The sequence below is a fragment of the Amblyraja radiata genome, chromosome 47 (assembly GCF_010909765.2).
Source record: "Amblyraja radiata isolate CabotCenter1 chromosome 47, sAmbRad1.1.pri, whole genome shotgun sequence".
NCBI classification, from domain to species: Eukaryota; Metazoa; Chordata; class Chondrichthyes; order Rajiformes; family Rajidae; genus Amblyraja; species Amblyraja radiata.
Window position 1 is genome coordinate 3,401,073 of NC_046002.1, and position 104,128 is coordinate 3,505,200.

At 49.1% G+C, this 104,128-nt stretch overlaps 3 protein-coding genes and 1 long non-coding RNA gene across 4 annotated transcripts; 2 read left to right on the top strand and 2 right to left on the bottom strand.

The window, feature by feature from the left end:
• Positions 1-17,906: 17,906 nt before the first annotated feature.
• Positions 17,907-39,006, bottom strand: rfx5 (regulatory factor X5). Its single transcript, XM_033015845.1, has 10 exons — positions 38,941-39,006; positions 35,745-35,874; positions 31,851-31,884; positions 28,787-28,869; positions 25,497-25,634; positions 24,603-24,719; positions 23,688-23,769; positions 21,194-21,395; positions 19,765-19,856; positions 17,907-18,934 (listed from the first exon to the last, which is right to left on the bottom strand). The coding sequence occupies exons 2-10, from the start codon at positions 35,861-35,863 to the stop codon at positions 18,053-18,055; spliced, it is 1,749 nt and encodes a 582-aa protein (XP_032871736.1). The 5' UTR covers positions 35,864-35,874; positions 38,941-39,006; the 3' UTR covers positions 17,907-18,052.
• Positions 39,007-47,233: 8,227 nt separating this feature from the next.
• LOC116968874 lies at positions 47,234-72,769 on the top strand. The gene is made up of 3 exons (XR_004410548.1): positions 47,234-47,399; positions 47,908-47,909; positions 72,731-72,769. It is a non-coding gene; the product is annotated as an uncharacterized LOC116968874 (long non-coding RNA).
• Positions 47,290-76,267, bottom strand: selenbp1 (selenium binding protein 1). The gene is made up of 13 exons (XM_033015848.1): positions 76,061-76,267; positions 73,358-73,414; positions 71,210-71,322; positions 69,718-69,903; positions 63,091-63,211; positions 60,731-60,913; positions 59,158-59,339; positions 57,721-57,799; positions 55,722-55,843; positions 53,611-53,703; positions 50,542-50,660; positions 47,842-48,048; positions 47,290-47,627 (listed from the first exon to the last, which is right to left on the bottom strand). Exons 1-12 carry the CDS (start codon positions 76,062-76,064, stop codon positions 47,886-47,888), a joined length of 1,422 nt encoding a protein of 473 aa, XP_032871739.1. The 5' UTR covers positions 76,065-76,267; the 3' UTR covers positions 47,290-47,627; positions 47,842-47,885.
• A 14,936-nt stretch (positions 76,268-91,203) lies between these two features.
• Positions 91,204-103,635, top strand: psmb4 (proteasome 20S subunit beta 4). Its single transcript, XM_033015857.1, has 8 exons — positions 91,204-91,320; positions 93,396-93,602; positions 95,409-95,492; positions 96,009-96,071; positions 96,691-96,772; positions 96,867-96,983; positions 99,049-99,137; positions 102,882-103,635. Exons 1-8 carry the CDS (start codon positions 91,238-91,240, stop codon positions 102,892-102,894), a joined length of 738 nt encoding a protein of 245 aa, XP_032871748.1. The 5' UTR covers positions 91,204-91,237; the 3' UTR covers positions 102,895-103,635.
• The last annotated feature ends 493 nt before the right edge of the window (positions 103,636-104,128 follow it).

Here is a 104,128-nt window from a genome sequence, read left to right on the forward strand (position 1 = left end):
CTCTCCATCTCCCTCTCCTCACCCCTCTCCCTCTCCCTGCCTGCAGTCATACACAATAATAATAACTTCTTCCACCTGGAGGAGACCAGGAGGCAAAGAGTTACCAAACTTCTGAATTCACTGGTCGGGGGGTGGAACCCTCTCCAAGACAAGTTCAAGTTCAAGTGAGTTTATTGTCATGTGCCCCTGTATAGGACAATGAAATTCTTGCTTTGCTTCAGCACGACAGAACATAGTAGGCATTGACTACAAAACAGATCAATGTGTCCATATACCATAATATAAATATATACACACATGAATAAATAAAATGCAAATAACAGATAATTGGTTATTAATAAGCAAAGTTTTGTCCGAGTCAGGTTTAATAGCTTGATGGCTGTGGGGAAGTAGCTATTCCTGAACCTGGTTCTTGGTTTCTTGGTCCTCCAAAATATTCCAAATTGAATTTAAACTGGAGGTGGTGGAGGGAGGACTTAAGCCAGAAAGGGTTATTGGGAAGAAAGAGCTACTTTAAATTTAGTTGCATCTGGTTGGGAAACTATAGTTGGGTGGAGATTATTCCATGCTTTAATTGTGCAAGGGAAGAACGAATTGCTGTACACATCTGTCTTTGTAGCTGGGATCACAAATTGGATCGAATGTCCTCGTCTGCTCCTAATTGGTTTGGGTTTGGTGTAGGCCTTGTAATCTATGTCGAGCTGACCATTTAACATTTTGTAAAAACAGGTCAAACGGTGAGCTTCGCGTGTGTCTGTCTTGGAGAGGGTTCCTTCCACCCCAGAGAATTCAGAAGTTTGGTGACACTCACTTCTCTCTCATAGGTGTTAGTAACAAATCGAGCTGCCTGTCTTTGGACACGTTCGATGGAAGAAATGTTTTTATTTGTGTAAATATGTATAAATGTGTAAATCGAGACCGGGAGGCAAAGAGTTACCAAACTTCTTAATTCACTGGTCTAGGGTGGAACCCTCTCCAAGACAAGTTCAAGTGAGTTTATTGTCATGTGTCCCTGTATAGGACAATTAAATTCTTGCTTTGCTTCAGCACACAGAACATAGTAGGCATTTACTACAAAACAGATAAGTGTGTCCATATACCATGATATAAATATATACACACATGAATAAATAAAATGATAAAATGCAAATAACAGATAATTGGTTATTAATAATCAGAGTTTTGTCCGAGCCAGGTTTAATAGCCTGATGGCTGTGGGGAAGTAGCTATTCCTGAACCTGGATGTTGCAGTCTTCAGGCTCCTGTACCTTCTACCTGAAGGTAGCAGGGAGATGAGTGTGTGGCCAGGATGGTGTGGGTCTTTGATGATACTGCCAGCCTTTTTGAGGCAGCGACTGCGATAAATCCCCTCGATGGAAGGAAGGTCAGAGCCGATGATGGACTGGGCAGTGTTTACTACTTTTTGTAGTCTTTTCCGCTCCAGGGCGCTCAAGTTGCCGAACCAAGCCACGATGCAACCGGTCAGCATGCTCTCTACTGTGCACCTGTAGAAGTTAGAGAGAGTCCTCCTTGACAGACCGACTCTCCGTAATCTTCTCAGGAAGTAGAGGTGTGAAGCTCACCGTTTGACCTGTTTTTACAAAATGTCAAATGGTCAGCTCGACATAGATTACAAGACCTACACCAAACCCAAACCAATTAGGAGCAGACGAGGGCATTCGATCCAATTTGTGATCCCAGCTACAAAGACAGATGTGTACAGCAATTCGTTCTTCCCCCGCACAATTAAAGCATGGAATAATCTTCACCCTACCATAGTAATGCCCCTGTCCCACTAATGCCCCTGTCCCACTTAGGAAACCTGAACGGAAACCTCTGGAGACTTTGCGCCCCACCCAAGGTTTCCGTGCAGTTCCCGGAGGTTTTTGTCAGTCTCCCTACCTGCTTCCACTACCTGCAACCTCCGGCAACCACCTGCAACCTCCGGGAACCGCACGGAAACCTTGGGTGGGGCATTACCCAACCAGATGCAACTAAATTTAAGGTAGCTCTTTCTTCCCAATAACCATTTGTGGCTTAAGTCTTCCCTCCACCACCTCCAGTTTAAATTCCATTTGGAAAAATTTTGGAGGACCAAGAAACCAAGAAGAACCGAGAAGTTCTTTCTCGTCATCTGTCCTTATTCCCCCCCCCCCCCCCCCCCCCCCCCCCCCCCACCCAAAAAACAGCAAATGAAATTCTCACTTCAGCAGCAGCAGCAGCACAATAGACAATAGGTGCAGGAGTAGGCCATTCGGCCCTTCGAGCCAGCACCGCCATTCAATGTGATCACGGCTGATCATCCCCAATCAGTACCCCGTTCCTGCCTTCTCCCCATATCCCCCTCACTCTGCTATTTTTAAAGCCCTGTCTAGCTCTCTCTTGAAAGCATCCAGGGAACCGGCCTCCACCGCCCTCTGAGGCAGAGAATTCCACAGACTCACCACTCTCTGTGAGAAAAAGTGTTTCCTCATCTCCATTCTAAATGGCCGGCCTCTTATTCTTAAATTGTGGCCCCTGGTTCTGGACGCCCCCAACATCGGGAACATGTTTCCTGCCTCTAGCGTGTCCAAACCCTTAACAATCTTATATGTTTTGATAAGATTCCCTATCATCCTTCTAAACTCCAGAGTGCACAAGCCCAGCCGCTCCATTCTCTCAGCATATGACAGTCCCGCCATCCCGGGAATTAACCTTGTAAACCTACGCTGCACTCCCTCAATAGCAAGAATGTCCTTCCTCAAATTAGGGGCCCAAAACTGCACACAATACTCCAGGAGTGATCTCACTAGGGCCCTGTACAACTGCAGAAGGACCTCTTTGCTCCTATACACCTCAAAATGTATCATAGCTGCCTGTCCCGTTGTTACTCCAGCATCTTATGTGTTTTATTGTCTTATGTCCACCAAAATTGAACAATGAAATTACCACTTTAGCAGCAGAACAACAGACATGTCCACATATAAACATATTTTAAAAACCATTCCATTGGCACAAGAACTGTGCAGATTCGTTATGTCAAAGAGGATTCTCTTGAACTTCTGCAGGTGCACAGTAGAGAGCATGCTGACCGGTTGCATTGTGGCTTGGTTCGGCAACCTGAGCACCCAGGAGCGGAAAAGGCTGCAAAAATGTGTAAACACTGCCCAGTCCATCACCAGCTCTGACCTCCCCACCATCGAAGGGATCTATCGCAGTCAATACAATACAATACAGTTTTATTCGTCACATCTATCTTCTATATACTATTAAAACTGTGTGGCTGCTGGCTGGCTGCCGGCTTTCTGCCTGACTTGTGGTTGCCAGCCTGTGGGTGCCAGCCTTTGATTCGATGCTACGCCAACGTCAGACCCACAAACGCCCTGAATTTTTCCATTTCGGTAGAGATTTCACTTTTCATTCCAAGTATCCACTCCTCATTACATTTTGTCAAGTTTATGTACACATTTTTAATAAAATCCTTCTTTCCCTTTCCCACTCCCCACTCGCTCATTTTGTCGCCTCCTGCTGGCCAGCGACCATAACGGCTGCTGGCGCCCGCATCTCGCCTCAAAGACGCTATTTTAAAAAACAGCCGCACTGCCGAGTCCTGAACCGCTTGAGTTGGAGGACCACGTCTCCGGTGGGGGCTACGGGTAGGGAACGGCTGCGTTGGGGGAGCAGACCCTGCACTTGGTCTAGTTGCACATAAAGTGCAAGTGAAATGAATTTGCCAGCAGCAGTACAATGATAAAGAACACAAAAAACACACAAAAAATTTAGCACAAACATCCACCACAGCATCCATCACTGTGGTGGAAGGCACAACATTTGGCCAGTCCTCCTTCATTTTCCCCCGTGGTCGGGACCTCAACCCTCGGCAGCCGCCGCTGCGGGCGTCCAGATGGTAAAAGGGCAAGGTAAATAGTCGCTGCCTCAAAAAGGCTGCCAGCATCATCAGAGACCCACACCATCCTGGCCACACACTCATCTCACCGTTGCCATCGGGAAGAAGATACAGGAGTGGGGATCTTCTAAAAACTTACAAAATTCTAAAGGGGTTGGACAGGCTAGATGCAGGAAGATTGTTCCCGATGTTGGGGAAGTCCAGAACTAGGGGTCACACAGTTTAAGGGTAAGAGGGAAGTCTTTTAGGACCGAGATGAGAAAATCATTTTTCACACACAGAGAGTGGTGAATCTGTGGGATTCTCTGCCACAGAAGGTAGTTGAGGCCACAGTTCATTGGCTATATTTAAGAGGGAGTTAGATGTGGCCCTTGTGGCTAAAGGGATCAGGGGGTATGGAGAGAAGGCAGGTATGGGATACTGAGTTGGATGATCAGCCATGATCATATTGAATGGCGGTGCAGGCTCGAAGGGCCGAATGGCCTCTACTCCTGCACCTATTTTCTATGTTTCTATATCTATGAGTCTGAAAACTGTAACGGCCAGGTTCAGGAATAGCTGCTTCCCCACTGCCATCACAAACAACAACAAATAAGCTCTGAACTACAATAGACTATTATTATTGTTGTTATTATTACTATTATTACTAGGCGTGATATTTGACTCAGCACTGAAATTTGACAAACAAGTCAATGCCGTGGTAAAAGCTAGCTTCTTTCAGCTTCGGATGATAGCTGAAATAAAACAATTCCTCCAGTTTGATGACCTCGAAAAGATCATCCACACATTCATCTCCACCCGCCTAGATTACTGCAACTCCCTTTAGACTGGCATCAGCCAATCCTCCCTGTCCCGCCTGCAACTGGTCCAAAACGCCGCAGTGTGCGAGACTCCTGACGGGCACCCGAAAAAGGGACCACATCATCACCCCCGATCCTGGCAAAACTCTCTCCACTGGCTCCCTGTGCGGTTCCGTATAAACTTCAAGATCCTCCTCCATGTCTACAAAGCCCTCAATGGGCTTGCCCTGCCCCCACCTACATTAAAAGTCTTCTCACCCACCACTCCACCTCCAGGCCCCTCAGATCGGCCGACTTGGGGGGCTGCTGAATATCCCGCGGTCTAGGCATAAGCTCAGGGGCGATCGACCGCGCCTTTGCGGTTGCAGCTCCTAGACCGTGGAACAGCATCCCCCTTCCCATCAGAACTGCCCCCTCCATCGACTCCTTTAAGTCAAGACTAAAGACTTATCTATACTCCCAAGCCTTTCCTGACGTCCTCTGAGTGAGGGCTACATGTATATATATATGTATGTAGTCTGTTTTGTTGTGCTATTCTTATAACAAATGTAAAGCAATTTGGCCAACGAGAGTTGTTTTTTAAATGTGCTATAGAAATAAATGTGACTTGACTCGACACTGTTCTGTTTTTTTTCCCTTCTGAGTTTTTGTTATATTATTTATTATAATTACATATTCTGTTGTGCTGCAGCAAGTAAGAATTTCATTGTTCTATCTGGGGCACACGACAATAACCATATAACAATTACAGCACGGAAACAGGCCATCTCGACCCTTCTAGTCCGTGCCGAACACGTATTCTCCCCTAGTCCCATCTACCTGCGCTCAGACCATAACCCTCCATTCCTTTCCCGTCCATATAACTATCCAATTTATTTTTAAATTATAAAAACGAACCTGCCTCCACCACCTTCCCTGGAAGCTCATTCCACACAGCTACCACTCTCTGAGTAAAGAAGTTCCCCCTCATGTTACCCCTAAACTTCTGTCCCTTAATTCTCAAGTCATGTCCCCTTGTTTGAATCTTCCCTACTCTCAGTGGGAAAAGCTTATCCACGTCAACTCTGTCTATCCCTCTCATCATTTTAAAGACCTCTATCAAGACCCCCTTAACCTTCTGCGCTCCAAAGAATAAAGCCCTAACTTGTTCAACCTTTCTCTGTAACTTAGTTGCTGAAACCCAGGCAACATTCTAGTAAATCTCCTCTGTACTCTCTCTATTTTGTTGACATCTTTCCTATAATTAGGCGACCAAAATTGTACACCATACTCCAGAATTGGCCTCACCAATGCCTTGTACAATTTTAACATTACATCCCAACTTCTATACTCAATGCTCTGATTTATAAAGGCCAGCACACCAAAAGCTTTCTTTACCACCCTATCTACATGAGATTCCACTTTCAGGGAACTGTGCACAGTTATTCCCAGATCCCTCTGTTCACCTGCATTCTTCAATTCCCTACCATTTACCATGTACGTCCTATTTTGATTTGTCCTGCCAAGATGTAGCACCTCACACTTATCAGCATTAAACTCCATCTGCCATCTTTCAGTCCACTCTTCCAACTGGCATAAATCTCTCTGTAGACTTTGAAAATCTACTTCATTATCCACAACCCCACCTATCTTAGTATCATCTGCATACTTACTAATCCAATTTACCACACCATCATCCAGATCATTGATGTACATGACAAACAACAGTGGACCCAACACAGATCCCTGTGGCACCCCACCAGTCACTGGCCTCCAACCTGACAAACAACCATCCACCAATACTCTCTGGCATCTCCCATTCAGCCACTGTTGAATCCATCTTGCTACTCCACCATTAACACCCAACCATTGAACCTTCTTAACCAACCTTCCATGAGGAACCTTGTCAAAGGCCTTACTGAAGTCCATATAAACAACATCCACTGCTTTACCCTCATCAATTTCCCGAGTAACCTCTTCAAAAAATTCAAGAAGATTAGTCAAACATGACCTTCCAGGCACAAATCCATGTTGACTGTTCCTAATCAGACCCTGTTTATCCAGATGCTTATATATATTATCTCTAAGTATCCTTTCCATTAATTTGCCCACCACTGACGTCAAACTAACAGGTCTATAATTGCTAGGTTTACTCTTAGACCCCTTTTTAAACAATGGAACAACATGCGCAGTACGCCAATCCTCCGGCACTATTCCCGTTTCTAATGACATTTGAAATATTTCTGTCATAGCCCCTGCTATTTCTACACTAACTTCCCTCAATGTCCTAGGGAATATCCTGTCCGGACCTGGAGACTTATCCACGTTTATATTTCTCAAAAGTGTCAGTACTTCCTCTTCTTTGAATCTCATAGTTTCCATAGCTACTCTACTTGTTTCCCTTACCTCACATAATTCAATATCCTTCTCCTTGGTGAATACCGAAGAAAATAAATTGTTCAATATCTCCCCCATCTCTTTTGGCTCTGCAGATAGTTGTCCACTCTGACTCTCTAATGGACCATTTTATCCCTCGTTATCCTTTTGCTATTAATATAGCTGTAGAAACCCTTTGGGTTTACTTTCACCTTACTTGCCAAAGCAACCTCATATCTTCTTTTAGCTTTTCTAATTTCTTTCTTAAGATTCTTTTTACATTCTTTATACTCCTCAAGCACCTCATTTACTCCATGCTGCCTATAATTATTGTAGATCTCCCTCTTTTTCCGAACCAAGTGTCCAATTTCCCTTGAAAACCATGGCTCTTTCCGATTTTTACTATTTCCTTTCAACCGAACAGGGACATAAAGATTCTGTACTCTTAAAATTTCACCTTTAAATGTACTCCATTTCTCTTCCACATCTTTCCCATAAAACAAAATGTCCCAATTTACTCCTTTTAAATCCTTTCGCATCTCCTCAAAGTTAGCCTTTCTCCAATCAAAAATCTCAACCCTAGGTCCAGTTCTGACCCTCTCCATAATTATATTGAAACTAATGGTATTGTGATCACTGGATAATAAAACACTCTTGACTCTTGAAATGCAAAAACATTTCACAAAGGGGTTGGACAGGCAGGGTCCTTTTCCACAATGGCAGGCAGTGACTAATGGGGTACCGCAAGGCTCAGTGCTGGGACCCCAGCTATTTACGATATATATTAATGATTTGGACGAGGGAATTGAATGCAACATCTCCAAGTTTGCGGATGACACGAAGCTGGGGGGCAGTGTTAGCTGTGTGGAGGATGCTAGGAGGCTGCAAGGTGACTTGGATAGGCTGGGTGAGTGGGCAAATGCATGGCAGATGCAGTATAACGTGGATAAATGTGAGGTTACCCACTTTGGTGGCAAAAACAGGAAAGTAGACTATTATCTGAATGGTGGCCGATTAGGAAAGGGGGAGATGCAACGAGACCTGGGTGTCATGGTGCACCAGTCATTAAAAGTAGGCATGCAGGTGCAGCAGGCAGTGAAGAAGGCGAATGGTATGTTAGCATTCTTAGCAAAAGGATTTGAGTATAGGAGCAGGGAGGTTCTACTGCAGTTGTACAGGGTCTTGGTGAGACCACACCTGGAGTATTGCGTACAGTTTTGGTCTCCTAATCTGAGGAAAGACATTCTTGCCGTAGAGGGAGTACAGAGAAGGTTCACCAGACTGATTCCTGGGATGTCAGGACTTTCATATGAAGAAAGACTGGATAGACTCGGCTTGTACTCGCTAGAATTTAGAAGATTGAGGGGGATCTTATAGAAACTTACAAAATTCTTAAGGGGTTGGACAGGCTAGATGCAGGAAGATTGTTCCCGATGTTGGGGAAGTCCAGGACAAGGGGCCACACAGTTTAAGGATAAGGGGGAAATCCTTTAGGACCGAGATGAGGAAAACATTTTTCACACAGAGAGTGGTGAATCTGTGGAATTCTCTGCCACAGAAGGTAGTTGAGGCCAGTTCATTGGCTATATTTAAGAGGGAGTTAGATGTGGCCCTTGTGGCTAAAGGGATCAGGGGGTATGGAGAGAAGGCAGGTACAGGATACTGAGTTGGATGATCAGCCATGATCATATTGAATGGCGGTGCAGGCTCGAAGGGCCCGAATGGCCTCTACTCCTGCACCTATTGTCTATGTTTCTATGTTTTTATATCACTGAACAGTAAAATAAATGTCTGAAAAGAGCTCCATCATGTGGCTGCGTTTGTAACTGCAATGGAGGAAGCAACTGAATATCAGGAGGGGGACAAAAATGCTGGAGAAACTCAGCGGGTGAGGCAGCATCTATGGAGCGAAGGAAATAGGCGACGTTTCGGGCCGAAACCCTTCTTCAGCCTGGGGGCGGTGGGAGGAAGAAAGGAAGAGGTGGAGCCAGAGGGTTGAGGGAGAGCTGGGAAGGGGTGGAGAAAGTAGGGACTACCTGAAATTAGAGAAGTCAATGTTCATGCCGCTGGGGTGCAGACTGCCCAAGCGGAATATGAGGTGCTGCTCCTCCAATTTACGGTGGGATTCGCTCTGGCCATGGAGGAGGCCCAGGACAGAAAGGTCGTATTGGGAATGGGAGAGGGAGTTGAAGTGCTGGGCCACCGGGAGATCAGGTTGGTTACTGCGGACCGAGCGGAGAAGGTGTTGGGCGAAGCGATCGCCGAGCCCACGCTCGGTCTCACCGATGTAGAGCAGCTGACACCTGGAGCAGCGGATGCGATAGATGAGGTTGGAGGAGTTGCAGGTGAACCTCTGCCTCACCAAGAAAGACTGTTTGGGTCCTTGAATGGAGTCAAGGGGGACAAGTGTAGCATTTCCTGCGGTTGCAAGGAAAGGTGCCCGGAGAGGAGGTGGTTCAGGAGGTCCTGTGCTGGGCAAACCAGCTTCAACTGGGACCAAAACGATCATCACTCCGTTCCCCGTTACAGATGCTGCCTGACCCGCTGGATTCCTTCAGCATTTAGCTTTCTATTTTTACCCACTGTTAAAAAAAACACAAAAGTACTTGTGCTAAAACACCAGGTTAAGTGTTCAACCAAGACCGATGCCAAAGTATCTCAGCTGCTGCATCAGCTGTTCCAGGTGTAGACTCCTGTACATCGGCGAGACCAAGCACGGGCTCGGCGATCGTTTCGCTGGACACCTCCGCTCAGTCCGCCTGAACCTGCCTGATGTCCCGGTTGCCAAACACTTCAACTCCCCCTCCCATTCCCACACTGACCTTTCAGTCCTGGGCCTCCTCCACTGTCAGAGGGAGGCCCAGCGCAAATTGGAGGAGCAGCACCTCATATTTCGCTTGGGGTTGAAGTATGAATATTCATTTCTCTAACTTTAAGTAACCCTTGCATCCACTCTCTCTCTCTTTTTTCTGAGTTTTTCTTATATTATTTATTATAATTACATAGAAACATAGAAAATAGGTGCAGGAGTAGAGGTCATTCGGCCCTTCGATCCTGCACCGCCATTCAATATGATCACGGCTGATCATCCAATTCAGTATCCCATCCCTGCCTTCTCTCCACCCCCCACCCTACATCAGTCTGAAGAAGGGTTTCAGCCCGAAACGTTGCCCATTTCATAGAAACATAGAAAATAGGTGCACGAGTAGGCCATTCGGCCCTTCATGGCTGATCATCCAACTCAGTATCCCATCCCTGCCTTCTCTCCATACCCCCTGATCCCTTTAGCCACAAGGGCCACATCTAATTCCCTCTTAAATATAGCCAATGAACTGTGGCCTCAACTACCTTCTGTGGCAGAGAATTCCACAGATTCACCACTCTCTGTGTGAGAAACGATTTTCTCATCTCGGTCCTAAAAGACTTCCCTCTTATCCTTAAACTGTGACCCCTTGTTCTGGACTTCCCCAACATCGGGAATAATCTTCCTGCATCTAGCCTGTTAAGAATTTTGTAAGTTTCTATAAGATCCCCCCTCAATCTTCTAAATTCTAGCGTGTACAAGCCGAGTCTATCCAGTCTTTCTTCATATGAAAGTCCTGCCATCCCAGGAATTAGTCTGGTGAACCTTCTCTGTACTCCCTCTATGGCAAGAATGTCTTTCCTCAGATTAGGAGACCAAAACTGTACGCAATACTCCAGGTGTGGTCTCACCAAGACCCTGCACAACTGCAGTAGAACCTTCCTGCTCTTATACTCAAATCCTTTTGCTATGAATGCTAACATACCATTCGAGCCTGCACCGCCATTCAATATGATCATGGCTGATCATCCAACTCAGTATCCTGTACCTGCCTTCTCTCCACACCCCCTGATGCCTTTAGCCACAAGGGCCACATCCAACTCCCTCTTTTTACATCTTACATACAGAATTACATGTTCTGTTGTGCTGCAGCGTGTAAGAATTTAATTGTTCCATCTGGGCCACATGACAATAAAACACTCTTGACTTGACTCTTAACTCCGCCACCCTAGTCGTTGTGCTAGTTTCATTCTCGTCCTGTTAAGTTTCACTGTTTGTGTAACTGGTTCTCACCGACCCCACAGACAACAAAGGACCATCGTACAATTCACTTTCTCAATTCAGCACCGTGCAGAATCGAAACGTCACCCATCCTGTTTCGCCAGAGGTGCTGCCTGACCTGATGAGACACTCCAGCATTTTGTGTCTATCTTTGGTATAAACCAAAGTGTCAGCAGTTCCTTGTTTCGACAGGTTTGCAGGTTAATTGACTTCTAAGGAGCTGATCGTGGACTTTAATAATGGATGGGATTTATATAGCGCCTTTCTAATATTCAAGGCGCTTTACATCGCATTATTCATTCACTCCTCAGTCACACTCGGTGGTGGTAAGCTACTTCTGTAGCCACAGCTGCCCTGGGGCAGACTGACAGAAGCGTGGCTGCCAATCTGCGCCTACGGCCCCTCCGACCACCACCAATCACTCACACACATTCACACACATTCAAAGGTGGGTGAAGTGTCTTGCCCAAGGACACAACGACAGTATGCACTCCAAGCGGGATTCGAACCGGCTACCTTCCGGTTGCCAGCCGAACACTTAGCCCATTGTGCCACCTGTCGTCCCAACTTTAGGAGGGCACGTCATCCGAGGACGTACACACCATTGAGGATAAATGGGGATACAGGTACTGTGGATAGGGAGAGCTGTTTTAAATATCTGGGGATATGATATGATATGGACATCACACGCCTCAGCACTCGTGAGTAAGGCAAGGCAGCGCCTTTACCACCTCAGGCAATTGAGGAAATTCAGAGTGTCTCCGAGGATCCTCCAGTGCTTCTACTCAGCGGCTGTAGAAAGCATCTTGTCCGGAAATATTACCATCTGGTTTGGGAATTGCTCTGCCCAGGACAAGAAGGCTCTGCAGAGAGTAGTGCGTTGGGCCGAACGCACTATGGGAACCTCACTCGCCCCCCTGCAGGAACTATACATCAGGAGGTGCAACTCCAGAGCCAATAAAATCATGGGAGACCCCTTCCACCCCTGCAACGGACTGTTCCAGTCAGGCAAACGCCTCCGTTGCTATGCTGTGAGAATGGAGAGGTTGAGAAGGAGTTTCTTCCCAGAGGCCATTCGGACTGTAAACTCCTATCTCACCAGGGACTAACTTTACTGAACGTTTTTCCTTCCAATATTTAAAATGTAAAAGAATATGTGATTCTGTTTTGTAGTTTGTTTGTTTGTCTTTTTGCACAAAGTCCGCGAGCATTGGCACTTTTCATTTCACTGCACATCTCGTATGTGTATGTGACGAATAAACTTGACTTGACTTCTGTAAATTGCCCCAAATCTTTTCTTCATCTTGCGAATGAAACTTGTGAATGTGAAGGGTGTGGTGGAGCTGTAATGGCAAGGCCCCTACAGTTCGTCTGTCCTTTTTTACATTTTTGTCCCGTTTGCTGTGATTTTTATATTGTTTTTAGCTGTGTATATGTGGGGGGCCGGGGGGTGGAAACTTTTAAATCTCTTCCCTGCACAGGAGATCCGACCTTTTCCCTGTCGGGTCTCCGTTGTCGTTGGGGCCTAGCACCGTGGAGCGGGCTCCAACCAGAACATAGAAATGAGGTGCAGGAGTAGAGGCCATTCGGCCCTTCGAGCCTGCACCGCCATTGAATATGATCATGGCTGATCATCCAACTCAGTATCCCATCCCTGCCTTCTCTCCATACCCCCTGATCCCTTTAGCCACAAGGGCCACATCTAACTCCCTCTTAAATATAGCCAATGCACCGTGGCCTCAACTACCTTCTGTGGCAGAGAATTCCACAGATTCACCACTCTCTGTGTGTGAAAAAAAATGTTTTCCTCATCTCGGTCCTAAAAGACTTCCCCCTTATCCTTAAACTGTGTGTGTGGCCCCTTGTTCTGGACTTCCCCAACATCGGGAACAATCTTCCTGCATCTAGCCTGTCCAACCTTCTGTACATTGCCCCCAGAACGAGCTGGGGGCTGCAGTCGCGGCCTCACCACCGTGGAGCTGGCCGGCCTCGGAGTGTGGAGAGCTGCGGTGGGGCGCGGCTGCGACCCGACTCCGGAGCTTCGGAGGCTCCGGCTGCAGGACCGGTGGACGGTGACGTCGGGAGCTCGCGGGTCCCTAGTGGGAGACCGCTTTTCGGAGCTCCCGCGGCGGCAGGTTTGCCCGCCCGAATTGCGGGGATGAAAACGACCCGGAGCGGGGCCTGACATCGCCCGGCGCGGACATCGTCCGCCGGGGGCTCCAGCATGAAGACCCGGAGCAGGGCTTTACATCGCCTAGCGGACGCAGGACCTACCATCGCCCACCGGGGACTTTAACATCAGGAGAAGAATGGAGAGCAGGGGAGAGACAAGACTTTGCCTTCCATCACAGTGAGGAGGAGATTCACTGCGATGGATGTCTGTGCGAATTGAGTTGGTTGTGTGTCTTGTGTAATTGTTTCTTTTTGCTGCCTAATGCCCCCTGTCCCACTTAGGAAACCTGAACGGAAACCTCTGGAGACTTTGCGCCCCACCCAAGGTTTCCGTGCGGTTCCCGGAGGTTGCAGGTGGTTGCCGGTAGTGGAAGACTGACAAAAACCTCCGGGAACCGCACGGAAACCTTGGGTGGGGCACAAAGTCTCCAGAGGTTTCCGTTCAGGTTTCCTAAGTGGGACAGGGGCATTATTAGGGACTGAAGATGGAATTTAGCTATTGGCTATAATCCTGCATATTTACATGTAAATGTTCATCAATATGCACTGTTCCTGTTTAAATATTTAAAAAATCAAATTCAAATTCAAACGTAAACCCAAGGAATAGTTAGATCTCGAGCCGGGTGTTGAGCAGCCAGGTTCCTGTCTCTGTTGGCGTCAATGTCTGCCAGGCCCTGACAGACACAGCTCCATTTGGTGGGTGGTGGAGCGGGCACTCAGAGATGACATGGTTGGCTGTCTGCTGTTCTGCTCCGCATTCACAGGCTGGGCTCTGGCGGAGGGAGTCCCCACCTCCACACGCTGGCCGTTGAAACGCCCAACTCCAGTACCAAGTCTGTCGAGCTTCACCCACGCTCCTCTGGGGAGGTCAGACCCTGGACAGCTTTTATCTGGAGAAGAGTGATGGAGCTGTGTGATGGAGATGAGGTTGACTTCCACTCCTGTGTCCACTTGGTGCCCCCAAGTGTGTAGGATGCACAAGTGGGATAATATTGAACTGGTTTGCGGGTGATCGATGGTCGACGTGTCCTCAGTGGCCTGTTTAAGAATAAGGGGTCAGCCATTTAGAACAGAGACGAGGAAACACTTTCTCTCCCAGAGAGTTGCGAGTCTGTGGAATTCTCTGCCTGTGGAGGCCGGTTCTCTGGATGCTTTCAAGAGAGCTAGATAGGGCTCCTAAAGATAGCAGAGTGAGGGGATATGGGGAGAAGGCAGGAACGGGGCACGGATTGGGGATGATCAGCCATGATCGCATTGAATGGTGTCGCTGGCTCGAAGGGCCAAACGGCCTCTACTCCTGCACCTATTGTCTATTGTTTCCACATGGTCTGAACTAAAAAAGTTAAATAAGACACAAAAAGCTGGAGTAACTCAGCGGGTCAGACAGCTTCTCTGGAGAAAAGGAATCTGCTCAAGACCCTTCTTCAGTCTTAAAAAAGGTGGCCACCTGAAACGTCACCTATTCCTTTTCTCCAGAGATGCTGTCTGAACCGCTGAGTTACTCCAACTTTTTGTGTCTATCTTAGGTTTAACCCAGCATTTAAATCTGGCCTCACTCATTATTATTTAGATTTTATCCATAACAATTACAGCACGGAAACAGGCCATCTCGGCCCTACAAGTCCGTGCCGAACAACTTTTTTCCCTTAGTCCCACCTGCCTGCACTCGTACCATAACCCTCCATTCCCTTCTCATCCATATGCCTATCCAATTTATTTTTAAATGATACCAACGAACCTGCCGCCACCACTTCCACTGGAAGCTCATTCCACACAGCTACCACTCTCTGAGTAAAGAAGTTCCCCCTCATGTTACCCCTAAACTTCTGTCCCTTAATTCTGAAGTCATGTCCTCTTGTTTGAATCTTCCCTATTCTCAAAGGGAAAATTATCGTGGAAGGTTTTTATACAAGTTAGAATATATTGATGTCTATTCCTTAACTATGGTTTAATAATAGCAAAAAAATTATACTTAAATTTTGGAAGGGTACATCAATTCCAACGCTTAAAATGTGGATTGCAAGTATGTTGGACACCGCTCATCTTGAGGAAATGCGATTCCTCCCAATGGATAAATCAGACCAATTCATAACGAGTTGGTCTCCATTCGTCGTTTTTTTTGGAATCATATGGTGCAACACAATTGTAAAAAATAACCGTTTCAGGACTGGACGAGGGTTGGTCAAGATTATAAATAATGATCTCCTTTTCTTTTTTATTTTAATAATAATAATAATGGATGGGATTTATATAGCGCCTTTCTAATACTCAAGGCGCTTTACATCACATTATTCATTCACTCCTCAGTCACACTCGGTGGTGGTAAGCTACTTCTGTAGCCACAGCTGCCCTGGGGCAGACTGACGGAAGCGTGGCTGCCAATCTGCGCCTACGGCCCCTCCGACCACCACCACTCACTCACACACAGGCAAAGGTGAGTGAAGTGTCTTGCCCAAGGACACAACGACGTATGCGCTCCAAGCGGGATTCGAACCGGCTACCTTCCGGTTGCCAGCCGAACACTTAGCCCATTGTGCCATCTGTCGTCCCGACAGATTTAGTTCATGATTCATGTGGAAACATATTTTTATCGAATGACCATAAATAAATAAATAATCTAACCCAGTGCTTCTTAAACTGGTGTTTAAGAAGGAACTGCAGATGCTGGAAAATCGAAGGTGCACAAAAATGCTGGAGAAACTCAGCGGGTGCAGCAGCATCTATGGAGCGAAGGAAATAGGCAACGTTTCGGCCCGAAACGTTGCCTATTTCCTTCGCTCCATAGATGCTGCTGCACCCGCTGAGTTTCTCCAGCATTTTTGTGCACCTTCTTACACTGGTGAATGGTTCACCCCAGGGTGAATTGAATTATTTTAGGGTGAAAGAACGGTTATTTATTCAGATATTTAGATTTTTTTTCTATACTTCAAGAGAGTCAAGAGTGTTTTGTTGTCAATAGACAGTAGGCAGATTTCTCTGGATGCTTTCAAGAGAGAGCTAGATAGGGCTCTTAAAAATAGCGGTCAGGGGATATGGGGAGAAGGCAGGAACAGGGTACTGATTGGGGAAGATCAGCCATGATCACATTGAATGACAGTGCTGGCTGGAAGGGCCGAATGGCCTACTCCTGCACCTATTGTTTATTGATATGGGGAGAAGGCAGGCACGGGTTATTGATTCGGGACGATCAGCCATGATCACATTGAATGGCAGTGCTGGCTGGAAGGGCCGAATGGCGTACTCCTGCACCTGAGGAAAGACATTCTTGCCAGAGGGAGTACAGAGAAGGTTCACCAGACTGATTCCTGGGATGTCAGGACTTTCATATGAAGAAAGACTGGACAGACTCGGCTTGTACACGCTAGAATTTAGAAGATTGAGGGGGGATCTTATAGAAACTTACAAAATTCTTAAGGGGCTGGACAGGCTAGATGCAGGAAGATTGTTCCCGATGTAGGGGAAGTCCAGAACAAGTGGTCACACAGTTTAAGGATAAAGGGGAAATCGTTTAGGACCGAGATGAGAAAAACATTTTTCACACAGAGAGTGGTGAATCTCTGGAATTCTCTGCCACAGAAGGTAGTTGAGGCCACAGTTCATTGGCTATATTTAAGAGGGAGTTAGATGTGGCCCTTGTGGCTAAAGGGATCAGGGGGTATGGAGAGAAGGCAGGGATGGGATACTGAGTTGGATGATCAGCCATGATCATATTGAATGGCGGTGCAGGCTCGAAGGGCCGAACGGCCTACTCCTGCACCTATTTTCTATGTTTCTATGAGACCCTTCTTCAGACTGATGTACTGAACTGAAACTCGTCTGGAACTGCCCCAAGCTCGCAGCATCTGACAAAAGGCTTGAGCAGGGTGCATTTGTTTGCCATTCTTTGCTTCTCCTGCAAGGCCCAGCAGGATTTGACCACCTTGTCGTATTGAATGGCGGTGCAGGCTCGAAGGGCTGAATGGCCTCTACTCCTGCACCTATTGTCTATGTTTCTATTGTCTAATAGATTGCTTGCTCTGAACCCTGACCGGTGCCATCTGTATATTCAATTCACTGAGACAAAACCAGTAATATATACATATTTATATATATTTCTTAAAAAAATTAGTAATTGGAAATGGCGGAGAAAATATTTGAACACAACTTTTTTTTTGTGGGTGTGGGGGGGGGGGGGGGGGGTGAAGATTTTTGAGACACAAATATGTCAAAGCTGTTGTTCAGTTTTCCTTAAAAACAGGATGGCATTTACAAAAGTCCATCAGATTTTCAAAGCATCAGGTCCCTCGAAGCTTTGGAGGGTGGGAGAGGGAAGCTGAAATTCTCTTTGTGGTTGGGAGAGGCAAAGCAGGAGTTTCGTATCGGGCCACGACTCATTCAGCACTAGATGTTGTTGGACTGCAGGATGCAATATCACCAGACGGTGTTGGACGTTGCCAACTCTCTCTCTCTCTCTGTCTCTGTCTGTCTCTCTGTGTGTCTTTCTCTCACTCTCACTGTCTCTCTCTGTCCGTCTCTCTGTGTCTGTCTCTCAGTCTGTGTCTCTCTCTATCTGTGTCTCTCTCTCTCCGTCTTTCTGTCTGTCTCTCTGTCTATCTCGCTCTCACTCTCTCTCCATCTTTCTCTCTCTGTGTCTGTCTCTGTCAGTCTTTCTCACTCTGTGTGTGTCCGTCTGTCTAACTGTCTGTCTGTCTGTCTCTCCCTCCCTCTCCCTCAATGCTCTGCTTGCTCAGCCGGTCCTTAGGGTTTGCTAAACCCTTAAGGCAGCCCGGATGAAGTGGGCCGAGGTGTCGTGGTCTGCGGTTGGCGGGGGTCCTGTGCGCTGGCGACCCGGTACTTTGAGTCCCGCCCTGCCAGGCCGGGCAGCGACCTGATCACCGAGGACTTGCGGACCACCGAGCCGGCAGCCCCGGTGTTAGTCCTGGGCTGGCCGAGCGAGGGGGGGACAGGAGGAGGGGGAGGGGGAGGGGGAGGGGGAAGAACACGGGCTCCTGCCTGAGGTGTCGGGGGAACAGCGGCGGCGACCGTTCCTGCTGGCGGCAGCCGGGGGGCCGGGGCGATGTCCGGCAGCAAGATGGCCCCCGGGGTCTGTTGCCTGCTGGGGGCCGGCCCGCTCTTGCCCGTGTGCGGCGAGGCCTTCCGCGGCCTCCCCCTCCTCTTCTTGGAGAGATGCTCGGCGCCGAGCGGCGGCAGCAGCGGACGGCAGGCGTGCCGTTTGCGCGGCAAGGCTTGCGGCGGTCCGGGCGGGAACTTGACGCCCTTGGGCCCCGTGGCGGCGGCGGCGACGATGACGGCGGGAGGCGGCACCTCGGCGGGCAGAGCCGGCAGCCTCACCGGGCTGGCGGACACGCTCGGCAGGATGACGGTGACCTTCTTCAGCAGCGGCACCATGCCCGCGCCGCCGCCGGGCCCCGGGGACAGGGGGATGGCGCCCAACCGGAGGGGCAAGGCCGAGCGGGCGATCACACCGGCGGCAGAGATGGCCACCAGCTTCTTGGCCAGCGCCTTGGGCCGGATGGGGGCGAAGCGGTTTATCACGCTGTCAACATCGACCACGGTGGGCTGCTTCACTCGCACGGCTGATGGCGACACGTCTTTCCCGCTCGGGGAGCGCGGCACCGTCCCTTTCGACGTCTCCGTCTGAAAACAAAAGGAAAACATTTTCTGTTTGTGCAAGAAGGAACTTTAAGAATGCTTCCAGAACCAGGGCTTTTCCCAACGTTTCCAGAACCAGGGGCCACACAGTTTAAGAATAAGGAGTAAGCCATTTAGAACGGAGACGAGGAAACACTTTTTCTCACAGAGAGTGGTGAGTCTGTGGAATTCTCTGCCTCAGAGGGCGGTGGAGGCGGGTTCTCTGGATGCTTTCAAGAGAGAGCTAGATAGGGCTCGTAAAGATAGCAGAGTCAGGGGATAGGGGGAGAAGGCAGGAACGGGGTACTGATTGGGGACAATGATCGCAATGAATGGCGGTGCTGGCTCGAAGGGCCGAATGGCCTCCTCCTGCACCTATTTTCTATGTTTCTAAAACAAGCCTAGTCTTTTCAATCTTTCCTCATATGAGTCCCGCCATCCCAGGGATCAATCTCGTGAACCTACCCTGCACTGCCTCAATCACAAGGATGTCCTTCCTCAAATTAGGAGACCAAAACTGTACACAATATTCTAAGACTGTGGCTCCTGGTTCTGGACTGGCCCAACATTGGGAACATTTTTCCTGCCCCTAGCTTGTCCAGTCCTTTTATAATTGTATATGTTTCTATAAGATCCCCCTCATCCTTCTAAACTCCAGTGAATACAAGCCTAGTCTTTTCAATCTTTCCTCATATGACAGTCCCGCCATCTCAGGGATCAATCTTGTGAACCTACGCTGCACTGCCTCAATCACAAGGATGTCCTTCCTCAAATTAGGCAAGACAATTAGTCGAGGCAGGAATGGCACTGAATGCCCAGCAACGTTTAGCACTTACCTGCGAGTCTTGCGTCCTCTCCTCAACGTTCTTCCCCGCGTTCTTGGACTGCTGTCGATGCTTCGGGTCTTTCTCCCCTTTCAGCATGTTTTCTGCGGGTTAAGCAAAGGGCGGAGATGAAGACAAGTACAAAAGTAGGACTTCTTTAAAAACCAAACGGGGTTTGTTGACATTTCTTTCGTGTTAGGAAGTGTGAAGGCGTCTTTCCCTTGTGAGTCACAGGAGTTGACATTCGGCCCATTAAGTCCACGCCGCCATTCAATCATGGCCGATCTATCCCCCCCCCACTCAACCCCATTCTCCTGCCTTCTCCCCGTAACCCCTGACACTCTTACTAATCAAGTATCTGTCAATCTCCGCCTTTAAACTATTTGCATGGACAGCACCTGTAGTCAGGATCGAAACTGAGACTCTGGCGCTGTAAGGCAACAACTCTACCCCTGTGCCTGGATAGAGAAGACATGGAGAGGATGCTTCCACTGATAGAAGAGTCCAGGAGCAGAGGGCAAAAATACCCAATGAAGTGGCCTCCACAGACGTCTGTGGCAATGAATTCCACAGATTCACCACCCTCTGACTGAAGAGATTCCTCCTCATCTTCTGTCTGAAGGTACGTCCTTATATTCTGAAGCTCTGCCCTCTGGTCCTAGACTCTCCCACTAGTGGAAACAGCGGTGGAGTTGCTGCCTCACAGTGCCAGCGACGTGGGTTCGATCCCAACCTCGGGTGCTGCCCGCACACAGTTTGTACGTTCTCCCGGTGACCGCGTGGGTTTTCCCCGATTTATTTCCTGCCACATATTTTGCCGATAATTACTTAACTGGCTCTGAAGAACATTGGATATTCTAAGGAAGTGAAAATAAATGATTTACCATTGTGGCTCAGATGCAGAAAGGGGAGGTTTTCGTTTAGTTTGGATACACAGCATGGGAATAGGCCCTTTGGCCCTCTCAGCCCAAACCAACCATTGATTTTTTTTCCCCGTATAAACCATTGAAAACCCATGGAAGTGGATTTCTGGAGTTTAGAAGGATGAGAGGGCATCTTATTGAAACATATAAGACTATTAAGGGTTTGGACACGCTAGAGGCAGGAAGCATGTTCCCGATGTTGGGGGAGAGTCCAGAACCAGGGGCCACACACACACACAGTTTAAGAATAAGGAGTAAGCCATTTAGAACGGAGACGAGGAAACACTTTTTCACACTGAGAGTGGTGAGTCTGTGGAAATCGGAGGGAGGGAGGGAGGGAGGGAGGGAGGGAGGGAGGGAGGGAGGGAAGGAAGGAATACTTTGTGACATTCCCAAGGTATGCAAATAGTGGCCGATAAAGGGCACTGACAAAATTACAGTGTCCGCGCCAGGTCCCCCTTTGTTCATCCCCCCCACCCCCCCACCCCCACAGCGGGCGGTCCAACCAGGTCACTCACCGGTCATCAGTTCCTCCATCACCATCGTGGCGTTCTTGGTTCTGGGGCTGATGAGGTGCTCCATCACCAGGAAGCGGGCCAGGTCTATCACCGTGTCAAACTGCCTCATCAGCACCCGCTGCGCCCACTCACAGATCAGGCTGATGGCCGCAGTCATCAGCGTCTCGTTCTGCTGCGACTTGTCGACTTCCTTCAACTCGGACTGACGGGGAGCGGGGGGAGGGAGGGAGGTAGGGAGCGAGAGACAGAGAGAGAGAGAGAGAGAGACAGAGAGAGAGAGAGAGACAGAAAGACAGAGAGATAAAAAAGACAGTGAAAGGCAGAGAGAGAGAAAGACACAGAGAGAGAGAAAGACACAGAGAGAGAAAGACACAGAGAGAGACAGAGACAGACACAGAGAGACAGACACAGAGAGACAGAGACAGAGACGGAGACAGAGACGGAGACAGAGACGGAGAGAGAGACAGAGAGAGACGGAGAGAGACGGAGAGAGACGGAGAGAGACGGAGAGAGACGGAGAGAGACGGAGAGAGACGGAGAGAGACGGAGAGAGACGGAGAGAGAGAGACAGAGAGAGACAGAGAGAGACAGAGAGAGACAGAGAGAGACAGAGAGAGACAGAGAGAGACAGAGAGAGACAGAGAGAGACAGAGAGAGACAGAGAGACAGAGAGACAGAGAGACAGAGAGACAGAGAGACAGAGAGAGACAGAGAGAGACAGAGAGAGACAGAGAGAGACAGAGAGAGACAGAGAGAGACAGAGAGAGACAGAGAGAGACAGAGAGAGACAGAAAGAAAGAGAGACACACAGAAAGAGAGACACACAGAAAGAGAGACACACAGAAAGAGAGACACACAGAAAGAGAGACACACAGAAAGAGAGACACACACACACACAGAGAGGCAGACCATAAGCATAAATCATGTGCGTGAGTTGGCTTGCCTGCTCCTCTACTTCACGTTCTACTTCTCACTGTGTGTCCTGGGCCTCCCTCCATCCCTCCATCTCTCTCTCTCACACGTCCTCTTGTGTTGTGCCTCCATCTCCCTCTCTGTACCATCTTGCCGTTGACCAACGTCTGTCCAGCCTCACTCCAGGTACGTTCTGCCCCCCCCCCCCCCACTCTCTCTCCATTAATCTCTCCGGCCCCATTTGGACTCGCGCCACACGGCATCTCTGACAGTGAAAGACTCTCAGTGATGCTGTGCGCCCTCAGTATGGCATCCAGGCAGCACAGCGGTAGAGTTGCTGCCTTACAGCGCCGGGCTCCATCCCTGCTACGGGTGCTGCTGTCCGTGCCGAGTTTGCACGTTCTCCCCGTGAGTTTTCCCCGAGATCTTCGGTTTCCTCCCACACTCCAAAGACGCGCAGGTTTGTAAGTTAATCGGCTTGGTAAATGTAAAAATTGTCCCTAGTGGGTGCAGGGTGGTGCTAGTGTGCAGCGACCGCTGGTCGGCGCGGGCCCGGTGGGCCGAAGGGCCTGTTTCTGCGCAGAGGAAGATGACTGAACTTTGGTGCCTTCCCTCACACTGGGAAAACTTTGATTCTGCTGTGTGGGGATGTTTTATGTCGGAGTTTATCGTGAACAAGGGGCCACACACACACACAGTTTAAGAATAAGGGGCAAGCCATTTAGAACGGAGACGAGGAAACACTTTTTCTCACAGAGAGTGGTGAGTCTGTGGAATTCTCTGCCTCAGAGGGCGGTGGAGGCCGGTTCTCCGGATGCTTTCAAGAGAGAGCTGGATAGGGCTCTTAAAGATAGCGGAGTCAGGGGATATGGGGAGAAGGCAGGAACGGGGTACTGATTGGGGATGATCAGCCATGATCACATTGAATCTCTCTTGAAAGTATCCAGAGAACCGGCCTCCACCCCCTTCCGAGGCAGAGAATTCCACAGACTCAGTGAGAAAAAGTGTTTCCTCGTCTCCGTTCTAAATGGCTTACTCCTTATTCTTAAACTGTGTGTGGCCCTTGGTTCTGGACACCCCCAACATCGGGAACACGTTTCCTGCCTCTTGCGTGTCCAAGCCCTTAACAATCTTAGATGTTTCAATGAGATATCCTCTCATCCTTCGAAACTACCAAAGTGTACAAGCCCACAGCCGTTCCATTCTCTCAGCATATGACAGTCCCGCCATCCCGGGAATTAACCCGGTGAACCTACGCTGGGCTCCGTCAATAGCAAGAATGTCCTTCATCAAATTAGGGGGGCAAAACTGCACACAATACTCCAGGTTTGCAAAGAAACATAGAAAATAGGTGCAGGAGTAGAGGCCATTCGGCCCTTCGAGCCTGCACCGCCATTCAATATGATCATGGCTGATCATCCAACTCAGTATCCTGTACCTGCTTTCTCTCCATACCCTCTGATCCCTTTAGCCACAAGAAGTGGTCACTTAGTTATGAATGTACACAATGATGCCGTCTATCTTCCCCAAACATAACCGTCGGATTAATACAAACATGATATACTTTTGTAATCCCACTTACTGGATCTGGGAGTTTCAAATCCAGGCTTGGAAGAGAAGGCATACTAACCACAGTCTTTCTTCTTATGCCACCATAACAGTACGTTGGAGAAAGTTAAGTACATAAGCAAGACGAGTACAATTGTAGAATACGTTAACTCTGTGGTTACATCGTCGGAAGAGTGTACAGACACCAGGACCACTGATCGAGAGTTACAGAGTGATACAGTGTGGAAACAGGCCCTTCAGCCCACAATGTCCCAGCTACACTAGCCCGTGTTTGGCCCATATCCCTCTCAATCTGTCCTATCCATGTACCTGTCGAATTGTTTCTTAAACGTTGGGACAGTCCCAGCCTCAACTACCTCCTCCGGCAGCTCGTCACATACACCCACCACCCCTTTGTGTGAAAAAGTTACCCCTCGGTAGTCCCATGTTATCCCATTTTTTCCATCCTACTTGGGGCACTTTAGGGAGGACAACCAACCTACAAATCCCGAATATCTTTGGGATGCGGGAGGAAACCCACGCGGTAACAGACAGAACATGCAAACTCCGCAGAGACAGCACATCCGGGTCTCGGGCGTTGTGAGGCAAGGTGGAGTTGTTGCCTTACAGCGCTAGAGATCCGGGTTCGATCCTGGGTACGGAGTTTGTGCATTCTCCCCGTGGCCGCGTGGTACATTGTCCCGTGTGCGTGTAGGGGGGCCGCTGGTCGGCACGGACTCGGTGGGCCGAAGGGCCTGTTTCTGCGCTGTACCTCTGAACTAAACTAAGCTCTACCGCTGCGCCACCATTTCACTGGAAGCAACAGCCTGGGGTTTGATGGGGTCGGGGGGTCACCAGCTTGGTGGGCCGACACACGAAGAGCACAGCCACGGTGGAAACGACAAAAACACATGATGCGTTTGATGACAAAGGAGATGGAAAAGGATATTTAGACTGGCCTCGCCCTCCCAGTCGTCGAGCCTTGAAGTTAGGAAAGACATCGCGCATGATTTTGCCAAAGTTGGCTGCACTCAGGAGCCGGTAGGATAGATTATCACAGTAGCGCCTGCGTTCAAAGACAAAAGATCAGATTTGCTTTTACAATTCAAGGTTCCACACGGTAGTTTTTGTGTTTATATCATGGGATAGAAGCAGAATTAGACCATTCGGCCCATCAAGTCTACTCCACCATTCAATCATGGCTGATCTCTCTCCCCCCCATTCTCCTGCCTTCTCGCCATAACCCCTGACACCCGAATCTATCTATCTCGGTCTTCAAAATATCCACTGACCATGTGGCCTCCACAGACGTCTGTGACAAAGAATCCCACAGATTCACCACCCTCTGACTAAAGAAATTCCTCCTCATCTCCTCCCTAAAGGAACGTCCTTTAATTCTGAGGCTGTGCTCTCTGGTCCTAGACTCTCCCACTAGTGGAAACATCCTCTCCACATCCACTCTATCCAGGCCTTTCACTATTCGGTAACGTTTCAATGAGGTCCCCCCCTCATTCTTCTAAACTCCAGTGAGCACAGGCCCAGTGCCGTCAAACGCTCATCGTATGCTAACCCACTCATTCCTGGGATCATTCTCGAGTACAGGCCCAGTGTCGTCAAAGGCTCATCGTATGCTAACCCACTCAATCCCGGAATCATTCTTGTGAACCTCCTCTGGACCCTCTCCAGAGCCAGCACATCCCTCCTCAGATACGGGGCCCAAATCTATTCGCAGTGCTCCAAATGCGCCTTAATGGAGCCTCAGTATTGCATCTCTGTCTCTGTGTCCATCTGGGAGGGGTGGTTAGAGTGGCTTTTGCCTGCCTGTACGCCTACATTCACTTACTTGTAAGATTCGTAGACATGTTGCTTTGGCAGACAGGTGTCTGGATGCTCCTCAAGATGGTTCCTTATCCAGTTGCAAGCATGCATTTGGTCGGCGGTGCTTGTGGGGTACTGGTCACTGGCACTGACGTTGGTGCTGCTATCATATGGCAATCATGAAAGAAACGGATAAAGACACAGTTATTTTCATACTTTAAAATCTCGGCACTGGGGTCCCAAACCTCCTTCAGTTTGGTTTTAGAGATACAGCGTGGAAACAGGCCCTTCGGCCCACCAAGTCCGCACCGACCAGCGTCCCCCCCCCCCCCCGCACTATCTTTATATTTGAATTTCACATCAAGCAGCTGCAGTAAAGCAGGACAGTGATGGAAAGCACTCAGTCCTCTTCCGAATCCGGGGACAAGTTAAGAGAGTTAACCCCTCCCCCCACCCCGCACTAACTTACACTAAACCGAAGTACCCAGAGAAAACCCACGCAGGTCACGGGCAGAGCGTACAAACTCGGTACAGACAAGCACCCGTGGCCAGGACGTACGCCCAGGTCTCTGGCGCTGTGAGGCAGCAACTCTACCGCTGCGACAGCGTGCCGACCTATATGCCTCATGTGGAAATTAGAAATATAGAAAATAGGTGCAGGAGTAGAGGCCATTCGACCCTTCGAGCCTGCACCGCCATTCAATATGATCATGGCGGATCATCCAACTCAGTATCCCATCCCTGCCTTCTCTCCATACCCCCTGATCCCTTTAGCCACATCTAACTCCCTCTTAAATATAGCCAATGAACTGTGGCCTCAACTACCTTCTGTGGCAGAGAATTCCACAGATTCACCACTCTCTGTGTAAAAAATGATTTTCTCATCTCGGTCCTAAAAGATTTCCCTCTTATCTTTAAACTGTGTGACCCCTTGTTCTGGACTTCCCCAACATCGGGAACAATCTTCCTGCATCTAGCCTGTCCAACCCCTTAAGAATTTTGTACGTTTCTATAAGATCCCCCCTCAATCTTCTAAATTCTAGCGAGTACAAGCCGAGTCTATCCAGTCTTTCTTCATATGAAAGTCCTGCCATCCCAGGAATCAGTCTGGTGAACCTTCTCTGTACTCCCTCTATGGCAAGAATGTCTTTCCTCAGATTAGGAGACCAAAACTGTACGCAATACTCCAGGTGTGGTCTCACCAAGACCCTGTACAACTGCAGTAGAACCTCCCTGCTCCTATACTCAAATTGCATGGCAAAGGATAAAAGGAATTAAAACACCAGACTGGCACAGAGGGGGAGTTGCTGCTTTTGCGCACCACAAACCCGGGTTCGATCCCGACTACGGTTGCTGTCTGTATAATAATAATAATAATAATAATAAATTTTATTTATGGGCGCCTTTCAAGAGTCTCAAGGACACCTTACAAAAATTTAGCAGGTAGAGGAAAAACATGTAAGGGGAATGAAATAAATAGTAGAGACATGACTAGTACACAAAGTAAAGACAGAATTCAATTCAAAACACAATATGAGGCAATTAATGCACAGATGAAAATGGAGGGGGACGTGGGGCTAAGGATAGGCAGAGGTGAAGAGATGGGTCTTGAGGCGGGACTGGAAGATGGTGAGGGACACGGAATTGCGGATCAGTTGGGGGAGGGAGTTCCAGAGCCTGGGAGCTGCCCTGGAGAAGGCTCTGTCCCCAAAACTGCGGAGGTTGGACTTGTGGATGGAGAGGAGACCGGCTGATGTCGATCTGAGGGACCGTGAGGGTTGGTAGGGAGAGAGGAGGTCAGTGAGATATGGGGGGGGCCAGATTGTGGAGGGCTTTGTAGGTGAGGATCAGGATTTTGTAGGTGATCTGGTGGGAGATGGGAAGCCAGTGAAGTTGTTTGAGGACTGGAGTGATGTGATGCCAGGATTTGGTGTGGGTGATGAGTCGGGCGGCTGCGTTCTGGACCAGTTGGAGTCGGTTGATGTAGGTGGAGCTGATGCCAAGGAGAAGTGAGTTGCAATAGTCCAGTCGGGAGGAGATGAAGGCATGGATGAGTCTTTCAGCAGCGGGCGGTGTGAGAGAGGGTCTGAGTTTGGCGATGTTGCGGAGATGAAAGAAGGAGGTTTTAATGACATGGCGGATGTGAGGCTCAAGGGAGAGGGTGGAATCAAAGATCACGCCAAGGTTGCGGGCCTGGGGAGATGGGGAGACAGTGGTGCCGTCGATGGTGAGAGTGGGGTTATTGATTTTGCTGAGTGTGGCTTTGGAGCCTATGAGGAGGAATTCTGTCTTATCACTGTTGAGTTTGAGGAAGTTATGTTGCATCCAGGTTTTTATAGCTGACAAACAGGAGTTGATATGGGAGAGGGGGGGGTTGTGGGGGGATTTGGTGCCGAGGTAGATCTGGGTGTCATCGGCGTAACAGTGGAAGTTTGTATGTTTGTATGGAGTTTGTATGTTCTTCCTGAGGCCGAGTGGGGTTTCTCCTCTCTTTACTCTCTTTACAGCCAACTCTCTTTTCTCTCTCTTTGCAAGCTTGGCTTGTACACTCTGGAGTTTAGAAGGATGAGAGGGAATCTCATTGAAACATATAAGATTGTTAAGGGCTTGGACACGCTAGAGGCAGGAAACATGTTCCCAATGTTGGGGGAGTCCAGAACCAGGGGCCACAGTTTAAGAATAAGGAGTAAGCCATTTAGAACGGAGACGAGGAAATACTTTTTCTCACAGAGAGTGGTGAGTCTGTGGAATTCTCTGCCTCAGAGGGCGGTGGAGGCAGGTTCTCTGGATGCTTTCAAGAGAGAGCTAGATAGGGCTCTTAAGATAGCGGAGTCAGGGGATATGGGGAGAAGACAGGAACGGGGTACTGATTGTGGATGATCAGCCATTTTTTTTTTTTTTTGGATTGAATTCTGTTTTTAATTTGTGTCTCTGTGATGTCTTTATTACTTATTTTATTCTGATTATATGTTTTTATTCCTATTAATCTATGTAAGGTGTCCTTGAGATGTCGGAAAGGCGCCCATTAAATAAAATTTATTATTATTATTATTATGATCACATTGAATGGCGGTGCTGGCTCGAAGGGCCAAATGGCCTACTCCTGCATCTATTGGCTATTGTCTCCGGGTGCTCCGGTTTCCTCCCAGACCCCAAAGATGTACGGGTTTGCAGGTTAATTGGCTTTGGTAAATAAAAGTAAGAAATAGTTAGTAGTGTGTAAGATTGAACTGGTGTATGGGGATCGCTGGTCGGGCGGACTGGGTGGGCTGAAGAGACTGTTTCCGCGCAAATGTTTCCGCGGCGACTATGTACCTTTTCTCTCCATGGCTCGGTCCTGAAGGAAGTTGAAGGTAGAAATAAAGCTTCTCAGAATCGGAAAATCCTTTGACTTCTTGCTGCAGGCAAAGTGAGAAAATGAATCAAACAGCACACGACCGCAGGGAGGGAATGCAAACTCCGCACAGGCAGTACCCGAGGTCAGGATCGAATCCGGGGCGGGCGGCTCGACCAACTGCGCCACTGTGTAGTCAACTCCTTACTTCCAATTGAATTACTGCTCACCTATAAATCACTACATGGTTTAGGGCCAAAGTATATCACTGACATGCTTCCACTATATAAGCCTTCTAGACCGCTAAGATCTTCTGAAACCAATCTGCTAGTGATTCCCAGAGTAAATACAAAACATGGGAAAGCAGGATTTAGTTACTATGCAACAAATAGCTGGAATAAACTTCCTGAAGATTTAAGACTTGCCTCAACTTTGACCACTTTTAAAACAAGACTGAAAACTTTTATGTTTACTTTAGCTTTCAGCTAAATCTTAACTACATTGCACTTTTAACTTTTGCACTTTTTATAATGCATTTTTAATTTTGCTTTTCTTTTCTTTTAGTTCTTCTATTTTATTTCATTTTATTATTTCATTTATTGTATGACATGTTTTTATGTGAAGCACTTTGAGTCTGCCTTGTGTATGAAATGTGCTATATAAATAAAGTTGCCTTGCCTTGCCTACTTCCAATGTGACTTGGATAGGCTGGGTGAGTGGGCAAATGCATGGCAGATGCAGTATAATGTGGATAAATGTGAGCTTATCCACTTTGGTGGCAAAAACAGGAAAGTAGACTATTATCTGAATGGTGGCCGACTAGGAAAAGGGGAGATGCAACGAGACCTGGGTGTCATGGTACACCAGTCATTGAAAGTAGGCATGCAGGTGCAGCAGGCAGTGAAGAAAGCGAATGGTATGTTAGCATTCATAGCAAAAGGATTTGAGTATAGGAGCAGGGAGGTTCTGCTGCAGTTGTACATGGGTCTTGGTGAGACCACACCTGGAGTATTGCGTACAGTTTTGGTCTCCTAATCTGAGGAAAGACATTCTTGCCATAGAGGGAGTACAGAGAAGGTACACCAGACTGATTCCTGGGATGTCAGGACTTTCATATGAAGAAAGACTGGATAGACTCGGCTTGTACTCGCTAGAATTTAGAAGATTGAGGGGGGATCTTATAGAAACTTACAAAATTCGTAAGGGGTTGGACAGGCTAGATGCAGGAAGATTGTTCCCGATGTTGGGGAAGTCCAGAACAAGGGGTCACAGTTTAAGGATAAGGGGGAAATCTTTTAGGACCGAGATGAGGAAAACATTTTTCACACAGAGAGTGGTGAATCTGTGGAATTCTCTGCCACAGAAGGTAGTTGAGGCCAGTTCATTGGCTATATTTGAGAGGGAGTTAGATGTGGCCCTTGTGGCTAAAGGGATCAGGGGGTATGGAGAGAAGGCAGGTACAGGATACTGAGTTGGATGATCAGCCATGATCAGATTGAATGGCGGTGCAGGCTCGAAGGGCCGAATGGCCTACTCCTGCACCTATTTTCTATGTTTCTATGTTTCCATATTCTTTAACGACTTTACCCAGCCGTTCGCCTCAGCACCAGAAACGGAGAGGTTTCTTCTCAGCTGTTCACAGGCAACTGAATCATCCTACCAACAACCAGACAACGACCCTGAGCTGCTATCTAATTCACTGGAGGCCCTCGGACTATCTTTAATCGGACTTTACCTTGCACTAAACGTGGTCAATTCCCGGGATGGCGGGACTGTCATATGTTGATAGAATGGAGCGGCTTAGCTTGTACCCTCTGGAATTTAGGATTAGAGGGGATCTTATTGAAACATATAAGATTATTAATGTTTTGGACACGCTAAAGGCAGGAAATATATTTCCGATGTTGGGGGAGTCCAGAACCAGGGGCCACAGTTTAAGAATAAGGGGTAAGCCACTTAGAACGGAGATGAGGAAAAACCTTTTCCACACAGAGTTGCGAATCTGTGGAATTGTCTACCTCAGAAGGCTGTGGAGGCCAATTCTCTGGATGCTTTCAAGAGAGTTAGACAGAGCTCTTAAAGATAGCGGAGTCTGGGGAAATGGGGAGGAGGCAGGAACGGGGTACTTACATAGATACATAGAAAATAGGTGCAGGAGTAGGCCATTCGGCTCTTCGAGCCTGCACCGCCATTCAATATGATCATGGCTGATCATCCAACTCAGTATCCTGTACCTGCCTTCTCTCCATACCCCCTGATCCCTTTAGCCACAAGGGCCACATCTAACTCCCTCTTAAATATAGCCAATGAACTGTCCTCAACTACCCTCTGTGGCAGAGAGTTCCAGAGATTCACCACTCTCTGTGTGAAAAAGTTTCTTCTCATCTCGGTCCTAAAGGATTTCCCCCTTATCCTTAAGCTGTGACCCCTTGTCCTGGACTTCCCCAACATCGGGAACAATCTTCCTGCATCTAGCCTGTCCAACCCCATAAGAATTTTGTACGTTTCTATAAGATCCCCTCTCAATCTCCTAAATTCTAGCGAGTATAAGCCAAGCCTATCCAGTCTTTCTTCATATGAAAGTCCTGACATCCCAGGAATCAGTCTGGTGAACCTTCTCTGCACTCCCTCTATGGCTATAATGTCCTTCCTCAGATTTGGAGACCAAAACTGTACGCAATACTCCAGGTGTGGTCTCACCAAGACCCTGTACAACTGCAGTAGAACCTCCCTGCTCCTATACTCAAATCCTTTTGCTGATTGTGGGTGATCAGTCATGATCACATTGAATGGCGGTGCTGGCTCGAAGGGCCGAATTGGCCTACTCCTGTACCTATTGTCTATTGTTATTCCTTTATCATGTATCTGTGCGCTGTGGACGGCTCGATTGTAATCATGTATAGTCTATCCGCTGACTGATTCGCACACCACAATAAGCTTTTCAACGTACCTCGGTACATGTGACACTAAACTAAACTGAACTGAACTAAACTGAATTAAACTAAACTAAACTGGCATAGGGTAGGATATTGAACAAGTACTTACCAGAACATTTTCCACTTTTATCTGGACATTTTTGCTGCAAGAAATAGAAGAGAAGAATAGTGTTAAATAGGATCTTAGATCATGCAATGCAGGTTAGGCACAGGGCTGGAGCAGGTTATAATAAATATACTTTTGGACACGCTAGAGGCAGGAAACATGTGACCGATGTTGGGGGAGTCCAGAACCAGGGGCCACAGTTTAAGAATAAGGGGTAAGCCATTTAGAACGGAGACGAGGAAAAGCTTTTTCTCACAGAGAGTGGTGAGTCTGTGGAATTCTCTGCCTCAGAGGGCGGTGGAGGCCAGTTCTCTGGATACTTTCAAGAGAGAGCTAGATAGGGCTCTTAAAAATAGCGGAGTCAGGGGATATGGGGAGAAGGCAGGAACGGGGTACTGATCGGGGATGATCAGCCATGATCACATTGAATGGCGGTGCTGGCTCGAAGGGCCAAATGGCCTACTCCTGCACCTATTGTCTATACTAATTTCCAAATTTTAGCTCCAATGACTCTCCTGGTCTTTCAAGCATTATATGAGGATTGTCGGTGTCACTGAGAACCATTCCCAAGTGGGTGAGAGCTACTCGCACCATGAAGTTTGGACTAGTTTAGTTTAGAGATACAGCGCGGAAAACAGGCCCTTTGGCCAAACCGAGTCCGCGCTGACCAGCGACCCCAGCACACTAACAACACTATCCTACACGCACTAGGGACAATTTACACTTATACAAAGCCAGTCAACCGGTATGTCTTTGGAATGTGGGAGGAAACCGGAACACCCGGAGATAACCCACTCGGCCTCAGGAAGAACATACATAGAAACATAGAAAATAGGTGCAGGAGTAGAGGCCATTCGGCCCTTCGAGCCTGCACCGCCATTCAATATGATCATGGCTGATCATCCAACTCAGTATCCTGTACCTGCCTTCTCTCCATACCCCCTGACCCCTTTAGCCACAAGGGCCACATCTAACTCCCTCTTAAATATAGCCAATGAACTGTGGCCTCAACTACCTTCTGTGGCAGAGAATTCCACAGATTCACCACTCTCTGTGTGAAAAATGTTTTCCTCATCTCGGTCCTAAAAGATTTCCCCCTTATCCTTAAACTGTGACCCCTTGGTCTGGACTTCCCCGACATCGGGAACAATCTTCCTGCATCTAGCCTGTCCAACCCCTTAAGAATTTTGTAAGTTTCTATAAGATCCCCCCTCAATCCAGGACAAGGGGTCACAGCTTAAGGATAAGGGGGAAATCCTTTAAAACCGAGATGAGAAGAACTTTTTTCACACAGAGAGTGGTGAATCTCTGGAACTCTCTGCCACAGAGGGTAGTCGAGGCCAGTTCATTGGCTATATTTAAGAGGGAGTTAGATGTGGCCCTTGTGGCTAAGGGGATCAGAGGGTATGGAGAGAAGGCAGGTACGGGATACTGAGTTGGATGATCAGCCATGATCATATTGAATGGCGGTGCAGGCTCGAAGGGCCTACTCCTGCACCTAATTTCTATGTTTCTATGTTAATCTTCTAAATTCTAGCGTGTACAAGTCGAGTCTATCCAGTCTTTCTTCATATGAAAGTCCTGACATCGCAGGAATCAGTCTGGTGAACCTTCTCTGTACTCCCTCTATGGCAAGAATGCCTTTCCTTAGATTAGGAGACCATACAAACTCCATACAGACAGCAACCGTAACCGAGATCAAACCTGAGTCTGTGGTGTGCAAAAGCAGGCCAAGTCAATGGATATTTCTAAGGCAGTGATAGATTCTTGCTTAGTACGGGTGTGAGGGGTGATGGGGAGAAGGCAGGACAACAGGGTTAAGTGGGAAAGATAGATCTACCATCATTGAACAGCAGAGTAGACTAGATTGGGCCGAATGGCCTAATTCTGCTCCTATCACTTATGGACATGAACAGTGCATCAAGGATCAAATCCTTACAGAGAGCTCACTGTCCTATCAGCTTCTCCCTCTCCCCTTCAGGTGGAGGAGAAAGAAAGCATTCTGTATTCAGAGAGTAGGAGTAAGTTGATCATCAGCCCATCATCCCTGCCCCGCCTGCAATTGGTCCAAAACGCCGCAGCCAGACTTCTGACGGGCACCCGAAAAAGGGACAACATCACCCCAATTCTGGCCTCTCTCCACTGGCTCCCAGTATGGTTCAGAATCAACTTCAAGCTCCTCTTATTTGTATACAAAGCCCTTAACGGGCTTGCCCTCACCTACATAGAAACATAGAAACATAGAAATTAGGTGCAGGAGTAGGCCATTCGGCCCTTCGAGCCTGCACCGCCATTCAATATGATCATGGCTGATCATCCACTCAGTATCCCGTACCTGCCTTCTCTCCATACCCTCTGATCCCCTTAGCCACAAGGGCCACATCTAACTCCCTCTTAAATATAGCCAATGAACTGGCCTCGACTACCCTCTGTGGCAGGGAGTTCCAGAGATTCACCACTCTCTGTGTGAAAAAAGTTCTTCTCAAAAATCTGCTAACCCACCATTCCACCTCCAGGTCCCTCAGATCGGCCGACTTGGGGTTACTGACTATCCCGCGTTCCAGGTATAATCTCAGGGGCGACCTCGCTTTTGCGGTTGCAGCACCTAGACTGTGAAACAGTATCCCTCTCCTCATCAGAACTGCCCTCCATCGACTCCTTTAAGTCTAGACTTAAAACTTATTTCTCCTCACAAAGCGTTTCTTGAGGTCATAGAAACATAGAAAATAGGTGCAGGAGTAGGCCATTCGGCCCTTCGAGCCTGCACCGCCATTCAATATGATCATGGCTGATCATCCACTCAGTATCCCGTACCTGCCTTCTCTCCATACCCTCTGATCCCCTTAGCCACAAGGGCCACATCTAACTCCCTCTTAAATATAGCCAATGAACTGGCCTCGACTACCCTCTGTGGCAGGGAGTTCCAGAGATTCACCACTCTCTGTGTGAAAAAAGTTCTTCTCAAAAATCTGCTAACCCACCATTCCACCTCCAGGTCCCTCAGATCGGCTGACTTGGGGTTACTGACTATCCCGCGTTCCAGGTATAATCTCAGGGGCGACCTCGCTTTTGCGGTTGCAGCACCTAGACTGTGAAACAGTATCCCTCTCCTCATCAGAACTGCCCTCCATCGACTCCTTTAAGTCTAGACTTAAAACTTATTTCTCCTCACAAAGCGTTTCTTGAGGTCATAGAAACATAGAAAATAGGTGCAGGAGTAGGCCATTCGGCCCTTCGAGCCTGCACCGCCATTCAATATGATCATGGCTGATCATCCACTCAGTATCCCGTACCTGCCTTCTCTCCATACCCTCTGATCCCCTTAGCCACAAGGGCCACATCTAACTCCCTCTTAAATATAGCCAATGAACTGGCCTCGACTACCCTCTGTGGCAGGGAGTTCCAGAGATTCACCACTCTCTGTGTGAAAAAAGTTCTTCTCAAAAATCTGCTAACCCACCATTCCACCTCCAGGTCCCTCAGATCGGCCGACTTGGGGCTACTGACTATCCCGCGTTCCAGGTATAATCTCAGGGGCGACCTCGCTTTTGCGGTTGCAGCACCTAGACTGTGGAACAGTATCCCTCTCCTCATCAGAACTGCCCCCTCCATCGACTCCTTTAAGTCTAGACTTAAAACTTATTTCTACTCACAAGCGTTTCTTGAGGCCCTCTGAGGGAGCGCTGTATGTGTGTATTTATGTATGTATTGTTAGATCTATGTACCACTGTATGTAGCATGTTAGTTCCTGCACTGATGTAAAGCACTTTGGTCAACGGGAGTTGTTTTTAAATGTGCTATAGAAATGAAATTGACTTGACTTGACTGCTCTGCTGAGGATGAGGGAATAGATACATAAGCGAGTTTGTGCTAAATAGGATGCAGGCTGCTTCTTACTTGATACCACTCTTTAACTTGTGCAGCAGAGTGCTTGGCTCAGTATCCACGGTCTCCGAGTCTGATGGGCTTAGCCTTCCTCGGTCTGCTTCTTGCAGGTGGACCTCTATCACCTCCATGGGATCGGTCTCTGGAAGGAAAAAAGTTTTTAAAATCAGGAGCGGAATAGATTTGGTCGATGCACAGAGTATCTTGCCCAGAGTAAGGGAATCGAGGGCCAGAGGACAGAGGTTTAAGATGAAGGGGAAAAGATTGAAATGGAATAATAATAATAATAATAATGGATGGGATTTATATAGCGCCTTTCTAATACTCAAGGCGCTTTACATCGCATTATTCATTCACTCCTCAGTCACACTCGGTGGTGGTAAGCTACTTCTGTAGCCACAGCTGCCCTGGGGCAGACTGACGGAAGCGTGGCTGCCAATCTGCGCCTACGGCCCCTCCGACCACCACCAATCACTCACACACATTCACACACATTCACACACAGGCAAACGTGGGTGAAGTGTCTTGCCCAAGGACACAACGACAGTATGCACTCCAAGCGGGATTCGAACCGGCTACCTTCCGGTTGCCAGCCGAACACTTAGCCCATTGTGCCATCTGTCGTCCATCTGATGGGTAACTTTTTCTGAGGGTCAATTGAGAAGGCAGGAGAATGGGATTAGGAGGAAGAGATAGATCAGCCATGATTGTACACAAAAATGCTGGAGAAACTCAGCGGGTGCAGCAGCATTTATGGAGCGAAGGAAATAGGCAACGTTTCGGGCCGATTTCCTTCGCTCCATGGATGCTGCTGCACCCGGACTGAAACCCTTCTTCAACATCCTCTGGCAGCTCGTTCCATACATCTACCATTCCTTGCGTGAATAAAGCCACCCTAATTGTCTTCCGACCTTGGCTATGGGGGACGGGCGGCGCTTGCGACAAATTCAGCAGCATTAACAGCATCGCGCAACCACGTTTTTCCCTGGTACAGAGAGGGACTGCAGCTTCCACGGACTCAATATTCTTCCCACCTTGGCTATCCACTCAAAGCATAGGAGATGAAGGTCAGGGAACACTTGCGCTAAGGCCAGCAGCTCCGAAAACACTACACAACCAAACTTCCCCCCACCCCCCATTTATAGAGAGAACACTATGTCCACAGATCCCAATTTTCTTCCGACCTCAGCTATGGGGAACGGGCTGCACTTAGGAACAGCATCTCATATTTCGCTTGGGTGGTTTTCACCCCAGCGGTATGAACATTGACTTCTCGAACTTCAGATAGCCCTTGCTTTCTCACTCCATCCCCTCCGCCTTCCCAGTTCTCCCACCAGTCTTACTGTCTATGACTACATTCTATCGTTGTCCCGCCCCCTCCCCTGACATCAGTCTGAAGAAGGGTCTCAACCCAAAATGTCACCCATTCCTTCTCTCCAGAGATGCTGCCTGACCCGCTGAATTACTCCAGCATTTTGTGTCGACCTTCGGGCTACGCTGTAGTTTAGTTTAGAGATACAGCGCAGAAACAGGCCCTTCGGCCCATCAGGTCTTCACCGACCAGCGACCCCCGTGTGTTAACACCATCCTACACACACTAGGGACAATTTTACATTTACACCGAGCCAATTAAACCTACAAACCTCTACGCCTTTGGAGTTTGGGAGGAAACCGAGGATCTCAGAGTAAACCCACACAGGGCACGGGGAGACGTACAAACTCCAAACAGACAGCACCGGCAGTCAGGATCAAACCCGGGTCTCTGGCACTGTGAGGCAGTACCACTGCTCCACCGTGCTGCCCCACTTGCGCCAAGCTGATTGGGGATGATCAGCCATGATCGCAGTGAATGGCGGGCGCTGGCTCGAAGGGACGAATGTCCGACTCCTGCACCTATTGTCTAAAGCAGCGGTTCCCAACCTTTCTTAGTTCATGGCCCCCTTGGGCTCTTTAATTTTTGTGCCCCCCCCCGACATTATTAGCAGAAAAAAAGTGGCCCCCTTCATTGAACCTGTGGCCCCATAAATCCCCAAATTTTTCTGTGGGCCCCCTGAAATTTTGCCATGGCCCCAGGTTGGGAATCACTGGTCTAAAGCAGCCCCCAAGAGCACCGCTTGACCAATTTTTTCCCCTCGTTACGGACAGGCAGGGGCGGAAAACCCGAGGGGGGCCAGAGGGGACACGTCCCCCCCATGTTTTGAGAGGTAGGCGACATCCCCGCCAGGTTAACCTGCCTGGGCTTGCGGGAAACATGGGCAGCGCGGAGAAGCAGCGCTGGTATCCCGTCAGTCCAGACAGGGCTGTTAGTTAACCCGGTGAGACAGGCAGTTGAGCTGCAGTCTGAAGAAGGGTTTCGGCCCTAAACGTTACCTATTGCTCCATAGATGCTGCTGCACCCGCTGAGTTTCTCCAGCATTTTTGTGTACCTTTGAGCTGCATTTAACGCTGGATTGATCCTCCGAGGCCTCGCACGCGCGCGTGTGTGTGTGAGTGTGTGTGTGAGTGTGTGTGTGTGTGTGAGAGTGAGTGTGTGTGAGTGTGTGAGTGTGATGAGTGTGTGTGTGTGTGCATGAGTGAGTGTGTGTGTGAGTGAGCGAGCGTGTGAGTGAGTGTGAGTGAGTGTGTGTGTGTGTGCATGAGTGAGTGTGTGTGTGAGTGAGCGAGCGTGTGTGTGAGTGTGTGTGTGAGAGTGAGTGTGTGTGAGTGAGTGTGCGAGTGAGTGTGTGTGAGTGTGTGTGTGAGTGAGTGAGTGCGTGTGTGTGAGTGTGTGCGTGAGTGTGTGTGAGTGAGTGTGCGAGTGAGTGTGTGAGTGTGTGTGAGTGAGTGTGTGAGTGCGTGTGTGTGAGTGTGTGCGTGTGTGTGTGAGTGAGTGAGTGAGTGTGTGTGAGTGTGTGTGTGTGTGTGCGTGTGAGTGTGTGCGTGAGTGTGCGCATGCGGCCTCCAAAAAAATTATGTCCCGCCGTCCCCTCCATGTTTTGATGGAGAGTTCCGTTCTTGCGGACAGGGAACGCTCAATTCCCGTTCGGCCTCAGCCGTCCGCTCCACTCCTCCCTGCCACCCTCCGGCCAACCACCCCTCCCACTTTTCCCCCCACCCCCACCCCCCGCACTTGCACTTCCCCCCCCTTGACAACCCATTCCTCTCTCTCTCCCCCCCCCCCCCCCTCTGTCAGGCACGTCCCGCTCCAGCCCACGACCCCCACCTCGACCTCGACCACGACGGGCACGGCAACGGGGCCATTTCAGCCGAACACCGACGCTTTCCCCCCCAAACCCCAGCGGAAAATTAATAAACCAACATTTATACCTCAAACCACTCCGCCGCCGCTCCGATGCCCCGCCCCCAGGGCCGGCGCCCATTGGCCGGCCCCCCGCCGGAAGCGCCAACGCCGCTCTCCCATTGGCCCGCCCGCCCGCCCGTCAGCCCCCCCCCCCTCCCCCCCGTCCGGTGACGTCACCGCGACCAACGGGCTTCACTTTCCTTTCGCTCCGGGTTTGAGGAGAAAATACCCGCCGCCGGTCAACCCAACTTGATCGTTCGGGGAGGTCCCGCCTTTCGGCCGCCCGGAGCCTCCCATTGGATGGACCGCCGAGCCCGCCCACAGAGGCGGCCCTCCCATTGGACGGCGGCCGTGTCAATCACCCGACGACAGCAGGTGTGGTTGAGAGCGCACTAAATTAGCGCCTCGCGGCCTAGTCTTCATGTTTAGCAATAAGAATACTTTATTGTCACACGTGACTCTGCACAGGCAGATTCCTTGCTTGCACACAAACACACACAATGTACACAAACAGCAGCAAGGGTGAGAGGAGATCTCACTGAAACATATAACGCTAGAGGCATGATCATATTGAATGGTGGTGCCAGTACTGGCTCGAAGGGCCGAATGGCCTCTGCTCCTGCACCTATTGTCTAGATAGATAGATAGATATAATTTATTGCCACACAACCAGGGTCGGTGGAAATTTGGGTTGTCTGCAGCAGTACAATAATAAAGAACACACAATAAAACTGTAACACAAACATCCACCACAGCATTCATCACTGTGGTGGAAGGCACAAAGATTTGGCCAGTCCTCCTCCATTTCCCCCCCCCCGTGTACAGGACCAGAGTCCAGAGTCAGTCCAGGATCGGCTCTTCCTCGCCGGAGACCGCGGCTTTAGATTGTTGTAGGCCGCAGGCCGGCGGTCGAGATTTAAAGTCCCCGCCGCAGCCAGAAGCACCGTAGACTGCAGGGCCGGCGGTCGAAGCTCCCCTCCAGGGGTGATGGTAAGTCCATGCCGCACCCGCGGTAGAAGTTGGCCGCGGGCCGGCAGTGATGGCTTCTTCTTCCCCCCCGGGTCCCCCACGAGGGATCCCGGGCTGTAGACGCCGCACCAGCTGGAGCTCTGCAGACCGTGGCTTCAGGCTGCGACTTCAGGCTGCCGGCTGCCCCGGGCCAGCGAAACGGAGCGCTCCCCTCCAGCGAGCCCCAGCGAGGGTCGCCCGCTCCACGCCGAGAGTCCACGCTGTGCCCGCCGCTGAAGCCCCGGGCGTGTCTCCGGGAAAGGCCGCGTCGATCCTTGATGTTAGGCCACGGGGGAGGCGACCTGGAAAAAGTCGCCTCTCCATGGAGGAGGCGACCGAAGCGGTTTCCCCCTTACCCCCCCACACCACCCCCCACACAAAACACACGAAGAAACACAAAATACACACTTTAAAACATACTAAAACATTTTTAAAAAGCTGGAAAAACTGACGCGCTGCTGACATGGCTGCACACAATGTAACTATTGTCTATTGTTACAAAGCACGCAGGCTCCCCCACGCTGTGTCCCCATTGTCCTCCCCCTCACGACAGTAGACAATAGGTGCAGGAGTAGAGGCCATTCGGCCCTTCGAGCCAGCACCGCCATTCAATAATAATAATAATAATAATAATGGATGGGATTTATATAGCGCCTTTCTAATACTCAAGGCGCTTTACATCGCATTATTCATTCACTTCTCAGTCACACTCGGTGGTGGTAAGCTACTTCTGTAGCCACAGCTGCCCCTGGGGCAGACTGACGGAAGCGTGGCTGCCAATCTGCGCCTACGGCCCCTCCGACCACCACCAATCACTCACACACATTCACACACATTCACACACAGGCAAAGGTGGGTGAAGTGTCTTGCCCAAGGACACAACGACAGTATGCACTCCAAGCGGGATTCGAACTGGCTACCTTCCGGTTGCCAGCCGAACACTTAGCCCATTGTGCCATCTGTCGTCCCAAATTCAATGTGATCATGGCTGATCATCCCCTATCAATAACCCATGCCTGCCTTCACCCCATATCCCTTGAATCCACTAGCCCCTAGAACTCTCTCTTAAACTGTGGCCCCTGTCCCGATGAGTTACTCCAGCGTTTTGAGTCTATCTTCTGAGTTGAACTTTTCACACAAGGAGCTGGATCAACTGGCAGGCGTGAGCGAACTGCTGGAAAAAACATTCTGCCTGAGGTTCCTGTGTCCCGATCACAGGAAATTACTGCTTCACGATGTGTTGCCAAGAGGTGCGATGGAAGTCAAGCATCTTCTGCTCAGCTCATTACTCTGCTGGTGGACAAATTCCTCGCATGCCTCCTCTGTGTTACCATTTCGTAAGGTCATAAATGATAGGAGCAATAGACAATAGGTGCAGGAGTAGAGGCCATTCGGCCCCTCGAGCCAGCACCGCCATTCAATGTGATCATGGCCGATCTTCCCCAATCAGTACCCCGTTCCTGCCTTTTCATCCCATATCCGCTATCTTTAAGAGCCCTATCTAGCTCTCTCTTGAAAGCATCCAGAGAACCGGCCTCCACCGCCCTCTGAGGCTGAGAATTCCACAGACTCACCACTCTCTGTGAGAAAAAGTGTTTCCTTGTCTCTGTTCTAAATGGCATACCCCTTATTCTTAAACTGTGTGTATGTGTGGCCCCTGGTTCTGGACTCCCCCAACATCGGGAACATGTTTCCTGCCTCTAGCGTGTCCAAGCCCTCAACAATCTTATATGTTTCAATGAGATACCCTCTCATCCTTCTAAATGGTCCCCCCATGCCGGGTCCTCCGTTATCCTTTGTTCCCCCCCCATTCATTGTCCATTTTAGCACCCGGTACAGAGGGGAGAGGGTTGGGAGGGAGGGAGAGGAGGGTCTCTCCCTGTCGGTCGGCTCCTGGGTCCTGCCGAAGACGGCCATTCGTGGGTCCGGGCGGCGGGCGGTCGTTGGCCCCAACAGGGTCGGCTGCCTGTCCTCTTCTTCCCGGCTGACGTCCCTGGCCGATCATTGGTTCATGAGCTGGACGGGGCGCCGGACTTTGCGCGCGGCCCCCGGGCCAAAACCCCTCAGCTGGCCCGCCGGCTGGGCTTTGTGTGCAGTCCAGCACCCAGGCCAACTCATCATTCACCCAGCCACGGCCGAGTCAGTCAACGAATTGCCGTCGGGAATTTGTCCCATAATTTGACCTTTTGTCCCTTATTTGGCAGTGAGAAAGTGGGCAACCCTACCCCTCAGTATCCTATTAAATCTTATCCCCCTTCATTGCTCCCGATGTTGGGGAAGTCCAGGACAAGGGGTCACAGCTTAAGGATAAGGGGGAAATCCTTTAAAACCGAGATGAGAACAACTTTTTTCACACAGAGAGTGGTGAATCTCTGGAACTCTCTGCCACAGAGGGTAGTCGAGGCCAGTTCATTGGCTATATTTAAGAGGGAGTTAGATGTGGCCCTTGTGGCTAAGGGGATCAGAGGGTATGGAGAGAAGGCAGGTACGGGATACTGAGTTGGATGATCAGCCATGATCATATTGAATGGCGGTGCAGGCTCGAAGGGCCGAATGGCCTACTCCTGCACCTAATTTCTATGTTTCTATGTTTCACCTTAAACCCATGTCCTTGATTCACCTGCTCTGGGCAAGAGACTCTGTGCCTCTACCCGATCTATTCCTCTAATGATTTTATTTATACACCTCAATAAGATCACCCCTCATCCTCCAAGGATGTGTAGGAAGGAACTGCAGATGCTGGTTTACACCGAAGATGGACACAAAATGCTGGCGTAACTCAACGGATCAGACAGCACTCCTTGAGAAAAGGAATAGGTGACGTTTCGGGTCTGAAGAAGTCTCGACCCGAAATGTCACCGCTGGTTACTCCAGGTTTTCATGGTTTCAAGGTCAGTTTATTGTCACATGTACCAATTAAGATGAAATTCAGATTATAACCAAAAAAAACTTGCCACGCACTTTTCTATTGAACTATCCGCCTCTTGCCTTAGTGTTGGAAATCCCAACCATGGGAAAAAGGTTCTGATTGTCTACCCGATCTACGCTTCTCACATTTTTACCACCAGGGGGCGCTGATAATGGCAGCCTCGCCAACAGTCTGTTTTTTCGTCTTTATTTTGTTATTTTTAGTGTGTTTTAAAAGTTTGTTTTAATGTTCACTGGTTTGTTTTATGTGGGGGGGCGGTCGGGGGAAACTTTTTTTTCACAATCTCTTACCCTGCCGGAGATGCGATTGTTTCCGGATCGTATGTCCGGTCGTTCTGCGGCCTAACGTCCTGGAGCTGGAGGCCTCGCTCGGGACTGACTCTGAGCCCCACCGCGGGGACGTGGACTTACCATCGGAGCCTGCGATCCCTTGCCTGGTTGATTTCACCATCGGGAGATCGCAGTCTCGGGTTGAGACCGTAGATGTCGGGAGCTCCAACTACGCAGAAGGTTCGACCAGCTCCGACCCGGGGTTCCGATCGCTCGGCGATGGGGGAGAGGAGATTCCCTCCGATACGGGAGCTTGATCGCCCCGACGCGGAGGGCCCGAACGCCGCCGGCTACAGGAGTCAAGATCGTCCCGTCAACGGAAGGCTCGAGGCCCATGACCGCGGGAGGCCAAAGAAGGGAAGAGATTGAACTTTTTTTCACCTTCCATCACAGTGAGGAATGTGGAGGAGTCACTGTGGTGGATGTTTATGTTAAAATGTATTTTACATAGAAACATAGAAAATAGGTGCAGGAGTAAGCCATTCGGCCCTTCGAGCCTGCACCGCCATTCAATATGATCATGGCTGATCATCCAACTCAGTATCCTGTACCTGCCTTCTCTCCATACCCCCTGATCCCTTTAGCCACAAGTGCCACATCTAACTCCCTCTTAAATATAGCCAATGAACTGTGGCCTCAACTACCTTCTGTGGCAGAGAATTCCAGAGATTCACCACTCTCTCTGTGAAAAATGTTTTCCTCATCTCGGTCCTAAAAGACTTCCCCCTTATCCTTAAACTGTGACCTCTTGTTCTGGACTTCCTCAACATCGGGAACAATCTTCCTGCATCTAGCTTGTCCAACCCCTTAAGAATGTTGTAAATTTCTATAAGATCGCCTCTCAATCTTCTAAATTCTAGCGAGTACAAGCCGAGTCTATCCAGTGTGTTTTGTGTGTTTTGTTGCTTTTTATTGGTATGACTTTATGACAAATGAAATTCATCGTCTGTGGCAAAACATACTTGGATAATAAAGTAAATATGATTATGATTTTGATTTTATATCAAGTCTCCCTTCCACCTCTAATGTTACAGAGAAAGCAATCCAAGTCCACGCAACCTCTCCCTGTCGTTGAAGCCCCCTAATCCTGGCAGATTTTGAGTAAACCTCCTCTGCACCCTCTCCAAAGCCTCCACATCTCTCCTGTGATGACGCGACCAAAACTGCACGCAATACCCCAAACCCAGCCCGACCAACGTCCTATAGAGTTGCATCGTAAACTTGCAGGAACCTAACCGAGGTGGATTGCATTTCTTAAATACGTAAGAGAAAATAAAATGTTATGGCTTAAATACCGAGATGAGAAGAACTTTTTTCACACAGAGAGTGGTGAATCTCTGGAACTCTCTGCCACAGAGGGTAGTCGAGGCCAGTTCATTGGCTATATTTAAGAGGGAGTTAGATGTGGCCTTTGTGGCTAAGGGGATCAGAGGGTATGGAGAGAAGGCAGGTACGGGATACTGAGTTGGATGATCAGCCATGATCATATTGAATGGCGGTGCAGGCTCGAAGGGCCGAATGGCCTACTCCTGCACCTAATTTCTATGTTTCTATGTTTCTATATCTCCAACTCCACCACAAAATTGCACATTTTAGCTGCTCTACGATTTTAATCTCGAAAAATCGTTCAACGAAATCTGTCTCTCTGGGACCATTATATTTTTATTCTGAATAACCTTGGATTAGATATTGAATCTATGATTGGAAATCATAGACCTGTACAAGACAGATTAAGAACATTCGGTCCATGTGAGTACACAAAGGCCTGAATGACAATAAAGGATACTTTGACGGTACACACAATTGCTGGGGAAACTCAGCGGGTGCAGCAGCATCTATGGAGCGAAGGAAATAGGCGACGTTTCGGGCCGAAACCCTTCTTCAGACTGATGGGGGGTGGGGAAAGAAAGAAGGAAAAGGGGAGGAGGGGGAGGAGCCCGAGGGCGGGCAGATGGGAGGGTGGGAGGAGACAGCTAGAGGGTTAAGGAAGGGGAGGAGACAGCGCGGGCTAGCCAAATTGGGAGAATTCAATGTTAATGCCATAAGGACGCAAGGACCCCAGACGGAATATGAGGTACTGTTCCTCCAATTTCCGCTGTTGCTCACTCTGGCAATGGAGGAGACCCAGGACAGAGAGGTCGGATTGGGAATGGGAGGGGGAGTTGAAGTGCTGAGCCACCGGGAGGTCAGGTAGGTTATTGCGGACTGAGCGGAGGTGTTCGGCGAAACGATCGCCCAACCTCCGCTTAGTCTCCCCGATGTAAATCAGCTGACATCTAGAGCAGCGGATGCAGTAGATGAGGTTGGAGGAGATACAGGTGAACCTTTGTCGCACCTGGAACGACTGCTTGGGATCTTGAATGGAGTCGAGGGGGGAGGTGAAGGGACTTTTGACACAAGGAACTGCAAATGCTGCTTTACCAAAAAATGCTGGAGTAACTCAGGTAGCATCTCTGGAGAATATAGGTGGGTGACGTTTAAGGGTGGTCCCCATCTTCATATTGAATGTCATGGGGGTGAGAAAGCTGTACGACTGCAGTAGAACCTCCCTGCTCCTAAGGATTTGAGTATAGGAGCAGGGAGGTTCTACTGCAGTTGTACAGGGTCTTGGTGAGACCACACCTGGAGTATTGCGTACAGTTTTGAATAGTAGAATAGAATAGAATAGTTTCTTTATTGTCATTGTAACATGAACCATGTACAACGAAATTGTAAAATGTCAGCCAGTCAGTGCACCATTCAAACATTTCTAAAATGTTTTTGGTCTCCAAATCTTTGGTCTCCAAATCTGAGGAAAGATATTCTTGCCATAGAGGGAGTACAGAGAAGGTTCGCCAGACTGATTCCTGGGATGTCAGGACTTTCATATGAAGAAAGACTGGATAGACTCGGCTTGTACTCGCTAGAATTTAGAAGATTGAGGGGGGGATCTTATAGAAACTTACAAAATTCTTAAGGGGTTGGACAGGCTAGATGCAGGAAGATTGTTCCCGATGTTGGGGAAGTCCAGAACAAGGGGTCACAGTTTAAGGATAAGGGGGAAATCTTTTAGGACCGAGATGAGGAAAACATTTTTCACACAGAGAGTGGTGAATCTCTGGAATTCACTGCCACAGAAGGTAGTTGAGGCCACAGTTCATTGGCTATATTTAAGAGGGAGTTAGATGTGGCCCTTGTGGCGAAAGGGATCAGGGGGTATGGAGAGAAGGCAGGTACAGGATACTGAGTTGGATGATCAGCCATGATCATATTGAATGGCGGTGCAGGCTCGAAGGCCCGAATGGCTTACTCCTGCACCTATTTTCTATGTTTCTATGGGGGTGAGAAAGCTGATACAGAGGTCGCGGTGGGACTAATTCTGGGAAGTGCTAGGTGAGAGGGATTTTTCATCGTCAGATGATTTAACAAAGGCCAGAGATGGCGCGGAAGTAGTGATGGCAGGGCGGCAGGGTGGCGGGGCAGCAGTAGAGTTGATGCCTTACAGCGCCAGAGACACGGGTTAGATCCTGTTGTCTCCATGGAGTTCTCCCCGTGACTTACGTGGGTATTCGCCGGGAGCTCCGGTTTCCTCCCACACTCCAAAGACATGTAGGTTTGTCGGCTAATTGGCTTAGTAAGATTGTAAGTTTTCCATGGCGTATGTGTAGGAGAGTGTTACTATGCGGGGGTCGCTGGGCGCAGACTCGGCGGGCCGAAGGGTCTGTTTCCGTACTGCATCCCCAAAAAAAACTAAACTAAAAGCCAAAACTTGTGAAATAAGATTAGGTTAGAGCAAGCTTGAAATTCAGCCCACGATATTTCTATCTGAAAAAAGTCCCCAACCCAAAATGTTTACGAAAGAACTGCAGATACTGGTAAAATCGAATCAGACTGAAGAAGGGTCTCGCCCGAAACGTCACCCGCTGAGTTTCTCCAGCATTTTGAATCCACCAACCCAAAATGTCACCTGTCCATGTTCTCCAGGGATGCTGCCTGACCTGCTGAGTTACTCCCATATTTTTTTGCCTTTTTTTTGGCAAACCAGCATCTGCAGTTCCTCGTATCTCCACGTTTGTGTGGTTGATCAGTCCCACTCACTCAATTTGTCACAATTTGTCTGAAGAAGTGTCTCGACCCGAAACGTCACCTACTCCTTCGCTCCATAGATGCTGCCTCACCCGCTGAGTTTCTCCAGCATTTTTTTGTCCACCCGCTCAGTCAAAAGTCTCCCAGTTAAAAGTTCATGAAAAAAAAGGAATCAAAAATGACTAGGAATACGTCGAATTGGCTTCTTTCAATTATCCATTCAGTTGCCCGATGGGCGTCACTAATAAAACTGATTGTGATTGTGAAATGAAAAAAAAAAAAAACTAAAAGCCAAAACTTGTGAAATAAGATTAGGTTAGAGCAGGCTTGAAATTCAGCCCACGATATTTCTATCTGAAAAAAGTCCCCAACCCAAAATGTTTACGAAAGAACTGCAGATACTGGTAAAATCGAATCAGACTGAAGAAGGGTCTCGCCCGAAACGTCACCCGCTGAGTTTCTCCAGCATTTTGAATCCACCAATACAAATACGAATACAAAGTTTCGTATTTGCTTCCCTCTCGGTGAATCTGAAAATTAATCTACAGCCAAATGTCAGAAGAGCAGTCTCCGCCAGGGTATCGGATTTCGTGGGCAAGCGCTGGCCCTTCAGGTTCCTTGCCGAAGTCCACGAGGAAGTTCTCATTGACGGTTAGGCCTCCCTTGTCCGAGTCCACGTCGACCTGTAGCATCACCGAACCTTTCCTGCAATGAAAAAAAACCCTCAAAATTAACCTCATCTGAGAACGTTTCAAGATTTAAAGTCAAGTCAAGTCACATTTATTTATATAGCACATTTAAAAAAACAACTCTTGTTGGCCAAAGTGCTTTAAATTTGTTATAAGAATAGTATTTTATAAGTTAGCTTTCATAGCAAAAGGATTTGAGTATAGGAGCAGGGAGGTTCTACTGCAGTTGTACAGGGTCTTGGTGAGACCACACCTGGAGTATTGCGTACAGTTTTGGTCTCCAAATCTGAGGAAGGACATTATTGCCACAGAGGGAGTGCAGAGAAGGTTCACCAGACTGATTCCTGGGAAGTCAGGACTGTCTTATGAAGAAAGATTGGATAGACTTGATTTATACTCTCTAGAATTTAGGAGATTGAGAGGGGATCTTATAGAAACTTATAAAATTCTTAAGGGGTTGGACAGGCTAGATGCAGGAAGATTGCTCCCGATGTTGGGGAAGTCCAGGACAAGGGGTCACAGCTTAAGGATAAGGGGGAAATCCTTTAAAACCGAGATGAGAAGAACTTATTTCACACACAGAGTGGTGAATCTCTGGAACTCTCTGCCACAGAGGGTAGTCGAGGCCACAGTTCATTGGCTATATTTAAGAGGGAGTTAGATGTGGCCCTTGTGGCTAAGGGGATCAGAGGGTATGGAGAGAAGGCAGGTACGGGATACTGAGTTGGATGATCAGCCATGATCATATTGAATGGCGGTGCAGGCTCGAAGGGCCGAATGGCCTACTCCTGCACCTAATTTCTATGTTTCTATGTTTCTATGTAGGAGATAAATGTGTGGATGATCTTTTCGAGGTCATCAAAGTGGAGGAATTGTTTTATTTTAGTTACCATTAAGTTACAAAATGGATGCTTTCACCTTTCTCGTATTACACTAGGAAGGCTAACAGAGATGTTAGTTGCCATTCTTCCATAACACGAGGGAGATAACAGCACAACCACATGATGACCTTGAGCCGTTTCGCGGGGTTCGGACTTAACATCGGAGCTGATCCCTTGCCTGGGATCGCTCCCACCGCATACTTTACCATCAAAAGTTGGGATGTAATGTTAAAATTGTACAAGGCATTGGTGAGACAAATTCTGGAGTATGGTGTACAATTTTGGTCGCCCAATTATAGGAAGGATGTCAACAAAATAGAGAGAGTACAGAGGAGATTTACTAGAATGTTGCCTGGGTTTCACCAAATAAGTTACAGAGAAAGGTTGAATAAGTTAGGTCTTTATTCTTTGGAGCGCAGAAGGTTAATGGGGGACTTGATAGAGGTCTTTAAAATGATGAGAGGGATAGACAGAGTTGACGTGGATAAGCTTTTCCCATTGAGAGTAGGGAAGATTCAAACAAGAGGACATGACTTGAGAATTAAGGGACTGAAGTTTAGGGGTAACATGAGGGGGAACTTCTTTACTCAGAGAGTGGTAGCTGTGCGTGGAATGAGCTTCCAGTGGAAGTGGTGGAGGCAGGTTCGATTTTATCATTTAAAAATAAATTGGATAGGTATATGGATGGGAAAGGAATGGAGGGTTATGGTCTGAGTGCAGGTAGATGGGACTAGGGGAAAATAAGTGTTCGGCACGGACTAGTAGGGCCGAGATGGCCTGTTTCCGTGCTGTAATTGTTATATGGTTATATGGTTAAAAGCTCGCTGTCTTCGGGAGAGGCTGAGACGGGAAGTTCCAACGTCGCGGAAGGTTCGACCAGCCCCGACGCGAGGTTCGATCGCCCGGCGCGGGGGAGCTGACATCCCCCCGATGCGGGAGCTGATCGCCTCGACGCGAAGGGCCCAAACGCTGCCGGCTACGGGAGTCAAGATCGTCCCGTCAACGGGGGGTTCGAGGCCCACGAACGAGGAAGAACTAACGTGACCCATGTGACCTGCGTGGGTTTCCTCCGGGGCGCTCCGGTTTCCTCCCACACTCCAAAGCCGTGCAGGTTTGTAGGTTAATTGGCTTGATGTAAGTGTAATCGGGACGACAGATGGCACAATGGGCTAAGTGTTCGGCTGGCAACCGGAAGGTAGCCGGTTCGAATCCCGCTTGGAGTGCATACTGTCGTTGTGTCCTTGGGCAAGACACTTCACCCACCTTTGCCTGTGTGTGAATGTGTGTGAGTGATTGGTGGTGGTCGGAGGGGCCGTAGGCGCAGATTGGCAGCCACGCTTCCGTCAGTCTGCCCCAGGGCAGCTGTGGCTACAGAAGTAGCTTACCACCACCGAGTGTGACTGAGGAGTGAATGAATAATGCGATGTAAAGCGCCTTGAATATTAGAAAGGCGCTATATAAATCCCATCCATTATTATTATTATTAAATTGTCCCTAGTGTGTGTGTGTGCAGGACAGTGTTAGTGTGCGGGGATCGCTGGTCGGTGCGGACTCGGTGGGCCGAAGGGCCTGTTTCCGTGCTGTATCTCTAAACTAAACTGAAAACTGAGACTGCGTGAATGACTTACTTGACCATGTCAGGGTAGAATTGTTTGTCCCATCCACTGTACAGCGATGTGGTCACGTACATACGTTTTCCATCCAAGCTGAGCTGGATCATTTGCGGTCCACCATAAATCCACGTCCCCTGATTAAACAAGAGGAAGTTAGCTGCGAGGGTGGAAGTCATTTTGTTTGTGCGATTGTGGCCTCCATTCCCTCCCTAGGGAGCCACTTGATCCGTTGACTTTAGACTTCAGAGATACAGCGCGGAAACAGGCCCACCGGGTCCGCGCCGACCAGCGATCCCCCCCCGCACACTAACACAATCCTAAAATTCTTAAGGGGTTGGACAGGCTAGATGCAGGAAGATTGTTCCCGATGTTGGGGAAGTCCAGGACAAGGGGCCACACAGTTTAAGGATAAAAGGGAAATCCTTTGGGACCGAGATGAGAAAAACATTTTTTTTCACACACACAGAGAGTGGTGAATCTCTGGAACTCTCTGCCACAGAAGGTAGTTGAGGCCACAGTTCATTGGCTATATTTAAGTGGGAGTTAGATGTGGCCCTTGTGGCTAAAGGGACCAGGGGGTTATGGAGAAGAGGCAGGTACAGGATACTGAGTTGGATGATCAGCCATGATCATATTGAATGGCGGTGCAGGCTTGAAGGGTCGAATGGCCTACTCCTGCACATAGAAACATAGAAACATAGAAATTAGGTGCAGGAGTAGGCCATTCGGCCCTTCGAGCCTGCACCGCCATTCAATATGATCATGGCTGATCATCCAACTCAGTATCCCGTACCTGCCTTCTCTCCATACCCTCTGATCCCCTTAGCCACAAGGGCCACATCTAACTCCCTCTTAAATATAGCCAATGAACTGGCCTCGACTACCCTCTGTGGCAGAGAGTTCCAGCGATTCACCACTCTCTGTGTGAAAAAAGTTCTTCTCATCTCGGTTTTAAAGGATTTCCCCCTTATCCTTAAGCTGTGACCCCTTGTCCTGGACTTCCCCAACATCGGGAGCAATCTTCCTGCATCTAGCCTGTCCAACCCCTTAAGAATTTTGTAAGTTTCTATAAGATCCCCTCTCAATCTCCTAAATTCTAGAGAGTATAAACCAAGTCTATCCAGTCTTTCTTCATAAGACAGTCCTGACATCCCAGGAATCAGTCTGGTGAACCTTCTCTGCACTCCCTCTATGGCAATAATGTCCTTCCTCAGATTTGGAGACCAAAACTGTACGCAATACTCCAGGTGTGGTCTCACCAAGACCCTGTACAACTGCAGTAGAACCTCCCTGCTCCTATACTCCTATGCACCTATTGTCTATGTTTATGTTTCTATCCTACACCCACTAGGGACAATTTTTACATTCACCAAGCCAATTAATCTACAAACCCGCACGTCTTTGGAGTGTGGGAGGAAACCGAAGATCTCAAAGAAAACCCACGCAGGTCACGGGGAGAACGTGCAAACTCCGTACAGACAGCACCCGTAGTCGGGATCGAACCCGGGTCTCCGGCGCTGCATTCGCTGTAAGGCAGCGACTCTATCGCTTGGCCACCGTGGCCACCCTAAGAGATTTTCGAAACATTTAGACGGGTACATGAATAGGACAGGTTTAGAGGGATATGGGCCAAACGCAGGCAGGTGGGACTAGGGTAGATGAGACATATTGACAGGTGTGGACATGTTAGGCCGAAGGGCCTGTTTCGAAACTGTATCCCTCCCTGACTCAGTGACCTCATACAGAACCATTGCCAACCATAATCCTGAGTCAAGAGTCATACTGAGTGAAAACAGGCCCTTCAACCCAAGGTAGGAAATGCTGGAGAAACTCAGCGGGTGAGGCAGCATCTATGGAGCAAAGGAATAGGTGACGTTTCGGGTCAAGACTCTTCTTCAGACCGATGTGAGGGTGCGGGAGGAAGAAAGGAAGAGGTGGAGCCAGAGGGCTGAGGGAGAGCTGAGAAGAGGAGGAGAAAGTAAGGACTACCTGAAATTAGAGAAGTCAATGTTCATGCCGCTGGGGTGCAGACTGCCCAAGCGAAATATGAGGTGCTGCTCCTCCAATTTGCGGTGGGACTCACTCTGGCCATGGAGGAGGCCCAGGACAGAAAGGTCGGATTGGGAATGGGAATGGGAGGGGGAGTTGAAGTGCTGAGCCACCGGGAGATCGGGTTGGTTATTGCGAACCGAGCGGAGGTGTTGGGCGAAGCGATCGCCAGGCCTGCGCTTGGTCTCACCGATGTAGAGCAGCTGACACCTAGAGCAGCGGATGCAATAGATGAGGTTGGAGGAGATGCAGGTGAACCTCTGCCGCACCTGGAACGACTGCTTGGGTCCTTGAATGGAGTCAAGGGGGGAGGTAAAGCGACAAGTGTAGCATTTCTTCAACCCAACTTGCCCACACCGACCAACGTGTCCCATCTACACTAGCCCCACTTGCGTTGAGACCCAGGTTCGATCCTCAGTGGGTGCTGGTTGTTTGTGGAGTTTGCACATTCTCCCTGTCACCCTGTCATTGGATATTTTTAAGGCAGAGATTGACAGATTCTTGATTAGTACGGGTGTCAGGGGTTACGGGGAGAAGGCAGGAGAATGGTGTTAGGAGGGAGAGATAGATCAGCCATGATTGAAGGTAGACAAAAATGCTGGAGCAACTCAGCGGGTGAGGCAGCATCTATGGAGCGAAGGAATAGGTGACGTTTCGGGTCGAGACTCTTCTTCAGTGATGTGGGGGTGGGCGGGAAGAAGAAAGGAAGAGGCGGAGACAGTGGGCTGTGGGAGAGCTGGGAAGGGGAGGGGAAGGAGAGAGAAAGCAGGAACTACCTGAAATTGGAGAAGTCAATGTTCATACCGCTGGGGTGTAAACTGCCCAAGCGCAATATGAGGTGCTGTTCCTCCAATTTGCGGTGGGACTCACTCTGGCCATGGAGGAGGCCCAGGACTGGGAATGGGAAAGGTCGGATTGGGAATGGGAGGGGGAGCCATGATTGAAAGGCGGAGTAGACTTAATGGGACTGTTCCTGCTCCTACCACTTATGACCTTACGACCTCACAAGAAGAGGGACTAAAGAGTTTGTCTTACGTTGACGATTCGGGGTTCGGGCTGACTATCCAATTCCTTGTCCTCAAGCACTTTCACCGGCCCGCCCTTCAAAACGCTTCCTCCGATAAACACCTGGAAGGGAATCAGAGTCAGTCTCCAAAGCAGATGATGCAGAGAATTCTTCAACAGGTCAGGCAGCATCTGTGGAGAACATGGATAGGTGACGTTTCACAGAGTGCTGGAGTAACTCAGCGGGTCAGGCAGCATCTGTGGAGAACATGGAAAGGTGACATTTCAGGTTAGGACCCTTTAACAGGGGCCGAACCTGAACCTGAAACATCACCCATCCACTTTAGGTGAAAAGGTTTTTTTCTCACCTCAGTCTTAAATGGCCTCCCCTTTATTCTAAGACTGTGTGGCCCCTGGTTCTAAGACTGTGGCCCCTGATTCTAAGACTGTGGGCCCTGATTCTAAGTGTGGGCCCTGGTTCTAAGACTGTGGCCCCTGGTTCTAAGACTGTGTGGCCCCTGATTCTAAGACTGTGTGGCCCCTGGTTCTAAGACTGTGTGGCTCCTGGTTCTAAAACTGTGGCCCCTGGTTCTAAGACTGTGGGCCCTGGTTCTAAGACTGTGTGGGCCCTGGTTCTAAGACTGTGTGGGCCCTGGTTCTAAGACTGTGTGGGCCCTGGTTCTAAGACTGTGTGGGCCCTGGTTCTAAGACTGTGTGGCTCCTGGTTCTAAAACTGTGGCCCCTGGTTCTAAGACTGTGGGCCCTGGTTCTAAGACTGTGTGGGCCCTGGTTCTAAGACTGTGTGGGCCCTGGTTCTAAGACTGTGTGGGCCCTGATTCTAAGACTGTGTGGGCCCTGGTTCTAAGACTGTGTGGGCCCTGGTTCTAAGACTGTGGGCCCTGGTTCTAAGACTGTGGGCCCTGGTTCTAAGACTGTGTGGGCCCTGGTTCTAAGACTGTGTGGGCCCTGGTTCTAAGACTGTGTGGGCCCTGGTTCTAAGACTGTGTGGGCCCTGGTTCTAAGACTGTGGGCCCTGGTTCTAAGACTGTGGGCCCTGGTTCTAAGACTGTGTGGGCCCTGGTTCTAAGACTGTGTGGGCCCTGGTTCTAAGACTGTGTGGGCCCTGGTTCTAAGACTGTGTGGGCCCTGGTTCTAAGACTGTGGCCCCCGTGTCTATTGTATTGCACCTCGGTACATGACAAATAAGGTACCATTGAACATGTTTTCCCCCCATTGTATCTGTCGGTGGCGCGACTCACCCGTTGCAGCGGCCCCTACAGCCTGTCTGTCTTTTTTTATTTTTTGTCTAGTTAAATGTAGTGTTGGTGTTTTTTAAATACTAGTTTTAAATGTGTATATGTGGGGGGCAGGGGGGAAACTGTTTAAAATCTCTTCCCTGTCCGGGAGACCCGACCTTTTCCCTGTCGGGTCTCCGTTGTCGTTGGGGCCTAGCACCGTGGAGCGGCCTCCAACCTGAACGACCCGGGGGACTGCGGAGCTGCGGAGCTGCGGACTACTCACCATCCGGCCTCGGAGCGCGGGGAGCGGTGGTGACTCGCTGCTGCGACTCGACTCCTGGGGCCCGGAGGCTCCAGCAACGCAGCCGCAGGTCCGGTGGACTGTCGGGACATCGGGAGCTCGCTGGTCCCGGGGGGGGGAGAGAGAGAGACCGCTTCCCGGAGCTCCCGCAACGCGACTTCTCCAGCCCGTGTCGCGGGGTTGGAACGACCCGGAGCGGGGACGTACATCGCCCGGCGCGGCTTCATGGCCGCGGGACATTCCAGCGCCCGCCGGGGGCTCCAACTTTGTGACATTTAGACCGGGAGCGGGGCCGTAAATCGCCCGGCACGGCCTAAAATGGCCGTGGGACTTATCATCGCCCGCCTGGGGCTTGGACATCGGGAGAGACATGGAGAACAGGGGGGAGAAAAGACTTTGCCTTCCATCACAGTGGGTCCACTGTGTGATGGATGTTTGTGTGAATTAAATTGTGTCTATGTCTAGGAATTGTCTTTGTTTGCATGGCTGTGGAAACAGAATTTCGTTTGAGTCTCACTGAGGCTCACATGACAATAGATTGTATTGTATTGTAATGTCTAACGATGTCCAGTGTGACCAGAGGCCTTTCCGTGCGTTTTTACCTGCCCGACTAGCTTGGGATTCCTGATGTCCGTAATGTCATACTGCCGGATGTCTCCGTGGAGCCAGTTACTGAAGTACAGGAAACGGTCGTCCAGGGAGATGAGGATGTCGGTGATCAGACCTGAAACGATAGTTCGGGTCAGTTTATTGTCACGTGTACCGAGGTACAGTGAAAAGCTTTTGTTGCGTGCTATCCAGTCAGTGGAAAGACAATACATGATTACAACCGAGCCATAGACACCTGATAGACAATAGACGCAGGAGTAAAGGCCATTCAGCCCTTCGAGCCAGCACCGCCATTCAATGTGATCATGGCTGATCATCCCCAATCAGTACCCCATTCCTGCCTTCTCCCCATATCCCCTGACTCCGCTATCTTTAAGAGCCCTGTAGAAACATAGACAATAGGTGCAGGAGTAGAGGCCATTCGGCCCTTCGAGCCTGCACCGCCATTCAATATGATCATGGCTGATCATCCAACTCAGTATCCTGTACCTGCCTTCTCTCCATACCCCCTGATCCCTTTAGCCACAAGGGCCACATCTAACTCCCTCTTAAATATAGCCAATGAACTGTGGCCTCAACTACCTTCTGTGGCAGAGAATTCCACAGATTCACCACTCTCTGTGTGTGGAAAAAACTGTTTTCCTCATCTCGGTCCTAAAGCACCAGCCCTATCTAGCTCTCTCTTGAAAGCATCCAGAGAACCGGCCTCCACCGCCCTCTGAGGCAGAGAATTCCACAGACTCACAACTCTCTGAGTGAAAAAATGTCCGTTCTAAATGGCTTACCCTTATTCTGAAACTGTGGCCTCTCTGTGTGAAAAAGTGTTTCCTCGTCTCCGTTCTAAATGGCTTACTCCTTATTCTTAAACTGTGTGTGTGGCCCCTGGTTCTGGACTCCCCCAACATCGGGAACATGTTTCCTACCTCTAGCGTGTCCAAACCCATAACAATCTTATATGTTTCAATGAGATACCCTCTCATCCTTCTAAACTCCAGAGTGTACAAGCCCAACCGCTCCATTCTGGGACGACAGATGGCACAATGGGCTAAGTGTTCGGCTGGCAACCGGAAGGTAGCCGGTTCGAATCCCGCTTGGAGTGCATACTGTCGTTGTGTCCTTGGGCAAGACACTTCACCCACCTTTGCCTGTGTGTGAATGTGTGTGATTGTGTGTGAGTGATTGGTGGTGGTCGGAGGGGCCGTAGGCGCAGATTGGCAGCCACGCTTCCGTCAGTCTGCCCCAGGGCATCTGTGGCTACAGAAGTAGCTTACCACCACCGAGTGTGACTGAGGAGTGAATGAATAATGCGATGTAAAGCGCCTTGAGTATTAGAAAGGCGCTATATAAATCCCATCCATTATTATTATTATTATTATTCTCTCAGGATATGACAGTCCCGCCAACCCTGGGAATTGACCTGGTGAACCTACGCTGCACTCCCTCAATAGCAAGAATGTCCTTCCTCAAATTAGGCGGTTGTGGAGAGGATGTTTCCACTAGTGGGAGAGTCTAGAGCTAGAGGTCGCAGCCCCAGAATTAAAGAACACTATGTTCTATGTTCTATGTTTGTCACTGAGTGAAGCCCCTCTCCTCGGTGACTCTAGTGAAGCATCAACGATTCTTTCACATGAAGCAGTTTTGCTCTTGTGCTGTGGATCCGCTGAGAGAACACGGAACAGAACCGAATATAGACACACAGAAAACTGCAGGGAACTGGTCACTGTTGCTATGTAGGGGTCACAGTGGAAGGAAGCAAGGAGTCACCCATCATTCACATCGAAGTGACGATGAACAGAAAATCCAATTCTGATGTTGACTGAGAGAGAAATATTGGCCACATGTCACTTGCGGGGCGGAGCACCAAGGCAAATTCCTTGTATGGGAATACTTGGCCAATAAACTTATTCATTCATCAGTCGCGATTGAATGGCGGAGCGGAGTCGATGGGCCGAATGGCCTAAATCTGCTCCAAGAATGTATGAGCTTACTTGCCTGGTATATCTGGCAATACCCAGCCTTCCACTTTCTTGCTGGGAATGCTGATAACTTTCTCTGCAGCCCAGTCGCCTTTCTGTGGCATAAAAATCAAATCAAAAAAATTAGCTACATGTGTGTTAAACCAGCGCCCGTAGTCGGGATGGAACCCGTGTCTCCGACGCTGCGAGCGCCGTGAGTCAGCGACTCTACTGCTGTGCCACCCGTGGCCGCCCTTAGACTCTAGACTTATAACAAGAGGAATCAAACATAGGAGCAAAGAGGTCCTTCTGCAGTTGTACAGGGCCCTAGTGAGACCACACCTGGAGTATTGTGTGCAGTTTTGGTCCCCTAATTTGAGGAAGGACATTCTTGCTATTGAGGGAGCCCAGCGTAGGTTCACCAGGTTAATTCCCGGGATGGCGGGACTGTCATATGCTGAGAGAATGGAGCGGCTGGGCTTGTACACTCTGGAGTTTAGAAGGATGAGAAGGTTTCTCATTGAAACACATATAAGATTGTTAAGGGCTTGGACACACTAGAGGCTGGAAACATGTTCCCGATGTTGGGGGAGTCCAGAACTAGGGGCCAAACACACAGTTTAAGAATAAGGAGTAAGCCATTTAGAACGGAGACGAGGAAACACTTTTTATCACAGAGAGTTGTGAGTCTGTGGAATTCTCTGCCTCAGAGGGCGGTGGAGGCCGATTCTCTGGATACTTTCAAGAGAGATTCAATGTGATCATGGCTAATCATCCCCAATCAGTACCCCGTTCCTGCCTTCTCCCCATACCCCCTGACTCCACTATCTTTAGAGGGCGGTGGAGGCAGGTTCTCTGGATGCCTTCAAGAGAGGATGAGAGGGTATCTCATTGAAACATATAAGATTATTAAGGGTTTGGACACACTAGAGGCAGGAAACATGTTCCCGATGTTGGGGGAGTCCAGAACTAGGGGCCAAACACACAGTTTAAGAATAAGGAGTAAGCCATTTAGAACGGAGACGAGGAAACACTTTTTATCACAGAGAGTTGTGAGTCTGTGGAATTCTCTGCCTCAGAGGGCGGTGGAGGCCGGTTCTCTGGATACTTTCAAGAGAGATTCAATGTGATCATGGCTGATCATCCCCATTCAGTACCCCGTTCCTGCCTTCTCCCCATATACCCTGACTCCACTATCTTTAGAGGGCGGTGGAGGCAGGTTCTCTGGATGCTTTCAAGAGAGAGCTAGATAGGGCTCTTAAAGATAGCGGAGTCAGGGGACATCTGAATTTCCCTGCGGGGATCAATAAAGTATTTATTATTATTATTATTATATGGGGAGAAGGCAGGAACGGGGTACTGATTGGGGATGATCAGCCATGATCACATTGAATGGCGGTGCTGGCTCGAAGGGCCAAATGGCCTACTCCTGCACCTATTGTCTGTTGTCTAGTGACTTCCCGTGCGACGGTACCTTGGTCTTGTAAAAGCGGAAGACGCAACTGCTCAGAGCGCAGCCGACCAACCCTTCGGCCGCATCGGGGTCGTGGAGGAAGCGGATCTCCAGCGGTATGAGGCCGTCTTCACCGAGGTCGATGGTCTGTATCCGCTTGCGCTCGGTCCAATCCCAGACGTGAAGCGAGTGTCCGTACAGGCCTGAAAGAAGCATTCCCACCACAGGGTGAAACAGGGGCGGCGTGGTGGCCTAGCGGTAGAGTTGCTGCCACCCCCAGCGCCCGTTTGCGCTCCCCGTGACCTGGGTGGGTTTTCTCCGGGTGCTCCGGGTTTCCTCCCACACTCCAAAGACGTGCGGGTTTGTAGTTCCATTGGCTTCGGTTAAATTCTAAATTTAGGAGTCAGGGGATATGGGGAGGAGGCAGGAAGGGGGTACTGATTGTGTACGATCACAGTGAATGGCGGTACTGGCCCGAAGGGCTGAGTGGCCTCCTCCTGCACCTATTGTCTATTGTCTATTGTCTAACAAAGCCCTCTTCCGCCTGGCGCCGTGACCCGTGGATGGTCAGCCATCTTGGCCAGGCCTACGAGCAAACCCAACCGATCACTGGTCAGCTGGGACTCAGTGGGCCGAAGGGCCTGTTTCCACGCTGTATCTCTAAACTCAAGTCAAGAGTGAAGAGAGTTTTATTGTCATGTGTCCCAGATAGGGCAATGAAATTCTTGCTTGCTGCAGCACAACAGAATATGTAAACATAATACAGAACAGGAGATAAAGGTTCAGTGTGTCTATATACCATAGACCATATATATAAAGTGCTGTTATGGTTCAGAGTTTGTTTGAAGTTGAGTTTAATAGCCTGATTGCTGTGGGGAAGAAGCTATTCCTGAACCTGGATGTTGCAGATTTCAGGCTCCTGTACCTTCTTCCCGATGGATGAGTGAGTGGCCAGGATGGTGTGGGCCTTTGATGATGCTGGCAGCCATTTTGAGGCAGCCACTGCGATAGATCCCCTCGATGGTGGGGAGGTCAGAGCCGATGATGGACTGGGCAGTGGGTCACAACTTTCTGCATTCTTTTCCGAGCCTGGACGTTCAAGTTGCCGAACCAAACCGAACCAAACTAAACTAAAAAAACAAACTCCTGACACGCCGAAGGGCCTGTCCCACTTGGCCGTTATTTGCGCCTCATTTACACGTCACATATGTAAAATACGTCTGGTGCGCGTGACGTCATTAGAATACCCTGCGGCGCGCGGCAACGCATGGTTACCGATGGTGACGCACGGTGACGGCGATACACGTGAAACGTCGGGACGCAGTGTACAACGCCAATGCGTCAGCGTGCGTACGCGATATACGTCACGCAGGTGGCGCGCGAGGATTTCGTGCAAGACGAAATCCACGATACCGTGCGCAAATCCACACTCCTCCACACCTCGCCACGCGCCCGCCACACGATACCCATACGTGACGACCTATTTTACATATGAGGCGTAAATGACGGACAAGAGGGACAGACCCTTTAGCCATCAACGTGCGACTCTCTCCGTGACTCCTGAGTCAGCGTGTGTTTGTTATCGTGCACTCACCAGCCGCGATGTCGTCCAAGTTGAATCCGCCAGCCAAGGCTTTGGGAGCTCCCCACTCCGAGCTGAACATGACATTGTGCCGGGGCTGGTACCAGAAGTCATAGCCAAACTCCGCTGCCTCTCCCTCTTGCTCCCAGTTCCCCTTCACCTCAAACGTCTCGCCATCCAGCAGCGCAAAACCACCTAGTAGACAAGGAATGAGTGGGTTAGCCCGGGCGTCTCAATCAGCTCCCTCCTGCGAGTCCAATTTCATAAATTGTGCCTAGTCTGTGGGATAGTCACAATAGACAACAGGTGCAGGAGTAGGCCATTCGGCCCTTCGAGCCAGCATCGCCATCCAATGTGATAGAAACATAGAAACATAGAAAATTGGTGCAGGAGTAGGCCATTCGGCCCTTCGAGCCTGCACCGCCATCCAATATGATCATGGCTGATCATCCAACTCAGTAACCTGTACATAGAAACCTAGAAACATAGAAAATAGGTGCTGGAGTAGGCCATTCGGCCCTTCGAGCCAGCATCACCATCCAATGTGATAGAAACATAGAAACATAGACAATAGGTGCAGGAGTAGAGGCCATTCGGCCCTTCGAGCCTGCACCGCCATTCAATATGATCATGGCTGATCATCCAACTCAGTATCCTGTACCTGCCTTCTCTCCATACCCCCTGATCCCTTTAGCCACAAGGGCCACATCTAACTCCCTCTTAAATATAACCAATGAACTGTGGCCTCAACTACCTTCTGTGGCAGAGAATTCAACAGATTCACCACTCTCTGTGTGAAATTTATTTTTCTCATCTCGGTCCTAAAAGAATCATGGCTGATCATCCACAATCAGTACCACGTTCCTGCCTTCTCCCCTGACTCCGCTATCTTTAAGAGCCCTATCTAGCACTCTCTTGAAATCATCCAGAGAACCAGCCTCCACCGCCCTCTGAGGCAGAGAATTCCACAGACTCACAACTCTCTGTGAGAAAAAGTGTTTCCTCGTCTCCCTTAGAAATGGCTTACTCCTTATTCTTAAACTGTGTGTGTGGCCCCTGGTTCTGGACTCCCCCAACATCGGGAACATGTTTACTGCCTCTAACGTGTCCAAACCCTTAACAATCTTATATGTTTCAATGAGAATCCCTCTCATCCTTCTAAACTCCAGAGTGTACAAGCCCAGCCGCTCCATTCACTCAGCATATGACAGTCCCGCCATTCCGGGAATTAACCTGGTGAACCTACGCTGCACTCCCTCAATAGCAAGAATGTCCTTCCTCAAATTAGGGGGCCAAAACTGCACACAATACTCCAGGTGTGGTCGCACTAGGGGCCTGTACAACTGCAGAAGGAGTGTGAGTGTACGGCCATCCACTCACGGACATGCGTCCCAGCCCCCCTATACAGAACCAGGTTGCCGACCCCCTGCCCTACAGACGGTGGCTGCGGGTGCTCACATGGGCAGTAGGCTGGAGGAACATGGACCAAACGTGGGCAGATTTTCCCTGCACCTTGTGACACCACTCCAACCCGCTGTGCCACCCTGGTCTGGAGGTCTGGGCCTTGTGCATTTTAGTCACCAATATACTGGAACGCCACATAGAAACATAGAACATAGGTGCAGGAATAGGCCATTCGGCCCTTCGAGCCTGCACCGCCATTCAATATGATCATGGCTGATCATCCAACTCAGTATCCTGTACCTGCCTTCTCTCCATACCCCCTGATCCCTTTAGCCACAAGGGCCACATCTAACTCCCTCTTAAATATAGCCAATGAACTGTGTGGCCTCAACTACCTTCTGCGGCAGAGAATTCCACAGATTCACCACTCTCTGGGTGTGAAAAAAAATGTTATTCTCATCTTGGTCCTAAAAGATTTCCCCCTTATCCTTAAACTGTGTGTGTGGCCCCTTGTTCTGGACTTCCCCAACATCGGGAATAATCTTCCTGCATCTAGCCTGTCCAACCACTTAAGAATTTTGTAACTTTCTGTAAGATCCCCCCTCAGTCTACTAAATTCTAGCGAGTACAAGCCGAGTCTATCCAGTCTTTCTTCATATGAAAGTCCTGCCATCCCAGGAATCAGTCTGGTGAACCTTCTCTGTACTCCCTCTATGGCAAGAATGTCTTTCCTCAGATTAGGAGACCAAAACTGTACGCAATACTCCAGGTGTGGTCTCACCAAGACCCTGTACAACTGCAGTAGAACCTCCCTGCCCCTTGTTCTGGACTTCCCCAACATCGGGAACAATCTTCCTGCATCTAGCCTGTCTAGAATTTTGTACGTTTCTATAAGATCCCCCCTCAATCTTCTCCTGGAGGGGGAAGGGGGGAGTTGTGGTGAGGGCCGCAGCCTTTAGACACCTGACCTTTGCCGTTCCCACTCGGGTTCCCGATGGAACTGATCATCACCTCCCCGCTAGGCAGGCAGTGGGACGTGTGTGGATTGGCCAGATCGCACTTCCAGAACAGATCCGTTGGTTCCACTGTCTGTAAAATGAGAGGGACAACACATGAAGGCGAGGGGGTCGGGGGGTCGCGGTGGCGCAGAGGTAGAGTCACTGCCTTATAGCGAATGCAGCACCGGAGACTCGGGTTCGATCCTGACAACATTAGATTCTTTAGATTCTGGAGTAGTTCCTGAGGACTGGAGGGTAGCTAATGTAACCCCACTTTTAAAAAAGGGAGGGAGGGAGAGAGAAAACGGGGAATTACAGACCAGTTAGTCTAACGTCGGTAGTGGGGAAACTGCTAGAGTCAGTTATTAATGATGGGATAGCAGCACATTTGGAAAGTGGTAAATTCATTGGACAAAGTCAGCATGGATTTACGAAAGGTAAATCATGTCTGACGAATCTTATAGAATTTTTCGAGGGTGTAACTAGTAGAGTGGATAGGGGAGAACCAGTGGATGTGTTATATCTGGACTTTCAGAAGGCTTTCGACAAGGTCCCACATAAGAGATTAGTATACAAACTTAAAGCACACGGTATTGGGGGTTCAGTATTGTTGTGGATAGAGAACTGGCTGGCAGTTCTATGTTTCTATGTCTACATAGAAACATAGAAACATAGAAAATAGGTGCAGGAGTAGGCCATTCAGCCCTTCGAACCTGCACCGCCATTCAATACGATCATGGCTGATCATCCAACTCAGTATCCTGTACCTGCCTTCTCTTCATACCCCCTGATCCCCTTAGCCACAAGGGCCACATCTAACTCCCTCTTAAATATAGCCAATGAACTGTGGCCTCAACTACCTTCTGTGGCAGAGAATTCCAGAGATTCACCACTCTCTGTGTAAAAAATGATTTTCTCATCTCGGTCTTAAAATATTTCCCTCTTATCCTTAAACTGTGACCCTTAGTTCTGGACTTCCCCAACATCGGGAATAATCTTCCTGCATCTAGCCTGTCCAACCCCTTAAGAATTTTGTAAGTTTCTATAAGATCCCCCCTCAATCTTCTGAATTCTAGCGTGTACAAGCCGAGTCTGCTCACCGGGTGCTGTCTGTACGGAGTTTGCACGTTCTCCCCGTGACCTGCGTGGGTTTTCTCTGAGATAGACAATAGACAATAGACAATAGGTGCAGGAGGAGGCCATTTGGCCCTTCGATCCAGCACCGCCATTCAATGTGATCATGGCTGATCATCCCCAATCAGTACCCCGTTCCTGCCTTCTCCCCATATCCCCTGACTCCGCTATCTTTAAGAGCCCTATCTAGCTCTCTCTTGAAAGCATCCAAAGAACCGGCCTCCACCGCCCTCTGAGGCAGAGAATTCCACAGACTCACAACTCTCTGTGAGATCTTCGGTTTCCTCCCACACTCCAAAGACGTGCGTGCAGGTTTGTAGGTGAATTGGCTTGGAGTAAATGCAAAAATTGTCCCCAGTGTGTGTAGGATAGTGTTAGTGTGCGGGGATCGCTGGTCGGCACGGACCCGGTGGGCCGAAGGGCCTGTTTCCAGGCTGTATCTCTAAACTAACCTAAACTAAATATTGTGAATATTGCAAATACTGTGAGCAATTTTGGGCCCCATATCTGAGGAGGGATGTTGCCGGCTCTGGAGAGGGTCCAGAGGAGTTTTACAAGAACGATCCCAGGAATGATGAGCGATTGTTGGCACTGGGCCTGTACTCGCTGAAGTTAAGAAGGATGAGGAGGGGTCCCTTCGTTGAAATGTACCGAATAGTGAAAGGCCTGGATAGAGTGGACGTGGAGAGGATGTTTCCATTGGTGGGAGAGTCTAGGACCAGAGGGCACAGCCTCAGAATTCTTCTAGGAAAGGAGATGAGGGGAAATTTATTTAGTCAGAGGGTGGTGAATCTGTGGAATTCTTTGCCACAGACGGCTGTGGAGGCCACAAGTCAGTGGATATTTTTAAGGCAGAGATAGATAGATTTGTGATTAGTGCGGGTGTCAGGGGTTACGGGGAGAAGGCAGGAGAATGGGGTTAGGAGGGAGAGATAGATCAGCCGTGATTGAACGGCAGAGTAGACTTGATGGGCCGAATGGCCTATTGGGCCTGTCCCACTTAGGCGACTGCAGGAGACTATGCAGACGCCACATGTTCGCGGGCGGTTGCCGGGGAGTCGCCTTCATGGTCGCGAGGAGTTCCCGACCAGAATGAAGCCGCCATTGAAAGCAGTGGTTCGATGGATGTCGATGCCGTGTGTCGGAAGGAACTTAGGATGATAGTTTACACCGAAGATAGACACAAAACGCTGGAGTAACTCAGCGGGTCAGGCAGCATCTCTGGAGAGAAGGAACGGGTGACGTTTCGTGTCGAGACCCTTCAACAGATTCCTGCCTGGGTCTGGGCCCGAAATGTTGCCTTTTTCCTTTTCTGATCTTGATTCGCTAAATTACTCTGACTCTTCTTTTTATAGATAAATGTTTTTATTAGAGTCATCTGCATAGAAACATAGAAACATAGACAATAGGTGCAGGAGTAGAGGCCATTCGGCCCTTCGAGCCTGCACCGCCATTCAATATGATCATGGCTGATCATCCAACTCAGTATCCTGTACCTGCCTTCTCTCCATACCCCCCTGATCCCCTTAGCCACAAGGGCCACATCTAACTCCCTCTTAAATATAGCCAATGAACTGTGGCCTCAACTACCTTCTGTGGCAGAGAATTCCACAGATTCACCACTCTCTGTGTGTGAAAAAAAATGTTTTTCTCATCTCGGTCCTAAAGGATTTCCCCCTTATCCTTAAGCTGTGACCCCTTGTCCTGGACTTCCCCAACATCGGGAACAACCTTCCTGCATCTAGCCTGTCCAACCCCTTAAGAATTCTGTAAGTTTCTATAAGATCCCCCCCTCAATCTCCTAAATTCTAGCGAGTACAAGCCGAGTCTATCCAGTCTTTCTTCATATGAAAGTCCTGACATCCCAGGAATCAGTCTGGGGAACCTTCTCTGCACTCCCTCCATGGCGATAATGTCCTTCCTCAGATTTGGAGACCAAAACTGTACGCAACTGCATATCATAATCCAAACCAGTACAGACTTTGTTTAACGGTTACATATTAAATATCCTCCTTTATCAGTTACCTATTCACATGGCCTCTAATTATTTATTTATATGTAAAGATAGGAAAAAGAATGAAAGAAAGAAATTAGAAAAGTAGGATAAACTATCAAGAATACAACTTTGGAGATAGGTCCATAGGTCAGAGAACATAGTTGTTCATCTAGTCCTGGGTTCAGGCTTCAGTCCGGCCTACGTGCCGGTCCAATCTACCTCTTCAAGTAATCTATAAATGGAGACCATATTCTAGTGAATAATTCTGGTTTGTCAATTAAGACAAATTGAATTATTTCCAAATGTAAGGTCTCCGACATCTCCATAATAATAATAATAATAAATTTTATTTATGGGCGCCTTTCAAGAGTCTCAAGGACACCTTACAAAGATTTAGCAGGTAGAGGAAAAACATGTAAGGGGAATGAAATAAATAGTAGAGACATGACTAGTACACAAAGTAAAGACAGAATTCAATACAAAACACAATATGAGGCAATTAATGCACAGATGAAAAGGGAGGGGGACGTGGGGCTAAGGATAGGCAGAGGTGAAGAGATGGGTCTTGAGGCGGGACTGGAAGATGGTGAGGGACACGGAATTGCGGATCAGTTGGGGGAGGGAGTTCCAGAGCCTGGGAGCTGCCCTGGAGAAGGCTCTGTCCCCAAAACTGCGGAGGTTGGACTTGTGGATGGAGAGGAGACTGGCTGATGTGGATCTGAGGGACCGTGAGGGTTGGTAGGGGGAGAGGAGGTCAGTGAGATATGGGGGGGCCAGATGGTGGAGGGCTTTGTAGGTGAGGATCAGGATTTTGTAGGCGATCCTGTGGGAGATGGGAAGCCAGTGAAGTTGTTTGAGGACTGGAGTGATGTGATGCCAGGATTAAGTTGACAGGTGCATAAATGCTCGATCAATGTACGACATACGCTTATCCAATTCAAAACATTACATAGACTATTATTCAAAAACTAAATTAAATTAAATCTTTCCTAATGTTTCACCAATCTGTGATAAATGTCTGTGTCAAGAAGCTACCATAGCGCATTCTTTTGTTTTTTGTACAAAAATCCAAAAATTCTGGCATGGAATATTTGATATTTTTTCAAAATTAATTAAAATAAAACTGGTACCAAAACCAGAATGGATCATTTTTGGGATATCGGAAGGTATCCCTGAATTAAACGTGTATCAGAAGAATTTACTCAATTACGGGCTAATAATGGGAAAAAAAGCTCATACTTAAATTCTGGAAAAATGCGCCCACACCAACAATAAAAATGTGGACATCAAATATGTTTGAAACATTACATCTGGAAGAGATGAGATTCCTCTTAGCAGGTAAAGCAGACCAATTCCAAAAGACGTGGTCTACGTTTATGGACCTATTACAAGCATGAGGTGCAATAGTAATTTTAAAATAAATAAATAAATAAATGGTATCAGGACCTGGCAATGGGAGGTAAAACAACAAAAACAGACTTGGTTGGTAGTCTTCTGCGGAGTTTAATGTTATAATAGAGCGATTGTCCTTACTTTCTTTTTCTTTCTTTTCTAGGGTCTACTTTCTTACTTTACTTCCTTCTCTAACTTCTTTTCTAAGGGGCTTTCTTTTCCCAACACTCTCTTGCACTTCACGACTCTTGCGCACTTTCTTTACTTTCCTTACTTCTATCTTTTTCTTAAAGCTCAAAAAAAATGAAGCGGTACAAAAAATGTATTAAGATATATGTCTTGTGTATTATTGTAATTTACCGTACTTCTAATAAAAATAATTAAAAAAAAAAAAAATAAAAGAAGTGAGTTGCAATAGTCCAGTCGGGAGGAATTAATTTAAGAATCATGTATGAGCAAGTCTATCATGGGATGACATTATGTGCTGACTTTGTACTCTGTGTGACGAGATTAAGTCGTGGTCGCTGTGTGATGAGATTAAGTTGGGGAAACCGATACCTGCGTGATGAGATTAAGTTGTGGTCGATACATCGTTGTGAGTTCGGGCGCTGCTTCGGGAGAGAGACTCCCTCAGACGCCTGTACTCTGTGCGATCCTCTCTCATGTATTAAACATTCAAAAGGACTCTCCCGACGCCGGGGCAAGACCACCCGGTGAGAACGGCCAGGGACACCGGGCCTCCGTAGAGGCAATTGCGGTGGCCTCAATAGGCCTGACTTTGGGGTGAACATGGGGTGGGGACTGGACATTGTGCCTTCCCCCACAGTGCTACCCACTGTGGGGGGATGATTTTTTTGTCTAATTGTAGTCCTGTAGGTCTGTGTCCAAGATGGCTGCCGTGAAGAGAGAGTGGACGCTGGCACGATTTGGCTGCCGCTGCTCTCTCTTCACACTGTGTTTTTGATTTTCTGTTTTTGGATTGAATTCTGTTTTTAATTTGTGTCTCTGTGATGTCTTTATTACTTGTTATATTCCGATTATATGTTTTTATTCCGATTACTATGTAAGGTGTCCTTGAGATGTCTGAAAGGCGCCCATTAAATAAAATTTATTATTATTATTATTATTCAGTTGGATCTAAATTTCTGTGACTGTTGTTTGTTGGGAAAATATTTCTAACACTGGGTTTTCCCAAAATTTTTATATCAATTTTGTTCCCAGTTATTATACTGTAATCAAGGAAATGTTGTTGTAAGTTTTAGATATTGTTCTGATATGCCCAATATTATTAATTTAGATATTTTACAACTACAGAAATTATCTTAAAAGTATCCATCCAGTAATTTTTTATTTTTATACAATTTACAAAAGTATGGATATTGACATTTATCACAGATAGGAGAGATATTAGGAAAAATTATATTTAATTTTGTTTTAGAATAATGCAACTTAGGAGATAGGATATAACTCTTTTTTTAGTCCAGTTTAGCGCGGAAACAGGCCCTTCGGCCCACCGAGTCCGCGCTGACCAGCGATCCCCGCACACTTACACTACCCTGCACACACTAAGGGACAATTTTACTTCATACCAAGCCAATTGACCAACAAACCCGCGCATCTGTGGGATTCTCTGCCTCAGAGGGCGGTGGAGGCCGGTTCTCTGGATGCTTTCAAGAGAGAGCTAGATAGGGCTCTTAAAGATAGCGGAGTCAGGGGATGTGGGGAGAAGGCAGGAACGGGGTAATGATACAGCCATGATCACATTGAATGGCGGTGCTGGCTCGAAGGGCCGAATGGCCTACTCCTGCACCTATTGTCTATTGTCTATTGTCTTTGGAGTGTGGGAGGAATCCGCAGATCTCGGGGACGGGTTACTGGGGTGAGAACGTGCAAACTCCGCGCGGGCAGCTCCCGTGGTCGGGATCGAACCCGGGTCCCTGGCGCTGCCAGGCGGTTGCGCTACCCGCCGCTCCACGTGTCTTAACTCGGCGTCGTGCCCGCCACCCCCCTCCCGTTCTCGCGCTGCGCAACGGTTGCGCGCTGAGACGGCGGCGGTGGGAGTGAGAGGGAGTCACCTTGTGCAGCCTGGGCGCCCGCGGCTCTGTACCCACGTCCACCACGTAGATCCGGGAGGAGATCAGGGCCGGCAGGATCAGGCGGTCCCGGCTTTTGGACGGGTTGCCGTAGCAACTGCTGCAGGTGTTCCACCCGGAATGATGGAGTTCGTCGTTCAGGTTGGGCATCGGCAAACGGTGAACGACCTACGGAGAGAGAGAGCCAGAGAGAGAGAGAACGGAGATGAGAAAAAGTTTTTCCTCATCTCCGTTCTAAATAGTTTACGCCTTATTCTTAAACCGTCTGTGTGTGGCCCCTGGTTCTGGACTCCCCCAACATCGGGAACATGTTTCCTGCCTCTAGCCTGTCCAACCCTTAACAATCTTATATGCTCAATAAGATCGCCCTCTCATCCTTCTAAACTCCAGAGTGTACAAGTCCCAGCCGCTCCATTCTCTCAGCATATGACAGTCCTGCCATCCCGGGAATTAACCTGGTAACCTACGCTGGGCTCCCTCACTAGCAAGAATGTCCTCCTCAAATTAGGGTAACCAAACTGCACACAATACGCCAGGTGTGTCTCACTAGGGCCATGTACAACTGCAGAAGGACTTCTTTGCTCCTATACTCACTCCTCTTGTTATGAAGGCCAACAGGCAAAACTGCACACAATACCCAGGTGTGGTCTCACTAGGGCCTTGTACAACTGCAGAAGGACCTCTTTGCTCCTATACTCAACTCTTCTTGTTATGAGGCCAACAGGCCAAAACTGCAACACATACTCCAGGTGTGGTCTCACTAGGGGCCCTGTACAACTGCAGAAGGACCTCTTTGCTCCTATACTCAACTCTTCTTGTTATGAAGGCCAACAGGCCAAAACTGCACACAATACTCCAGGTGTGGTCTCACTAGGGCCCTGTACAACTGCAGAAGGACCTCTTTGCTCCTATACTCAACTCTTCTTGTTATGAAGGCCAATAGGCCAAAACTGCACATAATACTCCAGGTGTGGTCTCACTAGGGCCCTGTACAACTGCAGAAGGACCTCTTTGCTCCTATACTCAACTCCTCTCGCTATGAAGGCCAACCTGCCATTCGCTTTCTTCACCGCCTGCTGTACCTGCATGCTTACTTTCAGTGACTGGTGAACAAGGACCCGCAGATCCCGTTGTACTTCCCCTTTTCCCAACTTGACGCCATTTAGATAGTAATCTGCCTTCCTGTTTTTGCTACTGGAGTGGATAACGTCACATTTATCCGCATTAAACTGCTTCCTTTGGCCAAACCCTTAATAATGATATATGTTTCAATAAGATCCCCTCTGATTCCTCGAAATTCCAGTGTGTACAAGCCCAGCCGCTCCTGAGCGGAGGAAAACGTGTAGTTATGCGGCGCCCGCTGTCGGGATGGAACCCGTGTCTCTGGCGCCGTGAGGCAGCGATTCTGCCGCTGCCCCGCCGTGATCCTCCCCCACACAAATTCTGTTCTGCGTCCCATCTCAACGTCACCTACCTGGGAGTAGGTGGGTGATTTGGGATCCACATCCACTGTTGCCAAGTAGTCTGGTTTGTTGACATCCGTGTTTCGGTAGATGCAGGGCAGGTAAACAATCTCCTCCCGTGGCCCTTTTGGAGATTAAAAACAAAACCCAGAATGTTACCATCCACAATCTGTGATTCCGTTGAGACCGTGGGGATTTTTTGACGAGGCAATAGACAATATGTGTAGGAGTAGGCCATTCGGCCCTTCGAGCCAGCACCGCCATTCAATGTGATCATGGCTGATCATCCACAATCAGTGCCCCGTTCCTGCCTTCTCCCCATATCCCCTGACTCCACTATCTTTAAGAGCCCTATAGAAACATAGAAACATAGAAAATAGGTGCAGGAGTAGGCCATTCGGCCCTTCGAGCCTGCACCGCCATTCACTGTGATCATGGCTGATCATCCACAATCAGTACCCCGTTCCTGCCTTCTCCCCATATCCCCTGACTCCGCTATTTTTAAGAGCCCTATCTAGCTCTCTCTTGAAAGCATCCAGAGAACCGGCCTCCACCGCCCTCTGAGGCAGAGAATTCCACAGCCTCACCACTCTCTGTGAGAAAAAGTGTTTCCTCGTCTCCGTTCTAAATGGCTTACCCCTTATTCTTAATGGCTGATCATCCCCAGTCAGTACCCCGTTCCTGCCTTCACCCCGTATCCCCGGACTCCTCTATCTTTAAGAGCCCTGTCTAAAGGGCCTGTCACACTCCCACGACCTAATTCACGACCTTTTTTACTCGTGGACATTTTTCATCAGGCTAGAAAAAACGCCCGGGCCTACTTGATGCCACGAGTGCCTACGACCAGCATCACAACCTCCTACGACCTACCTACGACCTCGTGACGACCATGCTGCGAGTATGAGTCAAGGGCAAACTCAGCAGAGGTCGTGAATTAGGTCGTGAAAGTGGGACAGGCCTCTTAACTCTCTCTTGAAAGCATCCAGAGAACCGGCCTCCACCGCCCTCTGAGGCAGAGAATTCCACAGACTCACAACTCTCTGTGAGAAAAAGTGTTTCCTCGTCTCTGTTCAAAATGGCCGACCCCTTATTCTTAAGGGGTTGGTCAGGCTAGATGCAGGAAGATTGTTCCCGATGTTGGGGAAGTCCAGGACAAGGGGTCACAGTCACAAGAGGACGACAGATGGCGCAATGGGCTGAGTGTTCGGCTGGCAACCGGAAGGTAGCCGGTTCGAATCCCGCTTGGAGTGCATACTGTCGTTGTGTCCTTGGGCAAGACACTTCACCCACCTTTGCCTGTGTGTGAATGTGTGTGAATGTGTGTGAGTGATTGGTGGTGGTCGGAGGGGCCGTAGGCGCAGATTGGCAGCCACGCTTCCATCAGTCTGCCCCAGGGCAGCTGTGGCTACAGAAGTAGCTTACCACCACCGAGTGTGACTGAGGAGTGAATGAATAATGCGATGTAAAGCGCCTTGAGTATTAGAAAGGCGCTATATAAATCCCATCCATTATTATTATAGTTTAAGGATAAGGGGGAAATCTTTTAGGACCGAGATGAGGAAAACATTTTTCACACAGAGAGTGGTGAATCTGTGGAATTCTCTGCCACAGAAGGTAGTTGAGGCCAGTTCATTGGCTATATTTAAGAGGGAGTTAGATGTGGCCCTTGTGGCTAAAGGGATCAGGGGGTATGGAGAGAAGGCAGGGATGGGATACTGAGTTGGATGATCAGCCATGATCATATCGAACGGCGGTGCAGGCTCGAAGGGCCGAATGGCCTACTCCTGCACCTATTTTCTATGTTTCTATGTGTGTGGCCCCTGGTTCTGGACACCCCCAACATCGAGAACATGTTTCCTGCCTCTAGCGTGTCCAAACCCTTAATAATCTTGTATGTTTCAATAAGATATCCTCTCATCCTTCTAAGCTCCAGAGTGTACAAGCCCAGCTGCTCCATTCTCTCAGCATATGACAGTCCCGCCATCCTGGGAATTAACCTGGTGAACCTACGCTGGGCTCCCTCAATAGCAAGAATGTCCTTCCTCAAATTAGTGCCAAGTCAGTGGATATTATTAAGGCAGAGAGAGAGAGAGAACCTACGCTGCACTCCCTATTTTCTCAACAGGTCTATATTTGACAAAGTCGGAGTTGGAGCTCACCTTTCATCGCCGCGAGCGGGCTGCTGTAACCTGGACCACATGAGCCACACTTGCTAGCTGTGGAGAGAAGGCATCGTATCATCAGTTCAGTCTCCATCACATTCATAGAAACACAGAAAATAGGTGCAGGCGTAGGCCATTCGGCCCTTCGAGCCAGCACCGCCATTCAATATGATCATAGAAACATAGAAACATAGAAAATAGGTGGAGTAGGCCATTCGGCCCTTCGAGCCTGCACCGCCATTCGATATGATCATGGCTGATCATCCAACTCAGTATCCCATCCCTGCCTTCTCTCCATACCCCCTGATCCCTTTAGCAACAAGGGCCACATCTAACTCCCTCTTAAGTATAGCCAATGAACTGTGGCCTCAACTACCTTCTGTGGCAGAGAATTCCACAGATTCACCACTCTCTGTGTGAAAAATGATTTTCTCATCTCGGTCCTAAAAGACTTCCCTCTTATCCTTAAACTGTGACCCCTTGTTCTGGACTTCCCCAACATCGGGAACAATCTTCCTGCATCTAGCCTGTCCAACCGCTTAAGAATTTTGTAAGTTTCAATCTTCTCAATCTTCTAAATTCTAGCGAGTACAAACCGAGTCTATCCAGTCTTTCTTCATATGAAAGTCCTGCCATCCCAGGAATCAGTCTGGTGAACCTTCTCTGTACTCCCTCTATGGCAAGAATGTCTTTCCTCAGATTAGGAGACCAAAACTGTGCGCAATACTCCAGGTGTGGTCTCACCAAGACCCTGTATACTCGTGACTGTGCCTGTATGCTTCCACAAACACACACATGTTGGAAACCTCCTTGCATCTGTGCAGTGTGTATCGTATCTTGGCCAGCATGCAAGCTGATAACAACATTGAGGCTACAAACGCATTCAAACAGGAGGATCATGTCACAGCGAATAACACGCTATGGTTTTTTTTCGAATATCATTTTTAAAAAAAAATTTAAATCAAGAAATTTTGCTCAATCATTAAAAATAATATTTACAATACGATAAAGCAAAAGAGAACCCACCACCATAATACAAGACAAACAAATATACTAAATAAACTACTTGTTTACAAGATACAACTATCTTGTTAAGGATAGGGTTCCCGTGCACAGGACGTGGTACTTTTCTAGCACCCCCCGGGCGTGGGTGTGACTGCTGAAAATGGGCAGGCAACTGGCACGGGCAGTGGCATAGTAACACCCTGGTTAGCACGCACACTTGGAGTATTATAGACAATAGACAATGGGCGCAGGAGTAGGCCGTTCAGCCCTTCGAGCCAGCTCCGCCATTCAATGTGATCGTGGCTGATCATCCCCTGAAGAAGGGTTTCGGCCCGAAACGTCGCCTATTTCCTTCGCTCCATAGATGCTGCTGCACCCGCTGAGTTTCCCCAGCAATTTTGTGTACATCCCCAATCAGTACCCCGTTCCTGCCTTCTCCCCATATCCCCTGACTCCGCTATCTTTAAGAGCCCTATCTAGCTCTCTCTTGAAAGCATCCAGAGAACCGGCCTCCACCGCCCTGTGAGGCAGAGAATTCCACACAGACTCACAACTCTCTGTGTGAAAAAGTGTTTCCTTGTCTCCGTTCTAAATGGCTTATCCCTTATTCTTAAACTGTGTGTGTGGCCCCTGGTCCTGGACTCCCCCAACGTCGGGAACACGTTTCCTGCCTCTAGCAGAACCAGAGGCCACACACACAGTTTAAGAACAAGGGGTAAGCCATTTAGAACGGATACGAGGAAAGACATTTTCTCACAGAGAGGGTGGCGAGTCTGTGGAATTCTCTGCTTCAGAGGGCGGTGGAGGCCGGTTCTCTGGATACTTTCAAGAGAGAGCCAGATAGGGCTCTTAAACTGGTTTCAACCCGAAACATCACCCAGCCTGTCCCGCTGAGTCACTCCAGCTTTTTCATAATGATAATGAAATAGACAACAGGTGCAGGAGTAGATCATTCGACTCTTCGAGCCAGCACCGCCATTCACCATGACCATGGCTGATCATCCCCAATCAGTACCCCGTTCCTGCCTTCTCCCCATATCCCCTGACTCCGCTATCTTTAAGAGCCCTATCTAGCTCTCTCTTGAAAGCATCCAGAGAACCGGCCTCCACCGCCCTCTGAGGCAGAGAATTCCACAGACTCACCACTCTCTCTGAGAGAAAAAGAGACAGCTGTCTCTGACATATATTAATCAGACCGATGAACACAATCATACTATATTTTGTGTGTATCTTGGCTTTCAAGCCAGCAACTGCAGTTCCCTCCGACATACCTCACGTTTTCCTGGATTAGTGTGCAAGGTTATCTATTAACAATTAGTTAGCAAACATAACGCGCTCTCAGGAATATCTAAAGTCCTGTGCGGTGCGGAGCTTGTATTAAGACTTTTTTAACATATAAAGGCCCCTGTCCCACGATGCGAGTTTTCCCAAGAGCTCTCCCGAGTTTTAAAATAAATCAAACTCATGGTAAGTTTGTCACGAGTACTGTTTCACTCTTGGACGTTTTTCACAGCGTTGAAAAAAGTGACCACGTTTCCCGAGTTCCCGCCGTTAGCGTTACGAGCCTCCCACGAGCCCCGACGTACCCGCTACGTACATTCTCCGAGTTCCAACCAGGGGGAAAATGCGGGAGAATCCTTGAATTACCTCGTACAGTGGGACAGGGCCTGAAGGCAAAATTATCAACAAGCTTACCCATTCTCTCTCTCTCTCACGCTCACTCTGTGAATGCAGGACAATCTTGCTTTTCAAGTCAGAAAAACGGTCGGGAAATCACAGAGACAGAACAGGGTAGGACTGCGACCAACTGTGGGACTCTGCGCCAAGGCAACTCTGGAAGGTTGAAGCTCTGGCTCCAATGCTGCAAAGTACATAAACTAATTAACGATATCTTAGGGGAGGGATCGTGAATGGGCAGCTAGGTTTACAGTTGCCTTTAACTCTTTCCAATGCTTCTTCACCCAGTGCTCTGTTCGATAAATCAACGGATTCAGGCAACAGAGGTGGATTCACGGAGCAATTTATGACACACAGGGAGAATGCTGCCCTGCCGGCAGTCTGTTCGTTTTTCCATTCTTTTTGTTGTTTTTTAGTGTGTTAAAAGCTTGTTTTAATGTTCTTCAGTTTGTTTTATGTGGGGGGGATCGGGGGAAATTATTTTTTCAAGTTTCTTCCCTTCCCGGAGATGTGATCGATTTTCCGGATCGCAATCTCCGTGCTCTGCGGCCTACCATCGATGGAGCTGGAGGCCTCCTCGGACTGACTTTGGGGCGCGGACTTAACATCGGAGCGGATCCCTTGCCTGGGATCGCTCCCACCGCGGACTTTACCATCAAGGGCTCGCAGTCTTCGGGAGAGGCCTAGTCGGGAAGCTCCAACGCCGCGGAAGGCTCGACCAGCCCCGACGCGAGGTTCGATCGCCCGGCGCGGGGGAGCTGACATCCCCCTCCCCTGATGCGGGAGCGGATCGCCTCGATGCGAGGGGCCCGAACGCCGCCGGCTACAGGAGTCAAGATCATCCCGTCAACTGGGCCTCGAGGCCCACGACCGAGGAAGAACTAAGGGAAGGACTTGAACTTTATTTTGCCTTCCATCACAGTGCGGAATGTGGAGGAGTCACTATGGTGGATGTTGATGTTAAAATATGTTTTTGACGTGATCTGTTGCTTTTAATTATATGACTGACCTGACAAATGAAATTCCTCGTATGTTGCCAAACATACTTGGCTGAATGAAGTGTGATTCTGATTCTGACATGCGCTCACTAGGGTGGCCAACTTTTTCTCACTCCCGAATAAGGGCCAAAGGGTCAAAATACGGGACAAATTCCCGACGGCAATCAAAGTGAATGGCGGTGCTGGCTCGAAGGGTTAACATAGAAACATAGAAAGTAGGTGCGAGAGTAGACCACCAGGTCCGTCGAGCCCGCACCGCCATTCGCTCATGGCTGAACACTAAACAGACACACTTACCCACAAACAGTAGACACAAGACACAGAACACAAGACACTACCCTCCCCTTTATACCGCTATCACCCCTCTCCACCCCAAGAACCTCGTGATCTCCTGGGGGAGGCAAAAAACCGGATAAAAACCCAGGTCCAATTCGGGAAAAAAATCCGGGAAATTCCTCTCCGACCCCAATCCAGGCGATCGACACTTGTCCAGGAGATCACTCAGGTCTTACTATACTAACCATACCTAGGTCCATATCCCTGCCCTCTCCCCGTAGCCCCTTATCCCCTTGGCAGCTAAAAAACCATCTATTTTAGTCTTAAATATATTTAAAGTTTCTGCTTCCACTGCTCCCTGGGGCAGTGAATTCCATAAATTAACCACCCTCTGGGTGAAGAAGTTCTTCCTCATCTCAGTTTTAAAAGAGCCCCCCTTATTCTGCAACTATGTCCCCTAGTTCTAGTTTCCCCGATCATTGGGAACATCCTCGGTGCATCCACCCGATCAAGGCCCCTCACGATCTTATATGTTTCAATGAGATCGCCTCTCATTCTTCTAAACTCCAAAGAGTAGAGTTCCAGCCTACTTAACCTTTCCTCATATGTCAATCCCCTCATTGCAGGAATTAATCTTGTAAACCTTCGCTGCACTGCCTCCAGGGCTAGTACATCCTTTCTTAAGTATGGACCCCAGAACTGTACACAGTATTCCAAATGTGGTCTCACTAATACTGTTTCTCCCCGTGACCCCGCGTGGGTTGTCTCCGGGCGCTCCGGCTTCCTCCCACACTCCAAAGACGTGCAGGTTTGTAGGCTAATTGGCTTCGGTAAAATTGTAAATTGTCCCTAGTGTGTGTGTGTGTGTTTGTAGGATGCTGTTAGTGTGCGGGGATCGCTGGTCGGCGCGGACTCGGTGGGCCGAAGGGCCTGTTTCCGCGCTGTGTCTCTAAACGTAAGCACAGGAGGTGCCTGGACCACCGGTTGCCAGATGGTCGGCAGCGGAACCGCGATGGTGGTTCTCAGCGGCAAGGATCAGGGTCGCCAACTCTCACTTTGGCCGACCCACTGGGCCGTGGCTGGGTGAATGATGAGTTGGCCCAGGGCGCTGGACTGCACGCAAAGCCCAGCCGGCGGGCTTTTACACCAAGCCTTTTAACCTACAAACCCGCACGTCTTCGGGGAGCGTGTAGGAGGAAACCGAAGATCTCGGAGAAAACCCACGGGGAGAACGTGCAAACTCCGCACAGACAGCGCCCGTAGTCGGGATCGAACCGGGGTCTCCGGCGCTGCAAGCGCTGTAAGGCAGCAACTCTACCGCTGCGCCACCAACGCTACCCCTTCCCACAGAATGGCCTGAGAAAGCCTGGACATTCCCAGGCCTTGAGCACGACTGCAAGGGTCAGTCAATAGACAATAGACAATAGGTGCAGGAGGAGGCCATTCGGCCCTTCGAGCCAGCACCGCCATTCAATGTGATCACGGCTGATCATCCCCAATCAGTACCCCGTTCCTGCCTTTTCTCCCCATATCCCCTGACTCCGCTATCTTTAAGAGCTCTATCTAGCTCTCTCTTGAAAGCATCCAGAGAACCGGCCTCCACCAGGCAACTCTCCGTGAGAAAAAGTGTTTCCTTGTCTCCGTTCTAAATGGCTTACTCCTTATTCTTAAACTGTGTGTGTGGCCCCTGGTTCTGATCTCCCCTCAACATCGGGAACAATTTTCCTGCCTTAAGTGTGTCCAATCCCTTAACAATCTCATATATGTTTCAATGAGGAGCCCTCTCATCCTTCTAAACTCCAGAGTGTACAAGCCCAGCCGCTCCATTCTCTCAGCGTCTGTCCTCGGAGACAACCAGTTTGAACCTTGTTCCTGGGGGAGGTTAGGGAACGCTGGGCTGCTAATTCTATCTGATAATTCCATTTGCTTCTTTGGCTGACACTGGCTGCTTGACAGTCTCAGCACGCTCAGTGGCCAGCCAGCTCGTGATTGTTGTCTTTCTTTATTCTTGCTTGCTATTGAGAAATAAGGTTGACACTGGCACGCAACACCCTTGTGTTTAAGAAGGAACTGCAGATGCTGGAAAATCGAAGGTAGACAAAAGTGCTGGAGGAACTCAAGCGGGTGCAGCAGCATCTATGGAGCGAAGGAAATAGGCGACGTTTTGGGCCGAAACCCTTCGCCAGGCTCCAAGGCCCCACAGGCCCCACGGATCCAGTCCAGTTGCGTGTCACGTGTACAGTGGAAATCTTTTTGTCGCTTGCTATCCAGTCAGCGGAAAGACAATACGTGGTTACAATCGAGCCGTCCACAGTGTACAGATACAGGATAAAGGGAGTAAGGCAAGGCAAGGCAACTTTATTTATATAGCACATTTCATACACGAGGCAGACTCAAAGTGCTTCACATAAAAACATGTCATACAATAAAATGAAATAATAAAATGAAATAAAATAGAAGAACTAAAAGAAAAGCAAAATTAAAGATGCACTATAAAAAGTGCAAAAGTTAAAAGTGCAATGTAGTTAAGATTTAGCTGAAAGCTAAAGTAAACATAAAAGTTTTCAGTCTTCTTTTAAAAGTGGTCAAAGTTGGGGCAAGTCTTAAATCTTCAGAAAGTTTATTCCAGCTATCTGTTGCATAGTAACTAAATCCTCCTGCTCTCCCATGTTTTGTATTTACTCTAGGAATCACTAGCAGATTGGTTTCAGAAGATCTTAGCGGTCTAGAAGGCTTATATAGTGGAAGCATGTCAGTGATATACTTTGGTCCTAAACCATGTAGTGATTTATAGGTGAGCAGCAGGATTTTAAAATCAATTCTCTGACATACAGGGAGCCAATGTAAGGATTTAAGAATTGGTGTAATGTGTTCAAATTTTGTGGTCTTTGTTAGAACTCTAGCAACAGCTTTCTGAACAAGCTGTAGCTGCCTGACAGTTTTTTTCGGAAGACCTGCAAGGAGACCGTTTAGCGCAAGGTAAAGCCCGATCAAGGATAGTCCAAGGGCCACCAATGAGGTAGATAGTAGTTCAGGACCGCTCTCTGGTTGTGGGAGGATGGTTCAGTTGCCTGATAACAGCCGGGAAGAAACTTCTCCCCGTATCCCTCGGCCCCCGTACTAATCGAGGTCACCATCACCCTCCTGCACTCCAAGAAATAAGGCCTCAGCCTGACCAACCCGTCTCTACAGCTCAGGCCCCTCAAGTCCCGGCAACATCGTTGTAAATCTTCTCTGCACTCTTGCCAATTGAAAACCAAAGATCATAGATCATTGCTGAAAACCATCTTCAACGATTCTCTCTCTGCCCCTCTCTCTCTCTCTCTCTCTCTCTCTGCCTCTCTCTCTCCCTGCCCCTCTCTCTCTCTCTGCCCCCTCTCTTTCTCTGCCTCTCTCTCTCTCTCTGCCCCTTTCTCTCTCCATCTCTCTCTCTCTCTGCCCCTCTCTCTCTCTCTCTCTCTCTGCCCCTTTCTCTCTCTCTCTGTCTCTCTGTCTCTCTCTCTCTCTGTCTCGCTGTCTCTCTCTACCCCCCTCCCTCTCCCGCTCTAGACGTGCCTGCGAGTGGGGGGCTATGCATGAGTGGATAGGGCGGGGGATGGCGTAAAAGGAGTGAATTAAAAATATTAATATAATATCAAGGGGGGTGGTTAGTGTGTGTGTGGGGGGGGGGTGGTTAGTGAGTGTGTGACGCCGCAGGCTGCCCCCCACCCTCCTTGCAACCGCGCTGTGAGGGGACGGGACCCAACGGGTCCCACATGGTCTAGTATAATATAAAACCTTCATTATTCTCAGCTTACATCAATAAACTTATAGCTCTTGTAGAGGCCTTTACTTTGAAAGGGTTTTACTGGAACAATAAGGTTGTTATGGTGAGTACAATATTCTCCAGTGCCCTACTTCCTTTATCCTTGTGAATGTTTTGTGTTTGCAAGATGATATTCTTTCGCGAGGTCCCTTTGGAACGCAAACTTTGGCATTCTAGTTAAATAACTTTATGGAACGGCTCCAAGCTGCTTTTTGGGAAATCGATCTTTGAAAGGCAGGGTTTCAGGGTCACCAACTCATTCAGCGGGACCCGGGTTCGATCCCGACCACGGGCGCTGTCTGTACGGAGTTTGCACGTTCTCCTCGTGACCTGCGCGGGTTTTGTAAGTTAATTAAGCATCAAGTTCCTGGGGGTGCATATAACGGACACCTTAAACTGGTCCACAAACATTACATCTCTGGCAAAATGGGCACAGCAGCGGTTGTACTTCCTCCGCAGGTTGAGAAGTTTACACCCCCGCCCTCCCATCCTCGCCACTTTCTACAGAAGCACAATTGAGCCGGACATCTCTACGTGGTGCGGGGGCTGTACAGCTGCGGACTGGATGTGCCTTCAGAGAGTGGTGAGGACAGCGGGAAAAATCATTGGGACTTCTCTTCCTTCCATCATGGACATTGGTTACAAGCGCTGTCTGATTAGAGCTAAGGACATTACTAGAGCCCCCACACACCCACAATTTGGACTGTTTATACTGCTTAACTCTGGGAGGAGGCACCGCAGCATGAAGAGCGGGTCAACCAGGTTCTGCAACAGCTTCATCCCCCAGGCCATAAGATTACTGAACAATCAACAAAACCAAGGCTAGAACTTTTTAAATATCGACACTTTAAAAAAACTTTTTATATATATTTATTTTACAGAACCATGCACATGAGGAATTTTTATGGACGCACCTAGCACTTTTACTTTGACTATTTACCTGATTTGGAGAGTCAAATGCAACGAAATTTCGATCAAGGTGCACTGTGTCTAGATGTATATCTGAATGACAATAAAGCTTTCATTCATTCATTCATTGGCTTGGTGTAAAATGTGAACATTGTCCCCTAGTGGGTGTAGGATAGTGTTAGTGAGCAGGGATCGCTGGTCGGCGTGGGTCGAAGGGCCTGTTTCCGCGCTGGATCTCTAAACTAAACTAAATCAAACTACAAAGATGTGCCTGTGCGGGTTTGTAGATGAATTGGCTTCGGTAAAAAAGAAATTTGTTGCCCTCAGTGTGTAGAGGCACAATGGGCTAAGTGTTCGGCTGGCAACCGGAAGGTGGCCGGTTCGAATCCCGCTTGGAGTGCATACTGTCGTTGTGTCCTTGGGCAAGACACTTCACCCACCTTTGCCTGTGTGTGAATGTGTGTGAATGTGTGTGAGTGATTGGTGGTGGTCGGAGGGGCCGTAGGCGCAGGTTGGCAGCCACGCTTCCGTCAGTCTGCCCCAGGGCAGCTGTGGCTACAGAAGTAGCTTACCACCCCCGAGTGTGACTGAGGAGTGAATGAATAATGCGATGTAAAGCGCCTTGAGTATTAGAAAGGCGCTATATAAATCCCATCCATTATTATTATTATTATATGAGGTGATCGCTGGTTGGGGCGGACTAGATGGGCTGAAGGGCCTGTTTCCTTGCTGTATCTCCAAAGTCTAAGGCTACTCTGCGGGAGTCCATTGAAATTGCTCAGCCATAGTTAATAGGGATATTTGTGCAATGAGACGCTATTGTGGAAAGGGTCAAGAACTTCAAATTCCTGGGCGTGCACATTTCCAAAGATCTCTCCTGGCCCCAGCACACTGATGCAATTATAAAGGAAGCACAACAGCGCCTCTACTTCCTGAGAATCCGGAAGTGGCGGCGCTGGGAACGGCTGCGACTCGCTTGCAGTCCGTTTGTCTTTTCTTTTTGTGTTGTTTTTTTTCGTTTTGTCTAGTTACGTTTTTGGTTTTTAGGTTGTGTTTATGTGGGCGGGGGGTTGAGACGGGGCTTGCTGTCTCTCCCTTCGGGGGGGAAAGCGACTTTTTTGTCGTATCCCCCTTCTCTGCCTCCGTCTGCGCTGAGGCCGGATGCCTGATGGCGGAGCTGGCGACCTCGAGACTCCGGAGGCAGAGACAGTCAGGACTTGCGCTGGGCTCGCTCCCGTGAGGGCGGCCCGGCTCGGGGCTGGAACTGCGCTCCCGTGAGGGCGGCCTGGCGAGGGGCTGAGACTCTCCCGTGAGGGACTGTGGCGCTCCCGTCGGAGCGGCCCAGCCCGAGGTGGAACGGCACTCCCGTCGGAGCGGCCCAGTTCGAGGGAGGAACGGCACTTCCGTCGGAGTGGCCCAGCTCGAGGGAGGAACGGCACTCCCGTCGGAGTGGCCCAGCTCTGGGAGGAGGCACCGCAGCATGAAGAGCGGGTCAACCAGGTTCTGCAACAGCTTCATCCCCCAGGCCATCTGATTACTGAACAATCAACAAAACCGACACTTTTAAAAAACTTTTTATATATATTTATTTTACAGAACCATGCACATGAGGAATTTTATGGACGCACCTAGCACTTTTACTTTGACTATTTACCTGATTTGGAGAGTCAAATGCAACGAAATTTCGATCAAGGTGCACTGTGTCTAGATGTATATCTGAATGACAATAAAGCTTTCATTCATTCATTCATTGGCTTGGTGTAAAATGTGAACATTGTCCCCTAGTGGGTGTAGGATAGTGTTAGTGAGCAGGGATCGCTGGTCGGCGTGGGTCGAAGGGCCTGTTTCCGCGCTGGAGCTCTAAACTAAACTAAATCAAACTCCAAAGGTGTGCCTGTGCGGGTTTGTAGATGAATTGGCTTCGGTAAAAAATAAATTTGTTGCCCTCAGTGTGTAGAGGCACAATGGGCTAAGTGTTCGGCTGGCAACCGGAAGGTGGCCGGTTCGAATCCCGCTTGGAGTGCATACTGTCGTTGTGTCCTTGGGCAAGACACTTCACCCACCTTTGCCTGTGTGTGAATGTGTGTGAATGTGTGTGAGTGATTGGTGGTGGTCGGAGGGGCCGTAGGCGCAGATTGGCAGCCACGCTTCCGTCAGTCTGCCCCAGGGCAGCTGTGGCTACAGAAGTAGCTTACCACCCCCGAGTGTGACTGAGGAGTGAATGAATAATGCGATGTAAAGCGCCTTGAGTATTAGAAAGGCGCTATATAAATCCCATCCATTATTATTATTATTATATGAGGTGATCGCTGGTTGGGGCGGACTAGATGGGCTGAAGGGCCTGTTTCCTTGCTGTATCTCCAAAGTCTAAGGCTACTCTGCGGGAGTCCATTGAAATTGCTCAGCCATAGTTAATAGGGATATTTGTGCAATGAGACGCTATTGTGGAAAGGGTCAAGAACTTCAAATTCCTGGGCGTGCACATTTCCAAAGATCTCTCCTGGCCCCAGCACACTGATGCAATTATAAAGGAAGCACAACAGCGCCTCTACTTCCTGAGAATCCGGAAGTGGCGGCGCTGGGAACGGCTGCGACTCGCTTGCAGTCCGTTTGTCTTTTCTTTTTTGTGTTGTTTTTTTTTCGTTTTGTCTAGTTACGTTTTTGGTTTTTAGGTTGTGTTTATGTGGGCGGGGGGTTGAGACGGGGCTTGCTGTCTCTCCCTTCGGGGGGGAAAGCGACTTTTTTGTCGTATCCCCCTTCTCTGCCTCCGTCTGCGCTGAGGCCGGATGCCTGATGGCGGAGCTGGCGACCTCGAGACTCCGGAGGCAGAGACAGTCAGGACTTGCGCTGGGCTCGCTCCCGTGAGGGCGGCCCGGCTCGGGGCTGGAACTGCGCTCCCGTGAGGGCGGCCTGGCGAGGGGCTGAGACTCTCCCGTGAGGGACTGTGGCGCTCCCGTCGGAGCGGCCCAGCCCGAGGTGGAACGGCACTCCCGTCGGAGCGGCCCAGTTCGAGGGAGGAACGGCACTTCCGTCGGAGTGGCCCAGCTCGAGGGAGGAACGGCACTCCCGTCGGAGTGGCCCAGCTCTGGGAGGAGGCACCGCAGCATGAAGAGCGGGTCAACCAGGTTCTGCAACAGCTTCATCCCCCAGGCCATCTGATTACTGAACAATCAACAAAACCGACACTTTTTAAAAACTTTTTATATATATTTATTTTACAGAACCATGCACATGAGGCATTTTTATGGACGCACCTAGCACTTTTACTTTGACTATTTACCTGATTTGGAGAGTCAAATGCAACGAAATTTCGATCAAGGTGCACTGTGTCTAGATGTATATCTGAATGACAATAAAGCTTTCATTCATTCATTCATTGGCTTGGTGTAAAATGTGAACATTGTCCCCTAGTGGGTGTAGGATAGTGTTAGTGAGCAGGGATCGCTGGTCGGCGTGGGTCGAAGGGCCTGTTTCCGCGCTGGAGCTCTAAACTAAACTAAATCAAACTCCAAAGGTGTGCCTGTGCGGGTTTGTAGATGAATTGGCTTCGGTAAAAAATAAATTTGTTGCCCTCAGTGTGTAGAGGCACAATGGGCTAAGTGTTCGGCTGGCAACCGGAAGGTAGCCGGATCGAATCCCGCTTGGAGTGCATACTGTCGTTGTGTCCTTGGGCAAGACACTTCACCCACCTTTGCCTGTGTGTGAATGTGTGTGAGTGATTGGTGGTGGTCGGAGGGGCTGTAGGCGCAGATTGGCAGCCACGCTTCCGTCAGTCTGCCCCAGGTCAGCTGTGGCTACAGAAGTAGCTTACCACCACCGAGTGTGACTGAGGAGTGAATGAATAATGCGATGTAAAGCGCCTTGAGTATTAGAAAGGCGCTATATAAATCCCATCCATTATTATTATTATTATATGAGGTGATCGCTGGTTGGGGCGGACTAGATGGGCTGAAGGGCCTGTTTCCTTGCTGTATCTCCAAAGTCTAAGGCTACTCTGCGGGAGTCCATTGAAATTGCTCAGCCATAGTTAATAGTAGGTATGTTGCAAAGCCTACCTGAAGCGTCGTTGAAAATCTGCCGTTGTGGGTGTGCGCGATTTTGGCGCCGTTTAGAGGGGGCGGGTTTAAAACGCGATTTTCTCTAGGCTGTTCAAATCGAAAATGTTCAGCCTAGTTAATTATTAACGAAAAATCGCTGGAAGACCCCGTCGCAAAAGCTATTATTAGTTTTAAAGGCCTTGAATAATAGTTATAGTAGTTTAAAAATCAATCTCTAAACCTGCGACAGCCAGCAACCGCAGAGTCTCATAAAGCAGGCAACTGAAGTTAGGTTGTATATTTTTACATTAAAAAGGGCTTCTAAAGATCCCTTTATACAAAGTTTAATATTGCGAGTAGCTCATTTTGGGCCCATTATATCCCGCAGTATTTTTCTCGGCATTTGGGGCACAAATCTACCGCAATGTGAACGTTCTAAACCAGCGCGTTCCACAGGGACCCACTAGAAAGCTGATTTAAAATGGACTTTAATTTGCAGCAATTGAACACTAAATTCCTTCCATTTGGTCTATAAATTAATGTAAATGAGATTTAAAAATCATGTTTTATTGTGAATTATTTGTGAATATTATTTGGACATTTAGGCTATTTAAAAATGTTAATCATTTATTAAGAAATGGATAGATGTTTAGATCTAGTAATTGAAGTCTGAAATTAGCTACAATTAGGTAACTAACTAATTATATGCTTTAATTTCAGGTCATCCAAGTAAGATTATTTTATATTTGTTTCAGAATGCTTCAATCTATGATAACTGAAAATTTCTTTCAGTTCTCTTAATTTTTAAGAAAGTTATGGGCTTTTGACTGTTCACGATCACAGCTTTTTTGTTATGTCCATAGAAAATCAATAGGGAACAAGATGCTCATTTCCCAGTATGAAAATGGCCATAACTTTTTAAATACTTGAGATATGAAAGTGAATTAGGTGTCAAATTAAACTTATTTTTATGCTTTATCTGATGGGATAAATTACAGACTTGATTTTTAAAATCTCAAAATTTTGTAACATTGCTATTAATAGGGATATTTGTGCAATGAGACGCTATTGTGGAAAGGGTCAAGAACTTCAAATTCCTGGGCGTGCACATTTCCAAAGATCTCTCCTGGCCCCAGCACACTGATGCAATTATAAAGGAAGCACAACAGCGCTTTTGGTTTTTAGGTTGTGTTTATGTGGGCGGGGGGGGGGGGTTGAGACGGGGCTTGCTGTCTCTCCCTTCGGGGGAATGCGACTTTTTTGTCGTATCCCCCTTCTCTGCCTCCGTCTGCGCTGAGGCCCGATGGCGGAGCTGGCGACCTCGAGACTCCGGAGGCAGAGCCAGTCAGGACTTGCGCTGGGCTCGCTCCCGTGAGGGCGGCCCGGCTCGGGGCTGGAACTGCGCTCCCGTGAGGGCGGCCTGGCGAGGGGCTGAGACTCTCCCGTGAGGGACTGTGGCGCTCCCGTCGGAGTGGCCCAGCCCGAGGTGGAACGGCACTCCCGTCGGAGCGGCCCGGCCCGAGGTGGAACGGCACTCCCGTCGGAGCGGCCCAGCCCGAGGTGGAACGGCACTCCCGTCGGAGTGGCCCAGTTCGAGGGTGGAACGGCACTCCCGTCGGAGTGGCCCAGCCCAAGGTGGAACGGCACTCCCGTCGGAGCGGCCCAGCCCGAGGGAGGAACGGCACTCCCGTCGGAGCGGCCCAGCCCGAGGGAGGAACGGCACTCCCGTCGGAGCGGCCCAGCCCGAGGGAGGAACGGCACTCACGTGGGGGCGATCCGGCTCGGGGCTGGAACGGTGCTCCGGTGGCTGGGACGGCGTTCTGGCGGCGGTGACCCGAGTCCTGGGTTCAGCCGCGGGCCAGCGGCTGCGTCCGTTGGACTGGAGGGCGGCAGCTTCGACCACCCCAGGCCACGGTGTTTGAGCCGGCCCGTTGCGGGGTTCGGTGAGCCGCGGGACTGTCTGTACCATCGCCCGGTGGGGAATCGCCTCAGCGCAGAGGGAGAAGAGGAGGGAAGAGACAGTAACCCTAAGATTTTTGCCTCCACCACAGTGAGGAGGTGCTTGGTGGATACACTGTGGTGGATGTTAATTTGTGTTTATTGTTGTTATTATTGTATGATTGTATGTATGACTGCAGGCACGAAATTTCGTTCAGACCGTAAGGCCTGAATGACAATAAAGGTATTCAATTCAATTCAAGATTACGGAGAGTCGATATGTCGAGGAGGACTCTCTCGAACTTCTACAGGTGCACAGTGGAGAGCATGCTGACCGGTTGCATCGTGGCTTGGTTCGGCAACTTGAACGTCCAGGAGCGGGAAAAAAATGCAGAAAGTTGTGACCACTGCCCAGTCCATCATCGGCTCTGACCTCCCCACCATCGAGGGGATCTATCGCAGGCGCTGCCTCAAAATGGCTGGCAGCGTCATCAAGGACCCACACCATCCTGGCCACTCACTCATCTCTCCGCAACCTTCAGGTAGAAGGTACAGGAGCCTGAAATCTGTTACAACCAGGTTCAGGAATAGCTGCTTCCCCCCAGCCATCAGGCTATTACACTCAACAACAAACAAACTCTGAACTGTAACAGCCTTTTGCACTTAATCTGTTTATTTATGTGTGTGTATATATTTATATTCTATGGTATATGGACCCACTGATCTGTTCTGTATTCATGCCTACTATGTTCTGTTGTGCTGAAGCAAAGCAAGAATTTCATTGTCCTATCTGGGACACATGACAATAAACTCTCTTGACTTGACTTGTCTAGTGTATATGTAGCATGTCATTAAAACAAGGTTAATTCCCGGGATGGCGGGACTGTCATATGCTGAGAGAATGGAGCGGCTGGGCTTGTACACTCTGTGGAGTTTAGAAGGATGAGCCGGGATCTCATTGAAACATATAAGATTATTAAGGGCTTGGACACGCTAGAGGCAGGAAACATGCTCCCGGTGTTGGGGGAGTCCAGAACCAGGGGCCACACACACACACAGTTTAAGAATAAGGGGTCAGCCATTTAGAACAGACACTTTTTCTCACAGAGAGAGTTGTGAGTCTGTCTCAGAGGGCGGTGGAGGCCGGTTCTCTGGATGCTTTCAAGAGAGAGCTAGATAGGGCTCTTAAAGATAGCGGAGTCAGGGGAGAAGGCAGGAACGGGGTACTGATTGTGGATGATCAGCCATGATCACATTGAATGGCGGTGCTGGTGCTGGCTCGAAGGGCTGAATGACCTACTCCTGCATCTACTGTCCATTGACTATTGTCATGGTCACATTGAATGGCGGTGCTGGCTAGAAGGGCCGAATGGCCAACTCCTGCACCTATTGGCTATTGTCTATTGAATGGCGGTGCTGGCTAGAAGGGCCGAATGGCCAACTCCTGCACCTATTGTCTATTGAATGGCAGTACTGGCTAAAAGGGCCGAATGGCCAACTCCTGCACCTATTGTCTATTGAATGGCAGTACTAGCTAGAAGGGCTGAATGGCCAACTCCTGCACCTATTGTCCAAACTTTGCATTGAACTTGCAGCCTGGGGAATTTGATTGACGTGCAGAGGTGAGTGTATGAGGCAGGGGAGCTAAATAACTGGGAGCTTAAATAAGATAAGCAAACGATCAGAGTCAACAAGTAGGAGTAGTTTGCAAGTAAGAGCAGCGTTCAGTGACTGTAAGAGTGGAGTTACATGTAGTTTGAGAGTTGTATTGAAGTTTTGCAGTCTCTTTCTCTCTCCCCCCCCCCGCTCTCAAAGTGCCGAGACCCGACCGCACCACATCATGATTAGGGGGGTGGGGTGAATAAAATAAAAGATAACGAGGGAGGATTAAAGATAATAAAACACACAGTTTGGACAGATAAGTGTAGTTAAAGTTATAAATGGCAGTAGTGAGTGGAATGGTGGTTTGAGGAAGGATTTGAGGGTTTTATTTAAGAGGTGATTCTTTCTGTCCCCCCCCCCCCAGGACCTCAAATGGCCGAGTCCAGACCGCACCACATCCAGACACGGGGGGGGGGATTAAGTATAATAAAAGTGGTTTAAAAAACCGGATTAAAGAGAATAAAACAATGAGATTTAACAAATAAGTGTAAATTAGATGTTGTAGGAGCGCGTATAGTGAGTGGAAGGAGGGATTCGGAAGGAGTTTGGGAGTTTTACTTAAGAGGTGATTCTTTCTCTCCCCCCCCGGGACCTCAAAGTGCCGAGTCCCGACCGCACCACATCATGATGTAGGGGGGGGTTGCAAACAAAAAAAAGCTTAAAAAAGGAGGGTTGAGGATAATAAAATAATCAGATTGAACGGATAAATGTGATTTTAATGTTGAAGAAGCGCGTAGTGGGTGTAAAGGCGGTTGAGGAGGTGTTTGAGGGTTTTATTGAAGATCTGCAGAAGTTCGTCTCCCCCCCGCGGTCTCAAGGTGCCGAGACCCGACCGCACCACATCATGACGGGAGAGGGGGGGTTAAGTATAATAAAAGTGGTTTAAAAAATCGGATTAAAGAGAATAAAACAATGAGATCGAACAAATAAGTGTAAATTAGATGTTGCAGAAGCGCGTATAGTGAGTGGAAGGGTGGATTCGGAAGGAGTTTGGGGTTTTATGTAAGAGGTAATTCTCTCCAACCACCCCCCCCGGGACCTCAAATGGCCGAGTCCAGACCGCACCACATCATGACGGAGGGGGGGTAAGTATAATAAAAAGCGGTACAAAAATCGGATTAAAGACGATAAAAACAACCAGATTCAATGAATGAGACGAATAAACAGATGGTTGTCGTGTGTAGTGAGTGTAAGGGCGGGTTTGGAAGGAGTTTGAGGGTTTTAGTGAAGAGGTGATTCTCTCCCCCCCCCCTCACGGCCTTAAAGTGCCGAGTCCCGACCGCACCACATCCAGACACAGGGGGGGAGTAAATAACATAAAAGTGATATAAAAGTCGGATTAAAGACAATAAAACGATCAGATTCAATGAAGGAGAGGAGGGGAGGGGGGGAGGGGATTGTACCAGTGTGTGTTTGTGTGGGGGGGTGGGGGGGGGTGTGGTGTGAGGAGGTGATTCTCTCTCTTTCTCTGCCCCCCCCCTCTCTCTCCGGGCAGTGGGCGCGTCCACACACACACAGGGGGGGGTCACGTGGTCACTGTGGGGGGCGGCGCGTGCGCAGTTGGTGAAGGATGATGGACGGGCCGGAGCCCGGGAGCTTCATGTCCGTCAACGTGACCGCGAACTGTGGAGGAAACCCCGCGAAGAGGACGATGTGAGTGGGGGAGGGGGGAGAGGGGGAGGGAGACCCCCCTCCCTCTATCTATCTCTATCTCTATCCCTTTCTCTCTATTTCTATTCCTTTCCCTTTCTATCTCTCTCTCCCTCTATCTCTCCCCCACTCTATCTCTCTATCTCTCTTTCCCTCTATCTCTATCCCTTTCTCTCTATCTCTCCCTCTCTCTCCCTCCCTCTATCTATATCTATCTCTATCCCTTTCTCTCTATTTCTATTCCTTTCCCTTTCTATCTCTCTATCTCTCTCCCTTTCCCTTTCTCTTTCCCCCTCTCTATCTCTCTTTCCCTCTCTCTATCCCTTTCCCTTTCTATCTCTCTCTCCCTCTATCTCTCCCTCCCTCTATCTCTCTTTCCATCTCTCTCTATCCCTTTCTCTCTATCTCTATCTCTCCCTCCTTCTATCTATCTCTATCTCTTTCTCTCTATTTCTATTCCTTTCCCTTTCTATCTCTCTCTCTATCCCTTTCTCTGTCTCTCTCTCCCTTTCCCTTTCTCTTTCTCATTCCCCCTCTCTATCTCTCTTTCCCTTTCTCTCGCTCTATCTCTCTCTCTATCACTATCCGTCTCTCTTTCTCTTTCCCCCTCTCTATCTCTCTATCTCTCTTTCCCTCTATCTCTATCTCTATCCCTTTCTCTCTATCTCTATTCCTTTCCCTTTCTATCTCTCTATCCCTCTATCTCTCCCTCCCTCTATCTCTCTTTCCCTCTATCTCTATCCCTTTCTCTTTCTCTCTATCTCTCCCTCTATCTCTCCCTCTATCTATCTCTATCCCTTTCTCTCTCTTTCTATTCCTTTCCCTTTCTATCTCTCTATCTCTCTCTCTATCCCTTTCTCTCTCTCTCTCTCCCTTTCCCTTTCTCTTTCTCATTCCCCCTCTCTATCTCTCTCTCTATCCCTTTCTCTCTATCTCTTTCTATCTCTCTCTCTATCACTATCTCTTTCTCTTTCCCCCTCTCTATCTCTCTTTCCCTCTATCTCTATCCCTTTCCCTTTCTCTTTCTATCTCTCCCTCTATCTCTCTATCTATATCTCTCTCTCTATCTCTCTCTCTATCCCTTTCTCTCTATCTCTATCCCTTTCCCTTTCTATCTCTCTATCCCTTTCTCTCTATCTCTATCTCTATCCCTTTCTCTCTCTCTCACTCTTTGTCTCTCTCTGTCTCTCTCTCTCTATCTATCCCTTTCTCTTTCTCTCTTTCCCCCTCTCTATCTCCCCCTCCCTCTATCTCCATCTCAATCTCTATCCCCCTCTCTCTGTCTCCCTCTCTCTCTCCCTCTCTCCCTCCCTCTCTCCCTCTCTCTCTCTCCCTCCCTCCCTCCCTCTCTCTCTCTCCCTCCCTCCCTCCCTCTCTCCCTCATGTATCAATTTTCAATTTCAATTAAAAAACGTTATTGGCAAGATATAAAACACATTGTTATATTGCCAAAGTATAAAACATGACACATATTTAAAATGCATAAGTATAAATACAAGTCTACAGTGCATGGATAGATATGATCTCTCTCTATCTCTATGTCTCTCTCTCTGTCTGCCTGTCTCCCTCTGGCTCTCTCTCTCTCTGTCTCTCTCTCTCCCCCTCTCTCTCTGTCCCTCTCTCCCACTCACTGTCCCTCTCTCCCTCTCTCTCTCCCCCTCTCTCTCCCTCTCTCCCCCTCTCCGCTTCTTCCCCTCCCCGCTCTCCCTCCCTCTCCCTCCCTCTCTCTCTCCCTCTCTCCCTCCCTCTCTCCCTCCCTCCCCCTCTCCCCCCCGCTCTCCCTCCCTCTCTCTCCCTCCCTCTCTCTCCCTCTCTCTCCCTCCCTCTCTCCCTCCCTCTCTCCCCCTCTCCCCCTCCCTCTCTTCCTCTCTCCCCCCTCTCTCCCTCCCTCTCTCTCTCTCCCCTCCCCCTCTCTTCCCTCCCCCTCTCTCTCCCCCTCTCTCCCTCCCCCTCTCTCTCTCTCTCCCTCCCCCTCTCCCCCTCTCTCCCTCCCCCTCTCTCTCTCCCCCTCTCTCCCTCCCCCCCTCCCTCTCCACGGTTCTTGTCCTCCCGTCCCTCACCCCTCCCTGTGCCCACAGGAGCCCGATGGTGACGGGCACGTCGGTGCTGGGGGTGAAGTTTGACGGGGGGGTGATCCTCGCCGCCGACATGCTGGGCTCGTACGGATCCATGGCGCGCTTCCGCAACGTCTCGCGGCTGATGAAGGTGAACGAGGCGACGATCCTGGGGGCGTCGGGCGACTACGCTGACTACCAGCACCTCAAGCAGGCCATCGAGCAGATGATGTGAGTGTGGGGGGGGCAGACCAGGGGGCTGGCCGTCTCTGGTGAACGGCTCACAGTCCCAGAGTCATAGAGCCAGAGCCTGTCCCGCTGAGTTACTCCAGCATTCTGTGTCTTATCTTTGGTGTAAACCTGCACCTGCAGTTCCTTTCTACACCTCTGGGACGACAGATGGCACAATGGGCTAAGTGTTCGGCTGGCGACCGGAAGGTAGCCGGTTCGAATCCCGCTTGGAGTGCATACTGTCGTTGTGTCCTTGGGGGCAAGACACTTCACCCACCTTTGCCTGTGTGTGAATGTGTGTGAGTGATTGGTGGTGGTCGGAGGGGCCGTAGGCGCAGATTGGCAGCCACGCTTCCGTCAGTCTGCCCCAGGGCAGCTGTGGCTACAGAAGTAGCTTACCACCACCGAGTGTGACTGAGGAGTGAATGAATAATGCGATGTAAAGCGCCTTGAGTATTAGAAAGGTGCTATATAAATCCCATCCATTATTATTATTATTACCTCTCATTAATGCTAAGAGTCATAGAATGATACAGCGTGGAAACAGGCCCTTCGGCCCAACTTGCCCACACCGGCCAACATGTCCCAGCTACGCTAGTCCCACCTACCCATATCCCACCAAACCGGTCCTATCCATGTACCTGTCTAACTGTTCCTTAAACGTTGGGGTAGTCCCAGCCTCAACTATCTCCTCCGGCAGCTTGTTCCATACACTCACCACCCTCTGTGGGGGAAAAGGTTACCCCTCGGATTCCTATTAAAGTTACCCCTCAAATTCCCATTAAATCTTTCCCCCTTCACCTTGAACCCGTGTCCTCTGGTCCTCGATTCCCCGACTCTGGGCAAGAGACTCTGTGCGTCTGTCTACCCGATCTATTCCTCTCATGATTTTGTACACCTCTATAAGATCGCCCCTCATCCTCCTGCGCTCCAGGGAATAGAGACCCAGCCCTTTGCCCCAACCTCTCCCTGTAGCTCAGGCCCCTCGAGTCCCGGCAACACCTTCGTAAATCCTCTCTGTTCTCGGTTTAATGTCTATTTTACTGGGCAAAATGGGCACTGCGCAGTGAAAATCTTGTTGCCTCCTTCGTGTTTGCGCTGGCCGTCCCATTTGCAGAAAAAGTCCAAAGTCCCTCGATGTTACACATATACGATAAAACTTCATTCATCCCCCGAGGGAAATTGGTCTGCCATCATTCGCAACACACCAGGAAGTTACGCGAAAAAGTGGCTGCCTCAAAAAGGCTGGCAGCATCATCAAGGACCCACACCATCCTGGCCACACACTCATCTCCCCGCTGCCTTCAGGTAGAAGGTACAGGCACAAAATGTTAAATGTCCAGCTCGCTACAAGACCTACACCAAACCAAACCAATTAGGAGTAGACGAGGGCATTCGATCCAATTTGTGATCCCAGCTACAAAGACAGATGTGTACAGCAATTCGTTCTTCCCCCGCACAATGAAAGCAAGGAATAATCTCCACCCAACTATAGTTACCCAACCAGATGCAACTACATTTAAAGTAGCTCTCTCTTCCCAATAACCCTTTCTGGCTTAAGCCCTCCCTTCACCACCTCCACAGTTTAAATTCCATTTGGAATATTTAGAACCAAGAGCCTGGAGATTGCAACGTCCAGGTTCAGGAATAGCAACTTCCCCATTCCTTTTCTCAAGAGATGCTGCCTGACCCACTGAGTTGCGGCATTTTATTTCGTGTCTGTCTTCCGGGGGGGGGGGAGGGGGAGACAGGCAGACCGTTGGATGGGGCGTCTGTTCATCTGTCGACCGTCATTTTGTTCCCCAGCATTGACGAGGACTTGCTCGGAGACGGCCACAGCTACAGCCCGAAGGCGATCCACTCCTGGCTGACCAGGGTCATGTATAACCGGTGAGTGAGAGGCCAGTGGAGACCAAAGATCCTCTAGCGGAGCAAGATAGACCACTCCTGCTAAATGCAATGGGCTGACGTGTAGTAAGCACAACTCTCTGGGGCCACACACACACAGTTTAAGAATAAGGAGTAAGCCATTTAGAACGGAGACGAGGAAACACTTTTTTTCACAGAGAGTTGTGAGTCTGTGGAATTCTCTGCCTCAGAGGGCGGTTCTCTGGAGAGAATTCTTTCAAGAGAAAGCTAGATAGGGTTCTTAAAGATAGCGAGAGAGAGTCAGTGGATATGGGGAGAAGGCAGGAACGGGGTACTGATTGGGGATGATCAGCCATGATCATCCCAATTCTTAAGGGGTTGGACAGGCTAGATGCAGGAAGATTGTTCCCGATGTTGGGGAAGTCCAGGACAAGGGGCCACAGTTTAAGGATAAAGGGGAAATCCTTTAGGACCGTCTGAATGTTTCTGTAGCGTTGTGATAGTCCCGGCCTCAACTCTCTCTGCTTCTTTCCACAGGAGATCCCGGATGAATCCTCTGTGGAACACAGTCATCATCGGTGGAATAAACAATGGCGAGAGGTAACTCGATGAACTGGGAGAGGGGTGGGGGGAGGGGGGAGGGGGGGGTGGGGGGTGGGGGTGTAGTGGGAGCCAAGTCTGGAGTATGTGAGAATTACTTGGGAGTTATTTAAGAATAAGGGGTAAGCCGTTTAGAACCGAGACGAGGAAACACTTTTTCTCACGGAGAGTTGTGAGTCTGTGGAATTCTCTGCCTCGGAGGGCGGTGGAGGCCGGTTCTCTGGATGCTTTCAAGAGAGAGCTAGATAGGGCTCTTAAAGATAGCGGAGTCAGGGGATATGGGGAGAAGGCAGGAACGGGGTACTGATTGTGGGGATGATCAGCCGTGATCACATTGAATGGCGGTGCTGGCTCGAAGGGCCGAATGGCCTCTACTCCTGCACCTATTGACTATCAGGCTCGCCAACTCTCTCACACTCCCAAATAAGGGACAAGAGGTCAAAATACGGGACAAATTCGGTCAACGAATTGCCGTCCTGTTCCTTCCTCAGATACGGGGCCCATATTTGCTCACGGTTGGTTTTCCAAATGGTTCTCGAAGGGCCGAATGGCCTACTCCTGCACCTATTTTCTATGTTTCTAATGTACATGCGTTAAAACCAGCGACCGACTCTTGCAGCTTCCTGGGTTACGTGGACAAGCTGGGAGTTGCCTACGAGGCTCCGACAGTGGCCACGGGGTTTGGCGCCTACCTTGCGCAGGTAAGTCCCCCCGATATTCAGTTCCGCCTCGAGCAATTTCACCTTGCCGCCCTCCGGCCCCCGCACTGACGGCTTCTGCTTTCCACCCAAACAGCCCCTGATGAGGCAGGTAGCGGAAAACAACGCTGTCATCTCTAAAGACGAAGCCCGCCAGCTGATCGAACGCTGCCTGAAGGTCCTGTATTACCGAGACGCACGGTCCTACAACCGGGTACGTGAAGCCCCATGATCGGTTTAGTTTATTGTCACGTGTACCGAGGGAGTTTAGTTTAGTTTAGAGATACAGTGCGGGAACAGACCCTTCGGCCCACCGAGTCCGCGCCGACCAGCGATCCCCGCACACTAACACAACCTTCCGCACACTAGGAACAATTTACACATACACCAAGCCAATTAACCTGCAAACCTGTATGTCGAGTAGCCGGGACATGTTGGCCGGTGTGGGCAACTTAGTCATAGAGTGATACAGTGTGGAAACAGGCCCTTCGGCCCAGCGAGTTCACGCCAACCAGCGATTGGACAGGCTGGAGCAACTTTGCCAATCTTAAGGACTGGATAGACTCGGCTTGTACTCGCTAGAATTTAGGAGATTGAGGGGGGGATCTTACAGAAACGTACACAATTCTTAAGGGGTTGGACAGGCTAGATGCAGGAAGATTGTTCCCGATGTTGGGGAAGTCCAGAACAAGGGGCCACACACACAGTTTAAGGATAAGGGGGAAATCTTTTAGGACCGAGATGAGAAAAACATTTTTTCTCACACACACAGAGAGTGGTGAATCTGTGGAATTCTCTGCCACAGAAGGTAGTTGAGGCCACAGTTCATTGGCTATATTTAAGAGGGAGTTAGATGTGGCCCTTGTGGCTAAAGGGATCAGGGGGTATGGAGAGAAGGCAGGTACAGGATACTGAGTTGGATGATCAGCCATGATCATATCGAATGGCGGTGCAGGCTCGAAGGGCCGAATGGCCTACTCCTGCACCTATTTTCTATGTTTCTATGTCATGGACAGTGGGTGCAGGAGTAGGCCATTCGGCCCTTCGAGCCAGCACCTCCATTCAATGTGATCATATACATAGAGTGTATTTGGGACGACAGATGGCACAATGGGCTAAGTGTTCGGCTGGCAACCGGAAGGTAGCCGGTTCGAATCCCGCTTGGAGTGCATACTGTCGTTGTGTCCTTGGGCAAGACACTTCACCCACCTTTGCCTGTGTGTGAATGTGTGTGAGTGATTGGTGGTGGTCGGAGGGGCCGTAGGCGCAGATTGGCAGCCACGCTTCCGTCAGTCTGCCCCAGGGCAGCTGTGGCTACAGAAGTAGCTTACCACCACCGAGTGTGACTGAGGAGTGAATGAATAATGCGATGTAAAGCGCCTTGAGTATTAGAAAGGCGCTATATAAATCCCATCCATTATTATTATTATTAAAGGGATCAGGGGGTATGGAGAGAAGGCAGGTACAGGATACTGAGTTGGATGATCAGCCATGATCTTATCGAATGGCGGTGCAGGCTCGAAGGGCCGAATGGCCTACTCCTGCACCTATTTTCTATGTTTCTATGTCATAGACAATAGGTGCAGGAGTAGGCCGTTCCGCCCTTCAAGCCTGCACCTCCATTCAATGTGATCATATTCATAGAGTGATCATTTTGATAGAGTATCATAGAGTGTTACAGAGTGGAAACAGACCCTTCGGCCCACCGAGTCCACGCCGACCCGCGATCCCCGCACGTTAACACAACCTTCCACGCACTAGGAACAATTTACACATACACCAAGCCAATTAACCTACAAACCTGTATGTCTCGAGTGTAGCTGGGACATGTTGGCCGGTGTGGGCAACTTTGTCATAGAGTGATACAGTGTGGAAACAGGCCCTTCGGCCCAGCGAGTTCACGCCAACCAGCTATTGCACCGCACACTAGCACTACCCTACACACGTGGGACAATTCACAATGTTACCAAACCTGCACGTCTTTAGAGTGTGGGAGGAAACCAGAGAACCTGGAGAAAACCCACGCGGCCACACAAACATCGTACAGACAGCACCCGTAGTTAGGGTGGAACCCGGGTCTCTGACGCTGTGAGGCAGCAACTCTACCGCTGCGCCACCTTGTGCCGCCCACTTTGTGGTTAGATAAATCTTTCCTCTATACAGCGCTGTCGTGTCTGACCATTCCCTCCGCAGATGCTGCCGGACCGGCTGATTTACTCCGGCTCTTGGTGTTGTGCGGGGCCGTTATAAGCCGCCGTCTCTGTTCTTTTGTCTTGCAGTACCAACTGGCGACGGTGACAGCGGCGGGCGTGGAAATCGAGGGGCCGCTAACGTCCGAGACCAACTGGGATATCGCTCACATGATCAGGTGACCAGGCTGAGGGGGGCGGGGGGGCGAGGACAACAGGGGCGTGGGTTGGGGACCTGTGTCGTTGCCGCAGTTTCTCATTGACACGCCAATGGGCATCAAAGTGCTCGCATCATCAGGTCAGGCCGCACTTGGAGAACCAACCGTGAGCAAATATGGTCCCCGTATCTGAGGAAGGAACAGGACTAGAATCAGGCCATTCGGCCCATCAATGTATTCAAGAGAGTTTATTGTCATGTGTCCCAGATCTGTTCTATATTCATGCCAACTATATTCTGTTGTGCTGAAGCAAAGCAATGAAGTGCAGGGGGAAAAAGTGCAGGGTAGAGTGGAAGATCTGGAAGTATTCAAGATTCAAGAGAGTTTATTATCATGTGTCCCAGATCTGTTCTATATTCATGCCGACTATATTCTGTTGTGCTGAAGTAAAGCAGTGAAGTGCAGGGAAAAAAAGTGCAGGGTAGATTGGAAGATCTGGAAGTATTCAAGATTCAAGAGAGTTTATTGTCATGTGTCCCAGATAGGACAATGAAATTCTTACTTTGCTTCAGCACAACAGAATATAGTAGGCATGAATACAGAACAGATCAATGTGTCCATATACCATTGTATAAATATATACACACATGAATAAATAAACAGATAAAGTGCAAATAAACAGATAATGGGCTATTAATATTAATGTTCAGAGTTTTGTTTGAGTTGAGTTCAATGGCTGTGGGGAAGGAGCTATTTCTGAACCTGGTCGTTGCAGTCTTCAGGCTCCTGTACCTTCTACCTGAAGGTAGCAGGGAGATGAGTGTGTGGCCAGGATGGTGTGGGTCCTTGTTGATGCTGGCAGCCTTTTTGAGGCAGTGACTGCGGTAGATCCCCTCGATGGAAGGAAGGTCAGAGCCGATGATTGACTGGGCAGCGTTTACAACTATCTGCAGTCTTTTCCGCTCCAGGGCGCTCAAGTTGCCGAACCAAGCCACGATGCAACCGGTCAGCATACTCTCTACTGTGCACCTGTAGAAGTTCGAGAGAGTCCCCCTCGGCTCTCAGCACAACAGGATATAGTAGGCATAAATAAATACAGAACAGATCAGTGTGACCATATAGCATTGAATATATATATTCAATCGTGGCTGATCTATCTCTCCCTCCTAACCCCATTCTCCTGCCTTCTCCCCGTAAACCCTCACACCCGTGTCTCGCTCTGGCTGAGCTTCAGCTGGCTCTGGAGAGGATCCAGAGGAGGTTTACAAGAACGATCCCAGGAATGAGGGGTTAAGAAGGAACTGCAGACGCAGAAGGAACAATCGAATGGTAGACAAAAATGCTGGAGAAACTCAGCGGGTGAGGCAGCATCTGTGGAGCGAAGGAATGGGTGACGTTTCGGGTCGAGACCCTTCTTCGGAAACGTCGCCCATCCCTTCGCTCCATAGATGCTGCCTCGCCCGCTGAGTTTCTCCAGCGTTTTTGTCCGCCAGGAATGAGCGGGTTAACATACGATGAGCGTTTGTCGGCGCTGGGCCTGTACTCGCTGGAGTTTAGAAAGATGAGCACCGGGACCTTGTTGAAACGTACTGAATAGTGAAAGGCCTGGATAGAGTGGATGTGGAGAGGATGTTTCCACTAGTGGGAGAGTCTAGGACCAGAGGGCACAGCCTCAGAATTAAAGGACGTTCCTTCAGGAAGGAGATGAGGAGGTACACAAAATTGCTGGGGAAACTCAGCGGGTGCAGCAGCATCTATGGAGCGAAGGAAATAGGCGACGTTTCGGGCCGAAACCCTTCTTCAGACTGATGGGGGGTGGGGGGGGGGGAGAAAGAAGGAAATGGGGAGGAGGAGGAGGAGCCCGAGGGCGGGCGGATGGGAGGGTGGGAGGAGACAGCTAGAGGGTTAAGGAAGGGGAGGAGACAGCAAGGGCTAGCAAAATTGGGAGAATTCAATGTTAATGCCATATGGACGCAAGGTCCCCAGACGGAATATGAGGTGCTGTTCCTCCAATTTCCGCTGTTGCTCACTCTGGCAATGGAGGAGACCCAGGACAGAGAGGTCGGATTGGGAATGGGAGGGGGAGTTGAAGTGCTGAGCCACCGGGAGTTCAGGTAGGCTATTGCGGACTGAGCGGAGGTGTTCGACGAAACGATCGCCCAACCTACGCTTGGTCTCCCCGATGTAAATCAGCTGACATCTAGAGCAGCGGATGCAGTAGATGAGGTTGGAGGAGATACAGGTGAACCTTTGTCGCACCTGGAACGACTGCTTGGGTCCTTGAATGGAGTCGAGGGGGGAGGTGAAGGGACAGGTGTTGCATTTCTTGCCGTTGCAACGGAAAGTGCCCGGGGAGGTGGTGGTGCGGGAGGGAAGGGAAGAATTGACGAGGGAGTTGCGGAGGGAGCGGTCTTTGCGGAAGGCAGACATGGGGGGAGATGGGAAGATGTGGCGAGTGGTGGGGTCACGTTGGAGGTGGCGGAAATGGCGGAGGATTATGTGTTGTATTTGCCGGCTGGTGGGGTGAAAGGTGAGGACCAGAGGGACTCTGCCCTTGTTGCGAGTGCGGGGATGGGGAGAGAGAGCAGTGTTACGGGGTATGGATGAGACCCTGGTGTGAGCCTCATCTATGGTGGCGGAGGGGAATCCCCGTTCCCTGAAGAACGAGGACATTTCCGATGCCCTGGTATGGAATGAGGAGGAGATGAGGAGGAATTTATTTAGTTGGAGGGTGGTGAATCTGTGGAATTCTTTGCCACAGACGGATGTGGAGGCCACAAGTCAGTGGATGTTTTAAGGCAGAGATAGATAGATTCTTGATTAGTGCGGGTGTCAGGGGTTATGGGGGAGAAGGCAGGAGAATGGGATTGGGAGGGAGAGATAGATCAGCCGTGATTGAATGGTGGAGTAGACGATGGGCCGAATGGCCTAATTCTGCTCCTATCCCTTATTAGACTGAGAGAACAGAACACTAATACTATCCTACACACACCAAGGACAATTTACAAGTTTACCGAAGCCAATTAGCCTACAAACCCGTACGTCTTTGGAGTGTGGGAGGAAACCGGAGCTGCCACAGAGGTGCTGCCTCACGGCGCCAGAGACCCGGGTTCGATCCTGACCACGGCTGCTGTCTATACGGAGTTTGCACGTTCTCCCTGTGACCGTGTGTGTTTTCTCCAGGTGCTCCAGTTTCCTCCCACACTCCCAAAGACGTGCGGGTTTGTAGGTCGATTAAACAATAGACAATAGGTGCAGGAGTAGAGGCCATTCGGCCCTTCGAGCCAGCACCGCCATTCAATGTGATCACGGCTGATCATCCCCAATCAGTACCCCGTTCCTGCCTTCTCCCCATATCTCCTGACTCTCTCTCGCTATCTTTAAGAGCCCTATCTAGCTCTCTCTTGAAAGAATTCTCTCCAGAGAACCGACCTCCACAGGCAGAGAATTCCACAGACTCACCACTCTCTGTGAGAAAAAGTGTTTCCTCGTCTCCGTTCTAAATGGCTTTACCCCTTATTCTTAAACTGTGTGTGTGGCCCCTGGTTCTGGACTCCCCCAACATCGGGAACATGTTTCCTGCCTCTAGTGTGTCTGGTTTGTAGGTCGATTGGCTTAATGTAAATGTAATAGGATAGTGTGAGTGTGCGGGGATCGCTGGTCGGCGCGGGCTCGATGGGCCGAAGGGCCTGCTTCTCTAAACTCAATCGATATTTAACGTTGCCGATTCCTAGTCTTACGACTTGACTCTTTTTGTTATTTCAGTGGGTTTGAGTAGAAGAGCTCGGAATGTACAGCAGATGAAGGAACAGGAGCTGATCCTCTCCACAAGTTACATCAAGAGCCATTGCTGGTCCGATCATTGTGCCCAAAGACCCTACAGAGAGCAAGATAGTCCACTCGACGAAAAAAACGTCGTACGGTCATGGGCAGATTCATGGGGTAATTCTCGGCCCCATTTCCGTAACCGACTTCCGTCTCTGCACCAAAGATCCCGTAGAATAATAATAATATATTTTATTTGCATTGCACATAGGTGCAACGAGATTTGGTATGCAGCTTCCATCCGATGTCATAACTCAAACATCTAATAAAATTTAGACACCCGAGAAACATGATTTATTAAAAAAAAAAAGAATGATAAAATTTTTTAAAAAGGGATACTAGTGCGGAGACGGAAGCCGGTTACGGAAACATCCTCGTAAAAATCAAAAGTTCTTTGGTAAAAAATCTTCTCATTTTCAGAATTTTAATTTGTTAACACAAACTGTTCCCCCGCAACGTTGATTACACTGCGAATCGGATCGGGTTACTGAAATGGCCGACGTTCCGCTCCGTTGCGTACTACACGTCAGCCCATTGCATTAAGCAGGACTGGTCTATCTTGCTCCGCTATAGGATCTTTGGTTGTGCCTCTTGGATTCTGTTGTTGTGTTTGCTTTAATGCTTATGATGGGGGTGGGGGCAGGAAATAGGGGTGGTGTTAATGTATGAAAAATAAAGAACTCTTTGTAAGGAACGATTGGCTTTGCCTTCGCACTTTTTAAAAATATATAATATTCGGGATTTTGCAAAATGTTCTTTAGAGGTCTTTTCATCTCACTTTTTCCTTCCACTCCCTCAGGAGGACTGACTGAACTTTGTGCCTTCCACCACAGTGATGAATACTGTGGTGGATGTTTTGTGTTACATGTTTTAATTGAGTATTGTGCGTTCTTTTTTATTGTACCGCTGCTGGCAAATTCATTTCACTGTGTATGTGACGAATAAATCTGACTATTGACTATTGAGATACAGCGGAGGGAAACAGGCCCTTCGGTATATATACACATATATTTATATATACACATATATATTTATATATACACATATATATTTATATATATACACATATATATTTATATATACACATATATTTATATATACACATATATATTTATATACACATATATATTTATATATACACATATATTTATATATACACATATATTTATATATACACATATTTATAT

Coding starts and splice junctions, on each gene's coding strand:
- rfx5 (XM_033015845.1), bottom strand. CDS start 35,863: ATGGAGGTGATAGAGGTCCACCTGCAAGAAGCAGACCGAGGAAGGCTA. Junction 21,396..23,687: donor ATTTGAAACTCCCAGATCCA/GTAAGTGGGATT, acceptor GCTCCCCGTCAG/TCCGAGTTGAAGGAAGTCGA. Junction 18,935..19,764: donor AGAGGACGCAAGACTCGCAG/GTAAGTGCTAAA, acceptor TTTTGTTTTCAG/ACGGAGACGTCGAAAGGGAC.
- psmb4 (XM_033015857.1), top strand. CDS start 91,238: ATGATGGACGGGCCGGAGCCCGGGAGCTTCATGTCCGTCAACGTGACC. Junction 93,603..95,408: donor CAGGCCATCGAGCAGATGAT/GTGAGTGTGGGG, acceptor TTTGTTCCCCAG/CATTGACGAGGACTTGCTCG. Junction 96,072..96,690: donor GGAATAAACAATGGCGAGAG/GTAACTCGATGA, acceptor CGACTCTTGCAG/CTTCCTGGGTTACGTGGACA.
- selenbp1 (XM_033015848.1), bottom strand. Junction 53,704..55,721: donor ATCCCAAGCTAGTCGGGCAG/GTAAAAACGCAC, acceptor ATTCCCTTCCAG/GTGTTTATCGGAGGAAGCGT. Junction 50,661..53,610: donor CCGAACCCCGAATCGTCAAC/GTAAGACAAACT, acceptor TTGTTTAATCAG/GGGACGTGGATTTATGGTGG.